Source organism: Alosa pseudoharengus, unplaced genomic scaffold (assembly GCF_046254945.1).
Source record: "Alosa pseudoharengus isolate Yale_2024_CS ecotype anadromous, Long Island Sound unplaced genomic scaffold, YU_APseudo_1.1 YU_APseudo_1.1_scf_8, whole genome shotgun sequence".
Taxonomy (NCBI): domain Eukaryota; kingdom Metazoa; phylum Chordata; class Actinopteri; order Clupeiformes; family Clupeidae; genus Alosa; species Alosa pseudoharengus.
Genome location: NW_027468870.1, coordinates 24,801,816 through 24,945,994, shown reverse-complemented (window position 1 = coordinate 24,945,994; position 144,179 = coordinate 24,801,816). Strand labels below are relative to the sequence as shown.

The 144,179-nt window shown below is 41.7% G+C and overlaps 7 protein-coding genes across 13 annotated transcripts in view; 2 read left to right on the top strand and 5 right to left on the bottom strand.

Annotated features, from left to right (window-relative positions):
• The window catches only part of npas2 (neuronal PAS domain protein 2), a 61,249-nt gene extending 51,014 nt beyond the window's left edge, over window positions 1-10,235 (bottom strand). Inside the window, exon 1 of one of the 4 annotated variants that reach the window (XM_076275354.1) lies at window positions 10,070-10,235. The gene's annotated coding sequence lies outside the window, so the exon portion shown is untranslated. The remainder of the gene's footprint in view (window positions 1-10,069) is intronic. The other 3 variants (XM_076275352.1, XM_076275356.1, XM_076275355.1) reach the window with 3 other exon arrangements.
• Window positions 10,236-36,471: 26,236 nt separating this feature from the next.
• Window positions 36,472-40,545, bottom strand: vma21 (vacuolar ATPase assembly factor VMA21). The gene is made up of 3 exons (XM_076274492.1): window positions 40,390-40,545; window positions 39,760-39,869; window positions 36,472-37,568 (listed from the first exon to the last, which is right to left on the bottom strand). Exons 1-3 carry the CDS (start codon window positions 40,413-40,415, stop codon window positions 37,426-37,428), a joined length of 279 nt encoding a protein of 92 aa, XP_076130607.1. The 5' UTR covers window positions 40,416-40,545; the 3' UTR covers window positions 36,472-37,425.
• Window positions 40,546-43,881: 3,336 nt separating this feature from the next.
• Window positions 43,882-73,773, bottom strand: mtnr1c (melatonin receptor 1C). Its single transcript, XM_076274317.1, has 2 exons — window positions 73,578-73,773; window positions 43,882-44,756 (listed from the first exon to the last, which is right to left on the bottom strand). The coding sequence occupies exons 1-2, from the start codon at window positions 73,771-73,773 to the stop codon at window positions 43,882-43,884; spliced, it is 1,071 nt and encodes a 356-aa protein (XP_076130432.1).
• A 3,349-nt stretch (window positions 73,774-77,122) lies between these two features.
• LOC143112068 (uncharacterized) lies at window positions 77,123-86,879 on the top strand. Of its 2 annotated transcripts, XM_076274318.1 has the most exons (6): window positions 77,123-77,384; window positions 77,597-77,785; window positions 77,865-77,963; window positions 79,127-79,197; window positions 85,188-85,318; window positions 86,082-86,879. In XM_076274318.1, exons 1-6 carry the CDS (start codon window positions 77,240-77,242, stop codon window positions 86,314-86,316), a joined length of 870 nt encoding a protein of 289 aa, XP_076130433.1. In that variant the 5' UTR covers window positions 77,123-77,239; the 3' UTR covers window positions 86,317-86,879. The 2 variants fall into 2 exon arrangements, with proteins under 2 accessions (XP_076130433.1, XP_076130434.1); XM_076274319.1 differs by lacking the exon at window positions 77,597-77,785.
• A 3,171-nt stretch (window positions 86,880-90,050) lies between these two features.
• Window positions 90,051-101,297, bottom strand: nono (non-POU domain containing, octamer-binding). Its single transcript, XM_076273930.1, has 10 exons — window positions 101,187-101,297; window positions 100,395-100,533; window positions 100,073-100,266; window positions 99,626-99,927; window positions 99,182-99,277; window positions 98,782-98,978; window positions 98,153-98,346; window positions 93,438-93,471; window positions 93,064-93,128; window positions 90,051-90,497 (listed from the first exon to the last, which is right to left on the bottom strand). The coding sequence occupies exons 2-10, from the start codon at window positions 100,531-100,533 to the stop codon at window positions 90,372-90,374; spliced, it is 1,347 nt and encodes a 448-aa protein (XP_076130045.1). The 5' UTR covers window positions 101,187-101,297; the 3' UTR covers window positions 90,051-90,371.
• A 16,447-nt stretch (window positions 101,298-117,744) lies between these two features.
• On the bottom strand, window positions 117,745-120,269 carry tnfsf10l4 (tumor necrosis factor (ligand) superfamily, member 10 like 4). Its single transcript, XM_076273618.1, has 5 exons — window positions 119,731-120,269; window positions 119,433-119,573; window positions 119,291-119,336; window positions 119,124-119,204; window positions 117,745-118,762 (listed from the first exon to the last, which is right to left on the bottom strand). Exons 1-5 carry the CDS (start codon window positions 119,905-119,907, stop codon window positions 118,341-118,343), a joined length of 867 nt encoding a protein of 288 aa, XP_076129733.1. The 5' UTR covers window positions 119,908-120,269; the 3' UTR covers window positions 117,745-118,340.
• Window positions 120,270-120,462: 193 nt separating this feature from the next.
• On the top strand, window positions 120,463-141,621 carry aifm1 (apoptosis inducing factor mitochondrion associated 1). 3 transcript variants are annotated; one of them, XM_076275043.1, is made up of 26 exons: window positions 120,463-120,679; window positions 121,838-121,971; window positions 122,594-122,699; window positions 123,460-123,480; window positions 126,277-126,390; window positions 127,264-127,329; window positions 127,507-127,566; window positions 127,653-127,718; window positions 127,819-127,995; window positions 128,225-128,284; window positions 128,388-128,453; window positions 128,564-128,632; window positions 128,768-128,848; window positions 129,738-129,913; window positions 130,664-130,794; window positions 132,451-132,541; window positions 132,876-132,960; window positions 134,634-134,710; window positions 135,655-135,763; window positions 136,049-136,156; window positions 136,468-136,556; window positions 136,658-136,798; window positions 137,812-137,954; window positions 139,432-139,556; window positions 139,878-140,068; window positions 141,118-141,621. In XM_076275043.1, exons 1-26 carry the CDS (start codon window positions 120,592-120,594, stop codon window positions 141,187-141,189), a joined length of 2,646 nt encoding a protein of 881 aa, XP_076131158.1. In that variant the 5' UTR covers window positions 120,463-120,591; the 3' UTR covers window positions 141,190-141,621. The 3 variants fall into 3 exon arrangements, with proteins under 3 accessions (XP_076131158.1, XP_076131159.1, XP_076131160.1); XM_076275044.1 differs by lacking the exon at window positions 126,277-126,390 and having other exon boundaries at window positions 120,464-120,679; XM_076275045.1 differs by lacking the exons at window positions 126,277-126,390; window positions 127,264-127,329; window positions 127,507-127,566; ... (4 more) ...; window positions 128,564-128,632; window positions 128,768-128,848 and having other exon boundaries at window positions 120,469-120,679.
• The last annotated feature ends 2,558 nt before the right edge of the window (window positions 141,622-144,179 follow it).

The window sequence follows — 144,179 nt, the reverse complement described above, 5'->3', positions numbered from 1 at the left end:
ACATATAACAGAGGTTCATTTACACAATGACAGGCATGCTGTGAGAGGATAAAAATGACTGACATAAATAGTATGCTATATGATGTAGCGGAGTTAAACAGTACTATGAAGTTAACAATAAATAAACAAAATATATATCCAGTATTCAGCTGGTACCTCCCAGCATAATATCAGCAACTTCACATAAACCTGTATGATGCCAAATTATCTTACAGTATAATATTCAATTAAAACTGTAAATCACATAGGTTACATTGCATAAGTAACCTACAAGTCACGAGTACAATCACAGTACTCATACCTCTCATTCAAGATGAACACACAATCTCTCTCTTCACTCGTCACTCTCTTTTCCCTCTCACGCTACTACCACTACCACCATCAGCGCTACCACATGACTGACACAGTGTCGTCCTTATTCATACGTCAGTCATGCCACAGAGGAATGCCGTTCCTGTGATGACATCAAGATACATCATTTCCAGGCACTTATATAAATAAAGGCAGATAAGACTCTGCTACAGTGTGAACTGAATATCTAAGATGTGTTAATTACATTGACATTATTTGTCTAAAAGTTCTAATAACCAGGAGCAACTGATATCAAAATAGAGTTTTGTGTGGGGAGGGTACTGAAATGAAAAGGATTAAATTCAACTTGTAGCCAAAAAGGTATTAAAGGTACTTTTAGGTATGTTAATGCAGCATTAGGTATGTTAATGCAGCATTACTTTAATTTTCATCATAAATTGAGACTAAAAGTGACTGTGGGTTGTACCAAGGGCCGTCCCTATTACTATTAATTTGGCAGGAATCATCAGATCCATGTTCGCTGTCATCGTATGAATTGATTTTATCGACCTTAAATTCAAGCATTGCAATTGGCTGATCTTCACAATCTGTCAATGATCTATTAATCATTCTCTGAAAGGCTGAACAGAAACGTTTCACCTCTGTATGGAGCATTATGATTGGTTGGATAAATGAATATCTGAATTGTCTCCATCAGGTTCTGCGGAGCAGATGTGAGGGAACATCTTCACTTTGCTTTGAGACTCTTTCTTTCCTGGTCAGTCAGACAGCTAGTCATCCTTAGGCCAGTTAAACGACATATCTTCTCCAACAGCATTTTATAGGTTGAGCAAAACCTTACTTTGAACACACCATACATTCACAGGAGTGACTATTCACGATACTGATACATGTTTATAGATTTTAAGAAATGCATTAAATCACACTGTATCCATTTTCCTATTAGATATGGGAGACAAATGATAAAAAATATGATAAATACTTTTCAGCTATGAAAACACCTACTGGCTAGACTATATCAGATTATATCTCCATTTATGAAAGGTTAAATAGTCCAAGACTTCATATGTGGAGTTATTTCAGCAAAACACAATGACACACCTTCAGTGAATCTATTTTGAGGTGGCAGCAGTCAGCCTCAGCGTAGACAGAAAACACACTGTGACAGAAAGCTAATAAAAAAAGCGTGAGGCCGACTTGACCTTAAATCATAGCTGGAGGATGACTTTCAAATGACTTGTTTCATACACATGTCCCTTAGGGGACCGTCAAGAAAAATATACAGAGAGGTTGTTTTTTCATATTGTTTTTTTATGTCATGCATTTATACTGTGTGTCATACTTGTGTGCATGCATGTGTGCTTGCATGTGTGCATACATAACATATATATACTGTTATAGTTATTACAACCAGAGGGATTTGACATGATACAGTCACATAATTTGATCACAATTTTGAGAAGAAATAATTCAGGTATATCAAACAAATTGACATGGATCTGAGAGCATTGCCTGGAAAGGTATGCAACTCTGCTCTGGCGAGTGGTGAAGCCAGGGTTACGAAATTTGTCAACAAACACCTATAATCCCATCAAGCCACAATATTTCCCACTAAAGAGACCACCAAGTTGAGCCCATGGCAAACAATGCATGCATTAAATGAATTCTGAACACCTGTACAGTGCAACTTAAGCATAGTTTTAAATATGAAATGACAGTTATTATGTCCACCAAGGAGGTATATTTTCAGCACTGTCTTTTTACCTGTCTGTGAGCAGGGTTACCAGCCCGGCTATAGGGAACCTGTTACATTCTGAAGCAAATTCAAATCAAAGAGCAGATCCACAAATTCTTTTTCACTTTCACAAACACTCCCAGACATTTGGGCTTGGGGAGGTTTGCACTCTCCAAGTGTGCTTTATGATGTATTGGTAATATGAAACACTGGTCATGTAATGCCAAAATGTATTTGAAGGAAGAAGCCCTGAATAGCATTAGAGATATGGCTTTGAATACATTTCTAATATTAATCAATGTATCTGAGTATTAATTTAAACTGACTAATAATTATATATTTTAGCTTAAATACACTACTATGAAGAATTAAATTCATACCATTAACCTGCATGGTGTTAATACATTACATGCATATGTACAATACTGTGCATACTTAAAATAAACACTGTAATAAAACTGCTAACAATAACAAACAACTCACTGTCTCCAACTGTCATTGGGCCGAATTTCCAGAACATCTACTAAAACACCACTGATAACTAACTACAGTTTTGTTATCTTACTTTACAGTTTGAAAAGCGGTTTTCCTCAGTTTCACCATGTTTTTCTCAGTCCTAAATCTCTGACTTGTGTGTTAGTTTGACTCTTGCCTTATCTGACAAACCCTGGTATACTGAGAGACATTGATAAAGGAAACTGTAGTTCCTTTACCCTTTGTCTCTGTGAAAAGAACTACATATCCCAAGATGTATGGCATGTGTGTGTATGGCATGTGTGTGTATGTGTGTGTGTGTGTGTGTGTGTGTGTGTGTGTGTGTGTGTGTGTGTGTGTGTGTGTGTGTGTGTGTGTGTGTTGAAAGTGGCTGACTGAATGTAGGTCACAAGCAGACGGGTTTGGACATCTGCCTCTTTGAGCTCAAACTCTGAGTTGTGACCCCACCATACTGCTGAGAAAGGTCAACTGCTGATAGCTGGGGGAGGGAAAAGGAGAGGGACAATCTACTGAGAAACAACACGTTGGAGAAAAAGGAAAGGTAAACGGAAAGGCAAAGATTAAAGGGTGATAGCCAAGCGGCATAGAAGGCTCCCAAAAATGCACTCATGTCATTGCAGTCAACTACAAAAAGCACTCAGGACCAGATGTACGTACATTTGCGGACGTAGCGTTATCAACAGCATGGCCAAACCACAGAAAGCGAACGCAGTAGATCTCAGTTTACGTGCTATTTATCATACCTGTAGCTCATCGGGTTATCAGCGCCTTTCCCCGCCCCCTACCACAATTTGAACATTCACTTTGAACGCAACTGAACGCATACTTCAGTCACAAGCGCAGTTGAATGAAGTTAACTGATGACAATGTGAAAGTGAAAGTAAGAAATAGAAGGGCCAGCGAAAGTTAAGGTTGCTATTGACATAGTACAAAGAAGCAAAACTGGTGCTCTGAATAGCGATTCTGTTGTCTTTGAACGTTTCTCTGACTGACACCTGCTTTTACAAGGCGGAAATATTTCACCGCAAAACAGACGTGCGCTTTCCTGGGTAGTTTTCGTATACAGGGGAATACCTAATTAGGTGCATTTTACGCTTCTTCTCCCATCTTTTTTTTTTTTAAAGTATATTTTTTGGGCTTTTTATACCTTTACTCAGATAGGATAGTGGAGACTGACAGGAAGTGAGTGGGAGAGAGAGTCGGGGTGGGATCCGGAAAGGACCACGGGGCGGGAATCGAACCTGGGTCGCCGGCGTACGGTGCAGGTGCCCCAGCCAGTCGCGCCACTGCTGGGGCCCTTCTCCCATCTTTAAACACGATACTCCACTTTCCCCTGACCCTCAAATGCATATGCATGACACGGAAAAGCTCAATTTGCCATTTTCAGCTCCTGCGACAGGCAGTCTGCGGATGGAATATTTTCTGCTTTACTTGCTGCTGTATGACAGTAAACTGAATATCTTTTGTGGACAAAACAAGGTACTTAATGATGTCATCTTAGGCGTTTGGAAACATTGATTGTTGAATTTGTTTGAGCATGATGATCAAACCACTCAACACTGGTGAAATAACATGTTTCATGAAAATGGCAATCACTTCATAAGTGGCCTTGTGTGTACTGTCAATTGACATACTTTGTTTTTCTTGAACCTCCTCTTTGAAGACACAAACTTGGCTTAACCTTTAACCCCAGTCGAAATACCTACAGCATGACCCTCACAGGGGTGGAGTCTGAGGGCGCATTCACACTGGGTCCGTTTAACTGGACCGCACCCGAGTGTGATTACTCCCCCCTAGCCCTGACCCAGCTGCTCTCTGTTCACATTACATTTTTGTTTGCGGACCTAAGTCTATTTATGTCATAAACATTAGCTTCTTTTTACAAATATCGCTTGGCAACGTCGCATAAACGGCAGTTTATTTTCTAGTTTTGGAACAGATAGCATTCAAACCGCACTGGCGTTCTGACGAACCGTACCTCAGACCCCTGTTTTCTAGCGGACCCTAGTTTGCACCCGGGTTCGGTAGACTGCGTTCACATTAGCAAAGATCACCGAACCATCGGTCCAAACGAACTCGGTTCCGGACCAAGCGGTCTAGTGTGAATGCACCCTACACAGAGCCAGATGTGGGCCTGATCAGGGCAACACCCAGCCTCCAGTCAACACTGCCTTGGTGTAGAATTGATCATAAGAATTAAAATGAACAAACAAATTCACTCTCATGATAGAAATTGAAGATGGTCAACATAGGGTCAATTCTGTACCTTTCTGTACATACGTTACTTTAGAAATTATACCGTTGAAAGTACAATAGTTTCCCTCACTAATAAGTATTTCACACACCCTGCAGGTCGGACCAGGTTAACACAAAGCCAATCCACTAATCAACATTCTCACAACCACAGTCCGGATAAGAGAACTAACACACAGGAGTTTCAACATTCACCACTGAACTGTGATAGAGAGAGGAGGGGAGGGAGAGAAATTGGGTAGAGGGTGAAAGGGACAGGGAGAGACTGAGAGATGGGCAGATACTGAGAAAGACAGAGCATGAGTGTGAAAGGGAGGCAGCGAGAGATAGAAAGATTAGAAGAACAACCAGAGGGTGACATAAAGAAAGAGGGAGCTAAAGAGGGACAGCGTGAAAAGGTGAAAAGAGACACAGAGAAAGAGAGCAAGATAGATAGATAGATAGACAAAGAATGAGAGAGAGAGTGAGTGTGTGCATGTGTGTGTGTGTGTGAGAGAGAGAGAGAGAGGGAGTGAGAGGAGTGTTTAAAGGGCCAGTAGTCAGTCATTAGGTCTTATCAGGCAGGGCAGAGTCTGCAGAGCCATTTCTGCCTGTCGAGTCACTGTAAGCAGCTCCAGCGGAGGCTGTGCGCGCGCACGCCGCGTCTGAGCTAGAAGGACATGCCCTAGTAACCCAGTTTCCCTCCTGGAGCGAACAGCGTAACAGCGCAGTAGCGGCCACCATGTCAACCGTTACCTAACTTTTTCTCTTTCTCTCTTCTCCTTCTCTCTCTCTCTCTCTCTCTCTCTCTCTCTTAGTCCCTTTGTCACTTACACACATTCACACATACACACACCCATACTGATATACACTCACGTGAGAAATCAGTTAATTCCAAGGTTAGTGTTACATCTTTGCTATCTGCACTCATACCACACAGTAATCGCTGATAACTGGAGCGAGCCGGATGGTGTTTTGTAAGAAAATAAAAGAAAATAATGGAAATGATGAACACCAGCGGAAGTAATGCTGTATTAACAATGCCCGCATGCATGTGAGATGTGTGATGTATGTGTGTGTGTTAGTGTGTGTGTGTGTGTGTTGCCCTTGGCAACTAGTTCACCGCACACTTTACTTCATCGCATCAACACTTAACCTCATTCTGACTCTGTGTGAGAGAGATTACCCAATCAGATATCACACTCATATCACACTACCTTGGCTGCAACCAGACCCGATGACGTTGAAAAACTACAGTCAGCTACCTTTTCAAATGTGTTCACAGGCTGTACTATCTGGAAAATTTGAACTGACATTAAAGTTGTTCAACAACAACCTACCATATTAAAGTACTTGGAAATCCACTGGAAATTAAAGTTACATTGTCCAAGCTCAGGCCAAGTCACCTCAAATGCTAAGTCAGTTTCTGAAAGCAGCATTGCATTATGCCGTAAAAAACCAAGCACTTATTACAGCACATCTAATTAAAATGACACCGTGGGAAACCTGCCCAATCAGAGGTTTTCCTGATGAGTTCTCCTCTCCCAGGAAGAATTCTCTATTTAGTCTGGTTTCCCATACATAGACATAACAAAGTGAGATGAGACAACCACAGCACGAAAACAGCTCTGAAGGGGCCTGCATGGCAGCCAGCAGTTCTGTAGCTGCGTAATGACCTAGACACCTGTAATATTAGTCACGGTGGTTGGTCTCATGTCACTGAAAAATACATTCGCATGGGTATGAAATCTTGATGGGGTGCAACTTTTTTGGCCAGCAGGCCTTGAATTTGAGACACACTTAAAGTGTTTCTAACAGCTTTTTACCTTCTGTCAAAAATACCCGTGGGGTGGAGTGTAGTTGCACTTTCAGGCTCAGTGACTGTCGGACACCTACGCGCTCACCTCTATCCAAAACTGTGTTGCACTTCTGGATTTTGCTCTTTGCTCCAAGATATCTGCTCTGCCCTGTGGGTGTTTAGCTGACTCCAACATTGATCCCCCTTGTTAGAAAAGCTCTCCATCTCTGCTTGAACTTATTTGCTTTATTTTGCTACAAGATCTGCTTTTTACATCCTGTTCAGCCACACAGAGAGACAAAACCTCAGAGAGGCACTCTACATTACCAGGACTTTGAACTTGGCCATGACCTGCTGTCAAATAAGTTTGTACTTCTTCTATTACTTCTTTATGGAGCTTTACAAGACTTTGGGTGGAATTCAGAAGCACGGGGCATGTTTTCTTAAAACACACACACAGACAAATTAGAAGAGAGTCAAGTGGCAGTATAACTGGTTGCAGCACTACCCAGTCCAATGGCTGGTCCATATGTCAATGACCTTGGATTAATGTGGCCAGAGTGCAAGAACTCTGCTGACCTTTTGCTTCTCTGAGATTTCCATACAAAGTCTCGCAAGATAAAACTGTCTGCTTTGGCAAAAACAGGTGTGGAGGAGCAAAGGGCACCAGAGCTTGTCCTCTGGAGGCAATCTCAGTCTTACATTCCTCATAACACAGGAAAATGTATACAGGCATGACAAACAAGCAAGCAGGATGTTGGTTAGTGCTAGCCTCGTGAGACCATCCTAATCTCGCGAGCTTCAGGGTTTCACTCGCAGATCAGTCTGGATACTTTCCGTTAAAGAAAATTTGGAGCAGTTCACCAAACGAACGTCCAATCAGCGTTGGCTTTGAGGCGGGTTGAGGTGTGACGCAACGAACAACATGACGGCATCCACAGAGATGAGCATAGCTATCGCGCAAGTTTTATTCAAATTAGAAAGTATTCCTGGGTAAACTGTGAAGCTATGAGTCTCAGCCATGCAGCTGGGAGGAATGAACGACACAGACATCCTCCACGGCTGATTCCAGTTCATAATGGAGGAATATACTATCTTCAGAAGTGTAGGGCCTACCGTGAAAACTTGATGGGAATTGTCGTTGATTAGGTTAATAAATGGTAAGTTAAAACATCTTAAAGTTTGTCACGTTACCTAATTTAATTGTATGTTAAACGGCATTAGAAAAATACTTTGTTCATCTAATTGGTTGATTTGGCCCGTCGATAACCAACAAAGGTGGTGATAGACAGAAGGTTTATCCAATCAGCTAACCAGTATGTCCGCCCCTTCCCAAAAGTTCTTCAATGAAAAGTTCCCAGATGGATATGCGGAGCAAATCCATCTGGCAGAGTCAGGTTAGGTTAGTGCTGTACTAATGCAAACAGTTTCAGGTAAAGGGACATTAAGACATTAGAACATGTTTCAATGACTAGTAACATCAAAATAACACAAAATGAACTAGGTTTACCAAAATGCTTTTCTTGTATAATGACAGGAGAACTAAGACTTCAGAACAGAACAGAACAGAACAGAACAGAACAGGACAGAACACAACAAAAAGTGAAAAGCCAATGCCCTGTTAATTCCCATGTTGTAACACCATGGCTAGAAATAGCAACACAAGTCTAAGTTGCAAAAGTAACTAATCCCATTGCCACTGAAATCCTTCCAACACCAGGACCACAATCTCTATTTTGACCAAAATGGGAAAATTACAGCAGGAAGCCACCACACATGGGAGGAGCTCTAATTTAAAGGGGGGGGGGGGGGGGGAAGGGTTTTTTGGTGACATTAGGATCTTATCAAAGAGGTGAATTCAGGGACATTCAGGTTGAAATTGAGTGGATTGAGTAGTGGGGTCACACACACACCCTCATTCAAAGGAGTACAAGGAAGAAAAGACAGAATAGGGGGGAATTAGATAGAAAAAAAGATAATGAGACAACATGAAGAAAAGGTGCGGAGGGAACATAATGGGGAAAAGTGGGACATGGCTGTTGCTTTTGGCATATTTCGAGATGGATATGACCTCCACCATTCAGGTTCAAGAGAGGCTCTCGCCCTCAGCACTTCCACTGGCATTCCTCAAAAACGGAGGGCCCCTTGGAAGAATATTTCTGAAGCCCCCTCCTGCCGAGACGGAGCTGGTGAGCCCCCGGGAGACTGTCTTTTCAGTTACAATGCCCATTGTACCACTTATTATGGCACTGAGGAAAACTGTTGAGAATACTTCCACAAAAGCAGTGTGGTTCATTTGCAATAGCAGATAGTCTAAATGCCTGCAATTGTACAGACGGGCTGAGGCATGACAGGCCATTTAACACTATTATTAAATTATTATGCCCTAATTTCCTCCATATTTATGAGGTCAGAGAAGACAAACTAGCTGCCAAAGGCTTAACCAATGATAAATATTATTAATTGGGATAAAAAGGAGGTGGGAGGGCAGCATAAGACTAAGCATGACAGGACGTTGGTCTCAAAGACCCCACAATTCTTTCATGGTAAATTAAGTTATGAAGAGTATGAATAGAGTCCTCCTGTAAAAAGGCCGACTTAGCAAGAAAAAGTGGAGCAACCCGCGCTGTCGGATCAGCTAATTGGACAATTGATTGGGGCTATTGATCACCACTGATCCCTTCTTGAGATGAGAACACATCACAGCGAAGACGAGACCAGGTGTAATGGCTCTCTTCAACATCGAGCGACAGAGGCAGTGAAGAGTGCCGCGGGGCAACATTCAGCCTGTTACGTCTACCAAGCAGCCGGGGTTGAACTTTTTTTCAACAAAATCCAGGGCATGACGTCACTGCAACCGGCTCATGATTCTCAAGTCATGTGTTACATAACTAGCAGTCTTTCTGTAATTGATTTTCTTTTATCGTTATGCATTCATATCTCTAACAGACTACATACTGTCACAGCATCCAAGAAAGACGGAATTCTTTACGATACAGAATGAATAGAATAGACCACAACCAGCATGCCTGTCCCAAATACATATCCTGAGACTGTCCCTGTCATCGCCTTCTACTTCGCTCCAGTTCTTACTGACTTTTTTGTTTTCAAGTATTCAAGTATAGGCCTACATTGATATCATCATAATATTACGCGCGGTCTCCATTTTCATATTGTAAAACGCTATGGATAACTTTTAAATCAGTTGATGCTTGCTATAGGCTGTCCACCTGAACAGGCAAAGAAGCTAGGGTGGAGAAGCAAATTATTATGACAATAAGACTAGGCTACAATTATTAAACACAGCAAAGAACCGCTTTTCAACACTGCTTTCTAAACATAATCACGCCTCGCCTTCACACCTTTCTTCATTTTCAAGTTCAGACTATCATTCAAGCCAGCAGCGTCCTGTCAACGGGGTCCGTTATAAGGTGCTGCACACTTGTTAGACTGTGACACACTTATCGCAAGAAAGAATATAAATGTAGCTTTCTTACCATACATTGGTGAGCAACCAGACGCCGATTCCAATAGAAAGAGATTATGAATCTCTTACTTAGAGACAGAGAGAGCTTTTCACCTCGCCTTACTCGTGAAATCAAGTTATGTAACTGGCACCGTTTCTGTGGGCAATGAGTGACTTCCAAGCGCTTTTTTCATTCACTGATGTTCATTTTCCATCCCACACACACCTCACTCTTTACGTCATCAGCCGTCGTCGCACCTTAAATGGAATGGGGAGTGACCGTAAGGAGCGAGCCCTGTCCGGATTCGCTATAGACGGAGGGATACGCACAGATGAGAGTAGCCTGCGCTCGCCCTGTGCCTTCTGGTGTCACGCACTGGGCTGTCGCGCTGGTACAATGTCTAGCCTACTGGCAGAGTTCTCTTTGTATTTCAGTGTGATTGCAGATTGTATGTGGGCGATTTGTTTCAACGTTTCCAGGTTAAACGTTTTTCAGAGCGGCTGTAGTGTCGTTTGCATCGAGTGAACAGACGACTGAAGGCTATAGGCTACTTTGGTGAATCAGCTATCTAGCGCTTCCACAGACGGAATGAGGACTCAGTAACCCATATGACGTGTGTTCAGTGTTTGGTTACACAACAACTATTGTTTCATAAGGCGTATATGTAGACTTATAGCGATGTTTCGGTTAATTAGCTCCATTGAAAATGTGGAATGGACCCACACAACCCCAGGTTCAGGGAATACTGAGAGACCGTCCGTCAGTCTGTATTATTTATGTAGGCTATCTTATATTATTATCATCATTATCATTATTATTGTTATAATTTTCATTTATTATTGTGCATATACCTATACGAATATATGATATGATGGTCGTAAATGTATTCAGCGCTGAATGACAATTTACTTTAATCGGATTGAACTCTTGGGGGTTTTAACTAGGTCACACAGAGCAGCGATTGCCATCTGGTGACTGGTTGCTTTTGTGCTTTGCTGTTAATGATACTACTGTCGATAAAGCAAACCCGGTACAATTTGTACCCCAGGGGGCAACGTCACAGAGCGTAAATCACGCGAAGGGTTGTTCAAAGCCAGTCAGTTATTATGGCCAATAATCTTATGAAAAACAATCCTTCTTGGATCTGTGGTAGTCACGTAGTGGCACATTTCCATCCGTTTGACCGGTATAGTCTCCTAAAGCTCTCTCTCTCCCAATTTGGATGTTATTGAATAAAAGTTCGCAACTTCACTGGCACATTGTCCTTTTAATTGGCAATAAGACAGACTCATTCAATTTGACCATTCAGATTTACAAATTCTGCCCGTACAGTATAGGCAACATACGTGATGATTGTGCGCTTGGTGGATGAAGAAATCAAGGAATAAAACTATAAGCTATATTGGCATCATGCATGCTGTTGTACAATGCATTATATGCACTTAGGCAATTAAAAACGCATTTAGATATGAAAAAATACACTGTTCAGATTAATTAACCAACATTTTATCTGTTGATACTGTAGAAAATCATAGACTATTGAAGGGCAAGGCAATGTTGGACATTTCAGAACATTAAACAGAATCAACAGTAGGCCTATATCAGAATAAATAATATGTTGCTTTGGATATAAGCGTCTGCTAAATTAATAGGCCTACATGTAAATGTAATAAATAACAGAATCAAAATTGGTATCAAGTGATTGTTTTGGGCCCACCCTTCTACCTCCATCTCCACAGATGAACTTCAACCTATGGGGGGCCTTCTCGCGTTAAGGATATGGTATTTAGCAGACACTTTTGTCCAAAGCGGCATACAAATAACAACAATACAAAGTTAAATTTAACAGTAAACAATTTAAAAAGTTGGTAAGACTACATTAAGGAGAATAGAAATAATAAACAACAATGTCAATTCAATCAATATAGCGTAATAAAAAAAAATAAAAACTATAATATGCAAACCATAGCGCATAAGAAACGCTTAATAAACTAAGTGCATGTTGAACAGATATGCCTTTGACTAGGGATATATATCTTGATCATTGAATTAAGATAGCAGGGAGCAGATCCAGTCAGTGATCTATAGGCCAAAGTGAGAGATTTAAATTTAATTCTGGCCACTGAAGGAAGCCAGTGGAGAATAACTAGGAGAGAGGTGTTACAATAATGTGTCCTCTTTGGCTGATTAAAGACCAGGCGTGCTCACTTTGTAGACGTCTGTTTGTGTTGCTCTCGAGGCAGTGGGAAAGAGAAAATCCAGCGCAGCCTCGAGGCTGGCCTCCCACTTTTCTGGGTTTTAATGCCGCGGTAATCGTTTTTTTGCCCCAGGTCCTTTTAGGTTTACAGGGTCTGTATAAATGCCTTCAATTCAAAAGCTAGAAGTTCATGACAATCTTGTGAGGGGAGAATGTAATAATTTCTGCCTTTCTTACCTCAAACCCAACATTTATGGATTGCTCTGCCATGAATGGGAGTATGACAGAGAAGGAGGGAGGGAGAGACAGAAAGAAAGAGGGAGGGGGGAGAGATCTCCATGGCAATCACCCTTAGTTACTATTGCACAATCAAAATACAGGATATGAGTCCAACCTGTGTCCATGGCGACAGTGGGGATGTGTCCTATTTCAGAAGAAGACAGCGACAGTGAATGATTTTGGTAAACGGTATAGCTCTACCAAACAAAGACCTGCCAGTTCGGCAGTATTTTCACCAGTGTTATGACACTGTCTGGTCCAGCCCTTATTCACCGTTTCCATGTCTGCATAGCCTACGTGACCCGACACATTTGTGACCTTTAACATTTCAGAAACTGTGGTTTAACTCAACATCAAGTGCATTTTTAGTTCATGTTCTCATTACATTCAAAAGAATACCATCTCAAACAACACAGTTAGTGTGTGGGTGTTTAACAATATGTAAATGTCATACAGAGATTTTGGTTTTAATCGTCATTTTCACAGTTTGTGCACTACACAACCACAACTCATTAACTACACTATAATTAGCATAGGCACAATATTTAAAAGTCATGACATTGAAACTACAAACAGCATACTACAAAACAGCAGAGATATTCAATCAGCAGCGACTGCCCCAGACACATGGAATGGGGGCTGTGAGATTTTACACTTCATTGCAAAATATTTACAGCTTCTTTAGGGCCGAGGTGGGTGGCCCTCTCTCTCAACGACCTTCTCATGCCCTTCATCCTTAATTTGAACTGGACATTGTCATTGTGCCTGCAAGTGCTTACATAAGAGAAGAATTTCCATGTTTGTTCGACACACCTGCTGCTGATGATGTAATCTATTGTTTAGATGGAGTAAGGGAGGTCCTCAGGAGCCTTCATACTGCATACGTCGTGAGGAAACGAGTCTATACAATCTCCCCTATACCATTCTGACCATTCTGATTTAATTAAGGCATTAAGATCAATTTCCAAAAGATTTTTATATTTCTCTTTTTAGTCAACTTTAGCAGAGGTGCTAATAATTCTGGAGGGTACTGTATATACACACACATATGCACACGTTCACACCAATAGCTACGTTCACAAATACATGCAGAGCGACAGAATATCCTGCATGTTTGAATCCAACCATATTATATACGATAATACGATACGATAATAATAATACGATAATAATCGATACGATAATAATCAAGCACATTGGACTTTTTTAATTTAACTTATATAGTATATTTAGTATTTAGTTTTGTTAGTTTTCTTATCTTCTACTGTCTTTATTGTACAGTGGAGTTTAGTTATATGTTTATACTTATACTTATATTTACCATTTCTGCTGTAAGTGCATGTTGTGTGTGATGTCTGCTACTGAGACCCTTGAATTTCCCCTTGGGGATCAATAAAGTATCTATCTATCTATCTATCTAAAGAACAGGATAATAAAGGCAGTCTTTAGAGAAAGAAAAAAAGTTCTCAGATTACGGTCAAAGCCTAGCATATAAAATGATTGCATACTTACCTTAATTTCTGACAACTACTTTACATGACCTCTAAACAAACCAGCACAGTTAGTTTATGAATACATACAAATGTATTCTTTTACTTAATGAAATATGAATATATTTTGTAATATAGTGTTGTTCACTGTTATATGCACTGTTGCCAGAGAGTTACTGGAACTAAGCCGTTACAATATCTTAACTGTGTCTTTTGCAGTATGGTGCCCTTAGGCTACCGCAATGTACTTGTACAGTATGTCGCTACTGATACTTAATTTTACAGTAACTCTGTGGCAACAGTGTTGTAATCTATTATTTTTTAAAATACATGCACAATACAAATTTGTGTGGAGAGCATAAACTAAACAAAAAAAATGACATACTGGACACATACAAATGTGTGTAAGGCACTAATAGGCAAGTTTTCACATCAGATACTGGAGCGCCTTGACAGAGTAAGCCAGTGCCAGGTTGTCTAGGTGGCAGAGAGATTTTGATTTGATCAACGTCAGAAAAAGAGGTGAGTTTTTGAAATTGGAGCCTTCTCAATCTCCAGACAGAGGGTATCTTTGCTGCGGTATGCGCTCTTATAATTCATTATTCAGAAATGTTCTGATATTCTCAATTTTTGTCTTATATGAAAGTCATAAAAGGCATGACAGTATAGTGATGTACAAATATGAGAACATATTTCTTACCTTTTAATTTACATTGTTTCCCCTGGTTGTTAATATTCAATTACAATTTCTCCTTTATTATCTGGGTGAAAAAATATAAATAATAAAATCTAAATATAAATACATTTTGAAAAAAGACAGGAGGGAGAAAAAGCTTTATTTCTTTGCAAGACAAGGGGCTGATGTAAAATAACATTGATTGTCTCCACACACCCAACATCTAAAACATATGACAGATTACTTAAGGTTTCCTCGAAAACCTGGGTCTAATTTAGAGCACTGCATGTCAGGACCTCAAGCAGGCAGATTACGTAAGGCTGGAGGAGCCAATAGACAGATGAGGGCGGTCGATGACCAATGGAGTAGAATCATGATGTCCTGGGGACAGTGAAATTCCAGAACCCCAGTTCCACCCCCAGCCCTGCAGTTCTTCCTCTCAAAGACTCAGACATGTTCTCAGTCTTTCCGTCTCTCACTGTTTAAACTTTCCATGTCTTTTTGGAGCAACTTTTTTTTTTAACATTTATTCCACTTTCACATGTTCTGACTCATAGCCTGAGCATTTAGAGAAACTGCTCATTACATCACAATGCAGAATGTTCAAAAACGTAATCAGGCATCAGCGTCCGTGTTTAAAGGGACCTAACCAATCATTGTAGTCCATCCTGCACTCTGAACAGCTCAAGGCTTCCCTCCTCACTTACATTCAAGAGGACAATACCCAGTCATAATTTGCATGCTTCCTCTGTGCTCGGCCCCAAAGCTCATGCCCCGGAAATCATGAGTGACATTTCCTCAGAGGAACCAACGAACAAGGAGAGTAAACAAGGAGCAAGTTTTTTTTTCAACTGAAATACATGATGTATTGTCCAAGGTGGAGGTGGAAATTCCAGCAATACCAGTCCAATAAGTTTATGAGCAAAACTAGATATTCAGTCAAACAAAGAAAACAAAACAAAGACCCTTAGAAGGTTGTGATATATATATATTATTACTATATATTATTACTATATATTATTACTATTTTATGAGAACAACCAAATATTTCACTTCCAGACCAATATTTTTCCATGAAGCTGTAGTGTAGGCCTCATATCTATATCAAGATTCAGACTGAGAGAGATTTATTCATCACATACACAGTTATATCAGTATAGCAAATAGCAAAAAATGACATGTAAGCCTGGTTAGCTTCCTGACTGTGTAAAGTAGAAAGAATTTAAGTAAAACAGATACAAGATTAAAAGTAGAAATTAATCATAAACAATTGAATAAAATAATAAAGTGACATGAATAATAATTATAATAAATAATGTTATTAAAATGGGATAGACCTAGCATACCACAGTGATACACAGCAGTGTAAAAAGTTTTTAAAATCACTGGGGGAACCTGAATTTCCAGTTGTCTCAGGTAGTACATTCGTTGTCTGGCCTTTTTAACCTGAGCTTGGATGTGAGTAGCCCAGGTCAAGTCCTCAGAGATGTGTACTCCCAGATATTTAAAACCACTAACTAAGATTGTCTGCAATGACCTCACTGTGAAGTTGGCCTAATTCAATACATGGTTTGCTTAAAACAAGTGAAGAATGATTTAACTGAATTCTTCATATCATGTGGTTTTTAAAAGCTGTCGTGCAATAGTGTTAATCCAGCTGTAATCTATTCAGTCTGGGATTCATGCAATAACATATTTAGCTTAATTTATTGTTTTAACAGGAGACTAAGGCTCTGCAATTGCTCTGAATATGGAACAGCAGACAAGGAAAATTATGATAAATCATGCAGTTAAATGAAGGCCTTGTATGTAACAAACTTTATGGTTATTTTTGTGCCTCTTCACTATTTAATAGTCCTACCTTTTGAATTTATGTTAACATCCTTGATTTCTTATGTCATAACAGAATATAATATATTTATTGTCATTACACAAGTGGAACTAGATTACATTTGCAGCCGCAATGTCATGAAGAGCAATAAATAGCTGTGTAAATTACAGTGTCAGACAGTAGTCAATAAAGCCTGAATAATAAGTAGAATGCCTGATGGAATGATTCAGAGGAGAAAAAGCTATTCTCACTCTGGAGGTGTTGGCATAGATGCTGTTCTATCTATGTCAAGATCGTTTGCAATCACAAAAGACTTCAGAAAGAAGAAGAATTTAATTGAATTCTTATCAACAACAGGTGATACCTCTGTCACAATCCTGCCCTGGATCTATAGGTCCAGGTTCATGTTTCTTGTGTATCATGTGTATTATGTCCCTGCCCTGTAGTGATATCTTTGTATTTAGCCATGTCTTCTGTTCCTTGTCACTTCCTGTGTCATGTAACATGTGTTCCTTTGTTTACCCTTGTCATGTGCTTTTGTTACTTCCTGTGTTCTGAACCATGTGCTGCTTTGTTTACCCTTGTCATATGCTTTTGTTCCTTGTTTCAAAGTTCTGCTATCAGTTATCAGCAGCACCAGTGATGTCGAGCATCAGATTGTTGCTATTGGTCTTATGATGGATGGATGGATGGATGGATGGATGGATGGATGGATGGATGGATGGATGGATGGATGGATGGATGGATGGATGGATGGATGGATAGATAGATAGATAGATAGATAGATAGATACTTTATTGATCCCCAAGGGGAAATTCAAGGTAGCATACAGACATCACACACAACATTCACTAACAGCAGAAAAAGTAATTAAAAGTATATAAAAGTATATAATATAAAAAACACAACTAAGCAATAAGGACAGTAGAAGATAAAGAATATACTAAAATACAAATTGTACTAAATAACACTAAATCTAAATCAAGTCTAAAAACAGTATCCACATAGTGGGTGATTAATCATGAGGCGCTTGCAATGACTAAGGCAGGGACTGAGCCTGTGATTCTCTGTGCATAGTAAGGTAAAGGGCTCTGTGTGAGTGAGTGTAATGGTGATGGTGCAAATGAGTAAGTCCAACAGTGCAACAGTGCAAGAATAAAGTCTAGAGACCAGCATAAAATAAATATGGACATATAAGAGAGTAGGCAAGGTAATATGTAAAAAACGATATATATATATATAACTATATTAAGTAACGGTATAAGTGTGGCCACAATCCGGCTGTGGGATGGAGGGAGGGGTTATGCATATGTGCTAATATAGCACACAAACAGTGAGGCAGTAAGACAGTGGTAAAAAGTGGCTAGTGGACAGACAGTACACAAACATGGAGAGGGTGGAGAGGCAGACAGACTATGCTCTCTCCTCTTCCCTTAAGAGAAGCATTGAACAGTTCAATGGCCCTGGGGACAAATGACTTCCTCAGTCTGTCTGTTGTACAAGGCAGTGAGCGAAGTCTCCAGCTGATCAGGCTCTTCTGCTTCCAAAATGTTGATCAGTTTGTTCAGGGTCCTTTTGTCAGATATTGAAGTGATGCACTCCAGTTCAGCTCCCACTACAGAGCAAGCTTTCCTTGCCTGTCAAGTCACCCAGCATCCTTCTTCTTTATGCTTCCTCCCCAGCATACCACTGCATAGAAGAGGACGCTGGCAACAACAGACTGGTAGAACATCCTGAGGAGCTTGCTGCACACATTGAAGGGCCGCAGCCTCCTCAGGAAGTACAGCCTGCTCTGTCCTTTCTTGTAGAGTGCGTCAGTATTGGCTGACCAGTCCAGTTTATTGTCCAGGTGGAGACCCAGATACTTGTAGGTGCTTACCACCTTCACATTGACCCCATCAATGGAGACTGGCAGCAGAGCGGGCTTAGACCTGCGGAAATCCACCACCATTTCCTTGGTCTTTAAAGTGTTGAGTTGAAGGTGATTGAGTTTGCACCATTACACAAAGTCCTCCACTAGGCTCCTGTACTCCTCTTCTTCCTCGTCCCTGATACACCCCACAATTGCAGTATCGTCAGAAAACTTCTGCATGTGGCATGACTTGGTGTTGTAGCAGAAGTCAGATGTGTACAGGGTGAACAGGACTGGAGGGGTACATCTGGGATCTGTGTGTCTGATGGCTGTTGATTGAAGTTGTTGTCACCTCATTGTTCGTAGTCGCCATGTGGGAGAGGGGTGCAATATCCAGTGATGGTGGGGGTACGATAGCCAATGATGGTGGAGGTGAGTGTTGCACTGGTAGTGAGGTAGTACAAATGCAAGTGAAGTTGCTTTGCTGTTGCCAGGGATGGGCACAAATACATCAAAATGTATTTCCAAATAAAATACCAAATACCCACCTTAAAAATGTATCAAAATAAACTACAAAACACAGGAGCCAAAAAATGTATCAAAATAAAATACTGTATTTTTGTCATTTCAAAATACTACAAAATACTTTTTTCTAAAAGCCTTTTTCGTCTATTCCTTCCCTACCTGGAAAAACATCTGAAAGCAAAAGACTCCTTCCATAATCATTCAACAGGTTAGATATGCTGACCCCTCATGTTAGACATCCCAATATAAACCTCTGCCAGGGTCGGTGCCACAATGATGTAACAATATGATCATGGGGGAAAATAGTGCAAGGACATAGTGGTCATAGCCTATAGCAGGGGTGGGCAAACTGCGGCCCGCGGGCCGAATCCGGCCCGCCAAGCACTTCATCCGCCCCGCCGAGCATTTTATTTGGTTATCAGGCTGCTCGCTATTTTTTTCCTGCGATAGAGACGACGTTGGTTAGCTTTACTGCAAACGGCTTTTCACTCTCCTTAGAGAATGTTTACAATGTCAATGTCAAAACATCATGTTAAATAGAGATAACATCATGTTACATTAAGTTAACTCTTAGTTATCTCCTTTGCAGCAGATCTAACGTGAACATTATGCTATCCATTTAATAGGGAACGCGTCTGCACTCATGAGAGGGAGAGAGAGCTGCAGGTTCCAGCTGGCTTGTCATTGTTGATAATTGATATCTCCTTCTTATAAGAAACTTTTAAAAGGAAATCATGAAGACAACAGTAGTTCCCACTACTGACCATTTAAAAACTGTGACAGGGCCCAGCCGTAGGTACAGCACTAGCCATAGCGGAGCAGGCAGAAGATCAGAAATAAACGTGAATTAAAGTGACCGTCTTAAAGCGACAGTGCACAATTTATACATTTGTTAAACAGCATAAAATTAGCAGTATTTTTAAGCAATTAATATTTTAAAAGAAATACTGTTCATACTAAATTATAGGCTATAAAAAATGTTTTTTTTATGTGTGTGTCGTGGGGGTGGGGGGTGGGGGGGGTGGGGGTGTTGTTGTTGTGCGGCCCGCTGGCCAATTTTCTAAACCCAATGTGGCCCTTGAGCCAAAAAGTTTGCCCACCCCTGGCCTATAGTGTTTAATAGACTAGCACACAGCGTTAAATAGAATAGTCAGGCTACTACCAGGTCAGGCTACAGCTGAGTGCAAAATCTCATCATCACTGTGTCTTTCCATTCATTTTGAAATGTTCTTGTAAGATCATGCTCAAAAGCCAATTCCACATAGGGCCTTCTGATAATATTGCAACATTGAACGTAGGCTATGTGATCGCTCGAAATGTACATAACTCTAACACATTTACGATTGGAAGGATTCCATGGACCCGATTTTCCCCTCAACAAAGGATCCAATCACAGAACGGAGGGAGGACAGCAAGACGATGATGACACACTAAAGCGGTTATGAGCTACGTACAGACGCATTTGATAGACATTCGTAGCACCCAATAAATGGCTCTGAGCATTCGTAAACCACGTCTCAAATACGAGAAAATGAATGTGTAGTTCCCAGACCCAAACTCAATGAGATGAGGTCTGGCGTTAGCCAAGCTATGTGGCTAGGCAGAGCCACCAAATGTGATGGAAAGTTTAAGAGTGAACAGGACACTCGGCATGGCTTTTAGTATCTGCTCTGACATTCCACTTTTATTGACTGTTAGTCTACTGTTTGAGTTCAGAGATGTACTGTTTTACAGCAACAGGAATGTCGAATCCACAACTGTTGCACTTCCCAGCCAGTTGGCGTAATAGATTGCCCACTATAAATCAGTGACAATAATTCAAAGACAAACAATCCAAATGGATGACTTATTTAGAAATTTAAGCTAGGTCTAGGTAGCATTTTAACCTTTTAAGTTATTTAATACCACCACCACACAGGTGAGTTTCATCACAGATGAATACATTTGTATACACCTGAAACTGGTGTGTGCACAACCTCTATCAATGTAAATAAGAAAAAGTAAAAATAAAAAATCAGGTTGTCACATTAATACCATACAATCAGTTAAGCCAATTAGAAGCCAATTATTATGACATTATCAATCATTTCTTATTTAAAATGTGTATAATTGAATCACAGATGAGACGAACAACGTTGAATTCATTTACACCTATCGACATATTAGACCTCACTTCCACAATCTCTTCATCAAAATCTACAACTAGTTTACTAGATCCTATTCCTACCCATCTTCTGAAGACTGCTCTCCATTTCTTGGGCAATGCTCTGCTCCAGATTATAAATAACTCACTACTATCAGGCCATGTACCACAGTCGTTTAAGTTATCTGTAGCCATCCCTCAAAAAGCCTACCCTTGACCCTAACAACCTGGCCAACTATAGGCCTATATCTAATCTCCCTTTTTTGTCAAAAATACAAGAAAAAATAGTGTCGAAACAAATTGGTACCTTCTTGCATATGAATAAAATCCAAGAATTATATCAGTCTGGTTTCAGAGCTCACCACAGTACTGAATCAGCCTTAGTTAAAGTTTTTAATGACCTCATCGCTGCCGATAATGGACATATATCAATATTGGTCCTCCTGGACCTCAGTGCTGCCTTTGACACCATAGACCACAATATACTACTCCACAGGCTTGAACATTCGATAGGCATTAAAGACTCAGCACTCGCTTGGTTTAGATCAGGGGTGTCAAACTCATTTTGGTTCAGGGGCCACATACAGCCCATCTGATCTCAAGTGGGCCGGACCAGTGAAATAATAGCAAAACATCCTTTGACAACTCCAAATCTCCAGCTTAGTTTTTTCAGTAGGCTATGCTTTACCCTTCAGCCTACATTTGTAGCCTACATAATCACAAGGGATATATTAGATTATTACACATTTATCCAGAGAGGCAAATGAAACTGAAATAAAATGCATTTCACTCTCATAAACAACTGGTTTATTTTTATAGTTGAGTGGATAGGCCTACATGTTTACATCTGACCACCTGAACCAACTCACCACACTAAACTCAAGTGGGAGCTATGAAGAAAGTTAACATCCTGCCTTAAAAATGTAAATGTGCAAATGTATGAAAAATAAAATGAATTTAACAAACATAAGTTAGCAGTGCATGAGCAATACGATCAACTGATACGATTAGGTTACATCAGATCAAATAATTTTGTAGGCTAGGTGGCGGTGCTGTGTAATAGGCTATCCACCATAAAGGCCAGATCCTGCACCCATTCCGGGCATTTCAATTGCTACTGGTCTGCCTTTTTTCTCCAAGAACTGTCCAATTTCCTCTCGTAGTTCAAAGAAACGCTTGAGTAGGCTACGGCACCTCGGCTTAACCACCGTACTACAGCGTGGTATGGTAAGCCAGACAGAATGCCATTATCACTAAGAAAACAGTCAAACTGACGGTGAGTCAGACCTCGCGACCTGATTAAATTTACAGTTTGCACAACCACACTTTAACATGATCCAAGTTTAGTGTTTTACAACACAACACTTCCTGGTGCAAAATACAATAAAATGCCCAAACATCTTGTCCTCCGTTTGCAGGTTGCACTTTGTCTCTGAATTTTGTCGCAACGCCTGCTTTTCTCCCGACAATGTAGCCAAACTGACAGCACAGGACCAGTCAACTCCGAACTTTTTTTTTGTTTTTTGGCTGCGCCTAGCGGCTGAATTGAGCATTTCGGTTATTCTTTGAAAATTCATAACTCCTCACAGGAATGGGCTAGAGATTTTTTTTTTTTGACATCGTCAGAAATTTATTCTCTACAAGTCTGGGCCGGATTAAACCATCTAGCGGGCCGCATCCGGCCCGCGGGCCGTATGTTTGACACCCCTGGTTTAGATCATACCTTTCTAACCGCAGACAATTTGTACAGGTTCACAATAAACCGTCTACCCAGACTATGGTAAAATATGGGGTGCCTCAAGGCTCAGTACTAGGGCCCTTGTTATTTTCTCTCTATATGCTTCCTCTAGGCTCAGAAATTAGGAAACATGGCATTAAATTTCATTCTTATGCAGACGATATACCTTTCCATAAAACCTGACGAATTAACTCCGTTAGCCAAACTTGACACATGTATAAGAGACATAAAGACATGGATGACAAATAATTTCCTGCTTTTGAACTCCGATAAAACAGAAGTCATGGTTTTAGGTCCTAAAAAGACGAGGGATATCCTATCCTCATCACAGGCTACATTTACTGACCTTCGACTATCCTCATCCACAAGTGTTAAAAATCTAGGAGTTACAATTGACCAAGACCTATCACTAAGTAATCACATAAAACAGATTACCAAAACTTCATTTTATCACTTAAGGAACATTTCAAAGATAAGGAAGACGCTGAGAAATTAATCCATGATTTTGTCACCTCAAGGATTGATGCTCTATACGCTGGCTGCAATAACACCTGTCTAAAGAGCCTACAGCTTATACAAAATGCAGCTGCTCGCACACTCACTAGAACTAAAAAATATGAACATATTTCCCCTATCCTGGCATCTCTACACTGGCTGCCTGTTAAAAGTCGCATTGACTTCAAAATATTACTTCTAACATACAAAGCCATTAATGGCCAGGCACCAGAATAAGATCTCCTAGTCCCATATAACCCACCTAGACCGCTACGATCACAGAATACTGGCCTTCTTCTAATTCCAAGAATCTCAAAAACTAAAGTAGGAGGCAGAGCTTTCAGCTATCGCCCACCCCTCCTCTGGAATAATCTTCCTTCCTCAATTCGACTAGCAGACACCCTCCCTATGTTTAAGTCTAGACTTAAAACATACCTCTTTACTGCCTCCCATAGTTAGGTATGGTGCGGTGTGGAACTTCACCCACCTCAGGGATTTTTGGGATGGACCACCCTGCTGAGTCCTCGTGTGACTGGCACCCCAGTCGCGCGTGCGATGGTGGTCCCTGACCATACCTGCGCTGGTGCGGACTACCCCTCACCATGCCTTAGTTATGCTGCTATAGCATAGTGCTGTCATGGACTTTTCATGTGTCACGCCGTACAACCCTCCCCTCTCCTCTCTCCCCTTCTCTCTCTCTCAACTCTCCCTCTCTTGCCTATTCTCACTATGATATACTGTAACAATATATAGTACCACTATTTACTTATTGACATTAACCATTTTTGATTTTCAGTAATACTAACCCACTCTACATCTCTCTTTTTTTTCCCCTTACTGTACCTCACTGGTGAGGTATATCATCACCAGTAATCAACCATCCATGTGTTGGCCCTCCTGTCACCCATCTCACCTGAAGTCCCATCCTCGACTGCCCTATTACTGTCCCCCTATCTGGATTCCTGGCCCGTACAGCCTAGCGACCCATCACCTGCCTATGACAATTCTGCCCGGATTCCTGGCCTGTCTGCCGACCCACCACATGCCCCATGACAACTCCCTTCCCCTGGACAAATCCAATGCTGGACTATTTTAACTTTCTGTCACTAAATCAGAATTAATGAATTATCAAACCAGGTACGTAATCACCCCACCTCTTGTAACTTTCTGCTCAAGTGCTTTTTAACACCATGTCTTATTCTCTACACCTGACTATCATATGCATTTGTCATGTATACAGACCTTACTGTCCTGTATTGACCCTAGGCAGATGGGTCGGGCCCTTGAGTCGTGGATCTGCTCGAGGTTTCTTCCTATATGTATCTCCAATTCTAGGGAGTTTTTCCTCGCCCCTGTTACCCATGGGCCTCTCTCTTTCTTTTCTTTTCTTCCTTTCTTTCCTTTTTCTCTGATTGCCTACATTCTGTAAAGCGCCATGATACATGTTTTGAAATGTCCTTGTTTGAGGTATCTTGTAAAGTTACCATAGCACTGAAATATTTCACAGGTCAGAGAACATAGACAAATTTAAAGTCCAGCAAAGGAAAATAAGACAGACAGAGACAGAGATTTTGTGCTTTATAGATAGTTAGATAGATGTCATCACAGTGTTTCACAGAAAGTATTTTACAGTATTTTGAAAATACAAAAATATACAACACTGAAGTATTTTGATACAAAATACGAAGGCATTTTCATTATCTCAATACTATTTTGTATTTGAAATACGTATTTTAAATACATGTATTAGAAATACTGCCCATCCCTGGCTGTTGCTTAGAATGTTAGATTCTTCCGATCGATGTCTTAAGACAATAAAAAGTAATTTGGAAAGGAAATTGAAGAGAAGAGTTGCCCTCTGCGTTGGCCGTGATTCCCCTTTGGAAATCAGAGGTTCACAGGCTACTGTGGCCTTGGTCAGTGGCGCCGCCAGTCGTAATCCTGCACGCACTGTGCGTACGCTTTATTCATGAAATCATTCAATATTACAACAATTAAAATAGCCTGTGTACTGTCTTAACTGAAATATGCTTCACGCACAAATGATATAGGGCAAAGAGAATGGACATCTCAACATAAGGATACATTAGGCTAGAAGATGATGATTGGTGTAAACTTTGTCACACGACGTGATAAGCAGTTCTGGCGCTTTAAAACGCGACGTTCCATTCAGTCATAAATCATTCAAGCGTAGTGTTTGTCATGAAAAGAAAACACCAGCTTAATATTTTTCAGGTGTTTAACAGTAGGCCTAATAGGCGCACTGTTAGCAGTTATGCCGAAGGCAGTGAGATTAGGCATTGCATCCTACAGTCACTCTGTTTGGAACATCGCAGTTCGGGTTGATAAGATTCAGTTAATGCGAGTATGGATCGTCTCAAAGTTTGGGACAACCAAACAGCAGTGTAGGCTAAGCAAATCCTAATTGTTAGGTTACCATAGCTGTCTTTTCTCTAGGCCTAGGCCTATCGGAAATCGCAACATAAGCTCATTGGGTTTTTTTTTTCTTTTCTTTCTTGTTCGCTTCTTGGGTAGTGAAGCGATAATGCATTTGAGTACATCATGTGAGCCAGAGCCGATATGGCCAGAGCTGCTTGCTCTGTAAAGGTATTTCTGTCCCACCCAAATTTGCTGAACTACTTGCGAAGTCGCCTATTCATCACAGACATCACATGTATCACACGAAAGAGCTTTTTCCTCAGCTTTTAGACAATGTTAGTGGTTAGTTGTTGTGATAAATGGTTCGCGAGACAATTAACTTTAATCTAATCACATTTTCTGCGCCCGTCTCCCTACCCATTCATCTTGGTGGAATACTTCGTGAACTTTCCCTCAACACATGACAAACCATATATCAGAATAAACAGCAGACCTTACCGAACAAAGGTGTAAAGCATTCCCCTATACCATACATGGGCAACATACGGCCCGTGGGCTTTCCCTGACCGGCCCGCGTAAGGTCCGTGAAAGAACAATAGTCAAGAGCCTAGCATAGAGATAATGCATGCAAATCAATATCGTTGTTTTTATTTTGAAAGCGACTGCTATTTGTACACCCATACATTTGTGCGTGGATGCATACGACGTAAACACCCTCACTGATGTGCTGGTGAATAGAATTTATGCTTCTGCGTCGACACAATGCAGTTGCCTTTACGTCGGCGTAAACCTTTCAAAGTTTTGTGTCTCTTATGTCTGCGTTGCTCACCACCGCAAAGGTTGTTAGAACGAACTCCTACTGCTGCTCGTTGGCGATACGAAGTGTTCATTTCAAAACGTTACTGGCAGATAGACAGTTTACAATCGGATAACCCCGTAATTGTAACCAAAATATGTCTGAGTTTATTTGCAAAGCTTATGTCAGCGAACTAGTATGATGCTACTACCCACAGGTTGCTTGAAGCAGCCGGCTCAACACACAGAGCGAGTTGACCAATCACAGTTATGTGCATAAAATTAAAGCAAAAACATAGCCTACATTTTTAAAATAGTTTTCATAGGCTGTCATGTTGATTAACTAATGACAGCCTACTATTGTCTGCTCCACATTTTCGTAGTCTAATTCTGCATAGAGTTAATTTAATGATGGTAATGATTAATGATGTTAATGATGAAATATTGCTGAGTGTTGATGAAATGGTGGCACAGGCCTATCGGTTGTACTGACTCCTTCACATTTTCATGACCTAGCCTAATTATATAGATATTGTAGTACTTTTTTATATCAGTCTTTGAAAACTGAAAAAAAATGTCAATGTCAAAAAATCATTTTCGAGAATGAGGATTAAATACTGGACATAGATTAAATATTGCTGTTTTTCCTTTGTCTCCCTCACATTTTCATCTGTTCTTACGACTAGTAAACAAAACCATATGATTTACTTAATGTTATACTGTACAAGAACAGAATAGAATTGAACAGAATTGAGTTCAGACTTGAGTTCGGTATTTTGGGTCCGGCCCTCCTCAACAGTCCCAGTTTGTCATGTGGCCCCTTGGGGAAATTAGTTGCCCACCCCTGCCCTATACAGTTAGCCATTCCAGAGTAATCCGGTTTTAAATTTGCAGCAATGTGTATATGCATGTCTCCAAGTTTGGGGTTCACAATGTGTTTAAATTGTTCAATACATGATTTTATAACAGGCCAAATACAAAATAAATGTTACAAATATCGCCTAGATATCTGTAAACATTAAAATCAGAGGATATACATAGGGCAGACAGACGAGTTCATGCTTTGTTTTATCGCTGGATTTTAGGATAGCTTATTATGGCAACCGATTGCATTCCGAGCTACAGTCAACTCTAGGCATTAAATGACTGGAGACTGTGAATTTAAAGATTGTCATAATGTGCTGTCTCTGCTATTGCTGCTTTTGATCAGTTAGATTTATTTGCAATCTCCTGTGGTGGGCTGGACATAGCATCAAAATGCTCGCCTAGATTCCCCTTTCCAATAAATTGTCACTATATTGGCGACAGGGTTTCCGTTGTCCGGTAATTGGAATTTGGTACATAATTTTGCGGGGATTTGTGTAAAGGCGTCAGGCGGGGGCAGGGCGTGAGGTGATGGTGGTTTAGGTTGTTGGGTGTCACCGGGATGAAAAGCTGGAGAGACTGGTAGGTGGGGGTAGAGCAGGCACGCAAACAAGAGCAGTGTCTGAGTCAGCAGGGGGTGGTGGACAGACCATTGGAGCTGGAGCAGGGAAGTCAAACCTGTTGTAGAAGTGGTTCAGCTGGTCCAGGTCCCCCTCCACAGAGCTGCTGCTCTTCTTCAGGCCAGTGATAGTCTTCATACCGTCCCATACCTCCCTCATGTTGTTTTCCTGCAACTTCTGTTCCACCTTCCTTCTGTAGTCCTCCTTAGCCTCTTTCAGCTTGACTTTGAGTTCCCCTTGCACGCACCTCAGCTCTGCCATGTCCCCCTCTCTGAACGCCATCTTTTTCCTATTGAGAAGGGTCTTGACATTGCTGGTTATCCAAGGCTTGTTGTTAGGAAAGCAGCGTACAGTTCTGGTGGGAACAACAATGTCCATACAGAAGTTCAGGTAGTGTAACCACCTCTAAGCCCTCTCCATTCTGTAACACACTCCAGTCAGTGCACTTGAAGCAGTCTCTCAGAGCCTCATCCGCTTCAGGTGTCCACTTCCTGAAGGTGCGCGTGGCAACCGGTAGCCTCTGTACTTTGGGCTTGTACATTGGCTGAAGATGAATGATGTTGTGGTCTGACTTTCCCAGTGGGGGAAGGGGGGTGGCGCTGTATGCATCCCTCACGTTTGCATACATGAGGTCTATTGTCCTGCTTTTTCCTTGTAGGGCAGTCAACAAAAGTTCTGGTGGGAACAACAAAATACCCTCTCCTCAAGAGCCATGTTCATGGGGAATCCTGGTTTTGAAAGATTGACAACTGACACTACTGAACTTAAGAGCTTGCTGGCCTTGCAAGACTCTCAGAAAGGACTTAGTTTAGATCCTGCTAACTCTGGCCCTCAACAGGTCCTTTTCAGTTCTACCCCAGTGCTGCTCCATGCCAGTTCTCGCCCTGCCTCACTCGACGCCAGTTCTAGTCCAGTGCCGGTCCATGTCAAGACTGTTCCTGCTGTGACCCACACCAAGTCCAGCCTGGCTCCGACCCACGGCAAGTCCAAGAACCCAACTATGTCTACTCTTGTCTTGCCTTTTCCCAGCCATGTCCCTGAACCCAAGCCGGTCCCCGGAATTCATGAGCGGTCCAATGACGAGGAGTGGATCAGTGAGGAGCAGGAACGGGCCACTGACGAGGAGTGGACCAGTAGGGAGGAGTTGTTCTCTGAGTCAGTTGACCTCGGGCCGGCGTGCCTCCATCCTGATTTCTTCCCACCAAGAAATGGGTTCTGGGGGACTTGGTTAGCTATCAAGCCATTCCCCAGAGGACAAAATTCGAAACCTCGTTCTGTCTCGCTGCCCCAGCTCCCCAGTTCAGCCAGCCATAGTAAGAGAGGTAGCTCTGTCTGGTAATCCAGCTGATGCCATAACTAGTGCTCAAGCTATATCCCTGCCCCAGGTCATCCAATGGTACCCATTTTTGCTTCAACGGGCCCTGCTGTCCCTGCTCACTCCACATCAGGTCTAGCAGTTCCTGTTAAAGTCCTGACTGTCTCAGCGGTGCCTGTTCAAGCCAGGCCAAGCCCTAAGGTTTCCACTCAAGACACAGCGGACCTCCCAAGAGGGAATCCCCGATGATGTCAGTGGCTTAACCAGGAAGTGGCTCGACCTCGAACAGCAGAAGCAGGAATCAGTGCAGAGCCAGCACACAATGCACACGATAACAGAAAGCCACAACAGGGAAGGAGGAATGTTACGGCCCTTTATGTTGTTGTTAGTGAGCGTTGTCTCAGCAATCGATGTCGGGTCCTCCGGTCTAGTCTGGTCTGGTCCCGGGGTTTGAAGCCGCTGCTCGCACCTCGGACAGGAAGCAAATCAGGAAGACACCCAAACAAGTAGAGGAGGAATGGAGTACGCACACACACACAGGACTTTCTCACTTTCCTTTTGGGAGAGAAGAGCAAGCGTTGTATCCAACTCGGGTCCAGGCCGCGGTTTTCTCGGGTTCGTCCGTTCTCGTCCTGTGCTCCAGGGTCCACTCGTCCGCTGCTGCGTCCGATCCCCGCCGAATGTCCCGTAAGTCTGAAAACATCCCTATTTATACCCAACCCCTTCAACATCCCGGTAACAGGATAGGCAGAGTCATAATTGTCCGTGAGCGGATCTAATTCAAAGCAATAGTCATTAGTGAGCCGCCAATGAAGAGTTAGTATGTGGGTGGCAGTCTATTGGAAACACACGGTGTACTCACGGCAATCCAATTGTATCCACAGCACAGCAAACGGTATATAGGCACAGCAAACCATAACACAGCAACCAGTATGTATACACACACACACACACAGCAAATAGTAAATAAACCACAGCAAACCAAATAAACAAATTCCCCACACCTCCCAGCAGGCTGACAAAGACACATTAAAATATAGTTTGAATCCACTTCGGTTCCTCTAAGTCTGCGTAAGGGTCCAATCTGCAATCCTGGCATGCTGGCCGTGACAGCCTCTGTGTCATCAGTGATCATCTTTCAAAAGTAACGCATGACTGAGCAAGTGTGGATACCCACACAAGCACATCTCTTCTCTCATATGTATGTCCTTGATTCCTCCATCCTCTTTGTATCCTACCTGAGTTCCTCCATACTCATCTCAGAGTAAGTGGCTAGGACATAAGCAAAGGATGGAAAGGAGGAAGGACAAATTGATACCCAGCATTAGAGGGTCCCAATTTTTCGGGACTCCCGCGGGTCACGGTATTCCCGAGGAAGTCCTGCAGTACGGGAGTCAATTTCACTGTTGGTAACGTGATAGGGACGGGACGGGCAGAAATCAACGGGAGTGGGCGGGAGGGGAACGGAGCCGGAGATTAAATTAAAACATGCGGTGAGTGCACCCAAAGATTGCAAGACATTTCTAGAAAAGAGAACCACTTACAACTCACAATACGTTTGTTGATTGGCTGCTTGGTTGATTGATACTGCTAGCCGCAGAGTAGCCTATCAGAGCAATACAAAGCAGCTGCCCTGTTCACAAGCCAATCAAATAGCGTCAGCGACTACACCGAAAAGTGAAGGTGTTTTCTATTGCCATATCAACGTGCGCTAATCGCTAACGTTATCTGAAATGCTAGTTTTTGTAACGGCAGGAATAAACACACATGGTAACAAAATCAATCTAAACATGTGTAGCTTTACTCAACACATTAACACTATGATACAGTGTAATTGTCAAGTTGTATGGCTCAAAGTCGATCTTGATAATCCTCGTCACCTCGACTAGCCTATATATGTGGTGGTTGTTATGGGAAACTAGCTAATAAATGGCAATGCAGCTTTACTGTAGTGAAGTTCGCAAGATTGGAAAGAGGAAATAGCGTTTACATGTCCATTTAAATTATAGCCTTTCTGGCCCCAGCTGTGGCGCAACCCGGCGACCCGGGTTCGATTCCCGCCCCGTGGTCCTTTCCGGATCCCACCCCGACTCGCTCTCTCTCTCCCACTCACTTCCTGACATTCTCCACTGTCCTATCAAATTAAAGGCATAAAAAGCCCAAAATATATATATATATATAAAAAAAAAAATTATAACCTTTCTAAAGCACTTTTTGTGCATTTTAAATCCGAAATAAGATGGAATGTGAAGAGACTGCTATTAACTTTAAAGAGGCCTATCTACAATTGACGCAAATAAACCTCATGTCCGGTCTATGGATGTCTGCTTTAGCCTATTGTTGACAGCAGGGTTTTTTTACGATTTAAAATTATACTTTCTAGATTTTAATGGGCCATGTTGAAGAGCTGATATCCGTTATTGTTCGTGCAAATATAAACTGATTCATGTCCCTTGCATTTTGCAACTGTAAGGTTGCGCATGGTAGGCGCCCGACAGAAATATTGTTTCTTTTTGCGAGTGATATCCACGTTCTGGCGGTGTTCTAAATGTGCGCAGAAGGAGTTCCTAAGCTATATAAGGTATAAGCTAGGCCTATTACACAACATAAATTGTCACTATACTGGCGACAGGGTTTCCGTTGTCCGGTAATTACCGGACATTGGCCGAAAAAAAAATGAAATGTCCGACAAAATTAAATCTCTCCGGTCAAATTGTCCGATTGAAATTGGCTAATAATCCCGTCCCCTAACGCAATCTGAATTTGAGAATAAGCCTTAATATGTAAGCCTATATTATACGTCCTCTGGCTATGTTTTTAAATGAACAGGCTCTACCGTTTCAAAAGTAAGCTATTAAACAACACGCATAGCCTTTTGCATTTCAAATAGGAAGCGCACGCTTAAAACGTCCATGTTAAACAACGAACAAATGAGTGAGGCGGTTCAAACATGGCTAGGCCCAGGCAGAGCCTTAAAAGTTTTTTCAGAGGCCATGACGCGATGGATGATAAATTGGTAACGTCTGAAGCCTCAGATGTCCGGTCAACTCCACCACCACCAGATAAAAAGCAGAAGTGTCGGGCGTATCTGTCGGAATCAGTGACATTGGAAGTGGAGTTGCGGGGGGTGCGGCCGCTCCAAGACACTGTCATTCTCCGTGTACACTGGACATGCAAAGTGTTCTTTACCCAAAGCATACAGTAGGCCTATGCATTCTCTGTCTATGATCTGCAGGGTTAGGGCCTCCTCAACGAGGCGATTACTGGTCCGCGGATAATTTCTGCAGACATCCCAAGTCTCCCGGAAGTTCCGGGAGTCTCCCGCATATTAACAGCGGCTCACTGACGCCCGCAAATTAGATAAAATCTCCCGGAATCTAGAGCGAGCGATCAAGAGCGCGCACGCGAGACCTAGACTTCAAATTGCGAGTGCATCTGAGTGTATAGCGCGCACACGACAGGGGAGAGAGAGGGGTGGTGCGTGTGTACCTGAGCGCATCCAAGACAGCGAGCATCCTGATTGGCCTGTGCCAATTCATGTGCATATTATTCTATATTCAGGCCTATACATGACTAATTGCCAAGGCAACACTGTACATGAAAAGACCAACAAAAAAAAGACCAAACTACCAAAATGTATTTTCACAATTCCTATCTTCCTTATTTGGTGTACTGACTAGACATTGAACAAACATATTAATCTGTATTTCAGTATCTAAATAGGCTAAAGTTTTTTTTTCTTTCTGGGGGGCGCTTCGTGATACCTCCCTGAAATTACTTTTTGCAGGTTGGGATGTCTGTTTCTGGCACAATTAAACGGTATCATTGAACCGCGGCCGAAAGAGAAAAAAACCTAAACATTTCCCAGAATAGGAAACATTTCTTAATTTATTGTTATCAAATAAAGAGGCATAGCATTAGGGGGTAGTGGTGTGAGCGCTCATTCTTGTGTGCGCATCTGTGTAAGTTAAACAGTCACCACTAGAGATAACGTGGGTAGCAGCAACAAACAACGTAGCCTTTTTAAAACAACGAACGAAGCGGACTCTTGCTGTCCATGAAAAAGATACTGGCTAGATCTTGTTAGGCATGTTTAAGTTGGGCTAATGAACATGTTGCATTCTATACAACCTGATTATGTCATTCTTTAAGCTACATAGCCTGTCTCCAGTTTTCCTAAATTTGACTAATTAAGAAGGGATAATAGGATATTTGACCGGCATATCATCAAAATGTCCGGAAAACGAAACCTCTGCCGGTCACTTTGACCGGCACCATTTTTTTCTAGCGGAAACTCTGACTGGCAACCCAAATAAAATATCCTACGACCCACCCTTTGGGAACCAATGCTTTAGACAACATAGGGAACGAAACGGGAGTGGGACGGGATTCGGGAGCCTTTCTCTCGGGATTTTGCAGGACAGGATTTTTTTGGGGGGGCAGTCACATGATCGGGATATGACGGGAGTATTTGTGTGGGCTCGGGATGGGACGGGAGTGAAAATTGATTCCCGTGTCACCCTCTACCCAGCATCTGTACTTAATTCCTCATTCTCCTTGCATCCCTTGGAGGATCTAGGACATAAGGAAGGATCGACAAATAAGGATTTGAAATGTATGAAAGCCCCACCCACCAATGTGCAGGGCTTTGTTATTCAACACTGACCCTTTGGTCCTGGGTCTGACCTACAGTAGCAAGCGAATGCGCTCCTGTCGTTAAACCATAGGCTGTCAATGAATACTCAATAGATAAAACAAAGTTGGATAAAGAAATGGATATTGGATTATGAAAATTCATATTCAATTGCGAAAAGGTTTTAACCACAGCTGTGTGCCTCATGAGTTCTTGCATAACGCAGGAGTGCACTGCCACTGGGGAGGTTGTTTCTGGTGTGGCTTGTTTGGCTGTAGGCAGGGCTATTGTGAGTGTGTGGTTTAGTGACAAGTTTACTAAGACTAAGAGTAGAGCTAAACCCCTATCAGAGCAGCCCTGGATGGTCTTTCAAGTACATGGTTAAGCAACAAACCTCGGCAAGTTAACTCGTTAATTTGTAAATCTCCAAAAAGAGTCCTTCACTTTCTTTTCCTATGAGAATGAAGCCACAAAGCTGTTCTATTAAGAGGTTTGTCACTTTCTCAGAATTAACTTATCCAAGTTTAATTGGCACTAAACCACATACTTGAGAAACCGCCCTGATGCTTTATTCAGCAAAAAGTGATCGCCCTTCCCTGTAGTTTACCTCTTACTCTGACTTAATTTTCCCTGTACTTTACTCACTGGTCCAAACAGTGTAACATGGGCCCAGAAAGAACCTGTTATATTTTGGAGCAGATCTGAAGGACAAAGTAAGTTTTTTGTTAACGCTGTAGCATGCATGTTTTTGGCCTTGTTGGTCTGTGCTCTCTGAGTGGCCCTCTAATTGAAACTGAAATGTAGGTCAAGCTGAAATGAGCAAGTAATTCAACAACAACCGTGGTAGGCCAAATTATGGATTTCCATGTTTGGATATACTGGTACTCTCCTATTTTGATCAGACAGCAAAATTGAAAAACCTCGAGATAAAACTCGCTATAAACTACAGTGAGCCTACCATTACAGCACTAGCAGGTATCGTTTATGGCATGTTTATGTTGAAACATATATAACTAAACAAATAGATGTCTTTCACACTAGTTTGCCTTCTTATGGACATACATACAGGTGGGTCTCAAAAAATTTGAACATATATATATCTTTCATATATTTTCATGTTTACGGCTTACAGCTCATAAAAGCCAAAACTGAACTAAAATAGTTCATTTATACACAATACTTGTCCTGGCTGCTTTTGCACAAATTACTGCATCAATGTGGCATGGTATGGAGGCAATCAGCCTGTGGTACTGCTGAGGTGTTATAGACGCCCAGGTTGCATTATGAGGTCATCTGTCTCATTTTTCTCCTGACAATAAATCATAGATTCTCTATGGGGTTCAGGTCAGACGAGTTGTCTGGCCAATTAAGCACAGTAATACCAAGCAAACCAGTTACTAGCAGTTTTGGCACTGTGGGCAGGTGCCGAGTCTTGCTGGAAAAGGAAATCAGGATCTCCATAAAGCTTGTCAGCAGATGGATGCATGACGCACTAAAGGCTGCATTAACTCTGGACTTGATAAAACACAGTGGACCAACAACAGCAAATGACATGGCACCCCAATTCATCACTGTAGAAACATCAAACTGGACTTCAAGTAACTACTTCTGTGCCCCAATATCCAAATGAAATGCAAATTCTGTTTTTATGTGAAAAGAGGAGTCTGGATCACTAAGCAACGGACCAGTTCTGTCTCTTCCTAGGCCAGGTAAAACACTCTAACCTGGTCTCTGATTCAGGAGTGGCTTGACACTAGAAATATGCTACTTGTAGACCATGTCCTGGACACATCTGTGCATGGTGGCTCTTGATGCAGACTCCAGCCTCAGTCCACTCCTTGTGAAGTTCCCCCAAGTTTTTGAATCGACTTTGGTTGACAATTCTCTCAAGGCTGCGGTCATACAGCACTCTGTGGGCCAACCCCAAAGTCCGGACTCACACACTCACAGACTTTGGTGCGCATTCTCACGAAATTTGTAAGGGCTTAGGGCTGTCCCAATGTCGAATTTCAAAGGGTGTGAGGGTTTTTGTACACACTTACCGAGCCCTTTCCGTGAGTCTGCATCGGTGCAGACTTCACCAAAGGGAATTACCCACAGTTCAAAGCGTTGTGACGTTTACCGCGGAGACCATAGGGAAATCCAGAAATTATAAAGGTTACAACAGCACGACAAAAGTGCATGGTGCACGTGTCAGCAACGTCTTTGTTATTAAACATCGTTAAGTGCTGTCCCAAGCTGTGAAAACTTTTTTGTGTTTATGATGAAATCCAATATGGCCACCACTATTGCTATGAAGATGACATCACACATTTCCGTGTCTCATCCTTGGAGTGTTTGACAAAAGTATGACCAGAGAGTACAAAGTATGACCAGAGAGTACAATTTAATTTTCAATGAAAACACATTAATAGGTAACTCAAACTTTGTGCCATTGGTGGCACTAGAGCACTTGAGGTGCATACATTAATCCTGGTGAAAAGAATCAGTGTCCCCAATGAGTATGCCAAATTTCACAACTTTCGATAATACGGTTCTATAAGCTGTCATAGACATCCATGGCAGAAGATGAAAATAATAATTAACCCCAAACTACAAAGTCAAAATATACATTTTTTATTGTTGAGTATTCCATAGTCTATGATCAATTTCATATCAAAAGTAGTGGTGCAATCAGAAGTAGACACTTTGATATGTACACATGATCACAATATCACATTACAACAGAAATACAAAACAGTGCAATGCAAATTTCACTATAGTTTTAGTCTAGAGAAAATTAATGTCTTTTTATTTTGACTGACTTTGACCATATATCTTTGATCATTTTGGTGTGGATTGCTTTGGCTAAAGAATCACATAACTACAGATAAAAATGTGCTTAAGGCACAGCCTTCCCAAAAAGGTTATTTTATAAACATTTAAATATTCCACCTTAGGTTGGTTTCTGAGTAAAATTGCGTAGATCTGAACTTTACAGTTAAAACACCTTGAAGAACCTTTGGGAGTTTATGTTCTTTCTAGGTTCCTTACACAACCCCTTTCACTCTCCTCTTTCATCAAAGAAGCCTTGAAGAACTTTTCAGGGACCTGTACAGACCTAAGGGCCACAACATAGACTTCTAAATAAATCTGAAAAGAGCCCTCTATTTAAACAATCTGCGGATCCTTGAGGAACTTTTAAGGGTGCCATGAGGACAAACTGAGAAACGTTATCTTCTGTAGGTGTAGCAGCCTTGGCAAAAGTTAATGGATTAATCCACAGAGCATTTCTGCTCCCTAGTCACTGCTTTTGCCTATTTTTCTGGCCTCAAGCCACAAGATCGCCTGGCTCAGTACGTCTATGCCCTCCTTCAGGTCACCTGGTGGGGAGACACAGCCCGTTTTTACAACTCCCCCACTGAAAGAGACAGGCCAGCTGGGGACTCTTCCCAAAACACTGTGTGTAAATTAGAGACAGATGTGTGCGTGCGTGCGTGTGTGCGCGTGTGCGTGTGTGTGCGTGTGTGTGTGGCAGGGGAGAGGGTGTCCTGTTTGTGAGTGTCTTCTGCTCTTCAGTCTTGCTTTCCCACCCTTGTCTGCTGAGATCCCTCATTCCAAGCGACGTAGACAAAGAGCGCAAGGATCACGTGCACTGCCACAACAGCGACAATGGCAGCATAGAAGAAACTGTCATTACTGGAGTAGCCCAACGAACCTTTGAAAAAGTGGTACAGTTTAAACTCCAATTTCCAGGTCATTCATTTATTCTCTACATAAAACTCATACAGCTCGATACAGCTGCTGGGCATATAATTGTTGCTCTTAAGCTGATGATTCACAAGGTTCGCTATGTTCGTGAAATATTGTTGTCTGGCCACATTCCCAGGGACATTGGTCAAAATAAATTTTGGAAAACTTAATCATCAGAGAGCAAATTGTAACGATCATCTACCCAGAACAAATGGAACCGATTACGCCCAGCAACAAAAGTTGTTCCATGTATCATCACCTTTGGGCCAGAATGCTTTTGCTAACATCAAACATCACCGCACATCAGCCTGAAACAGTCTATAACCATTGGAATACATAATTGAAATCTGGTAGTCTTCATTTTGTCAGCTTTGAATACTTGTTGCCATATTATTCTATCAATGAATTCATCTATTTGCTGTCTCTTAAAGGTGGAGTTGAAAATTCTAATCCAATACAGTTGTTGTTTCTACAGTTATGTTGTTTCAAAATTACTCACGCACAAGTATTTCAAAATAACACATTAACACACTGAATATAACCCAATAGCCAGGACACTGAGAATTATAAATGTTATCTATTGTTTAGACAACTGCAATGCCTTGCATATTTTTATTTTCACAGGTGGCTTTGGGTTTCTGGGGTCATTTTAAACCTTAACCTCAATTAACTTCAAAGTATAACATGACCAGCCACCTAAATACATAAAGATGGTTTTAATACCCATCCATCCTCAAAGTCATCTCATCATGCTAGACCAGCTGATGGATGTTCCGGAGTGTAGGGTGAGAAGCAACAGTTTAGTAGTAACTGACTGTGTTTACATACATGCACAAGTATCCCGGTTTGTATTTGAGCATATAAACATGTCCCGATTTCAGAAACTCGGATAATCCCCGGATAAACCGGGATACTGTTGTGTATAATAATGTATACATCTTATCCTGGTTTCTCATTCAAACGTGCAGAGCTGTGTTTATAGAACTGTATTGTTGGTAATCGGGATACTAGGCTAGTATTCATCATGTAACCAGGTTTCTCTGTGTTCATGTAAACACCATATCCAGAATATGATTAAAATTTGGATGAACCTCATAACGGGGATACTGAAGAGCATGTAAACGCAGTCATAGTAACTGTGGTTAGTAGTAACACATATCAGGTGTCTGGATGTTGCTACTTTTGTTTCTATTTTTTGTATTACTGCTACATTGTTTTTAACATTGGGTCATTCCAAGTGAAAACAGCCAAAATCGAGGTATCATGTACATGGTACCTCTCAGATTTTGCTGAAAAGCGGTGAAAATATGCTTTATGTTACCAAACGAGGGAATCTGAAGTTTCAGGTCAATATCTCAAACGGTTCGCCCGTGGCGTCCATTTGAATTTCGGGTGCCACGGCCGTAATTGACACATTGGAATTTCACATTTCATCTTTTGCCATTTTTGGAAGCCCATAACATCTGTTCTAATAGTGGTAGAAGGCTGGTGTGGTAGTTCATTGTAGTCTGTACTACACAATTCTGGAGGCAGAATCAACATTACTTACTGTTTGGGTGAGAGGTGGGTCACCAAAGTCCTAAAAAATGTTGACGGCATGTGTGATTTTTCACTTTTTGGGTGGCCTTAGCACCACAATTAATGCTCATATTTATTCTAAACAGGATTATTTGTTATATGTGGGAACCTTGCTCTTGCCAAAATGAATTTGAAGGGTATGGTACCACTGGCGGGGGTTTTATGGGGGTCCAAAAACCCTCTCCGGCAGAGGTGACTCTTTTGGAACCCCATATTTGGACCCTCAAATGACCATGGGGGCACTTGATGATCCTAATGGGATTTATACCAGATAAAGATACATATTTGTTCTTTCTTGTAATGAAATAACATTTTTGATGATGAAGCTCCATAATATGAATTTTATTCTTCATAATGCACCATTTATATTTATTGATTAAACATATTTTGTCATAGAGAAGTAAGTTAGACTAAAATCCTGTTAATCAATTTAGTCTAACTTCTTGACCAATGTGTCCTGATAATTTACCATAATCATGCTTTTGCTTTTTTTGTTTGTTTTGCTTTTACAGGGATGGCTGTTTGGTATAATATTTGCATAAGCATGAGCCTAAAACAGGAAGATGCATCACACCTACCTTGGAAAACATAGGCTTTGGTGGCAAAGTATAATCCTATTGGTAGAGTAATCATCATGATTGTGAAGAATAACAGCGTCTTCAAAATTGATAGTAGTGATGCCTCATTTCTACCAGGGAAAAATAAATAATCACATTAAAAGTAGATCACCACACCAAAGCCCACAGACTTGACCTGACCCACCGGCATAGCCTATCCTGATACAAACACTTCTTTTCTGCATTGGCGTTGTATCATGCAAGACTGGCATATTTAGGTTATTCACGCTTCCATATCCATCCAAATACCAAACATAATGTTGTGTATTTATGAGCAATACATTAACGTTAGGCCTAAAGAATAGCCTAAGTTCCACTCTTTTGGGGACTAATTAACAACAAACTGTAACATCGTCGTTGAGAAAATTTGCGACAGGCGGTCAAAAAAGACCAGTGACCAGTAACTAGTGACCAGCGACGAGTGTTACTTAACAGAAATATATCTGGGGTTTTAGGAGGTTGAGGCAAACTGTTTGATACTCCAGTCTAGGCTCTTTCAACTTGGCGTCAGCTAGCTGCTAGCCTACTTGGTAGCCTACGTTAGCAAACCCAGAACTCAATTATGCAAGAGTTTCGATTTCACAGTCTTACCCTCTAACATCTGTTGTAGTCTGCATTGTCCCACGCAAAGTTCTTGTTTAACTTTACGGTCTATAAGGGTTTATAATGCAATAGTTTAATCAATGTAGCCTACAAACACCTCTGTTTCATGCATTGGTTTGGTTTCATGTCATCATCGTCGCTACTTCCGAGGTTGCGTCACGTGACAATGTCACGTGTGAGGCTAAAAGAATAGTAGTCTTTATACGGCATTTCAGAATGTTTGTAAACAATAGGCTCCAAGATCCTTCCGGGTGGCAGAACGCAAGCGGCTTCCACTGACCTTACATAGTTAAAACATTGTTGTTGATCAAAGTTGAAACAATAACGAAAACGTGTTGTGTTTGGGGTTGTGCCGCCAGATATACAGCAAAAAGTGTAGGGTTTTTATCGATGTCCTTCAGAAAGAAAAAAAAATCCAGCGGAACCTGTGGGTGAAGTTTAATGCTAGTGGACGTCGTCAAAAGTAATGCTACAGAGATGGCAAGACTGCCTGGTGGCGGAGTAGCCACTTCTTACATCTGTATCCGATCCGAGCAACAAAAACCCGATCATAGCCTTTTTATTTAGATAGCAGGGAAATACCATCTAACAGATTGTAAGTCAAACAGCAACAGTCACTAAAATAACCACTCAATGGCAGGATGAGGTTCATTTACACATTAGGCTATAGTAGGCTAGCCTAGGCTACTATGCATTTCATTTATTGCTATCTCCTTAGGGCCGTTTGCACAAAGCACCTTAAGTTTTGTCCCTTTAGTATCAACCACGGAGATTGTTTGTTTGCTAATTTGTGCTTGCTTTTCTGAGGATGCAGATGTTGGTCAATACGGGACTGTCCAAAATAATAGCAAGCTGTGTGCACATATTGTTGATAAAATCAGATAGTGAATGACGCATTACAAATCTGAGTAGGCCTATAACTAACTTTGACAAGTTTGACGGATGAAACACGGCAGTGACAATTAATTTAACGATGTTAGCTATAGTTATTAATGCACCTACTGTAGGCCTATCAATAGCTAATGTTAGCAATGAATAACTCAACTGGTAGGCTACGTTCAACGGACATAGTTGTAACTAGCTTGCTAAAGTTATGCCGTAGTCTGCAACCCAAGTTTATGATATCTTACCTTAATAATTTTCGGTGACATTTATCCATTCATCAGTAAAGCCAGACATGAATTGGACAATACTAGCTAGCTAGTTAGATATTATCCTGACTGTCATCAGGGCACCAAAATAAACTTTTTTTTTTACATTTTGCCTGGCGAACCGAACCTCATGTGGTTATTTAGGCTGCTAAGGTCGTTTGTGCAACAGAATTTCTTATAAGATAAGAAAAGGAGAAAACCTTAAATACTTGAGGGAAAATGATAAGGAAACCAAGTAGAATACTTAAATGTGTTTGTGCAGCCAATTTTATTTTAAGGGGGCCTTAAATCAGATTTTAAGGGAACCTGAACTAGGTGTTTTGTGCAACCGGCCAGTCTCTCATGTTAGCTATGTCTGAATATCCACCACGTCTGTTTTTGAATTAACTTACCTGTTGAAATGTATTAGGCCTAGGCTACGGCCGACGGTGGGTTCCCCAAGCAATTTACCTCACGTAGCATTTTCATAATTCGCCTTTGATTTCGACTGACACTTCACTTCGTTCAAACTACTGGGTAGAGTGGACGCAGCATGGCTAGACACATATGACTCATTGCATATTAATGAGACTTCCCATAACCGTATGAATATGAATGAGAAGTCCCATAGCACCCCGCAAGACGAAAATCATTCATTTAAGCCATTTACTCTGTTTTCTTGATCGCTCTCCCCTGGTCAAATGACATGGAAGGGGTTGTTTACTAGTAGTGCCAATGGAGAATGCTTCAGCTTTTGCCACCCAGAAGAATGTATATTGTTATTGTGACGTCATGGTAAATTCTCGTATAGTCGCTAATTTACTGTCTGTGTCGCTAATAGCGCTAGTAGTCGACTATAGACTAATCCATTCTTCAAGCTTGTGTGGCAAAAAAAAAATGCATGGCTGAAAGTTGTATTACTGTAACAAAGCATTAAATAATTTAGTTATCTGCGCAAACAAAAGGCTAAACAGTAAATCCTCTAGAGGGAGACAACACTGCACATATGGTTTTCAGGCTGTAGTAACTTCTCACTGAACCTGCTGTTTCTTTAGGAGCAGTGTTACGTTGTAACAATTCATCTCAGCAGAGTAAATCGACTCTCTACTACCTAGGCAGTGTAAGGGCTTGAATAATTGTCACCCTCACTTCAAACACGAGTTTTATGCAGCTTTTAATAAGACATAGGCAACTAGATATTGAGAATGCTCTAACAGAGTAGACCTAATACTGTCTTCCCATCAAATTTGAATTGCTCATAAGCCAGTGGGCAAAGTTAGTTAGCATGGAATTTCTGTTATCCAGATTTAAAGAAGGTCTGCACAGTAATGAACTAAACCAGTAACCTCAGCCTTGGTAGACCAACATTCATTTAGCATTTTGTTGTAGTATCTGCAGGCCAAGGTTATGCTCTGTTCGCCAGTTCACAGCTGAGGTAAGCCCATGCCAGCTGTTTTGCAGGACACACACACACACACACACACACCACAATCTGGGGTTGACAAACATATTGTACCCCGCTGTTGTTCGCTGAGGTTGCAGAAAGAGGGAATTAAACAGCCTGCATCTGAGAGGGGTCACTGACCTGAGAGATGAAATCAATCCGCCCGTGAAACACAAAGACAGAAACCTTTTGAGGGCAACCAGGATAAGCGCTATGTCATCACATCTGTCCTTCCCAGGACAAATCTGGTCGTCACAGCTCTGTCTCTGCGAATGAGTAATGATCGCCCTCATCACAGGTTCAGGAAGATTAGACTGAATGAAACCAGCGTGTGAATGAGATGATGTTTGAAGTGACCTTGCAGCTATTACAAGCTGGATAGAATATTATTAGCTGTTATTACCTTATGGATGATAATGTTAATGAAGAGGAGGAAGGAAAGTGGAAACAAACACAATATTTTACCTTGATGATGATGGCCTTATTATCTATTCTCTGCATTTGCTTGAAGGTTTATGAGAACTATTGACAAAAGTAACATGCCGTAGGGATGGAGAAAGAAGTGATCATTTTTATCTGAGAATTCAAGCACCATAACATCCAAGTCAAACATTTTCTTAACAATACATAAGCAGCATCAAAATATGCCAAGAAAATAATACATATTTTCAAACTCTATATGTCAGATAAACATCTATGCTACATATTTAATCGTGTGTGTGTCTGTGTGCGTGTGATAATTTGGTTGGTTTGTCAGTACAAGGACACACGCACACACACACACACACACACACACACAGCACTAATGTTCTACAAACAACCAGTGACAACATTATAAAAAATTATATATATTATTTCTATAGTTATATAGCCCCTACCAGTGGTAACCCCCTGACCCCTAACCAATCACAGTTGGGCCTCCATTAAGTGGTTGTTGGTCACTGCTGGTGACTGCTTGCTCTTGAAGCCGTCCGTGGCACACTTTGAGCTGTCCATGAAGAGCGTGCGTGGGGCACACAGTGCCAGCAGGATCTGCTTGTATTCACGCCGGAAGTTCTGGTTCAGCAGGCCATACACCACCGCGTTCAGGCAGCTGTTGAAATACGCCATGAAATAGCTGGTGATGAACAGCCACTCGGGCACCTTTGGCGCCATCCGCTCTGGGTCAATGGCCACGGCCAGGCCGATGAGGTTCAGCGGTGCCCAGCAGACAGCAAACAGTACGAAGACCACAAACATGGTGAGGAAGTTGCGCATGTCGCCAGGGCGACCCCGCTGGCCCCTGCGCGAGTCCGGCGGCTGCACACGGCTCTTCACCCGGATGACCAGCATCCAGATGCGCAGGTAGCAGAAGGAGACCACGGCCAGCGGAACCAGGAAGTGCACCACCACCACGCAGATGGTGTACGAGGAGCTGGCCGTCTGCGTGAAGGTGCAGGAGTAGATGCGTGGGTCGTAGCTCAGTGAGCCCACTAGGAAATTGGGGACGGTGGCCAGGCAGGTGAGCACCCAGGTGAGCAGCAGGTACAGGCAGGTGTTGCGGGTGGTGTAGAGGTGGTCATAGTGCAGGCCGTGGCAGATGTAGCAGTAGCGGTTGAGTGCGATTGCCGTGATATTGAAGACGGAGCCGATGACACTCAGGCCCATGACGAAGCCACTCAGCTGGCAGTGCAGCGAGCCCATGGTCCAGCCATTGTGGAAGATGGCCAGCAGTGCCAGGGGGTAGGGGTACAGCGCCACCACCAGGTCAGCCACCGACAGGCTCACCACAAAGATGTTACCTACCAGGGAAGACAGACCAAGCAGACTAAAAACAAGCTCGAACCATAGACATTGACATAGACAACACTGCAGTATTTCTAATATCAACACAACTACTTTGGCGATGCCCGGCCTATTTCAGCTGTAGATCTCTATAGAAATATACAAAAATGACACCTTATTAAAACTAAGTTATCAAATGCAAAAGTGGAGCTCTCTCTGTGAATATTTTTGTGTCAGTGAAAATTTGTGTTGAAGCACAGGAACCTAGGGAAAGAAAAGCGACCCCTTAGACTTGTCACTCCATGGAAGTGTGCTACAGGCTATTTTATCTAATGAAATCCCTTCAAGGTTCCATCTTTGTGGAGATAGTTTCAAAGCAGCTTAAAGCTGACGTTTGGGGGCGGGGAAAAAAACCCTTCAGAGACCAAATAAAGATGACTGTCCCCAAGAGGGCAAAAATAGGACTCACTCAGTACAGCAACAGCATGCAGTTGTAAACACCTTGAGTATCTGTGTCTTCATGAAGGTGTTGGAATCTCTAGCATGACATTTCAAGCACAACAATTTCCCTCACAGGATCAAAAGAGTATATATACTATACTAAAATAAATAGTATACTCAAATATATACTATACTCAAATACGTAAATAGTTTTTCATGTAATTTTTAATGGGTTGCATTTACAGGGAAATGTTTCTATTTCCCTCATAATGGTACCATGACTGTTAACTTGAACTGAAGCCGTATTGCAGAATTCTTGACTGCAGCAGTTGATAGTCATTGCGGCAATGCTTGCAAACAGACAATGGTGCCATACCCCGAGAGCAGTTTGGGGAGAAGATTAGGTGGGAGATTAGTTTAGAAGCACCATCACATCCAGAGCCAAGCTGAACCCCCAAATTGAGTCACAAAAGGTTGTGTTCCTAGCCATGGTTTTGAATGGCTATAGTATTCAACATACTCTGTGTTTAGGATTATGTAGATTGTTGATACAATCAAAAGATTAAAAAGGAAGAGGAGAAAACACCTCTACAGTAACACATGTCTAGTTCATAGAAACCCATGGCTTGACCACAACATTTCCAGTCACAAGCAAAGAGATACAATATGTTTGATCTCTTCTGTAAGTCTCTATTGCTGACACAACCTAGGGCAGTGTGTTATGTTCATTTTAAAACTGTATCTCAACTGAGCTGTTTGTATTTCCAAAGCAAGGATTGAATAGAAAAACAGAGATATCCGCATAGACTTGGTTAAGAATGTGTATCTGTATCACAGAGCATACCTTGTGCTTTCAGGAAGAAGATTGTTCGATAGTAAACACATTTGTCTTAAAGGCAATCATTTTTGAAAGCAAGTGACATTATCTGGCCTGATCAGTAAGATGTCTAACACATCCAAGTAATATTTCAAAGGTCTACAGAGATAATACATTTAGAAGCAACCTAACTATTAGCCTTGTGGGACCTTTCCAAGCCACAGAGACCTGGGGTCTGAGTTTAATATGAGCTTGACAAATGCACCATTGTCTAGGCCCCGTTGCCTGCATATGGGCTCTCAGACAGTCACAGAGTGTTGATTTGTAACAATGAGCGATACCAGCTCACGGTGACCAAGTGTGCTATGAGCTCCAGGACCTTGACATCATTACACAAGAGATGATTGAGAGAGAGTTAGGCGGTGAGAAGCAGGACAGAATACAGAATGTTTGTGATGTATCACCTTGACCTCCGAGTTCTCCTGTTGATTGAGAAATGATTGTGTGTGTGTGTGTGTGTGTGTGTGTGTGTGTGTGTGTGTGCGCGCGCGCGTCTGTGTGTGTGTGTGTGTCAGGTCAGGTTATCATGTTAGGCTGCAATTGGGCTACAATTGGATGGTACACATTTAAACATCACAGGCATCTTAACAGGGAAAAAACAAAGAAAAGTACAGTATCATAAAATAATTTCATTGAGTCAATGAAGACCTTCTGGCTGCCTTGTCCACACAAGAATAGCTCAATCCCAAACAGATTTCATAATCAAAGTAGCATGAAATTTCCTTCAACACAGATCACTAAACTGACCCTGTTCTCTAACTATTTTCTGACTTTGCACAAAGAAACTCTTCAAGCCATCATATGACCAATGGAAGAAATTATGGATTGAGTACACTTTTTATTGCCTATTCAGAACAACAATCCAGTGATTGTGAGTGAGACAGATTCCCTTGTATGCAATGATGGTTTGCAGACTGATGATAAAAAATGACGGTAATGGAAAAGTTCACCTTTTTTTAGGACAACGCTGGTTTCTCATTTTAAATTGTTGATAATAACTGTGCTGACTCGGGAACAATATGTCTTTTGTTGAGTGAGGATTTTTTTCCAGGTCAAATAAAGATGCAGACACCGAATTTAATTCTGACCTCAGTCTCTGGAGATACATGGTCCGAACAGTGAGATGTAAACACATACCCTGATGTAGACATCAGAGATTTGTCACTGTCCCCAGTTCTTAACCAGACTCTTTTCTTCAAGGAGTTTATGTCAAAAGAAATACTACTGTGAAACATGTAGCGAAATAGCATTAACTTCTTAATTCATTGATTTGACTCAGTGAGGTATCATAAATCACCATGTGGAGAGTTTGGTGTAATTTGTTATTTGTGGTGTACATATTAGAAAAGATTTCAAAGTGCTTGCGCCCTCCCCGACTATGTAAGTTATTTCAGTCAGATTCTGTCATCCTATGGAAATTAGCGGAAAATAACATTTACATTTCCAACATTTACATTATCAATTTAGACAGTAATGCTATCATATGCATCATCTTCATAATCATGTGACATTAGGCATTATCATGTACATCATTAACTAGTACAGGCTGGAGAGACTCACCACAGAAATATTGTGATGGTGGTGGCTAGTGTTTAAAGGAACCATATGTAAGATTGTGGCCAAAACTGGTACTGCAATTACTTTCAAATTACTGTAGAGCGGTGTATCCCCTCCCCTCCCCCCTGACTCGAGGTTGCCAACCCGGATGCCGAAACACTACTGACTTTGTGATTAGTACATAGGTGGAGGGTGGCGCATCAGGCCAAAACACAACACAACATGACAAAACATAAACAACATCAGTTGAGGGCTGCAACTTCACTTTTTAAATGACAATATCCTGGCCGGACTACTGTTGTCAGTGATATAAGTATTTGAAATGAACATGATTTCTTAATGTCTAGTGACATATCAGGGCCATTTTATGATAAATTGAAATACATTTCTTACATATGGTTCCTTTAATGCCTTGTCTCTGTCCTAAACCATCTTCTGCCGATATTTAGAGTGGACATCCCTCAAGGAGTGTTCAGCTGACTGTCCAACTATTTGAAAGGGGTCTCTGTGGTCTTGCCTGGCTAAATCAGTGATGCCTCTCTATCTCAAGCAGCACAGAAATGCTCCTAAGGCATATAACTGATGCAGCTGTGCCTTCTCCACATGACTGTCAGTGTGAGACATTGTCTAACCCCACAGACAAGTCTCACCACACAGATATATGAAGTTACTTGGCTTTGCGCTACTCATAACCTCCAAATCCTTAGATGCCCCTAATCTCCTATAGACCCTTTCAAGAGAGTTCCATTATCAGCATGGGCGGACTGTCGGCCCAAAAGGAAGGACAATCAGCGGCCCATTGGTTACATTTCCATATTGACACTCGACTGATCCAATGAAAGCTCACGTCAGGCCCCACCCCTCGCATTTTGGCTCAGAGCCAGGATTTTGTGAGCCGTCAAAAGTTAATCGAAGTTGCCTACACGAAATTGCGGCGGGTGCCGGCAGTGACAATAGGGGAGCGCGGGGCACAAAGTAACACTTTTTGGTTATGGCTAAATAATTCTAAAATCATTTGAGTTTCGCTAGTTATACTTTTTAACAAGCAACATACATATCTCTGTTACACATATGCACTGGAAGTTTGTTTGTAGGAGCTACTGTTCTTTTACAATTCCACCGAAAGTGGCGATAGGTGAAATGTTACAACCTGCCCCATATGCGGGGTTAGTTGTAACACTCATCCCAAAGGCTGTTTTTAATTAAATTAATTCAATAAATTTATCTGAATGTGTATGATAGAATAGGATCTGACTATTTATGATACATAAGTCATGAACTAACAACAGACGTGTGTCGAAAATTGACTTTATTTTCTATACGGAGAAATAACATGAGAAATATGCGCCAATGGAAGCAAATGAGTCTAACCAAGGTCAATCCTGCCAAGAAAAGCCCTCAAACCTGAAAACACATGAGGCAAAATGCAAAATATCACAAAAACTAACACTAATACGTGCATATTTTTGTATTGCAACATCATTGTACAGTATGAGTGGCTTAGTTGTAACAGCGCGTTACAACTAACCCCGCTGGGTCACGTTTGTTATAAGATAAGCTAGCTCCTGCTATGAGTTGGCTACATGTTTCAAAACGGTGTTCATTTTTAGCCTACAAGACGGTTATTAAGATGATAGAAGATTGGAGTCAAAGAGCTGCACCCACAACTCAGTAATGGAAAAACAAGTACCACCTAGACATTTAAGTTGATGTCTTCAAAAGGCGTTTTGCTGCAGATCTACGTGGAAACACGTCCATACTGACTGAAAATTTGTGGAACACCGTCTCATAGTAATGTGATTAACTGACCAATAGCATGCCTCGATCAACCCCCTGCAAATAGGGAAAAAGTCCGTGTTACATTTAACCCCGCGTTACTTTGTGCCCCGCGCTCCCCTAGTGCAAAAGTAACACCAATGTAGAAGCTTCAAAAATACAATATTGCAAGTAGGCTAGCATATGTCAGCAACATGTTGAAGTTCGTTGAGTTTGAACGAGCATGTAAGCAACCATACAGAGCAGAAGGACAGTGAGCAGGTGGTGGAGCCTAGTTGAGGCTACATGATAAGAACTCAGTGGCGGAGCAGGTAGGCTACTGTGTGACATGCCATGCTGACGATGATGATTATGATGACTTAATTAATTGCGGTAATCAGGGCCGTAGTCACCATAGACATTGAGGGGGACGTGTCCCCCCCCCCCTCCCCCATATTCAAATATGACCAAAATGTCCCCCAAATATACGTACATAGAAAAAGAAAGAAAGAATAAAGCGCTATACTAGGCCTACAGGAAACCAACACGCATCAGAAATGTAATCAAACGTAACTAACGCACAAATTAGTGACCTATGGTTCCAGAGTACCCTACACCCCTGAGTGGTTTGTCCTGGTGATTTTCCGTTTTTCGTTAGTGGCGTGCGCTATCAAAAGCTTCCATTTACTGCACCCTACTGCGGTGAGGTAGGGCTGTCAACAATATCGCAAAAGCTACCGGTACAATTTTCACAAAACTTATTGGAAAGGTGTAGCACAGGCTAAGGAAATCCCATACATCTTTGGAGCCGATCAGGCTGAAAGGGAACATTTTCCATATTGTAACCTATTCTCGTAATGATCGAGAAAATGAAACGTTTTATTTTAAATGATGAATTTGTGCAAGCCTGTCATTTCTTTCACGTCTTTCAACATAAATAATGCATTCATATGCTAGTAGTAATGGCAGAAATTACCGTTTATAGGCCTCTTAGAAATGATTGTTGCATCTTGCATATTATTATGACCGCCGCTAGCGAAGCTAGCGAAGCGGTCATATAGGGATTGTCAATTTTTTTTTTTTTTTTTTTTTTTTTTTTTTTTTTCGTCATCTACTTCCTGAAATTTTGGTCAACGATACCCGGGGCACCGAAACACCAGGGCACATGAAATTTGGTGGGTATGTAGCCCCACTAGACTTTTACGGAAAAATTTCGTTTGGTCCCCGGGGGCCACTCCCCCTCCGCGCTGGGCCCCCCGAAACCCAAAAAATGCAGTTTTTCCTCAATAACTACCTGAACCGTGGCACCGAGGATGAAGAAATTTTTATGGTATGGTATGTTGGTCTCAAGGGCCCACATCAACTTAGCCCATAATCACTCATTTGTGATTTGCACCCCCCCGGTAAAAAATGAAAATGCAATATCATTCTGCTTTAATCGCCCCTCTCTTCAGTAAAGACGTTCAGAACTGCACCAAATTTTATGTGTATGATTAACCTGACATTCTCTGGGGGTATGCCAAGTTTCGTAGAATTTCATCCATGGGGGGGTCTAAAAAATTAAGTTATGTGTACATTTAGTGACTCTACACTCATTGGCCTGTAGATGGTGGTGCACACATATACACATGCACACACACACACAGGCACCCACATACTATCGGTATTAGAACGGCCGATACATAATTACAAATTCAGTAGGATTAAAAGAAAGCCAAAATAAATATTCATCATCATCATCATCATGGCTGCATTTCCAGTATTGGCGATAAGTAGTCGTTTGTCCACTAGATGGCGCATCGTTGCAGTGAGACGTAATTTTGTTGGAAGTTAATCTTAAATGGGTTGGAAAGACACTATGCTTCCTACAAGGACAAGACTGTAGGCTACAGTAGTTTACCGCAGAGAACGTCTAAGGGTAGGATGATTTCTGCATGACATGTAATTCCCATTTCCTCTTGAAGCCGAAATAAATCTGAGAATGTTTATCGGACATGCTTGTTTTTTACTGCAGGTAGGCTACGTTAATCCTATCAATAGCAGAACGTAGGTAAAATAATGTTACCGTTAGCATGGTTGAGTGATGGAGGCCAATTTGATTATTGATGTATTTGTAGAAAACCATAAATGCGTTTATAAGCTACCAAGCAAATCGATAACAGCACTAATTGTATCTTTCGACTGTCATCTCATTTGCTTATGACCATAACCTAGGCTACTAACAGGAGCTAAGTGAGTTAGCCACAACACGTTCGCTATGTGATGGTTTTTTAATGGAAAATATATAGGCTACCTGAAAGATAACCTGTCTATGATCCCGTGATGATCTACAATCTCCATTTAAACCAGATGTTTTAGAGCGCACGTTGAGATGTATTCAGGGCAGGGCTGTACCTACACATATTTGTTGCACGTGCTACAAAAATCATTCTTTGCGATGAATGATTTAGTACCAACGTTACAAGGGTCAGATACAGTTTTGCCTATGGCTATTCCGTGAGACTGAGGCGCTTTTTGTTTGTTCGAAGTGCGTGTTTAGGGTGTGAGAGGGGAGTCGATGTGCTTTGATTCCAGCTTGGTAGTTGTAGTCTATGCGATTAAAAAACACGTGTGTGTGAAGTATCCAAACAATGATAACGCTTTCATTATGGCTGCTTTAGCCACAGACCTTGAGCTACTGTACAGTGGGTTGGGTTCCGTTTAGAAGTGTCCACTTCATTCGCCCTTTCCGTGATTCACAGCTACGTGAAATGTATTACTACTGATATGCAAAACTATTAACTTTTTCGCCAAGAGGTGGCAGCTTGATACTGTAAGGTGTAAGCCATTGGTTCCAACGGAGATTTTATTTGGGTCGCCAGCATAGCCTAGCGACAATTTGTGTTGTGTAATAGGCCTAGCATAGGGCCTACCTTATATAGCTTATAGTTTGTTAACAGTCACGGTTTTGTCATAACTCCCTCTATGCATTTTTGCATTTAGAATAGCTCTAAAACCGGGGGGCGAACACGTCGCAGGGGGGGCGCCAGTGCGTGGATATCTCAATCGCAAAATTAAACAATATTTCTATCGGGCGCCTACCATGGACTAGGCTGGGTGAAAATCAAAAGATTGCGTCAAAAGATTGAGCTTAACCATTGACCTCATGGTTGCAAAATGCAAGGGAACATGAATCAGCATATTATTTGCACAAACAATAACGGAGAGTAGCTCTTCAACTTTGCCCGTTAAAATGTGTATGAACAGTCTCGCAAAGTAATTCATGAAGGCCCTTTGGACATGTCAGTTATTTGCACCACTGGGAAAAACGGCATTTTGTTTTAGACTACTGGTATTTCATTTGTGCATTGACAATAAAGCTGAATATCATTTGAACTAGATGACTAAACTTATGCATATGTAGAAGAAGAAACATTCACAAAAATCCATGACATGACCTCTCTTCTTGATAGCTGTTGAAAACTGCATGGAACTGACAGGGATTGTTTTGTTTAATAATAAATAAATAAATACATTATGCTGCTACCTTCTGCTTTTCCCAAATACAATGTAGCCTACAGGTGTACCTTTCATCAGTCCAGTTGCAATGGATGGACTGTGATGAACTGCCCTACTTGTGATTGTTTAGAGATTTTAAAGGTTTTATAACAATGTTACAGATTTTTTGGCCCAGAAACAAATCTATTCACCTTTGCAGCGCCAGTAGGCTACTTTGTGTGCGGAATGTGTGCAAACACACATTTCAAACAAGCATACACAAAAGTTTCAAGAGTGGGGAATGGAGTAGAAGATGGAGACAAATTCATTAATATGATTTATTTTCGCGGAATGGATGTGCAGGACTGAGCGGCGGTCATATTTTGTACCGCTACGCGGTACATCTAGTTTATATGCGCACTCAATCGCGCATCTATGCAGGCAAAACGTGATCAAATGTGGCGACAGCACACAAGTTGGAAAAAACGTTTACAATGTGATGATAGCCTACAGTTAATGTGAATCGCGAACAATAACCAAAGAAAGGAATTTGCACCTCCATTCACCAATTAAAGGCTGTAGTAGGCCTAGTGTTTCTACATGTTGGCACAAAACGTAATTTCTGTCAGAAGCCAGTCTATAATGCATACAGGGGTAACATGAAGTGAGTCAGACAGAAGAGGGGCCTGTCTTAGTAGCCTATTCCTGAATCCTGTCCCTTTCAAACTGTTAAAATTGTGTGATTAGCCGCCAGCATAATAAAATCTAAATTAAAAGGCAAAATCTTATTTAGGCCAAACCTATGAGTCTAAGCCTTAGTTTAATCTTCAGGTGTAAGTAATAAGTCAAAGAACCACATTCTGTGTAATATAGAGGTTATCATAAGATACTCTAGTTTGTAATTTATTTTAAAGTATACATTTTGAACACAAATGGAGTCACGGGTCCAGGGATGGATTACTGAATGGGCTTACTGGGCCCAAGAGCTCGGGGGCCCTGAAGCCCAAGCCTCTGTGTGAAGTTGCTTCTTCTCCACCCTTCTCTTTTCACAAAACCCACCATAAGTCATCTGGTGGGTCATTTTTTAAAAGACCCCACCACAGATTTGGTCCCCCCCAATGTTGACATCATGACTACGGCCTTGGCGGTAATGATATGGTAATGATAACGTAAGGCCGTGCTGTGATTATAATAACAAATAGCGCAACTTAAATGTTCTAAATGAATGATTTGCAAACCCGGACAGCAAAAGACTGTCAAATCGATATTAATTGTTGGTCAGATTGATCAGTTTCCATCAGACGCCCAAAATTCAACATCGATGGCATGAGTGGTGGTTGGTCTCTCAAAGTAGAGCGTAGAAAGGGTTCTATCTTGGAAGGGTTATCATGGTAAAGATGGGCTAAAAGACTGTAGACTGACGGAAATGTAGGCTACAAAACATAAAGTCATATTCATGCACAAGCCAACTAATATACAGTAGGCCTAACATATGATAGGCTACTGGAAGACATCAAAGATAATTAGTTAATGTAGCTATAATGTTCCAAAATACGTACCAGCAATGTAGTATAGCCTACAGGAATAAAATATTTCCCGCAACAGCCCTGTTTATTTTGTGTTCTCAGTTGTCCTACAGTGATTAACGTCTACGACAATCTAGGTATGCCTAATTTAGCTCTTTACACATAGGCTTCATTAACTGTTTGGTGCTGCTGTCAGTTGAGCATTGTATAATTTAAATGTAGCCTATTGAATAATTTGAAATGATACTTTGAATTCAAGCAGAAACTCTTCTTTAATAATTGCTTGTATAGCCTAGGCTACTTGAATATGGAGATCATGTGCTCCATGGCTACCTCTGATCAGTCAGAGTGATAGCAATGAGGCCTACATCACTTTCAGTGCTCCATGACAGTTGAAAATATATGCATATTTAAGGGTAATGCAAATATTTTGTATTTAATTAGGTGTGCCCGACCGATTTGAGGGCCGCTTGGAACAAATATGCCAGGGCCGATTTTTGGTCCCAGTCCGCCCCTGATTATCAGCATCATAGTAGGCTTCCGTTTTAACATTCCATATGTTATCTTAATGCAGAGGAAGTCGATTGGGAACCAAATAGAACATTCAAGCATTGTTTTTGTTTTTATTGTTGAAAGGGTCTATATTCCAGTGCATCTTCAATTATTTTACTGATGGGGTCCAGGGAGAGGCCCTCCCTGGCAACACCATATGAGATTCTTCATCAATCTTTCTTCCAGGAAGACCTTCCAGCTCTGGTCTTCTGGTTCACCACAACTGTCAAAAAAGATCCAAAAAGTGCTCCCAAATAGGAAATGGGGTTTGCAACGAAAAAGAGAAAAAACTACGGTTCAAGCAGCCACCTGAAAACTCTTAGTCTAGACTTTCCAAACAGTGGACATAACAATGAAGCATCCAAACAAAATGTTTTGGAATCCAACCCTGAATCTTCTAAAATTGCAGACCTAGTTTGGTAAAACTACACTAGTAGGCTTAGGGGAGAGTAGCACTGTGAAATTTGGTCTGGAGCACAAAGATTAAGTTTATTAAGTCACTGTAATGAGAAGGGCTTTGTGATGGTGTGTAAAGAATTTGTATGCTGTTGTTTGTCTTTGAAACAGTCCTGCCGGGATTAAAAGAATGCCTTCTTCACAGAAAAACTAGCGAGTACACTGGAGATTACAGATCAAACTCATTTAAATGATGCATAAATAATCAAAGTTGATATGACCATATTAGGAGATTATCCAGGGTTCTGCTGTTGTAGTTCTAGAGCTCTGTAATCCACCAGAGAAAACACACAGGGAGATCTTTCATAGAAAAATGTTTTGAGAACCAGAGAAAAACACAACAACACTCCAGCCATCCATGAACTTAAGAAATAAAATTTGTGTTTATTAAAAACACATGAGGGGAAATTCTAATGAAAACAGCATCACAGGAGTGTTATAAGACTATGAATGTCAGAAACAAACACAAAATGGAGTGAAAATGGGCACACATGGACACATTAATGCAAGAATAATTTCATATAATAATTTAAAAAAACATTTCTCTACAAACGCATCTTTTACAATTTGATTCAACTATTAATTATGATATCAGACCTTTATTACACCATGTTCATACCTGCTATTAGATTCTGTTGAGTAACTTGATCAGATGCTGATGTATTCTTCAAACTGCTGCAGGTGACTACTCTCCATCATATAAAATGTTACTTCATATTTATGACTTATTATGGATGAAGAGCAAACTATCAGTGGCTCTTAAGTAAATGTTCAACATTCAGCCTGCTTTTAGTACATGCTCAACTACAATTAAACTGTCAATGTGTCCAACTGTTTAACTGTTTAAACTCATCCACAACTGGTGATTGCTTGATAGTTTATGGTGGGCAAAGAAGATAAAGTGTGACAGTGATTGCACTATCCCACTTTCTATACCAGCCATATGTAAATCTGACAAAAAAAATCTTTCACAGAATTGCTCTAAAGTTTCTCTTACTCGGTGCCACTTCTGATAAGGGACAGTGAGTGGATATGTAACCCTTTACGTCAGAAAAGAATAAACATGGAATTTACAAAAGTTTAAAAACACTTTCTCTTATTGCATCTTATGTGCATTACATACATAGCCACAGCAATGTTTGATATATCCTTGTCATCTATGGTATGTCATCTGTGTGAGTCTTGAACACAAACATAGCTGTTGTAGTGGCCAGAGGAAAGAATGCAAGGTAATATTTGTAGAAGAGTTAAAGCAGGGGGGGTCAAACAGAGATAACTTCTGTCTTCCACAAGCCTGTGCATGACACACAATAGAAATGGAAATGCTATCTCTACTCCCTATTCATGAGTTTCATCAGGTCCCTCTACACAGGTTTATTAATCAAGCACCATGCAGTCTGCATTCATAATCTAGGTGCTCGATTTTATACACCTGTGGAAAGGGACCTGATGAAACCCATGAATAGGTACTTTCCGATATTTTGCGAGTGGCTCTCACCTCCCACATCAGCCCTGGCAGTGGCGGCATGGCACAGATAAAAATGTATGGGCTGATAAATAACGGGCACGCTGACCTGCCCTATGCAGCCTGGGAGGCTGAACCACACAAATCTACACTGAGGACATATACAGTAGAAAGGCACAGTTGTTCTGATTCAGCTTCAGACATAAATTCCCTGAAACTGTCAAGACCTCCAACCCCTGGGCACAGAACATCAGAGAGAGAGAGAGAGACTGAGAAAGAGCATGAGAGAGGTGAAAGAGAACAGTTTTCACTCACAGCTGAGTTGACAATAGGCTACTGGTAATGACCGCAATGTTGTTTACCTGCAAAGACTAATCTACAGTGTCCAAACCAATTAGTTCAATTACTTTCAGTATATACTCAACACATGTTCATCCTCAAACCATGGTGTCTAACTACATATTCTTTCAATAAATTACATTAAGTCTAAGAAATAACTATTGTGCAATGAATTTCCTGTTCATTGTATTTCACATATTTATATTGTACCATTCTAAATCCCACATACAACAGGCCTGACCATATCAGAAATTATCATAAAGGTTACAGGCTCAAGAAGAGTTTAGACGAAATGATTTAACCACATTTTGGGTCAGCCAAAAACCATAAGCAATCTCTCATTTAAATCCCCCCAAACCACATATCAACTATTACTCACACTGACAGTCTTACACTCCCAGTGGAAATGCTTTCAGAATGAATCCTCCCTCTGATTTGAAGACAGAACAAGCTAAAAGTATCAAATACAGTGATTAATATGTTTTTTTTCTGAATGTCCTGTGAATCATGGCTGCCGTCTCCCTGCTTGATCCTCACAGGAGTCAGTTCTCATGGTATCCTACGGTATTTGGTCTGCAAAATATGGTCTGTCAAAAGTGGATGTAATTTTACCTGTTGCTGATTAAAATAAGCTCTGCTCTGAATAAGTACGCAATTACTGTACATAAACATACTGACAGAAGGGAAAGAGAAAGAAAGAGAGAGAGAGAGAGAGAGAGAAGTGGGGTTGTGGAGGGAGGGAGATAAAAGGAGGGAACTGAGAAAAAGATACTGTATGTGTCTGTGGTTCAGGTGGACAAAGGAGTCAATTCAGAAATGGGAACCAGAAAAGAACCCAGTGTTTCCTCTAGGATTTTTTTAAGCAGTGGGGGCAGGCCTGTCCGAAACCCCCCCCCCCCCCCACCCCACCGCCACCGCCCCCCCCGTCCCACGGAACTGACAACTGACACTTCGCTGCAACACAAACAATTATATGTATTCACCTCTATTCACACACAATGAGGCATTATTTTCAGTTGTGATTGAGCTGTATATTTGGAGAATCTACAACAGGTCTGCACAATGAATTTTGAAAGGCAACTGCGACTATTGTACGTCTGCCCCATTTCTGATACCGTGGGGGAAGAAAATTAAACCGTGGGGGGCCTCCACTACCAAATCAACATAGAGGAAACACTGGAACCAGGGACATAAAGGACAATAAAGTGTGCACAGTGAAATTATGAAACAAAGGTGCGCCTTAGGGGTCAACTGATATCTATATCTAATGCCCCTGGGTAGCCAATAACCGATATTTGACCGATATTTTGGGCCAGTATTAATTTGTTTAACTGTTATTTGGTTATTTGGCTGGTAATTAAACAAACTTACTTGAAAGGAATCATGTAGCTCCGACTATACTGTCGCCAAACTGAAAGTGCAATTTAGCCTACTTCTTTTAACTACAACCACATTGGGACACTGTGTAAAATCTTGCTGACATGTGCCTGCATTAAATTTCCAAGAAATGTTCAGTCATCCATCTTAAGAAACCCAGGCGGTAACATCAAAAGTGTCTCAAGTGAATGTATTCTGTACTCTATAGTGAGAGTGGTGCAGCATATCAAGCGTCTTTACTGCTGTCACATAAGTTGCCAACCAGCAGCCTCTGTAAAGTAACGCTAATTAAAAATGATTAAGTATAACAATAATTGTAAAGTAGTCTATATGGTGATACATTTTAGTTTAAGTGAACTTAACACATTTAAACAAGTATCAGCAAAAAAAGTGAGTATAAGGAGACCGATACCAATATAGACCGATAAGTGTCAAAATGGGTCAAAACTGGCTGATATATCAGTCTACCTGTAGTGTGCCTCTATCCTAACATTCTTGACATGACAGATAAATTGACTCCAGGTCAGGGGTCCCTTTTCCCAAAAGCATAGTTGCTAACTACGATGCATCTTCCTTGGTAGCGTCACTGACAAATGTGAGATGACCGTATTTGAGTCACACATAAACAGTACAGAAATACGGTGTCGTATTTCGGTCACATTTTGTTAACAGCTAACAAATATTTTCCAAAATTAAAAACGTGATGTGTGACAATATGAAGCTTAAGTGTTTGTGCATGCACAACTCAAATCTACGGAATCACAATTAGCAGTGACACTATATCAAGGTAGTATCATAGTTAGCCAATATGCTTTTGGGAAACGGACCTCTGGCTGCGAGTGGATCCGGGACATGTCATTCTCTCTCTCTCTCTCCCTCTCTCTCTCTTTCTCTCTCTCCCTCTCTCTCACAGACACACATAAAACCACAGACAGATAAACATACAGGGAGACACACAGATAGACACACACGCACACACACACACACACACACACACACAGAGAGAGAGAGAGAGAGACACACACACACACATCTCTCTCTGATACACACACACACACACACCAGTGAATTTCACACACTTCACACTTAGGTCGCATGATAACTGATAGGTATAAAGAGGCGACTGCTTTCAGCCTTATCACTGCTTCGCACTGGGTGTTCCTTTCTTCTCTCCTCATGAGACACAAGCTCATGCTGTGGCACATAAACGCATTAGTATAAGCCACAAACAGTGATATAAACACCACAAAGTACAAACAATGACAGACCAGACAATGGTACCGGTTAAGCCTACAGGGAAATACTGCCTCTGCTAACTTCCAAATGATCTGCCTGATGATAGCTTGAGCTAATAAGCAAAGTAAGGTGGTCAGGAATGTACAAAACCCTGTTCTCATAATGTTCCACGTGCATGGATAAAATGTCAGGCAGTAGATTTTATAAATGACAAAAGACACTATACATGTTTTTTTTCTGAAATCAATGAAGAAAATGAATTGGAAAACTGCTGTTTTACATTGCATTACATTGTATTATAATATACTGGACTGTATGTAATTCACTGTAATCATTTGGAAAGATGACTCCCTGTGAAACATAATATAAAGACCAAACCCATATAACCTATAACTGTCTGAGCCCCAACATTACTGTTTCTTCCAGCCTCAGAACTGCACTTAGAATTTCTGACTCCGTTTAACTCGTTTAACCGAATTCTCTATGCACCTATTGCCCTCATTCTCTCGCTCTTTTTGTTTGTCTCACACACACACACACGCACACACACACACACACACACACACACACACACACACACAGACAAACACACACACTACAATGTAGTGTTTCAACAGAGTAAACTGTGTGCTCGGAGTAAAAAGCAAGCCAGGGCCACCATTTCTCTCACCTCCACTCTCTTCCATGACTCATGCAGTATTTCCTCCCATAGGAAGCACATATGCAACACACTCTCACTTTCAGAGGTCAGACAAAAAAAGTGAGAAAAGGTCAACGGGAGTGAACTCAAAAACAACATCAAAACAAAACTCGCCAACTCATACTCCCAGGTCATCCTCAGCAAGTGCTGCTTCCCAAAACCTGCTGAGTTCTGAGTGAGAGCTGCGTATTTTAGTCTAAAATACGTCAGAGAATTCTATTTCAGTTTTGCGTGTGATTCTACGTAATGAGCTGACTGCGTATAATAGAGAGCTTGCTACTCATCGGAAAGACTTGGAGACGAAAAGGCATGAGGGGCACAGACTCAGACACACAAAGTTAAAGTCTGTCCCAACACTTTCACTGTGCTGTAACCCATCACAGACAACAATGTCTGTCAGATGCCATATTGTAAATGTAAATACAACCTTTTAAGTCTAAATGACAATAAGAGTAAGTGCTTAAATTCAATTTTGTTGTTTGTCTGTCCTGCCTGCAGATTGGTTTAATGGAACTTTAAGTTGGTTCCACATGCACTCAGTGGGTTAGCTAGTATAGAAACACTGTGGTGTGAGGGCAGACCACAGTGCCTTAAGAAGAACATACCGAATTTAGGAGTGCCTATTCCTCCAACAGGAGGTTCTACTTTCATAGATCTCCACTCAACTGGCCAATAGACACACATCAGGCAGCAAAGCACATTCTTGTATTTTTCCTTGCAGCAGCTCATGGATGTCATGGGTGTCTTTCACCAGGGAGATGTTTCACACGGAGAGAAAAACAGGCATCATCAATGTCTTCTCAGCTTAAAATGTCCCGTTAATCAGTGGAGGGTGTGCCGGTTACTCAGCTTAAAATGTCCCGTTAATCAGTGGAGGGTGTGCTGGTAGTGGGCTGCATGTTGAACAATGGCTGCCTGGGCATTTACCTCATTAAATACTCATTACCATCACAGGGTGTCCGGGCATTGCCTCCTGTAACGTCTCTGCCGTTCAAATGAGGCGTTTTATGGGCTCTCCCTATCAGGTCAACACAAGCAGGACAGCTGGAAATCATGTTTAATGTGTGGGCCTTTGAGTGGCAAACACCGCACCACCTTCAGACTCTGCCTTCATTCCCTCACACACAGACAGCTTAACGGCATCAAAGTCTTCCAGGTGCACACACATGCACACTCTCACTCACTCACTCACTCATTCACACTCATAAAAGGGCAATTGTCAAAAATGACCATATAAGGTGTGGGCTCCATTCTCGTGTTCTCTAAAGCAATGCAAACAACCAACCTCACACAGCCAGCTCTGTTTTGGCCCTCCCATTTTCAGGAGGCCATCTTTGTCTGCGTCCTCCATAGATGAGCTTTGACAGAGACCACTCAGGTCCATGCTGGAAAGAAAACAGTGCTCTTGGGAAACACACACACACACACACACACAGAGGAAGACACATACATACACACACACACACACACACACACACGCATGCTCCATCAATGCAACATGACATGAGGGAAATGTAAGGTCCCTCAAACAAAATTCATCTTGACACTGCGTCACAATGATCTATGGCAGACCACTGTTTTCACATTTGACTGAGGCATAATCAAATCCATTGGACAAAAGCATCCACTTGTATTGCACTGCTCCAAGTGCTCCACTGTGGGCTATCACAAAACTTTTAAAACATCCACACACACACACACACACACACACACATACCTCAACATGCTCACATCAGTCGTAAAAAACTTTCAAGTGGTTTGAAAACATCCAGGTTTAGGGATGATTAGAAAGGATTGTAATCATTTTAATAACATGGGAGGTCTATCACAGATAAAAGGTAGGGGGTTGTTTGAACAATTACTTTCAATGCATGCAGACAGTCTGAGGCAATTACCTTGCCTTGTTTGAACTGCAAATGTTGACACAGGAGCAAAAGATATAAAATACTAATTAAAACCAGAAGTGAAAAGGTCAACTTTGAGGTACTCAAAAAAAAAAAAAGTGAGATGACCGTTCCTGGCTAGATTCTGTTATTCTGAGTGTGACCTTAACTGCACGATAACAAGGGGCAACTAATGGAATGCTGTAAAAGAGAATATACAGACACGATCACTGGGATCATGTGACACACATGGTCAAAGAAAAGCTGAAATATTCAGACAAATAATATAAATATTTGAACCAAAGACAGTTTGAATTAGTTTCAATGGTGACTTAAAGTCTATGCGGATACCAATGCACCACCTGGGCCACAACTACTGTACATTTCCCAGTGCTCTCCGGCCTTCAAGTCTGTTCCTCCTGCCCTCACTGTTGCAGTCACATTGTCCATGCTGCTGGTTTTTCATTTGAAGTATCTCTTCTATTTAACACTGTCAATATAAACATTGTGGACTGTAAAAATAGTTTGCAACCCGACAATTTATATTCTTCCACATACAGTGCCTATAAAAAGTATTCACTCCCCTTGGATACTTCCACTTTTATTGCTTTAATAAATAGAATCTTTGTCATTTTAATTGGGCCTTTTTTTACAATCATTTACAAAAATCCCCTCTTTAATGTCAAAGTGAAAACAAATCTACAAAGTAATGCTAATTAATTAAAAATATTTATTATATGACTTCACAATGCAAGTAGAACGCTCCATTGACTTGAATGGGATTTCCCAAAGTTTTAATGGTCATTATTTAAGCAATAAGCTGGCCAAGTTTCATAAAGTAAAGGCACAGCAACTAGAAATATAACGAGTTATTCGTAGATAATCATTCTTCCACCAAGAAATATATTTCCTCTATCTGAACGGTTGCCAAGCAACGTTAAGACGCAGCTACTTTAACTTTTGTATCAAGTTATGGTAGCGCAGTAATATAGAATGAAATGCGGTCAAGGTGTATGTTTATGCTGCATTAAACACGATTCAGCCAATTTATTTTCCCAATAATGACAGGTGTTCTATACATTATCCCTTACATAATGCAAAATAAGCGATTGCATAAATATTCATCCCCCGTTAAAGTAACTGACCTAAATCGACAGCCGTCCAGCCAATTGGTGCTAATAGTCTCACAATTAGTGAAAAGGAGATCGCCTAAGTGCAGTGAATGTGTATAGTATAGCAGGCGAATCGAATGTCATGTCAACAATATGATCGCAGCAGTGTTTACGAATAAGCCCTATAGACACCAGCGTCTGGAAGCTCCAGTTACTGGTCAATCAGTATTCCTGGCTATAATTCCACCATAAAGACAAAATAACACTCCAAACAACTCAAAGAAAAGGTTATTGACAAGCATAAGTGAGGGATGGATACAAAAAAAAAATCAAGGAAGTTCAGTGATTCATCATTAAAGAATGTAAGGAATATGGCAAATGTGCAAATCTGCCTTGAGCAGGCCGTCACCACAAACTGAGCAACCGTTCAAGAAGAATATTGGTGGGGGAGGCCACCAAGGCCAGGGGCGGATCTAGAGATTTTTTCCTGGGGTGGCGAAGGGGTGGCATGAGGTTCCAGGAGGGGGGCCATGGACATTATTCAAAACTTAAAATTCTACGGATTTCATTGAATATTTTGTTCAATTATGTTTTGTTCTCTACACTAGGCTACATTACACAAGGTGGGAGGCAAATCGGAACGTTTTGGATGATGTGGGTCTTAATATGTGAATTTCTTTCTCTGTGTAATTATACAGTGTCAAAAAGCAATTCTAGGGAGGTTTGGAGGTATGTTCCCCCAGATATTTAAAAAAAAAAAATGACCGCTCAAATGATTTCTTCTAGTTTTGAAGGAATATGGACACATTTATAGAATAAGCCATCAATAGATTTAGGTTATCTGGATTGAAACAAGATTCTGATAATTTGGGTATATGCTCCCCTGGAGACATTTTTTTTTAAAACATGACCCCTCAAATGATGTATTCTAGTGAGTTTTGAGGGAATATGGACAAATTTAGTCATACAAAATAAGCCATCAGTAGATTTAGGTTATCTGAATTGAAACAAGATTCTAATGCAGATTTGTTGCAATGATAACCATGACTGTGACTGTCAAAACATTTCTATCTGATTCAATAACCTTCTTAGTCAAAACATTCTTTTTGGATTTATTATAATACAACAATTTAAATTGTACATAACAAGAATGTAATTATTAATCTACCACCTCACTAATAAACATGCAAACACACACACTGGTGGACAGTAACTAAGTACTGGGTATGGGTATCTAATTCAATTATTTAATTCTTTGGAAGGTTTTTACTTCAACCCCCACTACAATTAAAGGCCAAATATCTTTAGCAGGGATTAGAAACGGTTCAAAGAATGAAAACCAGAAACGAACACAGTTTTTGGAAGGACGTAACTGAAAACGGGAGCAAAACCAATTTCACTTGTTCCAAAGTGAAAACGTCATTTTCAATTTTAGATAACCGGTTAATAACGATATTTATCATTCTGATTATCCTTTGTTTGAATATTATTCAAAACTCCATAGGCTTGGAAAGTCACCTGCCCACACAGTGTTCCCCAGACCCCTTATAAGATGAATTTAGTCAGATGTTATGAATCGGTATCTCCCCTGCATAATTGGCTAGAACTACTAGTTGAAAAAAAAGAACATTAATATCCAACACTATCTAACTGCCTTTTCCAAGTATGTAGTCTAAATTACTGAAACAATTTGTTAAATACCAGAGACACTAGGCAAATATGTATAGGCCTGTCATGCAGTTGGTAGCACCATACATAGGTTAGGCTTTTGCAAGGCTTAAAGCAAGGACATTTTCTGTGCCTGAAGTTAGGCTATCAAGCATTTTTAAGACCTAATATTATATAGGTATTATAATATTATGATATAAAATAATGTTTTTGCTCAGAACGAACCTAAATGAAAATCATTCTGTTTTCAGTCCCTGATCTTTAGTGCCAAATTATGTTTTGCCATTCACAATCTAGGCTACTGACTCACTCACAAAGTGGTGAATAATGAAGTACATGTATAGTTACTGTATTAAAGTACCTTTATAAATCTCCTATTAGGAAACAACCTTAAACACGACTGAACAATCAACATGTTAATTTCTTGAGAACACAAACTCCTGTGCTGGCCTCAGCTTGTTGGTTCATCTACCAGCAAATGATTGAATCTATCACCCAATGAAACTGGAAGATTTAACTGGAATCTAAGCAATCTCACTAAGCTTCATATGTGATGTGCTTTGACATCATCAAACGCCTAGTCTAGTAGCCTACTCTGAGTAGGGTTTGTTTGAAAATAGTACATTTACTTATTGTGATTGAGTAGAATTTCAGTCATGTAGGCTACTTTTACTTGTGTAGATTGATTTACACCATGAAAAGAAAGGAAAAAGAAAAACGCAACCCCCAGCTTGACACCGATTAGATATCCTATCGACATGTCGACCAAAATTGGATAGTCATAGATGCTGGGAAAGTGGATGCATGACAATTTTGAGAACCCATGTTGAATTATTACGTGTATTAATGAGTTGACATCGACAGCAGTATTTACAATCAAAGGTTATAAACTAGCGACACACACAAATAGACTAACGTTAAGCTACGCATGAGCATGCCCTTATTATCTGACCTGACCATCATCGAAAAATTTGATGAGACAAAGTCTTGCGGATGTAAATAACGTAGACTAACAGTGAGGTTGTTGCCGGGTTAACTGATTATGGACTGACTCTGATTATGGACTTTTTCGACTTGGTGGTCAAACTTACCACTTCGTTGTACAGACGTTGACATCTAGTTCCATGCACTGTGCAACTTGCTGGGCTGGTGAAATTTCACGGGGGTCACTGCGCTGATGGTGATGGGTGAAACCATTGTGAGGGGGCAGGGGATTCTAAATCTGCGATTTCTATTTGAGAGGAGTTTGGTGCGGATTTCACACCTTCTCACAGTTCTCAGACCAACATGTATGAACATAAAATATACTTAAAAAAATATTATCTGATTTATAAATGGGGTGGCAACAGGGGTGGCAAGACTGTGTCCTAGGGGTGGCAGCTGCCACCCTTTGCCACCCCGTAGATCCGCGCATGACCAAGGCACCTATGACAACTCTGAAGAAGTTAAAAGCTTCAGCAGCTGAGATATAAGAAACTATGCATACAGCAACTTTTGCCCGAGTTCTTCACCAGTCAAAGCTGGGTGAGTGGCAAAGCTCTTATTAAATCTCGACTAAAGTTGGGAGACTCCAATGTCAAATGGAAGAAGGTTCGTTGGTTTGATGAGACGGAAATTGAGCATTTTGGCCATCAGACTAGATGCTATTTCTGGCGGACACAAAACACTGCACATCACTAAAAACGCACCATCCATAATTTGAAGCATAGTGGTGGTAGCATGCTGTGGGGATACTTCTCAACAGCAGGGCCTGAAAGGCTTGTAAAGGTAAAAGTAAAAATAATTCAGCAAAATATATGGAAATCCTGGAGGAAAATCTGATTCAGTCTGCAAGATAAGTACAACTTGGGAGAAGAATTTCTCTCAAGCAAGACAATGATCAGAAGTACAGCAAAAACTACACAGAAACGGTTTAAAGACACCAAGGTGAATGTTCTTGAGTGAAAGCACAGACCTCAATACTATAGAAAATCCTATAGACCTATCCATGCAGACTCCATACTTAAATTGCGGTCAAAGGTGCATCTACTCAATGCTGACTTAAAGGGGGTGAATATTTATGAAATCACTTATTTTGCATTATATGTTTTTAATTAATTAACATTACTTTGTAGAAATATCTTTCACTTTGACATTAAAGAGGGGATGTTTGTAAATCATTGTAAAAAAAAAGGCCAACTTAAATTGATTGAGTGAATACTTTTTTTAGGCACTGTATAATGTTTCAATACGTATGAGTGCAAAGAGAACTTCCATTTGCGTTGTCTGAGAGGCATGACCATTTATTCAGTGACTTTCTGATACTACATTAGAGAGGGAGACTGTTGCCTCACTGAACCTTTAAACTTTTATTGGACAAGGGACTTCTGGAGAATTCTAGCGAGCAAAAAGTGCGCCAGGACCACCAGACGACAAGTGTCAAGAAGAGAAGACACTAACCCTGTGCCTTAAAATAGCTGAAGACAAAGCTGTCCAAACTGCCTTTTTCCCCTTCTTTTCTGTGACTGCAGCTTTATTTCACAAGGGTCTTCTTTATTTCATGAGTTTGTCCTTATCACACTCTCCAGTCTTCCCTCTAGCCCTGCGGCACTAGCGGAAACTGGAGCTTCAGTATTATCCCTGGATGCATAGTTGAGTAGCCACAGCCAAGTGCTGCCTGCCTGCGAGTGCTAAAGCCGATCTTTTTTTCCCAGCGCTGCTGCCACAGCAGCTATACTATGCGTAGCTGCTGGAGGTGCCTGTCACTTATATCGGCCGCTGGACCTTCCCCACAGTCAAGGAGTTGGACACATCTTGGCCATTTTTGTCCTTTTATGTCAGCTATTGCACAGAGCCAGCCAAACCATGTACTTGGAACCATCCCTAGATCCAGGAGAGTTATGAACTGCTGTCAGACTCAACGGCACCAGCAGCTTAGCTCACCACTGGGTATACCCAGCTGACCCCAACCTGGCACTGACACAATCATGCGTTTCCTTTACATTTATCTGTGTTCCCTCTGAGTTAAATGGCACTGACCCACAACTTCACGGTGTTATCATACCCAACACACCCACAGGGCAATAAAAGAAGACTTGTATTATGAGCAAACAAACAATCAAGAGATTGTCACAAAATTGTAAACCTCTCTTAAACACCCGTCAACTGCAATAACTATCATTGAACAATAATAAATCATAGCCTGGCCCTAACCCCAATCTTAAATCTGGGACTAGTTGTCCTCCTCAGTGTAAAAGTGTCAACTGACCAACTGACTGGACCTAGTGATGACAGTGCTGACTGCTGAAGATGTGGGACTGTGTTTTGTTTTAATTCTCATTATATGAAAATAGCCTCACCATGACACACATTTTTGACATATTTTGCCTAGATTGTGCATACAAGTCAAATTATGAAACTGTGGTAAAGGGATAAATACATTTTTCATTAAAAAGAAACATTTGTCAACTGTTTTTTCAAGCAAAATGACTAATAGATTCATTCCTGTATTGGTATGTCGAAAGGTTTTGAGATATTGGCCCCTTGCAGTTGCACACTTATCAGCTGTGGAAATTGGAAAACTAAATAATCTAATATCTTAATGGGTCAGCATAATAAGGTCATTGAATGTCAAGTCATGATGTATGAACAAAGGTTTTTCAGGACATAAGATGGACAGACTTCCAAAGAGACTTCTTCAGCACCTTAATGTATACAGTAGGACCTGGATAAGAACATAATCATCACTTTCCATATTACAGTGATCTGGGTTTCAGATGTGCCTTTATTAAGAATCTCTATCTGGGGCAAACTGGTGCTGAAACAGAACTCATTAGGCCTTTCAAAAATATTCTTCATTCTTACCCTGAACCTTAAATATAGTGGCCTCATATCACTAGAGATGGGATGAGAATATTATTCACTGTTATGATTGACAAAACACCAGAATCAAATACCCGGAAAAAACAACAGTAGCGTGACAAAAAAGGAGATTTGCACTTGGAAAACCAATGATCACAGGGAAGTGGAATTTAAAAAATGTCAGTGACACGTTTGGCTGAAATTGATCTCTTACATTGACAGAAAAGCAAAAAGTCACTCTGTCCAGTACAAAGTGAAACAAACAAAACAAAAAAACTCAGACTGAATAAGTAACATTCTTGTCATAGTATTGTAACTGGCAAACAATGACCTTAAACTGTTCCTGTGGTATTTCCAAAGACCATCATCTAATATTGTTTGCTGCAGAGTTTATTAGGATTGTTATAGTCTCTGGCTTGGAAAAGTCTTGAGATACTTATAAACTCAATCAGCTGGTGGGAAAACATAGCCTGGCATAGCCTAGTCTCTATGTTTACATTCCCCTCAGCCACCAGTTAGGCAGGCCAATCAGCAATGAAAGGGGATGATGTTAGTTTAGAAATCGAAAGTGAATGAGGTAGACGGTAGATGGTGCAAACATAAAATATTGACGTACATTTATACAGGAAAGGTAAATCCATTGTTTCATGACTGCTGATCCGGTTTACTTTTTGTTTGTAAAGGTTAGGCGGAGTAGGAAGTAACATTAAGTAACATAGGTAACATTCAACATCTTGAATTTCCCCTGGGGATCAATAAAGTATCTATCTATCTATCTATCTATCTATCTATCTATCTATCTATCTATCTATCTATCTATCTATCTACATTAGGAATCCCTGATCAATGTGATTGGTTAGGCTGGACTTCAATGATTTCAAAGTTAATGCAGAGTCTACACCCATTATGCTAGGGTTGGAAACATTTCCAAATTGTGAGTACCCAGACTCTTTAAGTAAGTATTTATCATTAAGTAGTGTGTTTGGTAAAGCAGGCTAGGAGAAACAGGAAATGTGAATGTTTGTTAAGGGCAATTCCATGCAAAACTGTCACATCCATAACGGCAACACAATGCCATGTTATTTAGTTGGCATTATGGACGTGACAGTTTTGCGTGGAATTGCCCTTAAGAGAAGAGAATATAAAGAATACAATAAAATTATCATGGGAGTGGAGAGAGAGATAAAGGAAGAGAGACATAGAGAGAAAGAGAGAGCAAAAGAGGCTTGACAGGAGAACTAGAAGAGCACACACCTCTCCTAAGAGTGACCATACCCAATGATTAAGAGGGCACTTACAGCCCACTGCATTATCCAGGTCTCAGATGAGAGGGCTGACCAGGACCAGGGCAGTGCCTCCTCTTAGTGGGCTGCTTATTTCAATGAGTTTCAATGAGCGGAGCACATTGAAACCCATTTGTGGCATTTTTGCCTTGTGTCGAATAATGGCCCCTCTTACGTTAGGCCATTTTCCTGATGGACATTTCATAAGTTTGTCCTGCCGTTGCTGGGGTCTCGGGAGCTGCTGTATAACACCAACAGCAGGATAGATTGTGATTGGATGTGGGCTGTGATGCACTTGGCTAATATGTGAACAGGGGAAAAAAATGTCTCTCACCTTTAGGAAACTGCCCGAGAGGTAGAGAAACACAAAATAAATAAAATAAAACGCTGATATTAATTGATTCAAAATCCCACTATACGGTATTTTGATGCCAAGATGTGCAATACTGTGACTTGAATAATAGACCTGAGATTAACAAACTCATGCCAGCTGTTTGGTCGTCACGGACCTCCAATGGAACTGTACAAAACGGCCATTTATTTGCTAATGAGAAGAAGAACTAGAAGCACTCGTTGTTCCATTAAAGACATTAAAACAATGGAAAACACGTGGGTGTTGAGGTGAACCTGTTCATAAGCAACTCCTACCCTGATTAATCCTAATGACTCCCAAATTACCCTACACATTTTTGCATCTTGTGAACATTTTTTTTCTTTTAAACCCACAAGCCAATATTTGCAACACTGTCTTTCAGTGTAACACATACATGACACAATGTCTTTACATGTGTTCTGGCAGCAGTGAGCAAAGGGTTATTTTTAAACTACCATACCATTTGCGTTGAACGGGCGTTATCCGCGAGCCACGCTTGTGCGGTTAACATGCTGTGGTGCGTCCATCGGCACCTAGTAAAGCTGTCTGCTGGTGCGCTTGCAAAAGACCTATTTTCGGAACACGCTGCTGGGGACTTTCGGCACGGTGATCTCTCCTGGGTTCAGGATTAGGAACTATCATAGAAAATGACAGGGAAAAATTCCACAATCGGGGGGTTTCCTGCCTCTTTTTGCATATCACACACAAGCATGTCAGAAACACTGCACTATAGTGTGGCAATCCTGCTGATATACTGCAGAGCACATCTGCTACACAGGCACATCCCATGCTCTTGTCCATAGAGTCAGCCCTGCAAGATATAGATAACTGTCTTGAGACTGATGCAAGAGTTTAAAAAAATGTGTACATTCATTTAAAGCAAGAGCAGCAGTACTGTTGACAGGCAGGCAGGTCATAATAGATGAGCATTGAGAAACTCATTTTTGTAATGTTCAGAGGCCCCCTGCTTCATTTCCAAGACAAGGCTCCTTATTGCAGTCATCTGTCTTATTAACAGGGAGTTCAATGGAAAAACAAATATAAAAGACTGTTCATGGAAACGAATGTTGGAGTGATCTGGAACTAACAGGCGAGCATCGCCACCTACGTGACTCTAGTTTCATATATCTGTGACAACAGCTGTGTGCTTTCCTAATCCCATTTACAACCTTTTGCGCTTCACTCGCAACAGACCTTCTCCAACCCCACATAAATAAATAATTAGCACCCATGCTAAAGTAAATAAATAAATAAATACAGCCCTGACATAATCCTTTACAGCGATTAGGTCACATGTTTCTGCCACCATTTTTTCATGGTGCTATGCTGGCTGCAGGCATACATGCAACCCCTTCCACATGCATAATGCATGCTTGTATTATCAAGAATGGGCCTGTGATTGAATGGTGGCCCCATGCACCTTCAATAAGCCAAGAGGGAAATGGTGGGGGTGGAGAGGAGGGGATGTGGGGTTGATGGTGATGACTGAAGCAATGTGTTCAGCTCCTGGATGTGGCGTCAGTGGCCATTCCCCTCTCCTCTCTCCTTATCAACCATGCACTCACAAGGGCAGTGCAATCATGTCCAGCCTCCACATCGACCAGTCAAGACATATGCTATTGCAAATGATGTTGCTCTCTAAGCCTCTTTTATCTCTATGGACTGCTCGGACCATGAACGCATGCATGTTGACTTCATTTAATATTTCATTTGGTTTTTAAATATATTTTACAGAGAGGCAAATAAGGTTAAGTTATACAAAACACTGACTTCAAAATAACATGTTAGCAGAACAACCATTTAAGTGTGAAAGAGCTTCTGATTGTGTGTGTGAGAGAGAAAGAGAGAGAGACACATATAAAGTTGAAAATAGACAAAGTAGTTATAATAGCATTACAGAAAGAATGGCTAACATAATCATGCTCACTGCTCTTGAGGGAAATTACTGAATCGCTCGCTGAGAGTATCTGTCTATCAAAGCCCTTATAAAAAGTACAGTCCTCCCAAGAAGAGAAAGGGATGACTGTTTTGAAGCACAATAATACTCTTCATCAGCATGCTGTGGGCCTATTTGAGGATGTTCTCACCCATTCTGGCAAGAGGGAATAAAGACCACAGTCTTCAGGGCAAACTGAAGTTACGCACTTCAGTGTTTTGTGGCTCAACTGAGTACCACTGTGTGGAAAATATTTCAGGTGTCACCTGAAAAAAATCACTAATAGCCTCACACATGGTGTGATGGTGCATCAGGGTATTTTCGGCATCACCTTTCAACACTAGTAAACAAACATATACAATGGGGGAAAGGGAGTTTACAAAGACTTCAGAATATTTTTTCTGGCCTATACCTTGCAGTCATGTTGATCTAAATACTATAATGAGTTGTCATTCATGTTGCCAACCAAGTTCAGTAGAAAAAAACCACTATTTTTATTATTTCGTCTTAGGCTATATTATAAATTTCTACTATTTTAAATACATGCAAAAATATTCCTTTCAGCTTCAGACTCATAATATGCTACCCCCCCCCCCCCCCCCCCCCAAAAAAAAAAAATAAATAAATAAATAAATAAATACACAAACAAACTACAAATAAGTTGTTTTAAACGACTGTGTGAATTAGATGTTTTAAGATCACTGGAAATCGTTGATTTAACGCTGGATCCAAACAACAATTCTATTTCCGTGCTGGCTCGAGGAGCGTTTCAATGTAATCATGGTTTTATAACATTTGGAGGTGGCTAATTTCGACTAATTGTAAACTTTACATGGGTAGGCGAGCGGTTACAGGTAAATGTTCAGATTATTTACCTTTCACTGTCTCTGGCAAAGCGTACATAAAACAGTTATTAAAGGTTGCAGCTTTTCATGGGATTTTTGGAGTTCTACACAAACATCGAAATCCATCTCCAGTTTCATACCTGCGTTCCGAAGCTTCTTGTTTCTATACACAGACAGGATGACGAGAACGTTCCCAACGATGTCAACCACGATGGTAAAGATGAGCACACTGGCCAGAGTTGTCGCTACTCCGGCAGATGTGGTATGAGAGGATACACTTTGATTTGCACTCTGGGACAAGCAATCGATACAGCTCAAGTTCACCTTCAGCGCCATTCCTGATTAACACTACTGTGGAACATCAAAGTTTTTGTCCGCTCCAAATCCGGGAAGCAGGGTCCTTAAACGTTTAAATTTCGCTGTGAGTGTTCAGGAAACCCAGGGGTTCGCGCGTTATTCCCATACGTCCCCATCCACGATGGTTTTGGGACAGTTTGCTTGAAGAGCATACAGCGCGTAACATATTGTGTTGCCACGACGATTCCCTGTCGCGTCCTCCCTTTACTGAATTGCATTACACGAAAATGTGATTTTTTTTTCTGACTGTCTTATTACTCAATTACCGTGACGTTGGCTAGTCTCTCGAGATTTAAGAGATAGAAATAGCTCTTGAAGTCCTTAACTCTTGAAGCCCTTTACTTCTATGAGATGGTCCACAAGAGAAGACTACTTGTAGGCTAGTCTGCATCAGCCCTAACGATAGAGCCAGCGTACTGGCTGACTTGCCAAGGTCCCTGTGGTGTTTTTCTTCTGATTGTTCCAGGCATGAAAGCAAGCTGTCATGTCTCCCGTGAGGTGCAGATTTCCAAAATCAACAATTAAACATGACTGGGATGGGTTAGCCTATTTTGATTTGTATTAATGGAGAGAATTTTGTTTCAACCTCCTTGGCCCATCTATGACCTACATGCCCTTAACGTTGCAGATAGATAGATAGATACTTTATTGATCCCCAAGGGGAAATTCAAACGTTCAAATTCAAATCATTACATGGTCTGGTCTGCAGATATCCCAAATGTAACATAATAAAGTGAGAATACATTCAGAGTGGGGAATTGTGGCCCTTGCTCAGAAAAACATAAATGTCATGCAAGGACTCCTTCAGCATGTCTGCAGCACTTATACATTACATTACATTACATTACATTTGGCTGACACATTTTTAGCCAAAGCGACTAACAACATGGTAAACAGTTTAAGCCTTTTAAAGCAATTCTCCCAACAATTCTAGGACAATTTAAAAAAAAAGGTAGAGTACAAGAATAAGTGCATCAGTGGGTGCTGTTTTTAACCTTCAAACACTGTTCCATAAATATGCCATTTTTCATCAGATTGCCTCAAGACCTCCTTCACAAAAGGCAGGTGGAACACATGGAATTCATTGTATTTCTTTGAATTTTGAGTGATTTATTCAACTTGGTCACACTTTTTTTTGTTTACGGTCAAAAATGACCGCCATAGGTGGAAAAGAGTATAATTTTCATCCAGGAGTTGAAAGACATCACAAAACACACACTCATACAACTTTCCTTCGCTTGTGTGCCCATTCTACACATGAATCACTTTCCACAACAAAGCTTAGAGTAAATTATGGGAGCTCAGTGTTTTCTTGAACTAATGTACTTCTCCCCCAATGTGAACCGTACCATAGGAACCCATCTCAATGTTCGCACACACATGCATGCATGCACACATACACACACGTGTACACACACACACACACACACAAACACACGATTCATGTTGTCAGTTCATGTTGTCATGTTGCCACTTGTGCATGTGAACCACCAATGCTCGCACACACATGCATGCACACACACACAGAAACACACACCAGACACACACACACACACAAACACGCAAACACACACACTAATTTGACTCCAGTACTATCCAATGCAACTGCAAGAAAGAAGTCACATGACTCACAGTCATTTTGCTGTGCAGGTGTCTTGCGACGCCACATTTTCCCGAAAATTGCATTTCTTAGTACTTTACTTCCAGTAAATCATCAAGAAAAAATATGAGCAACCTTTAATGATAAGTAAAGATGTTTTATCAACAACTTTTCATAACATATCAATGTAGGCGTCATAGGAAATTACAAAAAACGGCATGTTGCCCTGAGGCAACATTGTACCTTAACGGACTCGCATATGGCCATATTGAATAAACTAAGTAGGGAAGCAAGTGCATTATATTTGTAATTAAATTAGCAAGGCAAAAGCAAATATATTGCATGCATTTGTTAGAAACAGAGTTGTACATATGTAATACTTTACTTTTTAATTGTACTGGCATATGTCTGTTTCTTTCCACACTTGCAACTGCCTGTTTATGTGTGCCTCCTCATTTTTATTTCATTCTACTTTCTTACCTTTTACTTTTAATCCTGCCTGCGAGAGGAGATGTTCTCTGAAGAGCTGGGTCTTCAGGAGTTTTTTGAAGATGGAGAGGGATGTCCCTGCTCTGGTAGGAACTGGTAGTGCATTCCACCAACGAGGAACAACACATGAAAAAATCTGACCTTTAGCATTTTGAGTAATTAGTCATTTCAATTATATATATATAAAAAAACTGAAACTTGTTGAATTTATTGTCGCATTTCATACTTATATAAGCAGGATACAATTCTTGGGTTTTGATCATTGAACTGTTAATCTATTTTACAATTTTACATTAGAGTTTACTTCATAATGGGCTATTGAATAGTCTTAGAGTATTATTTGTGTACATGTTCACTTGGTTATTGATTACATCCATCCACACACTTAAGGCTATAAATCTACTTTGTGACACTGACAATATGTTTGTTAGTTTTCAGTCAAATGTCACGGGTCTCATTGATTTATTTTTTATCCTCTGTAGACTACTCAGGCCTACTTTATCTAAGGTTGTGCATATTGTGTTTGTTTTGACTATTGTTGACTTGCTTCATGTTTTAGAAGGCAAATATGCATGATTCATGAAGTGGTCCTATTGAAACCTGGTTGAAGATTTATGTCAGAAACTTTGATGAGGTTTAACACCATATTCACAGACTTCTCAACTTCTATCCACACACAACCCATTGCCTGCATGATAAAAGTGACTGAAAACAGCAGAAGGCTTAACACATAAAAGCCTGCTTCACTTCGAAGCCTGCATGAAACTACTTGAATCTTGAAGAGTTTATTTGCAAACATTATAATGTATTTGCATAAATGGCTAACAGCAATCAAGTCTATGTTGGGTTGTTTTGATTAGATGTATTTTACAGTTTGATAATTGTCACTATGTACAATAAAAAACATGATTTTTGAACATTCATAAAAATGCAATGTTTTTGCAAATGAGCAATTCATTTAATTGTTTTAGGCCTAAGTAGATCTATGAAAACTGCAGCTTTCCAACCGCAGCCTACATGTCATCTTTTTTTGTTCAAATTAAATTTAAAAAAATAAATAAAAAAAGGAAATATCAGTGAGATTTAGCACTATATCAGAAAACAATTCACTGGGAATTTGCGGACTTGAATTGAGTTGATGTAATCTGCATATTTTGAGAATTCATGGTACTTTGTGCTGCGCGGAAACTGCGTCACGGTTTAATATCCACCGAACATGCGCAATAGCGAAAGCGGCAATGTTTTGTAACACTGAATGAAATGCATGTGAATTTTCAGAGACAAAGTAGTAGCCTAGAGGGTATTTGCACCCAGAAGCGAAGCTACGATTTAGACTTTTAGCCTATACATCTAAAAATGGATACAACTCTGATCAAGTCTAAGGTAAAGCGAAAATCATCAGGGAACGAGGAAGAAACTGCCAGCAAGAAGAAGACTAGAAAAAGCCTTTCAAGTTGTGAGGTTACGAGGGGAAAGAGTTCGAAAACACATGGAAATGCATGTAAGTAGCCTATTCAATAATAACGACTGTCTTTTTGGAGTCATTTAAAACCCCCAGGGCTTTATTGTGTAAAATCAACTGGCATCTTTCACTTTTCGTGTCTATCCTCCCTAGGTCTGTGAGCTCCTTTACCGAATTCTTGTCATGCCCAATGTAAGTTGAGTTGTATGCATTAAGTTTACATAATAACTGTAGGCCTCACATTTCCCCAGCATCGAATGAGAAGAAAGCACACGTTGAAAAAGTGAAAAAAGATGTAACGGATAAAATTCTAAAGAAACCAAAAGCCTCTCAAGGCTCCACTCTTAAATCTAAAGAATCGGGCAAGGAGAAGATGAAGGATGACTCCAGGAACACATCTGCAGTGAAGAAAAATGAGAAAGGACAGTTGGTGTTCAAAGGTAGCTTTCTGGGAAATAGGCCTACCTTGATTATATTGTGACAAACTGAATGGTGATGAATGATGTTTCTCGTCCTTAGACTTCCCAGAGTTCAGGCCCAACATGACTCCTAAGGAAGTGTTGCAAGCAGGCAGCTTTGGGGGTACCTATTTCAGACCCATCTACTCAAGCGTCACAAGTAAGACTGACCATCACACATACCCAGCTGGATTCTGTTGTTGTTTCTATTTGTTTCTGTTTCTGTCAATAGTTTTCTGTCACAGACAATAGAACATTGGCAGTGATTATGGAGCAAACATTGCACTGAAATGCATATCCACACTTTTTGCACAACACATGGCTAACTGAAAACATGAATGACGTGTAAACATGTTCTTGACTTTTTTTGTCCATTAAAAAGGTCATCAAATAGTCTATATAAGTTGTTCAAATCTTCTACAAATAGCCCCCTCCAACACACACACACACACACAATACTGTAATAACTTGGTCAATGTTTTGGTAGCATGCCACCAGTAGTTGGGGGCAAAGTATGTAGACATCCATTGTGTGTAGCTTTTCTCATGATGGTCAGGAAGAGAACCCATATATCTCAAATTTAGCTATTAAAGGCCAACAGGGAACTTGTTACCTTTTCTTTACTTCTGCCTTTTCCTCCTTTTCTTCTTCTTATTATTCAACTTCGGTCCTCTGCCATTGGATTCTATGGCAGGCTTTAGTAACGTCTGATATCCTTCAGAATTATGCCAATTAAGGACAGGCAGTTCAAATATTACAAATGTACAAATATTTGTCTTCTGTCATCTGACTATGACTGTTTTGTTGCATGAATGCTTCATAATTGTATTGGCCTGTAATCATTTGAAACGTTTTTCAACTATGTAGGTACAGTTTGTGCAGTGTGCTCCAGCTTTGTCTAGATACCACAAAAACCTATAAGGCCAAGTCTTGAAATGAGTCATTTTTAGAGCATGGGTTAATCAACGCTCAATTAATTGTGATATAAGGAGAAGCTATTCAGTGTAACAGGGAGTTGGTGATGTCAAAAGCTGAGCCATGCAAACTAACTTGGACCGACATTTTATGAATAGAGAGATGTACAGTACGTCCTCAAAATTCACAGATCTAGCTTGCCACTACTTATTGTGTTCCAGATGTCCCTCAGTTCCAGCTAAACCTGGTGTATTCTGCACCATACCATACCTTATACCACCAGCAGCTCTGAAAGTGATTGCAGCATAAATATTGCATGGGCTGTATTTAGTGGCATTGCATATTTGTACACATTTAAAACAACAGTTGAGGTAATATGACGAGTTTTATTTCGGTGGTGGTTTGCAGAACAAAACTACAAAGATGTCTGTAAGGAACTTCCCGAGGACTGGCTAGAAGGTTTAAACATTTCTACACAGGTAAGCCAGTGATGTTCACTTCCCAGTTTTAAGGGGCAAAAGCAAGGCAAAGACATGGGCACAAGCGCACACTGTCAGCAATATCATTAATGGCTAAAATCCAATTTCCGAGACTAAAATATTGACAATAGTTTTTTTTACAGTAGGTTGGAATAACAAACTGTAGCATGGTATCCTGTAGCCCAAGCAATGATAATGGATAACTGCTACAATTCTAAGATCACCACGTTGTGTGATTTTACACCCCTGCAAACTAACTGTGTTGATGTAATATCCAGTGTGTTTTATAAATTCACTTCTATTTGCAAGTTGATGAATCTATTCGTTGTGTTCTCAGGACCACCTTCAGTAATTCTGAGACGCTTTTCTCAGAGTCAGACACTGAACTGGACATTAAGTAAGGCATAACGGCCACCGAGGTGTCCTGAATACGGAATTAATTCCGTAGGCTATATCAGGACACCTCGAAGGCCGTTATCCTGTTTATCACCCGGTTGCCACTATAGGCAATAGCCATGCCTTTGTAGCACGCAAAGGAAACAAGCGGTTCCGTTTAAAAAGAAGCCGACTAGTACAACTTTCTTTGGCCCTATAACAGCGATGGCATGGACAGTTAGCTTGTTTACAGTTGATTCCATTGTTGCGAAGCCTGCTTCCAGGCTCAACCGTCATCCTACTATGGTTGTTATAGTTACCATTCATATGCATTGATATGGAACAGTGATTAAACTTTTTTTTACCAGATCTACTTCATAGGTGTCCCGTTATTCAAAATTAATAGCCACCCCACCAACCAATCAGAAAGAGTATTTCTTCTCCCCGGGTGATAATGAATAAAGACCATGCAGCCTACAGGCGTTACACCAGACATTTTCACAGCCTTCTTGTATATTCAGTGTTGCTTTATATATTCAGTGATTCAGTGTTGCTCTGGAGATATTGCTTTGGGCTGAACATAAACATGCTCCGTGCTTTTGAATATAATGAAAAGAGCCAGGAAATAAAGAAATGTGGAAATATGAAGTAAAAGTCGTCTGAAATGGATGAAAGTAGTCCTTTGACAAAAAGTCATTTTGAAACTAAAAGAAAATATTTGTTTAATTATTGAACTATATTAAAGGTTGTATCAGCGATAGCGGGGATACGTCACTTCTGTTGATGTTCAAACAAAACAGAGAGCTAGCTCGCTACTCCCTTCCCCTCCCTCCCGTGCAATTAAAACTCTTCGCGCATCTCGTCGGTTATTGGTTGAAACACTTTATTTTGCCTTTGAGTGGGTTGCCAACCCTTGTTGGTAGCAATTGTTTTTGTTTATTCCACTGCTTGGTTGAATTTCCCATTGTCCTACGTAATTTAGAACAACCATTAACCGTATGTTATTTGCACACCTATGAAGTAGATCCATTTTTTTGGCCGTATCACACTTGTATATTAATTTGCCGAACTCGTTGTGAAGTTTAAATGAACTATCAGGTTGCATCCAAGCTGTAAAATGCAGACGTTCAGAACATGGCAACATTGTAGCATATGACGGAGGTGGCTTTTAGCTAGATGGATGACAGTAGGCTAAGTAAAATAACGATGTTTCAAAGCTAAAGTTCATCAGAATCTTGGGATATAGACAAGTGCTATTTCAAGAAAAAGTCCTTGTATATGGGTCTAGAGGCATTTCTTCGTAAAAGTTGGGAACAGGACTTTTTATCATAATTAACATGTGCTGAATCCAACTAGCCCTGTTCCCAAGCAGAATTTTGAGTTTTTGACCATCTAATTAGCATAAACAAAATGGCTGCCAAAATGGCGATTTTGGGCACTTTCTTCGGATGGGCATCATTATACCATGTACATAAATTAATATTGTTCACATCTGTGCATCTCAGAAATCTCCCGTGGGCAATAAATAAAAAGTAAAGGCTATGAAAAATATTCAAAAGAATTCAATTCAAAAGAAATTTGTATTATGCTAATTAACCTTATTATCACCTTATTATACTCTTTGGCAAAGAGTGTGGCCTGACTTCATTGGTAAACATCTTCTTCGTGGTGGGTGGACACATGTTTGGAGTTTAAAATCATTGGAGTTCCTTTGAACTAATCACGAACAACCGTTAACTAACAAGATAGCATCATATCCTTGATTCCAAATGAGAAAGATGGCCAGCAGTCACATGTTTCATTTGATTAGATTATCTTAGATTCAACTTCATTGTCATTGTGCAGAGCACTGAAAATATATAAGTGTATGTGCAGTATGAACAGTATAAATATCAGTAGAATATCGCTATGTTTAAGTGTAATAAAGTGTGTACATTTATAAATATAAATAGAATACTATGTGTGGGATAGGGGCAAAATGTTCGCCTCCTTGTTGTCCCTGTAAAGGTTGCCATCGACATGAACACCTCAACAGGCACAGGCAAGGAGGCACCAGGGGGGGGCGTTGATGGAGGGGTGTGAGGAACCAGTGATGCGTTGAGCAGTTTTCACCATCCTCTGCCGTGCTTTCCAGTCGGAGGCAGAGCAGTTGCCACCATACTGTGACACAGTTGGTGAGGATGCTCTCAATGGTGCAGCGATAGAGGTTTAGAAGTTCACCAGGATCTGAGGAGAGAGGTTGTGTTCTTTAGTCTCTTCAGGAAGAACAGATGCTGGTGAGCCTTCTTGATCAAGGTAGAGGTGTTGAGGGTCCAAGAGAGGTCCACAGAGATGTGGACACCCAGAAACATGAACTGGTGACATGCTTTGTGTGCTAACTTTTGACTTCCTGAAGTCCACAATGAGGTCTTTGGTCCTCTTGGTGTTGAGAGCCAGGTTGTTGTCGGTGCTCCGCAAGGTTAGGTGCTGGACCTCCTCCCTGCAGGCTGCCTCATTATTGTTGCACCTTGACAATGGTGTTCGAGCCGTGTACAGGTATGCAGTTGTAGGTGAAGAGGGAGTAAAGGAGGGCTCAGCACACACCGGTGTTCAGGGTGAGGGTTGAGTGGGTGAGGTTATCTAATCTAACAGACTGCAGTCTGTTGGTTAGGAAGTCCAGAATCTAGTTTCAGAGGGAGGTATTGATGTCCAGTTCACTGAGTTTGGTGATCAGTTTGGAGGGGATAATGGTGTTGAATGCTGAACTGAAGTCAATGAACAGCATTCTCACATAGGTGTTGCTATTGTCAAGGAGGGACAGGGCAGAGTGAATTGCCGTAAAGATGGCATACTCTGTGCTCCTGTTCTGGCAAATTCTCTTGAAGCACTCTATACTGCAAACAAAATCTACCTCTGGGTACAAATAAAGTAACTTGAACTTGCACTAGTTATAAAGTTATTCATCTAGCTATTAATTCACAGGACATTCAATCATTTTACTAACACAAAGGTTATGAAGAAATATGGGTAACACTTTATGGTAAAGGTACATGAATTATCATGAATTCATGCATGAATTAATTCATGATTTATGCATTACTTCCTTTATCCTTTATATCCTATTAATCATCAGGAATTTACATGAATTCATATACTCTCATGCATGATGACCTCACGTATGAACAACACATCAACTAAAGCATTAGGTGTGATGGGTATACTGTATCATTGTGATTTATGATTTCTTAAGCATGATCATCATGATTACATGAATTTTAGGATAATTGCTCATGCATTCATCATGTCTGTGGCCCCTCAACTAAAGTAGTGAATAATAGCATGTGTTTAGAGAACTCCAAAGTTATGTTCAAATCAGAATTTGAGCAGTGATGACCACATTTTTGACAGAAAAATAAAGTCATGATCATGGTTAATACATCATAATTCATAATGATGTGCCCATCGTACCTAATACTTTAGTAATGTGTTCATGTATGAGGTCACAAATGACAAACTATGAACTCAGTAAATTCCTGATGATTAATTAGATATTAATGAATGAAGTAATACATAAATCATAAATGAATTCATGTACCCTTACCGTAAAGTGTTACCGAAATGGGTAAAGGACTGTGTAACTTACTCCGAGACTACATACATTACCAACCTAATTCGCTTCAATTATGTAAAATGTAATGTAAATCAGGTTTTATGGCCAAGTATACTTGGGTATACAAGGAATTTGGTCTCTGCATGTATCCCATCCGTGAATTAGTGAACACACAGGTCACACATTGAAGCACTCATTAACCTGGAGCAGTGAGCTGCCTTGCTACAGTGATGCCTGGGGAGCAATGAGGGGTTAGGTGCCTTGCTCAAGGGCACTTCAGCCGTGGATGTGGGCATGGGAGACTAGTGCTCAACCTTTCCACCACCCACATATTTCCTACTGGTCGGGGATCGAACCGGCAACCCTTTGGTTTCAAGCCCGAAGACCTAACCAGTAGGCCACAATTAAACTTTACATTTCATCACTACACATCTTTCTTGACCCTCAAAAAACATAAGTCTCTTTCGTCAAATACCGTGTGCCTGCTCAGTTATAACATTTTAACAATTACATTTTTCAAAGGTTTTTTCAGGTAATTAACATAGGCATAATACTAGATTTTTTTTCTTTTTTTCACAGCCTGTATCCTTGATCTATTGGCCAAGGGAGATTTCTGTGAGCAATATGAATTCATTTACATGGTATAATGACATCCGCCCAATGAAAGTGCCCAAAATCGCCATTTTGGCAACCATTTTGTTTATGCAAATTAGATGGTCATAAACTCAAAATTCAGCTTGGGAACAGGTCTAGTTGGATTCAGCACACCTTAATTATGTTAAAAAGTCCTGTTCCCAACTTTTACTAAAAAATGCCTCTAGGAAGCACATATCTCAAAAATATCACCTGTCTAATACGCCCGCTTGACAACGGGAGAGATAGAACTAACGACTGGCCTTTGGCCGTAGCAACCATCCATTTAGAACTAGTAACGGCAGTTTGTCCTGCAAGTTGAGAAATTAGTTGATATGTGTCGAAAGAAATTAGTTCTACAAACAAGACAGTTTTAGCGATTAAAACGTTTAAATTGTAACAGGAAATGAACACAAAGCAAGTGGCAACAGTGGAATAAGCGGGATGGACTCCACAGTGGTCTGTTCACAGAAATTAATGCACTTACGAGGTTTAAACCGCCGCTTCGCATCGGGGCCGTTTTACAACCTCGACCGTGCAACCTCCGCTGCGTGTCGGGGTCCAGTTCGCCCTGTCGGGACTTATTTTCCCAATAATGACCAGCGTTCTATACATTATCCCTTACATATAACTAGACCCACTGTCATTATTTAAACGTTTGTGATCATTAATTTCAATCATTTTGGATAAATGATGATTTTTAGATGATGTTGCAATCATTAGATAAGTTACAGTTTCCCATTGACTATAAGGCTATATATAAAATGACGGAATATTAGGGCCACAGAGAAAACCCACTCGCCATGGTGAATCAGTGGATCTGTGATCGGTGGCGGGGTCTATCTGAGGGAGCTGTAAGCGCGCACTTATCCAGGATCGGTTTTACCTGGCTTGATGAATCCGTATCTGCTCATCCTGGCTTGGTCTTTGTGCAACCAATTAAGCCTGGACGCTCTTGTTTTGGATTCATTGAGCTCAGCTCAGTCACTTATCCTGGATGTCTTGATCCTACTTTTGTGCAACGGGCCTCTGCTTATGGGGCAGACAGCTAGTGGATCATTAGGAAAGATTAGATGAATGTAATCATTTATGTTTGGGTCTTTTTTGAGCCTGAAATCGCTGATACAACCTTTAACTCATGTATTGTCTCATTTATTTATTTATTTCAGAATCCGTTTCATATTTGTTTATTTTATTATTGACTTGGGCATTCCATAGCCTTTTGCCTCTGCCACCTCAAACAAACTTTTTGGTTGCTTCAGGGAAAAGGGAGGATGTAGGGGTACACAAATATGCTTTGGGGTGGACAGCATGACCCCATTTAGCTCACTAGCCAAGACTTAAACAGACTAATACACACATTTCTCATTCAGTTTGATTATTTTCAATGCAGGTGGCCTCACCAACCTACAGGAGCAGTGTGAACACGTATGAGGTGAAGTGTGGAGGCAGTTTAGAGATGTGGGAGAGCAGTGGCTGGATTGTGTCTCAGGACCCTTATGGCTGGTTTCAGTGGTACTGCAGGTAAGTGCTGACCACAGGTAAACCCCCATCACCACCGCTGAATCAGGAATATGAAGGGGTTCAGTTTCATCATGTGTATGTGTATGTTGTAAGGGGCAGCCGTGGCCTACTGGTTAGCACTTTGGACCTGTAACCGGAGGGTTGCCGGTTCGAACCCTGACCAGTAGGCACGGCTGAAGTGCCCTTGAGCAAGGCGCCTAACCCCTCACTGCTTCCCGAGCGCCGCTGTTGATGCAGGCAGCTCACTGAGCCGGGATTAGTGTGTGCTTCACCTCACTGTGTGTACACTGTGTGCTGTGTGTGTTTCACTAATTCACGGATTGGGATAAATGCAGAGACCAAATGTCCCTCACAAGAGTATATATACTTACTTATATATATAATGGCCTTGTAGGTAACCTGATGTTGCGACATTTCATCTTGGCTCAGTCTTTGTTGGAATTATATTCGAGAGGAGTTTGGTCCACCAGATTCTTGGCAGGCCAACAAGTGAACTGTGGTATGGTTCATCAACGTGTAGTGTCCTTAACCCAAAGGTTCCCTATGGAGGATATCCAGACCACTATGAATGCAGTGAATGCCAGATGTGGGGAGTGGATAGTGTTATAGATATGTGAAATGTATCATATTACTGTAGAGACATTTTAAGTTTCCCCTGTAGACATCTAGAACTACGATGCAGTCTAAAAGACATTGTTTGTCTGTGAATAGAAAACCGCTCTAGCTGTCTGCATTTTGTCAGTGCACGTCTTGTCTTTTAAAGGTTTTATCAGGGTCGCCGCACAAAAGATGATGAACGCCAGATCAGCCGATGGGCAAAGTGCGCCGGGGTGAAAGGACGCTGGAGGAACAACCTCATCACTAAAATTGTACGGTCGGGCTGTGGTTACGACAACCACACTGTTTCCCCTGTGGTGAGACAGACTTTGCAGCACTGGGGCTACCGACTCTGTCAGGAAGACTATAAAGAGGGTGCCAAGAGAGTCAAACCCAAGTGACCCACTGCTGAAACTTAGGGTGTAGGGTTGAATGCATTAACGCTGGTGGGAGTTTTGTGTTTGTATGAATATCAAGCAATGGTAACACTTTACGGTAAGGGTACATGAATTATCATGAATTCATGCATGAATTAATTCATGATTTATGCATTACTTCATTCCTTTATATGTTATGAATCATCAGGAATTGACATGAGTTCATAGTCTCTAATTCATGACCTCATGCATGAACAACACATCAACTAAAGCATTACTTATGATGGGTACATCATTATGATTTATGATTTCTTTAACATGATCATCATGATTACATGAATTTAAGGTTAATTGCTCATGAGTTCATCATGTCTGTGGCCCCTCAACTAAAGTGGTGAATAATGACATGTGTTCAGATAACTGCAAAGTTGTGTTCAAATCAGAATTTGAGCAGTGATGACTACATTTTTGGCAGAAAAATAAATAATCATGATCATACTTATTAAATCATAATTCATAATGATGTGCCCACCATAACTAATGCTTGAGGTGATGTGCTGTTCATGTATGAGGTCACGTATGACAGACTATGAACTCATGTAAATTCCTGATGATTCATGAGATATTAAGGAATGAAGTAATACATAAATCATGAATTAATTCATGCATAAATTCATGATAATTCATGTACCCTTACCGTAAAGTGTTACCAATATCTTTTATTATTTTATTGAAAGTCACCGCACATGTATGTATATTATGCAGTTGCTGATGAGTGAGGGTCATCTTGATTTTAAGGATACGCTCCATTCTCTGCCTTTATTCTATTAAAGTTGTGTGTTTTATAATATTGATTTGGCTCATGTTAATCCTTCCAACTGTTTTGATGTATATTTCTCCATGGTGAATAATCAACAGGCAATGATGCACACAATATAATCAGTCGACAAAAGTGTTAAAGTGTTCTTATTTTTTTGCATGTTTGTTACACCTAAATGTTTCAAATCATCAAACAATTGTAAATATAAGACAAAGATAACACAAGTAAACACAAAATGCAGTTATTAAATGAAGATTTCTATTATTAAGGGGAAAAAATTCCAAACCTACATGGCCCTGTGTGAAAAATGTGGCTGAATTACAACAATTTAAAGATGAGTGGGTCAAAATTCCTCCACAGCGCTGTAAAAGACTCATTGCAAGTCTTCACAAACGCTTGATTGCAGTTGTTGCTGCTAAGGGTGGCCCAACCAGTTATTAGGTTTAGGGGGCAATCACTTTCTCACAGGGCCATGTAGGTTAGGATTTTGTTTCCCCTTAATAACAACCTTCATTTAAAAACTGCATTTTGTGTTTACTTGAGTTATCTTTGACTATTTTAAATTTGTTTGATCTGAAACATTTAAGTGTGACACATGCAAAAAAAAAAAGAAATCAGGAAGAGGGCAAACACTTTTTCACACCACTGTATTATAACCATTATAGAGTTTTAAATCTCTGGCAATTTTTCAAATAGATCTCTTGTTTCTCAAAGTCACCCATTACTGGCGGTACAAAAAACCCCAATTGGGTCAGCCCTGGGCCAGTCTTGATGTCTCAGAAATATTCAATCAATGCCAGTGTGCTATCCAGTAGCCAGTAACAAAAATGCTGAAAAACACCCAAGGTACACTGAATACCAAAAAGTAGCAAAGCTCTCTAAACATGGATAATTCATTAAATAAAGTAATATCTGTCACGTTGGTGTATATCCAGTAGACTGTTGCATAAGTCCATCACACTAAAATACGAAATGCCGTTCTTCATGGGTATGTTGAGGTGCGACATGACAATAAACAATCAAGATTGTTTGGTTTGGCACAAATAAACTGTTTGTTATGAGAACTACAACATGTATATTTCACATAATACTAATCTTCATGTATTACAACCCCCAACCTCCCAAGAATAAAGTTGCCTAAATATTTTTCCAAAAATCCGATGACCCGTTGATATACACTACCTGAACAAAAAGGTTATGCGCACCAGTATTAGCTTTGATTGCTGCTCCCATTTGCCATGGCATTGTTTTAGCCGGCAACATGATAACATTTATTTCCATCCAGAGTTCCATTTTTTGCTGAGATCTTGTATAGACGTCAGGAAAGTCAAACCACATTGTAAAATGTCGATCCATTCTCGCATTCCTAAGACTTTCAATAAGTTTACGGTCAGGACTCTGTTGACCTGACTCCCAGAACCTGTCTTCCATAATCAATCCCGGCATTGTGGTCCTGGAATATGACTCTGCCATCAGGGAAGGACAAATCCATTGATGGGATTACCTGGTTATTCTGTATTCAGGTACTGTAGTCATCTGGCTTCATTTGATAGCCACATAACATTGTTGAGCCTCCACCTGACTGAGACAACCCTATAAAACGGCCTCCGGAGCCTCCACCTCAAACAACCCTAGAACACTGCCTCCAGAGCCTTGTGTTGTGGACATGATGGGGGCACTGCTTCTTACACTTGAACTCGTACCCATTGCTCTGGAATAGGGTAGATCTGGAGTCTTCAGATCAGTCAAATATTTATGATACATCCATGACAATGCCAGGATTCATCTGCCTCAAACTGTGTCAAACATGGTTCAGGGAGGTGAATGCATGCCATAATTATAGCAAAAGGCAGTCCAATCAAATATTAAGAGTGTGACCTTTTTTGACCAGACAAAGTATCAGTTGTGACATTGGAGATACTACCATTAAGATTTACAATGTTCAAAAACTATGACTCATCTGAGGCTGTTCGACACTATTATTTTCAGCGGAGATTAAATGTGGCAAGGGGTCCGTCAAAGAGACTGCGCTCCTTGATATTGCCCAATTGTATTCATTTCAATAAACTCCCTGACAACATTCACAAAAACTGTAGACCTTTCACCTTATCCAATCACACATTTGGCATTTGGAAAAATATTTTGCTCATGACATTTTTTTTTTACATTTGCTTTATCGTGGAAAAAGTATCTTTCAACACTAATTATAGTGAGAAGTAATTATGTGTCACATATCTGATGACTATATAAGGTTGAGGAGGATAACTGGGCCAAAAACATTCCATTATATTTTTGTCCCACGTCTCAGGAATGTAATGAATTTAAGAATGCATCTCTGAGGTATTAAAGAACATGCAGAATTGTGTCGTTTCTGGATAGCTGACCATTGCCTTATTTTTGACTTTATGGAAGCCAGCGATGTATTGTTGGGCAAGTGGTCACGGCTCCTACAGACAGCTGCGTGCGTTGCGTTGCTGGAGACGCATCCCATTCACTTTACATGGGCTCAGGTCATCCGTTGCCGAACTGAATTGTGGTTCCGTCGCGTCGCGTTTCTCTCGTCGCTCGCGTTGAGAAGTTCAGCTGTTGCTGCACCGACAGAAGGCATCGGCCAATCAAGCCAATCTACGGACGGCACCAACGAATCACATTACGGTTTTACTTCAAGTCATTTGCATAGCTACCGTCGGGAACACCCACTGGCATGCGTTGACGGAACGCAACTGTGTGTAGGAGCCGTCAGGCAGGCAAGCTAAACTCCCCTATCTGACCAGTTGCCCAACAATGCATCACTAGCTTTCAGGTAGTCCATAGTGTAGAGCAAACACACTCCAATTCATCGAGTGTATTAAGCATGAATGTGCATCTGGTTATTCATTATCAGCAATATATATCACAATTTAAAAACATGGCAGAAACATTTCAAGAGAAGACACACTTTTTCCCAAAACATGTTGGATTTAATAAAGGTTGTTAAAAGCATAATCCAGACTGTACCTACTACTATATAAAAGTATGTTGATCTTCAAAATACAAAGCGGAAAAGCAAATCATGTCTATACAAAGGAAGCATGAAACTCAGAATCTAGAAATGAAAACAACAGCTCCGTACTTCAATTAAAAAAAAAGAAAAGACAAAAAGTATACAGTTTTACAAATACTCTGTCTGTGGTCGAGAACTTGACGTGAAAAAAAATACAGTGTACAAAGGGACTTAAAAATGAGGGTGAGAGATAAAAAAAAAAAGGCAGTAACAGTCTTAGAATCGGCGACGCTTGTTGTGGGCAAAGTCAGCAGGTCCTGGGGGACCCCTTGGGAAGAGGGCTCCTCCAACTGGCATGGGAGGGTTTCCCATCAACCCTGCACCACCACCACCACCACCACCCTGGAAAGACACATCAAGAGATTAAGAGTTAATACGACCCATAAAAAGGGGGATGGAGTGCCTGAATAGGAAAGTAAGAAAGGAGTGCAAAATAGTTGTAGTTCAAATTTAAAAATCGGGGAATCAAATTGTTAAACAGTGTTAATTATGTATTTCTTACAAACAAAAGAAATGCAACTTCATAAGAGTAATACTTAATAAAATCATATTAAGTGCTTTCTCTCAAGGTTCTACTTAAACAGCTCCAATTAACGTAATGCAATCTCAACGGTGTTTGAAATACTCCACAACAAAGGAAGCTTCACAGAGAACATTGTTGCCTTGTTTGCTTTTTAAGTAATTTTTCCACTTTAATTACCCCTGTAACTTTCAACATAAACACTGTGCTGAATCTGATTAACACCAAGCTGACAGGTGAGCGGCTTGAATTGGCATTTTTAAAAGTCACAAAGCCTCTGGTTTCAGGCATTTTGATACTATTTTTTGCCAGTTTAATGCACAATATATAATGCATCATCTTAATAAACAAAACATAAACCTTTATATATGAAAACATGTTGCTACTGTATAAAACAGATGCTTTTGGGTCCGTGTATCATTTGTTCATTTGATATTCAATTGAGAATCAAAAACAAAAAAAAAACTAAAAATTACTTGTTATTTCATTATTTGTTTATGAATGTGATACAAACAAACAAATAACACGTTGTTTTCCAGGCTTTTGATTTCATGGTCAGATGAGAAGTATAACGCTTAAAAAATGGCTTCAGGGCCGAAACTGATTTTGATATTTATTTGTTCCGATTTCTGTGACCTGGAAGTCTATCCAAGTCTTAGTCTAGACCTGTCAGTGCTCAGTGTAGCCAATTATTGACTTTGTTGCTAGATTTAATTTTGGCCATCCCTAGCGACAGAAAATATTGTCTAACAACTATAGTGAGAAATTGGGCGACTTGCGCAACGATGGCAAACTTGGTTTCGTTGAATCGACAGAAAATCATCTCCCTTCTCATGCCTGTTTCGTTTATGAACTTAGCGTTCGCCCAAAGCGTTGCCCCATGATTATAGAAGTAATGACTGGCCTAGGCTATGTAGTATCAGCCCATGTTAGGGAAGTAGGCCTAGATGTTAGATCGATCATCATTTGTCGCCAACGTCATTGGAAGGCAGCCAGCTGCAGTAGCCTTCTGGTGAGATTACACCAAAGACAGTATATGACAGGGAAACTAGGGACACATACTAGGGGCTACAACTTTTAAATCGAGCTACAAATTCAAATCGAGCCATAGGCGTAGCCATATAGTAGTTTACTTGTCAGTCTTGCCCGTCCAATTACGTTCACCATCTAAAAAAGACGCGCAAGTCAACACTACTCTGAGAGCTCAAGAATCAGTCAAATCGCGAACAGGCGGCAGCTCCGTTTAATTGTCAGGTGTGAAATGCGTTCATATTCCACTTTTTATGTCATAGACGTTGCATGCCTATGCAAGGAAAGGCTTTGCAGTAGGATTGTCCAAGCTGTTGCTTCAGTTTGTGTTTTAAGTTATGCGACGCATCGTTGGGTTTGTGCAGTTTTGCGCAAGTTTAAAATGTTTAGCCGACTGCGTAATTTGCCATTTTTGTTCAATAAGTTCTACTTTTCATGTCATGAATGTAACATGCCTATGATAAGGCTTTGCACTTGTACAATATGGTCAATCTATTGTCTCAATTGTGTTTCATGTGACGCTCCGAAGCTAGGCCTACATGCATTGTTTTGCTCCAGTTTAAAATGTTTCTGCCTAATGTCAGCTGTGATCAAATGCGTTCAATAAATTCCACTATGTCATAAATATAACATGCCGATTAATGTTTGTATGGTGTATCTCATCTAGGCTTCTCTTAGGCTATGTTCAATCAAATTGGCTTTGCCCACCCTTTTCTTTCTGTGCCCACCCATTTGAACATTTCTGGCTACTCTAATCGAGCATATAGTAGAAAAAAATAGTAGAATATAGTTCTACTTTTGATCTGATCATGAAATCAAAAGTCTGAAAAACAAAGCATTATTTGTTGGTTTGTATCACATTCATAAACAAATAATGAAAAAACAAGTCCTTTTTTCGTTTTTTCATTTTGGATTCTCAATTGAATATCAAATGAACGAATGATACACGGACCCTTTTGTTTGCTGCTTTTTAAAGCACTGTTTTCATGTCATGAAGTTAACATAGATCTCGGTTTCTCGAGGTCACCAAATACTGTAGATATGAAATAAAACAGATCAGTGCTACCTTAGCTCAAGTTGCTGCAGCCAGGCAGCTACAGTGCTACACTCTGGGGGCATCTTTAAAATCATGTTTCCAGAGTGTATCTGCCTAGCTGCTCTAGCTAGGTAGCACCTTTTTTTTTTTTTTTTTTTTTGACAGTATTCGGTGACCTCGAGAAACAGATATCTATGTGAAAAATGGCCGGAATTCTCCTTTAACACTAATATAATGCAGTGCCATAAAATTGTAAATATATGCAACAGAAACTCATAGCAGTCCAACAGGTTGCTAAGCTTAGTGCTTAGCGTCTGTCTCACCTCATTGTTTCCTGTTCCTGGCTGGGCAGCATTGCCTGCCAGTGGGTTCCTGTTCATCCCAGCACCTTTACGCAGACAAACAAACATACCAATCAGTATGATGCATCATTTAATTTGGAAAAATTTATTTAAACCTGATTAAATCTGGTGCCATTAAAGGTACAACCTATGGTGCTACTCAATACACTTAGTCAAATACTGTTCCTTGTGGTCCTATAGCCTTGTGTTATGAGTGTGTGTGCCAAAAAAAAGGAGTAAAGAAAGGGTGCAATTCTAGTGGCTGTTGAGCAAGATACAATTAACTTTTTGCCACAATCGCAGATGGTGCCTTCAAGTCTCAGTGCTGAATGTAAAGTTAAAAAAGTTCATCTCACCTTGCATGTGAATCCTCATTTCCTGTTCCCTTTGCTGGACAAAAGAAAGGGTATAATTTCAGTGATTACTCAAACATAACGTACATATTTCAAAAGATCCAAGTTAGCTTCATTTTCCCAATTTTCCTTCGTTTGTTTTTTGCCTAAGCTGTCCGGTGCCCTGGCAATAAATCTATGAAATATCTTATATGTTACAGTCTTAACAGTCAGCAATTACATACTGGCTGATCCACAGAATTCAGGGACCAAGCGACTTCAGAAGAACAGTGGGGGCATTGATGCTGAGTTCGGTTCAATATTACATTTTTCCTCAGCTGTCAAACTAATTACAGGCTTTAAATACATTTCTGCTTCAACTATAATCAAATATGATATGAGTCTATGGAGTGCTCAAAGTACAGAATTCTTTGCATGGAACAACTTTGCTTCTCTCCTCTCTACTCCTACTCTGGGCCCATTTCACCAGCACACACAGGACCTTACACATGTGATGTTCTGTCCCCAATCTGCACCAAACACTATCTGACAAGCAGATGGTCACCATATGGTGTTATCAACTCAACACTCCCACCTCCTGTGTAAAAAGAGTATTACAGCGTGATCTGTGGATAGTAACATTAAAGAGCAACGTGCAGGTTGGTAACCCCTATAAAGCATAGTGTAGATAAATGATGAAGGAACTAGATTCTTAGAAAGAACTATTAAAGCTACCCCAGAAATAACATATTGTGAGAAAATTACTTCTGCATATATAAACCACTAACCAGAAGTAAGGTAACAGAGGGTAAACAGGTCAAGTTCAATGAATGGTGTGATGGATCCTGACACAGATCTCAAAGGAGATTGAGGGGCCGATGAAAGTTTTTTGGTGAGTGACTCAGTGATAAAGGTCGCTAACACTGTGTCTGTGTCTATTGACATTATTTGGATATCATTTAACAAATCTGCTTTATAGGGGTGGGAATCTCTTGGCACCTCACAATTCGATTCTATTCCGATTCAGAGGCCAACGATTCGATTCTAAACCGATTATCGATGAATTTTTTTTTTTGAGTTTGCAACTCAGACTTCCTACTTTTGTGATGACCATTAAAGATAATCAACAGATTAATGACCTTCTCTAATATTTTATTTAAAAAAAAGGTTATTTCCTGCCACTATCCTTGGGCCTTGGGCCATACTTGATCAACCATTTGTTTCTTTTTTTAATTATTATTATTTAATCCTTTTTTATTATTTTTAATCATTACTAGCCAAATTGGGGCTCGGATAGGGTGGGGCTTGATTTTCTACCTTACACACAGTGTAGGTTTTGTCCAGCTTACCCTCGACCTCATAGAAGTAGCCGGTGGAGGTCGTTTAGATTTATTGCTCGCCATTGCAGCCATTTTGTCACCACTTAAACTTTGTAAACAACTCGCACATGTGTTTGGTGAGCATGCGTGTATAGCAGAGCCGGCAGGCAGAAAGGTAGCGCTCTGCAGGAGGCTAACAGAATGTTGCAGCAGGCGAACTAATTTCATTGTTAAAATTCCAATTATTAACTTATCTGCATCGAGCATCGAATCGTTCTAGAGAGAATCACGATGCATCTAAGAATCGATTATTTTTCCCACCCTTACTGCTTTAGCAATCATACTTTGGACATTGCTGTTGATCAATGATTGAGAAGATTGTCTTCATTTGAAGTCCTATTGGAATGTTCACAATATTTTGTCACAATTGGGCAGCATGGGAAATAACATCAAACTGTGGTACGGCCCATATTTCTTCTGTCACAACCTTCTGATGGAAAAGTTTAATTAGCGTAGTAGGCTACAGCTTCGGAAAAGGGAATGGGAATGAAGGTAGGCTACATTTTTGGATTGAGGAAGAAACACACACATAAGCTAAGAGACATAAGTGGCAGTAGCAGAGCCTTTAAGGTTGTTTTATGCTTTTGCCTCAAATCAACGCAAAAGCCCCACAGGCTGTAACCCCACAGAGCCCTGTGTATCGCCGTGTACTAGGGGTGTAACGGTTCATGTATTCGTATTGAACCGAAACGGTACGGGCGTCACGGTTCGGTGCATGAATTTACACGGAGAATACACGGTATAAAAATACATAAAACTCGTGTGCGCATTAATTAATGTAATGCGCAATTACTGTTAAGTAGCGAGAGTTACGGGAGTTCTTTAGCGACACCTAACGCTAATCTGTAGCCTCGCCTTAGCTCTGAAGCTCTGATTGGCGCCTATGTTTTTTTTGTCAGGTCGTCGGTCGAGTCCGTCAGTCATTAGCAGCACTAAGGTTAGACCCACAAGAGTTAGAGGATCCGCTGGTCTCTTTAATATCGCAAGTTTGAGAACTTCAGTTACAGTAACGTTAGTACAGGCGAAAGAGTGGTGGATAAGATGAAACTGTGTGTCGCCGTTGTTCAGCAGTTGTTGGGTATGTGAGTGGAAAAAATGCTACACATATTCGAAGCCATCACCCAGATGATGTAGGCTACCAATCACTGAAACGAGGGGAAAAAACTTACCCTGCGCTTCAGCAGCCTTTGGATACACATACAAATAGGGCCAAAACTTATGGCTTAAATTAAATGATTTCGTAATGACAGAAAGCTATGTAAATCGCGTGGTAATTACCTTTAAGTTGGGGTAACTTGTAACTTCTCACATGAGGAGCTGGTAGTGTTCAGTGCATAGACAGTAAAATAAAGTGACAACGCTAACCAGGCTAATAAACAAACCATGCTACGGTGAGTTAACGTCAAAGTGCAGTCACGTGAGTTCTAGTTGTAGCCTAGTCTTTATAAAATGAAAGGAGCAATTTCGTTTTTTTTTTAAAAGGCAAAATAGTGTGATATTTTCACAGTTAGTAGGCTAGATTATTACTTTACACACAATAAAAAAAATATTGAGGCAACTTGTAGACCCTTCCATATACAACTAAACACAGATGTTGAAGGTCTTGCTTAAGTGGATTTTTAAAAATAATTTTTCAATGTAATTTGCACTTTCAGAAATAAGAGATGCTGTAGGCCTATTTTCAGTTTCATAGCTGATTGTCTTATTTTGTTTACAAGTTACAGATGGAGTCTGGGTACTTATTGTACTGTTTAGCCTACATCTTACACACTTCAGGCTGTTGCAGATAACTCAGGGAAGAGACTGTATGACACTAGGTGGTACAGCCTGAGACATGTACAAAAAAAAATGCTTTCTGCATTTTTGTTTTGCTTTTCCCTCCATTGTACCGAACTCGTACCGAACCGTGATGTCCGAACCGAGGTATGAACCGAACCGTGACTTCTGTGTACCGTTACACCCCTACCGTGTACCCCCTCCAAGCCCTCCGCCGTCACCTGACGCACACCTCCAAAAAATTGTAACCTCGCATCGAGGCGACACAGACCGCAAGGACTGTGATTGGTCGAGTCACCCCTGCGTGTTGATAACTGGCTGCTTCAAGCAGCCTACTGTGGGGTGTAGCAACATGCTAGCTCACTGACATAAGCTTTGCAAATAAACTCAGACATATTTTGGTTACAATAACAGGATTGTCTGTTTGTAAAGTGTCTATTTGTCAGCAAGCAGCACTTTGTGGCCAGTTGTGGGAAAGTTTGCTTGCTAACACAACATAAATAGGCTGGTAGACACCTCGCAAATAACCTCAGACTTATCTTCTGGATACAATAACTAGGTCATTGGAATATACTGTCTATTTCTCGATAACTTTTTAAACATCTAAGCAAAAGGTCAAACAAATAAGATTAATATTTCAGCACGGCAGTCTATGGAGTTCACCATTCTGACACAGAAGACGCATAATTTTGAAAGGTTCACGCCGGCGTATATTGAAGAGTCGATGCAGAAGCATAAAACAGCTTTTAGCGTCTCACAGCTTGTCCAGTTTCCACAGAGTAGTACAGAATGTCTGTAGGATGCACCTAATGCAGTGGCAATCCTCAACATATCCTTTATTGTTAACAGCATTGTTACTTCGCCTGTGCAAGCTCATTCACTTGAAAGCTCTCGGTATGGCGAGATCTACATCAGCCCACTTTTAAATTCTCTGTGACATGCCGGCAAAAGCTAGCATATTAGTGTTAATATAAAACATAAATTACACAGCAGCCGATTCTAATAAACTCACAGGCCACACAGCAAGTGAATGTGAAGTTCAACCAAAGCCAAGAGATGTTCCTGCTCATCTGAACAATTCTGCTGCTCTTACATAACTTGCGCCACTATGCTACTTGCTTACTTACGTCAAACAGAACTACCTCAGCCATTTATTGGCCTGACTTTGCACTATTATATTGACTGTGTCTATGCACAATTTCAACCCAATTTTGCTGCTCTTATTTCTTCATTGTATGTGACTTCTCATTTATTTATTGTTTACTTGAATGTTATGTTTGTCTGTGGACTTCATTGGTAAAATATGTCTTGTCTCCACCGTGGGATAGTGAGAAACGTAATTTCGATCTCTTTGTATGTCTGGGCATGTGAAGAAATTGACAATAAAGCAGACTTTGAGGTAATAGAAATTGTGATGAAGCTGCATGTTCATGCACATTGGATTCTTTGCCTGATCTTACTCATTTTCATAAAACAACTTTTGGGATTGTGTGTACATGGTGGGGGTGGGGAGATGGAGGGAGGGGGGGAGAGAGAGAGAGAGAGAGAGAGAGAGAGAGAGAGAGATGCACACAGGACACTCACATTTTCTTGGAAGTTTCCACCCTTGAAGCCAGCTTCCTGTTGCCTCCTCATTATCTCCTCATTATGGAGGCGCATGTCATCCTCCCGCCGGCGCCGCTCCTCCTCCTGACGCAGCTCCTGCTGCTTCCGCTTCTGCACCTCCTGGTTGTGCATCTCCTCCATGCGACGCAGCTCCTCCTGACGACGCATCAGGTCTGATGGATCAAACAATTCAAATATTAATCTTTCAGCTTAGTCTGTTCAAAGAGTAGGAACAATGTTTTAAAATACAGTGTTAGATTAGAGACTAACTTCTCAGTGTTCACTTTTTTTGCAATGTCACACTGTTATACCAAATGTTTGTGTGTGTGTGTTTGGGGGGGGGGGGGAGAGTAGTTTCTACTAGCCAGTCACAATGGCTTAAAGATGCAAGGGAAGTCACACTAACAAATAATGACAAATACTAACACACATGCATATTATAAAAACTAGACCACTCAAAAAACAACAACAAAAACAGCAACATCATTACACTTCATTCAAAACATAACGTGAGACAAATTTGCAGCTATCTGCAAATTGGCAAAACCGAGACAAACAGGAACCCCATCCCTGTCTTTAAAAAAAAAAAGTCAGGCCCGTCGACTCACCCTGCCTCATGAGCATGACCTGGTGCTCGTGCTGTGCCGCCTCCATCTCGGCCTCCAGCTTCTCCTGGGCCTCCTTGATGTTGCGGTCCACCTGCTCAAATTGCTGCTTCTCCATCTCCAGCAGGGCCTTCCAGCGCATGGCGTACTCATACTCAAACGAGCCAGGCTGGGCAAATCGTGGCATCTGCTCTCGCTCTCTGGTGGGGCACGGCCATGATGGAGGGGTCAGAATAGAAAAGAGGACAAAAAGAAAGAGCGAGCGAGAGAGGGCGTGTTATTAATCAACAATTAATATCTGTTCTCAGGAGAATGACTTGACGTACTGTAGTATTACAATAGCACAAATATAATGCCAAATGCCATTACAGAACCAGAACATTAGTGAGTTGGTTCCACATACTTGTGGAACTGTTGATTTTTGGTGACAAGTTTTTCTGGTAGTCCCTCATCATCATCAAACTGTTCCATTGGTTCCACGGTAATTGGACGGGGAAATCTGTTATGGAACAATATGAAGAACACCAGCATTTACCTCTATATGTGCTTTGCTGATCATTTCATTCATTCATTTAGCAGATGCCTTCATCCAAAGCCGCTTACAGTACAGAAACATGTTATTAATAGTATACATATTACTTCCTATGACTGAATCGTATTACCTTGGTTTTGATACCATTTTGCTCTACTAATCTAGTAAGAACATTATAGTGTTCACCAAGACACAACCACATCAAGGTGGATTCAAGAAAGATACACTCGAATGAATCTTTAAATCTTTACTCAGATAAGTCACAGTCTACATCTTTCAGATACAATTCAGACAATCCTGTCTCTGTTTACTTACGCTGTAAGCAGGAAAGCTCCATCTGTGCAGCGGTCCAGTGCTTTACGGGCAGCTGGCTTTGAGGTGAACTCTACAATCCCCTTCCCTGTGGGACGCCCGCGGTCGTCCACAATTACGATGGCACGCTCAATTTGCCCGAAGATGGAGAAGGCTTCTTCCAAGAGCTCGTTGGAGACAAACTGTGGCAGGTTCTTCACGGTCAGTGCTGCGCCGTGCGTGGCAAACCGCACACGGATTTGACGCCCACGGAACTGGGTGTCATCGAGCTCTGCTTTGGCTATGTCTGCCATTGTTTTGGTTTCCTACAAAATGGAGACAAGACATTACTAAATGTGTGTCTTGTCAACTAACTAAACAGTGTACACCCTTGTTCTATGGGAGCATCATTTGGGCCTTTAACTGCAGACAGAAAGTCTGGAAGAGAAAGGGAGACAAAAAAAGACCTACCAGCCTGATGAATCCAAATCCTCTGTCTTTGTTGATAAAGATTTCAGATGGTTTGCCATATTTTGAGAAGAGCTTCTCCACCTCCTGCTCTGTGACGCCATTGGGGAGATTGCCCACAAACAATCTGCTGCGCTGCGTGTATGTCTTCTCTCCGGGCTTGCGGAAGTTCTGAAGGTCGATGGTTATGCCAGCATCTACAAACATGTGCACATGAAGTCTCGACTTTATTACGCCCCACATTACAGCCATCGCTGTAGCTTTCAATCACACGGATATGCAATAAGAATAACTATGAACGTGTTCAAGTGTCCTTGCTTCATACTTGCGCTTGGCTGCTCACTATTGTCCGAGTGCTGTCCATTGCTATCGCCGCCTGGTTTCCTCTGTTGGTCCTGGTGATTGGGCCTTCTTTGTGGAGCATGGTTCTGCTGGTCCGGACGGGGCCCTCTATTGCCTTGCATCTGATAAATACGGTGTAAGTGTTTGAAATGGATTGTTAAAAGAAAATAATACTTGTTTGGTCAAATTTGATCCAGTGACGCAGACACAAACCCCGACTGATTTGGTATCTGTTCAGTTTGACATAGATAACGTTAGCTATCTAACCACTCAAATCACCAGTTCAGGTAAATGTTACAGGATAAATAAACCAACTTTATTACGGAAAGTCCCCTCTCAGACAACAAGTAGTCATTCAACAATGGCAGCTATTGTGATCGAGCTAGCTAACGTTAGCTAACAATTCTACCTTAACGTTAACCATAGATATGGTAACGTTAGCACACAATGAACAAAGTTAACAGCTGGTCTAGGGTGCGAGCGGAATGTATATGATCGGCAAAAAGCTGTACATAACGAGCGTGCAGATGTGCATTAACTGAGGAATACAAACACAATAGATCTACCTTTGCCTTTAGGGTGTTAAAATAACGAAGCCAGCTAATAAAATCTTGATCATAGCATTACCTCGCGCTAACTAACGACAGCTAACGGCTAGCTACGGTTAGATAATAGACATCCAGTTCTCCAAATTAACTACACTACAAAGATCTACGTGCAAACCATCAAGAAATGTTGTTTCAGTACAGTAATCTAAAGTATACCGATAACTTACCGTAAATAGAAAGGAGAGAGTACCGAAATAACACGTCTTGAGGGAGAATTTAGGTTATTGGGTTACAAAGGGTTGGAAAAGTGGGACGTCACAACCTAATCGTGTTTTCCTCGTGAAAGATGATAGGCTTGTGACTTGTGTCCGCCCCCAAATAAAATATCATGATTGGCTGAAACCTTCAGATACAGATTACTATTGGCCTAAGCAATTTTGAACCTTTGCCCAGGATGTGACATAATAAAGTTTGAATGACTTGGCATGAATGAATGCATGCATCTCAGAGCCCGTCTACGGATTAGACATAGGCTACATTCTTCTCTGATGCATCTCAACCTTCTTTAGGCAATATAATCTCAACCCATGTCGGTCTTTAATTCAGTTTTCCTGGCATGGCGCTTTCTGTAGATGGCAGCAGCACCACCATCCCTTGCTCCACTCCAGGTCAAGAGCCTTGGTGTCATACACTCTCATTTAGTCCGCACATTTAACAGTATTTCCATCTCCCTTTTTCCATAAGGAACATTGCACGGCTTCGCCCAGCGCTCACCCAACAGAGTGCAGAAGTCCTTGTCAATGCGTATGTGACATCCCGCCTTTACCGATACTTTAATTCCATCTTGTCTGGAATCCCTAAACTACTCCACCAACTCCAAGAATTCTGCAGCGAGGATTATAACATGCTCCAAATCACATGTGATGAAGACAATGGAGCGGCTGGTCTTAGGTATGCTCAGACCTACGCTATGCACTAGACCCATTACAGTTTGCATACCAGGAGAAAGTGGGCGTGGACGATGCCATCACTTGTCTTCTACACAGGACACATTCTCACCTAGACAAGGGGAAAAGTGCTGTGAGAATCACGTTCTTTGATTTCTCAAGTGCTTTTAACACCACCCAACCCCTCAGACTGGGAGACAAGCTCTTGCAGATGGGTGTGGACGCTCACCTGGTAACCTGGATTACAGATTACCTGACCGAGCGACCACAGTTCGTCAGACTGAAGAACTGTCTCTCTGACACTGTGATCAGCAGCACCGGAGGAGGCTGCGGTCCTTCAATGTGTGCAGCAAGCTCCTCAGGATGTTCTACCAGTCTGTTGTTGCCAGCGTCCTCTTCTATGCAGTGGTATGCTGGGGAGGAAGCACAAAGAAGAAGGATGCGGGGCGAATTGACAGGCTGGGAAAGCTGGCTCTGCAGTGGGAGCTGAACTAGAGTGCATCACTTCAATATCTGACAAAAGGACCCTGAACAAACTGATCAACATCTTGGACAATGAGTGTCATCCACTCCACAGCACTATTGTTAAGCAGAAGAGCCTGATCAGCTGGAGACTTCGCTCACTGCCTTGCACAACAGACAGATTGAGGAAGTCATTTGTCCCCAGGGCCATTGAACTGTTCAATGCTTCACTTAAGGGAAGAGGAGAGATAGACTTCTCTGCATAGTCTGTCTGCCTCTTCACCCCCTCCATGTTTGTATACTGTCTGTCCACTAGCCACTTTTTACCACTGTCTTTCTGCCTCACTGTTTGCGTGCTATATTAGCACATATGCATAACCCCTCCCTCCCTGCCACAGCTGAACTGTGGCCACACTTACCTTTTCTTAATATAGTTATAGATATATAGATATAGACTTTATTCTTGCACTGTTGGACTTACTCATTTGCACTATCACCATGACAGTCATTCACACAGAGCACCTTACCTTACTATACACAGAGAATCACAGGCTCAGTCCCTGCCTCAGTCATTGCAAGCGCCTCTGGATTGATTAATCACCACTATGTGGATACTGTTTTTAGAATTGATTTAGATTAAGTGTTAGTTAGTATAACTTGTATTTTAGTATAATCTTTATCTTCTACTGTGCTTATTGCTGAGTTGTGTTTTTTATATTATATACTTTTAATTACTTTTTCTGCTGTTAGTGAATGTGTGTGTATTGTCTGTATGCTACTGAGACCTTGAATTTCCCCTGGGGATCAATAAAGTATCTATCTATCTATCTATCTATCTATCTATCTATCTATCTAAATCCGCCATGTAACACCATTGCTCATGCAACTGCACTGGCTTCCAGTTGCCTAGAGAATACATTTCAAAGTCCTGCTCCTGGCATACAAGGCCCTACACAATTATACCCCCACCTACCTCACTGACTTCCTTGAAGTTTACACCCCGCTCTCTGAGATCCTCCTAAGCAGGCCTACATGTACGGGCCTAGTGTGAACCAGCACCCTGGAGAGAGGGCTTTCAGCTACATCCCCTCCAAGCTGTGGAATTAACTGCCAAACTACATCTGACACTGTGACTCAATTACTGACAGACAGACAGACAAACATATCTCAAGATGGCTGGGCTGACTGACTTTTATTTTTATGAGCTGACTATAATTTTAACAACCTTTTTTGTTTGTGAAGTGACCTTGGGTGTCATGAAAGGTGCTTTAAATAGAATATATAATTAATATTATATAGGGTGACAAGTTAATGAGACACACCAACTGGATCCCATTCCATCCACTCTTCTGCAATCACTGGCGGTCAAGCATGTTATTTATTCTTATCACCTGGAGAGAAAAAAATACTCTTTTTGGATTGGCTGGCGGGGTGGCTTTTAATTCTGAATAACGGGACACCTATGAAGTAGATCTGGGGCCCGTTGCACAAAAGCAGAATTAAGACATCCAGGATAAGTTACTGAGCTGCGCTCAATGAATCCAAAACAAGAGGGTACAGGCTTAATTGGTTGCACAACGAGCAAGCCAGGATGAGAAGTCACGGATTCATGAAGCCAGGTGAAACCTATCCTGGATAAGTGCGCGCTCACGGCTCCCTCAAATAGACCCCGCCACCGATCACAGAGTCACTGATTCACCATGGCAACTAGAGCGGCTTCATTGCTTCTTCTACGGTGTAAAGTAGGTAGCGATAGCCTTTTCACAACAGCAACAAACAGCTACACCTCTGTTTAGGAGAATATTGCAACTAGTGTCGCGACCACCACGCGCAACATGGTTACAGCTCTCCCGTGACGTCACATTGTTGCATGACAGGTCGGGAATGGCGATATGTAAAAGTTAATTAATGATCACAAACGTTTAAATAATGACAGTGGGTCTAGTTATATGTGATAACAATGGGTAGTGGGCAGTGGAATAACTATTGGTTTCCGTTTGTGGTGACTGCTGAGTGAGATAAGGGATGAGATTAAATAGATCCTGGAACTTAGCCTGTGGGGTATACTACGAAGCACGTTAGACATATCTAGGCTATGTAGACATATCGAGGCTTGACAAAGCCTTGACTCAGGGGTATACGTTAAGTGATACGACGATTGCAGTTATGTGATATATTTGTCAAACTAGGCTTTCAGCTCAGGGGTCCGTTGCACAAAAGCAGAATTAAGACATCCGGGATAAGTTACTGAGCTGCGCTCAATGAATCCAAAACAAGAGCGTACAGGCTTAATTGGTTGCACAAAGACCAAGCCAGGATGAGCAGACACGGATTCATCAAGCCAGGTGAAACCTATCCTGGATAAGTGCGCGCTCACGGCTCCCTCAAATAGACCCCGCCACCGATCACAGATTCACTGATTCACCATGGCAACTAGCGGCTTCATTGCTTCTTCTACGGTGTGAAGTAGGTAGCGATAGCCTTTTCACAACAGCAACAAACAGCAACACCTCTGTTTAGGAGAATATTGCAACTAGTTCCGCGACCACCACGTGCGAAATGGTTAGGCACTCCCGTGATGTCACATTGTCGCATGACAGGTCGGGAATGGCGAGTATGTAAAAGTTAATTAATGATCACAAACGTTTAAATAATGACAATGGGTCTAGGTATATGTGATAATGTGTAGTGGGCAGTGGAATAATGATTGGTTTCCGTTTGTGGTGACTGCTGACTGAGATAAGGGATGAGATTAAATAGATCCTGGAACTTAGCCTGGTCTGGAGCAGACTAGCTCCAAAGAATAAATTGCCATGGTAACTTATACCATAACATATCCTGCTGCCCCCTATCCCGCTTTTGTGCAACTGGATCACGGATAAATTGAGCCAGGATAACCAAGATATCCCGGCTTAATCCCTTATCCTAGTTTTGTGCAATAGGCCCCAGATCTGTGAGCGTTCTCGGTGTTGGGATGACGCTGGCCAATCGTGAAATGTGGAGACGCACAAGACCGCCTCTATTTAAAAACAATTACTTCCGCATTCATGAGCGTCTAACCTATAACATCAAATAAATCAATTGTCACCAGTTGTTGTATGGTATGCACGTGGGATATTTGCACGCAGAGCACTATTAAAGCGCATTCGAGATCCAAAATGTTAGTAGAGGCGGAGCTCCACCTGTAAGATATATGACAGAATCCTACACGTGAGATAACCTCGTTTTTAAGACAATTGATTGGTCAGTGTGCGGTAGATTACACGATTTGAGCTATAACTTAGCACATAACCTCCTCCCGACCAGGTTTGGTTGACAGCATAAGATACCATGGTGATATAGCGACACTAAAACAGATCCACTTTCGTGTCACAGCATAGCCTGGCTTTGAGCGCAACATACCTCGCTAACCCACTAATCGAGATTCGTAGTACACCCCACTGGTCTGGAGCAGGCTAGCTCCACAGAATAAATCGCCATGGTGACTTATACCATAACATATCCTGCTGCCCCCTATCCCGCTTTTGAGCAACCGGATCACAGATAAATTGAGCCAGGATAACCAAGATATCCCGGCTTAATCCCTTATCCTAGTTTTGTGCAATAGGCCCCTGGTAAAAAAAAGTTTAATCGCCGTTCCATATCAATGCTTATGAATGGTAACTATAACAACCATAGTAGGACGACGGTTGAGTCTGGAGGCAGGCTTCACAACAATGGAATCAACTGTAAACAAGCTAACTGTCCATGCTATCGCTGTTCTCTTTCAGTCGAACTACTCGGCGTTAACCAATGGGAATACATTCTATGATCATGTGATCGCAACTGAAGTCCTCTCACAGGTCCTGCTAAGGTTCTGTTAGTGTGAAAAACAGGGGGTCAGGATTTGAAGGGTTAGCTTCAGCCACTTAGCATGGCATTTGGCCGCCGACATTTTTGAAAACATGGCGTTACATGGTTGCAACTTCCGGCACCAGTTTTTACATGCGATTGGTAGATGACAGCTCATGCACGAGTTTAGTGTTGGGCACGAGCGTCCTCGCGCGTCCATGTTGGTTTGCATTTCTGGAAGACGACAAATAAAACAACTAACTACTTGGATTAAGCTACTGATACTTGACTTAATGCCTACATGGTTTAGGCTGTATTACCGGACTTTGTGGTAAATAAAAGAAAAATGTTAATGTTGTCATATTATGCTATTATTTGCCGTATATGCGGGGTACCAATTACCTTAAAGTAACTGACTATGACCATACACTTTGGCAGATGCATAGCAATGACCTATATCCAATTATTAGCCTACTTATTGCGTTGTGTATGAAGACTATTTTAAAACGCACAGGCTGTAGTTCTGTAGAACGCAACGTCTGGATCATGTAACCTATGTCTCCCCAAGTGTTTTAAAACGAAACAAATGTCAATGACTTATTTCGTTTGCTTTCTTGCAACATATTAGGCTATGCATTTGATGTAAATGTTCAGGCTGCCAGTCGAGGCAAAAGCCAAATGTCCAACAACAGTTGCAGACTGAGGGATGTGCGCTTCTATCGGAAGTTTAACTTGCATTGGCTTCATTCCGTCTGCCTGCAAATGTAGCCTAGGCTTAACAAGCTGCAAATTCACACTGGGTGCAGCAAAAATCCCAGCTATCCACAAGTTTCTTCATCCCATGTCTACATAATTATAGTCATTTTCGTTGAATAGCTTATTGCGCAAGTGAGTCAATATTGATTCGCATTGTTTATTATCACATATGAACATCACATTAAATAACCTAGGACTTCAGAGACAGGGCAAACTTCTACCACCGTTCCCAAAATGTTATCCCAACCAATGAAATACATTTGCGCTTATAACGAGGTGAAGTGAAGCGCGTTCACGAACAACTTCTTTTCCTCTGAGGGAATGGCCAATCTTCATCAACGGCTAATTCTACCTGGTGCCGGAAACGAACACCCATGAAACGCCATTTTCATAAAGATGGCTGCGGTCAATTTCAAACTTTTTTGGCTGAAGTAGCTAGCCTAGCATGGGCCATTGAAATGAATGGGGGCGGGACTTAGTCACTCTCTCCAGTTATATATAATACCTCCATGGCGAAAAACCATAGTTCTCTTTCAAGCATTCATTCGGTATCTCACTATGGGACACGCCCCCTCGCGAGTTCCCCAGAAGCCATTATTTCATTACGCCAGCCACCATTGGCTGGACGACTGACGTATGCGACGTGGAGGAGGTACTTTCTCCTCTTTTATATTCTACGGCGCAACGTCATTGCTTCAGTCTAAAACCTCTTCTCGCCCCCAGAGGCTTGCTCTCTCGTATACAGGTGCTGTGGCTTGGTGGCTTAACTGTTCATTGAGCGAGGTAACGACTCGGTCCCCGAACGCTACCTTAACGCCGCTTCATCTTCGAAGAGCACTGGTTTGGCTAGTCTGTCTCCAAACAGTAGCCTCTCCCTTGCTAGCCTGTCGCCAAACAGTAGCACGCTAGCCTGTCTCCAAACAGTAGCCCGCTAGCCTGTCTCCAAACAGTAGCCTCCAAACCCCAAAGCTAGTCTGTCGCCATACAGTAGCTCCAAAGCTAGTCTGTCACCAAACAGTAGCAGCCGCTAGTCTGTCCTCAAACAGTAGCGAAACATGTCGACGCCAGTGCCCCCCCTCCCCGCGAGGAAGTGCGAAGCCCCGGCTAGGATGTGTTTGTGTGGGAACAAGATTTCGGCCACTGACACCCACCAGGTTTGTGCCGCGTGTCTGGGGCTGCAACACGCCCAGACCGCGTTAACATCCCCGGAAGTGTGTGAACACTGCGCCCGACTTTCCCTCCGGTCTCGCCGACGTAGGCTAGCATGCCTAGCTAGTCTCACCGACGACGACCCCATGCTAGGAGCGGATGACCTCCCTCCCCTTGAGTCAGCAACCCTTTCCTAGGAGCCGGCCGGCGCTGGAGAACTGGGCGCTAGCTGGGGCGACCAACTCGACGCTCTATCGCCTATATCCGACACCGAAGACAGCCCAATGGGGATGCTAGGTGCGACTGGCGAAGCTGAACTCATCTCAGAGGATGACTCCGTCGACCTACTATCCCTGGGGGATGAGGATGGCGACGACTTATCCCTCCCAGCCACTCAGGCTGCTCGCCCGAGCGGCGTGAGAAGTGATAGCACCGCCACTGGGGCTGATGAAGCCGCAAGCGGGGGCCTTCACGACGTCTGCAAGAGAGCAGCTGCAAAGCTCGGCGTTCCCTGGCCGGAAGCCCAGAAGGAGACCGTGTCCTCTCGTTACGAGGGAAAGAGGCTCCCGAAGGCTAAAAGCTCCACCAGACAACTGCTGCCCGTCTTCCCCGAGTGCCTCGAGGAAGCCACACGCTCATGGAGCAGCCCATTCTCAGCGAAAAACCCGGCTCAAGGGCTCGCGGCGCTGGAATGGCCAGACATGGAAAGCAGTGGATTCTCCCATCTGCCCCCTGTCGAACCGCTCCTGGCCGCCCATCTCCACCCCACCCAGAAGTCTGCGATGACCCCCTCGGGACCCGCATTCCCCTCCAAAGCCGACAATTTCCAGTCCGCCGTGACTGTAAATAGCTACAAAGCAGTGGCGTCGGCGGTGAGAGCTCTCAACGCCTCATCTCTGCTCATGGCCTACCAAGCCGAGCTGGAGGAAGACTTCTCGTCCGCCCCCAACCAGCCAGCTGTGTGGGACGAAATGTGTGTGGTCACAGACCTCTGCCTACGGCTACACAGGTGTGCGGTGCAAACGGCGCGACGGGCTATGGCCCTCATGGTCTCTCAAGAGAGAGCTCGCTGGCTCAACCTCTCCAGCCTCTCCCACAAGGAGAAGACCCAGCTGCTAGATGTGCCCGTGGACCCCAAAGGCCTCTTTGGACCAGCCGTGGCCACTATGCAAAAGCGGTGTGAGGAAAAGAAACGGGACGGTGAAGCGTTGCAGCTGTGCCTCCCCAGAAAGGCACAAGCCCCCGCTTCCAAACGTCAACTCCCGAACCAGCCTGCCACTCAGAGCCTTGGTAAGACCCCCGAGCTCAAAGGTGCCTGGGTTAAAAACCCCATTAACCCTAACGCGACACAGGGAGGTCAGCAAAACCCCCCACCCGCGCAGGGACCGAGGAAGAAGAAGCGCGCCTAGTACGCGCCTTGCAGGCGAGGGGGGGCGAGTCCAGCCAGACGCTCCCCCCTCCTCGACTCACCGGCCCCGTTCCTGGGCCTGTTCAAAGAGGCATGTTCACTGCCCCCCAAGAGGCGTGCAGAGGCCACAGAGGCGCTCGCAGTTCACAGCCCACTGAAGCGGAGAAGAGACCTGGAGTGCCAGTTCGAGCCCCAACAGAGTCTCACAAGCACACACCAGTGCCCCCCTTCAAAATTAAATGTTTCGGTGCGCAGCCAGGCCGCCTACAGTTCGCTACACCCCCACCCCCGTTCAATGGGATTGTACAATCCCACGCTACAGGGGAACCTGCCCGTGTTCTACGGGGGGAAATAATTTCCCTGTTAAACAAACAAGCGATCAGAGTAGTCCCCATCGAGCAAAGCCGTCACGGTTTTTACTCGGGGTATTTTCTGGTCCCAAAGAAAGGGGGGGGCTTGCGCCTGATATTGGACCTGCGTGCACTGAACAGATACCTAAGAATGTACAGGTTCAGGATGCTAACCAACGACGCATTAATGCGCTTCGTGTGCCCGGGCGATTGGTTCACCTCAGGGGATCTGACCGATGCGTCCCTACACGTCCCGATCTATCCGCCCCACAGAAAGTTCCTCAGGTTTGCCTTTCGAGGTGTGACCTACGAGTGGCTTGCCCTCCCATTTGGCCTTGCGCTCAGCCCCAGAGCCTTCGCCAAGGTCACCGAAGCGGCTATCGCGCTGCTCCGGGAAAAGGGTTTACATCTGGCTACTTTTATCGACGACTGGTTGGTGGCCGCGCACTCATACCAGGAAGCGCAGCAGCACACGGCTCTCCTAACGGAGCACCTGTTGTTACTAGGCTTCAGAATAAACTGGGGGGAAAGCGTGCTACGCCACACCACTGTGGTGGCTTATGTCAACAAGCAGGGGGGACTGAGGTCTCGTCATATGCACACGTTGGCACACAGACTGATCTTATGGAGCAGCACACAGCTCCTGTCGTTGAAAGCCACACACGTCCCTGGTGTATTGAATTTGGGTGCAGATTTATTATCCAGGGGCAACCCCCGCTACGGAGACTGGAAACTCCACAGCGATGTGGTGGCTCAAATCTGGTTGCGAACGGGTCGAGCGAAAGTGGACTTATTCGCTTCAGAGGAGAATGCGCAATGTCCGATGTTTTTCTCCCTGCGCGATCAGAAAGCCCCGTTAGGGATAGATGCGTTGGCACACCAGTGGCCACACGTCCTGCTCTATGCATTCCCTCTGTTGGAACTGATCACTCCAACGCTCGCCAGGGTGCAGGAACAGTGCCTCTCACTCATTCTCGTAGCCCCGCGCTGGCCAGGGAAACCCTGGCTAGCAGAAATAATCCCGTTACTCCACTCCCCACCGTGGCCGCTGCCCCCCCGCAGGGACCTGCTATCCCAAGCAAACGGGGAAATATTTCACCCTCATCCACAGCGCCTGGCCCTCTGGGTTTGGCCCGTGAAAGGCTGAATCTGACAGCTGCAGGACTGCCCTGCAATGTCATAGCGACCATTCAGAGCGCTAGGGCGTCATCAACTAGTACGTTGTATGATAGCAAATGGCGTGTATTTAATGACTGGTGCATTAAAACAGGGACGATAGCCTTCCAGTGCTCTGTGGACGTTATCCTTACGTTTCTGCAAGACTTACTGGATAAAAACAAGTCCTTCTCCACTGTAAAAGTTTACCTGGCTGCCATCTCGGCATGCCATGTAGGTTTTGGGGACAAAACAGCGGGCCAGCACCCTCTCATACGTCGATTTATGAAAGGGGCTCGACGCCTCCGTCCGGTTTCTAAACCACTGGCCCCTTCATGGGATCTGCCGATGGTTTTGGATGTTCTGTCTCGCCCTCCCTTCGAGCCATTACAACAGTTGGATCTTAAAGTGCTCTCACTCAAGACGGCTTTGTTGGTGGCTTTGGCTACGGCTAAACGCGTAAGCGATATTCATGCCCTATCTGTGAATACAGCCTGTATGAAATTTTCCCGGGTGACTCGAGGGTTGTATTAAAACCCAACCCAGCGTTCATTCCGAAGGTTTTCAACCCGTCACTGTCGTGTCGGCCGATTGAACTATTTGTGTTTAACCCACCGCCTTTCGCCTCCCCGGAGCAGGAGCGGCTGAATGCGCTCTGTCCAGTCAGGGCGTTGCGTGCGTACGTGGACAAAACAGCGGAGTTAAGGAAAACGGAACAGCTGTTTGTGTCTTGTGCAAAGTCACATCTGGGTAGACCGCTCACTAAGCAGCGTCTATCACAATGGATTGTGGCGGCTATTGCCCTGGCCTATACGACTAAGGGGTTACAACCCCCAGTCGGTTTACGAGCCCATTCCACTCGAGGGATGTCGACATCATGGGCTTTATTTCAGGGTTTCCCCATAGAGGATGTATGCTTGGCAGCGTGTTGGGCAAACCCGACAACGTTTGTCAGGTTTTACAGACTTGATGTCACTGCCCCGACTTTGGCGCATTCAGTGTTAGGCACTGGGACGCCGGGGGCGCACTGATGTTGTTGGGGATCGCAAGCTTGTCTGGCAATCCGGGAGTCACGATATCATATAGTGAGATACCGAATGAATGCTTGAAAGAGAACTTAAGGTTACTCACGTAACCCCGGTTCTCTGATAGCATGAGTGAGGTATCTCACCAGACCACCCTCCTTGCCGGTGGCGAGAAGAGGTTGGTTAGCTAGACTGAAGCAATGACGTTGCGCCGTAGAATATAAAGGAGGAGGAAGTACCTCCTCCACGTCGCATACGTCAGTCGTCCAGCCAATGGTGGCTGGCGTAATGAAATAATGGCTTCTGGGGAACTCGCGAGGGGGCGTGTCCCATAGTGAGATACCTCACTCATGCTATCAGAGAACCGGGGTTACGTGAGTAACCTTAAGATATATATAGAATGGCTAGATGTCTCGTCCGCGCTGCTTGCCAATGGAGCTCGACGTCCGCACCTCGCGGCATTCTTGCCACAGTCAGCTCGCTAACTCAACATTGTGTTTCAATGGTGCACTGTAATAATGACAGGTAGTGACCTGAAGGTGTCATTGTTATATCCTGGGGGCATTGTTCTGCCTTTAGTAGAAGAAGAGCCATCAGGTACCATAGAGCCCACCAGATAGCTTGTCTGTGGCAAGATGGCTGCCGGTGATGCTGTTGGAGACTCCGCCATGAGACATCTAGCCATTCTATCTATGCGAAAAACGGCTCGGCTATAATAAGCCGCCGCAGCCAACGACAATCACTCTTTTTGGTTCTTCAGCGACGTCACTTGAAGTTTCCCACAAGAGAAACAAAACACGGTCTTGCGAGCAAGAGGAAAGGCAAAAGGCAAAGATATCGGGAGAAGTAGACAGAGCAGGAGAGACGGGTGTCATCGGCTTCAGCCTTGCAGGGGAGGAAGATGACTGCCGCCGACTCTCTTTCTTTCTATACCTCTCTCTATTTTTCTCGCTTTTCTGTCTTGTTTGTTCTTTCATTTCGAGGTTAAAAAAAAAAAAAAAAATCTAAAAAGCATGTCTGAGTCGGTGACCGCCCAGATGCGGAGGTGTAGTCCGAGCTGCGGGCTCTGGACCCACACCCGGTCTGCATAAGCAGTCTGGGTGTCGACCATGCCCGGGCAGCGTTGGCGGTCCCCGAATCCTGCCCGCACTGCAGGGTCCCCCGCCGGCTTTTTTGCTGAGACCTCCGCAGACAGCTCTCATGAGTCCGATGACGATGACAAAGTGTCCCTCGTCACCTCAGAGAACTGCTCACTGGAGCAGCAGGGCCCCCCAGTCTGCACCCCTCTCCCGAGAGCACGCCACTAAGTTGCTCGGCATTCAGTGGCCGGTGCAGCCAGAGCGCCAGGGCTCCTTAATGGACGGCTCTTTCTATGAGCACCGGCCAGGTCCCGCCCCCTCCCAGCCGTCCCTGACTTCCTGGCGGAGGTTCAGAAATCTTGGGGAAAGCCATATTCAGCCCGGTCCCCGGACGGTGCAGGGCTTCGGCCCTTTCTCTGCCCTGGATGGGGCGGAGGACCAGGGGCTGGCTCACCTCCCTGAGGTGGAGGAGACGCTGGCAGCGTATCTTTGCCCCCAGGCTTGATGGCTCCGGACCTGGAGTTGGGTCGGCCTGGGTTAAACTCGCGGCCGCCGTGTCTGGCGAACCACATTGCGGAGTGGCGGAAGTGCACAAACTCCCAATGGGTTCTCCATACGCTGGAGCACGGGTACCAGCTACAGTTTGCCCATGCTCCTCCCGTCTTCACGGGTATCAGGCGGACAAGGGTCTCGCCCATACGCACCCTGGCACTCCTCAGGGAGATCCGGGAGCTGGCGGCTAAGCAGGCCATACGCCTGGTGCCACGGGGCCAGTGGATGGAGGGGGTGTACAGTCAGTATTTTTTGGTTCCCAAGAAGGATGGCAGCCTTCGGCCCATTCTGAACCTCCGGCCACTAAACGCATACTTCAATACATCAAATATTCCATTCAAGATGCTGACGTTGCAGCGCATTGTTCAGAGCGTGCAGCAGGGGGATTGGATGGTCACGATAGACTTGAAAGATGCATATTTTCATGTTCCGATTCATCCTCGGCACAGAAAACACCTGTGCTTTGCATTCGAGGACGAGGTGTGGGAGTTTTCGGTTTTATGTTTTGGGCTGGCTCTAGTGCCCCGCACCTTCACCAAGGTTGTTCAGGAAGCGTTGGCCCCTCTCAGGAGGCGAGGTATTCGCATACTGAACTATCTTGACGACTGGGTCTTACTGGCAGACTCCAGGGCCCTTCTGGAACAGCATGTAGCCGAGACGCTAGGCCATCTCGAGCGGCTAGGTTTCCAGGTGAATTGGCCAAAGAGCCAACTCACGCCCGCGCAGGCAATCCCCTACCTGGGAATGGAAATCGATGTGATGGGCATGACAGTGTCATTGTCTCAGGCACGTCGGGCAGGCCTTCAGCACTGCATCAGCGTTTTTCGCCGAGACGCTATGGTCACCGTGTGCCAATGTCAGCACCTTCTGGGGCTAATGGCGGCGGCTTCGCATGCGGTTCCCCTCGGCCTTCTCCACATGCGGGATCTCCAAGCATTGTTCATCCTGTCAGGGACAGACACAAGCGCGTTCGGGTGGATCGGAGATGCTGGAGAGCTCTTGCAGCTCGGCGAGATAGCCTCGGCGGCCGTTATCCCTTACTGAGTTCCGGAGAAGTTCCTTTTTCTTTCAAACAATCAATGGTTAGCCTACACCTAAGAAAAATAGTCTCCCTTCTTGTCATGAGTTCCTGTAGTGTTTTTCAAGTAGCTTACTCAAGTTTCATTCTCCTCTAAGGGACCGTTCGTTATTTATAAACGGGGTCACCGGAGGGATTTTGAGTGCTTCAATCAAAAGTTGCATGACCCTCCCCTGCCTGCAAGAAATTTTTCAACGACCCTCCTGCAGTCTTTTCAAAAAAGACATGACCCTCCCCGGCCAACTGTCGATACCTTCCACCCACGCTGTAAAGCACTACGAAAACACATCGACTTAAGCTATCGTTCTAAACTCACCCTCTGCTTTCTGATCTTACACATCACACTTCACCAAGATTCACTTGTTGTGGAAACACAATAAGCATGGAAACTAAATGCACACTTCCTGCAACTGCATTAGCCTACTTAAAAATTAGTTACTCTAGTAAGTATTCACATGAAATAAAACAATAAAACATTGAGACCATTCAAAAAAGCACACTGGGTAATAACAAATTCAACACATGAACTTGTTGCTATTGACTCGTCTCTAGGCTTCCTCAGTCATTGTAAAGCTGCCGAAGCTGAACATTATCCAAAACTCAATTTCTCAGACGAGCGTCAATTTGGGAGCTTGCTACACTCCTTCCTTCTCAAATGACTTGAAAAGGCCGTTTGCACAATTTCACAAATAATCACAGGGACCGAAAAATACCTAACATGCCAACTTTTTCCGGGTTTAGGCCTATCATTTTAACTTTTCCCCGCTGTCTTGCCGTTTTAATATTTTCCCGTAGAATATCCCATATTACTGTAATACTCTCATAACATTAGTCCTGCATTCTGGCCTGTCTCTGTGTTGTCCTGTTGTTACCCCTTGCCCTTCTAGAGAAACAGATGTATTCAAATCATCGTTTTGCTTGCTTGAATGCGAACTCAGAGTGATGTTAACCTAGGCCTATTTAAGTTAACGACGTGGTTGTTGTGAGAGCACGATTCATTGGCGCTTGCAGTGTTCGGCCGTAGGCTATGTCTACGTGCGCACCTGCCAGGCTAAGAGACAAAGAAATCCCCCTGTATATTCACTCCAAGTTGGCCTTCCATAACTTACCAACTCTACACTGTAGACCATAAACTGGCTTTTTATATGACCAATGTATTTGTTCAACTTTATGAAGCAGAATTACGCACTTCTACTTGGAACGTAACACATTTTTGTTGGCAGGAGAGAGAATGACAGCGATTAACAAATTGCACTTGTTGCTGGTTACTAATAAATAGGGCCTACTACATATTTTTTTGCAAACAACAAAAACAGAAAGGATGGAAACAGCAAAGCTAGAGATGGGCAGGAACAAGGTCAATTGGTAGAAATGCTTGTCAAAACGTTAGGAGCTGGATGTGTGGATGAATGAAGCACAAGTATGCTTTATAAGCATGCACACTGTTTGTTAGGCTAGGCTACACGGTAAACTACAAGTAAACCAAAGTTAAATTTAGCTTTTTTAGGGCTGGATGAAGTTGACCAAATGGATATAGGCTGTTAGGCGTGAATAAAGTAGGCTACTCTGTTGCTCCAACCCTTCCAACGTTAATGGGGACGGATGTTGACATTTTCCGTATTTTGCGTGAGAAACCCGGGAAATCTCCCTTATTTTCATTGTTCAATGTTGACAGAGCTATGGAACGAAAGAGAACGTTACATGGCGACAGAAATCAACAATCAAACAAGCCACTTTGATTTTTTGCTGTTTTCATTAATACAAAAGATGGGTGACCCCCCCTCAAAAAAGTTAGGTGACCCTCCCCTCAACAAAGAATAAAAAGACATGACCCTCCCCTATTTTCCTCCGGTGACCCCGTTTATAAATAACGAACGGTCCCTAAGTTATCTGAGGTTAAAAAAAAAATATGGGAAGGCTCTTTGCATCCTATCTCAAGGAAATTCATTCAGTGTGCCTTGGCAATGACAGGTATCAAAGTCTTGACCTCACTGTAGGTGTGCCTCACAGCCAAATATCAGTTGCCTATAACACCACATCCTTGGTGAGATGATTTGCTCCCATGAATTTTCCTATTACTGTTATGTGGATGATACTCAACTTTACCCTTTACCTGACTTACCCACCTGATGATTACAATTTCTGCATGCCTCTGGGATATTTCAGTCTGGATGAACAAACGACACCTTCAGATCAATCTCACCAAAACTGAGCTTCTGGTATTCCCATAATACAGCCATTCCCCAACAGATCAGCATCTAGCTTTGGCTCATCTTGCGTTGACATGCACTTCAATATTTCGGTTAAAGATGGGGTAAGCATGGGGCATGACGAAGCTCACACATTATCTAACTAGCCATTGGTTGTGTTGAATGCAAGCAATTGTGATTGGATCCTGCGTTTTCGGTCATTTGGATATGCGTGTCCATGGGATCCTTTCCAGACTGACCTGCAGAGCAAATTCGCCAACAGGTTTGTCTGGTATATCTAGCACATTTCTTTTTTTTTTTATATATATCTTTAACCGAAATATATATATATTTCTTATAACAATATGGTCACATTTTCTGATCTTTTTTTCTATTTCTCAGATACCAAGTGCAGATGTTGTATAAATATCTACTTTTATTTTAATTTGTCATTCATTTCTGCAGGTTTTTTCTTTGATTTGTCACTTTGACACATTGATATTAAATCTGAATCAAAATTTTGCAAAAGAGGAACAGTGAGACACATCAGCTCCAAAAACAAAAACTTGTTTACTTGAGTATTTTTTTTTTTTTTTATCTTATCCTTGCTCTTTTCCTTAAGGACACCACACCAAAATATTTTTTAACATGGCATGGTAGCTGACATCAAACCCATTTGGTCATTTTGGAAATCAAGGGCAATGGGAGTAAAACCTGCCAGAGAATTCAAATGCACTCTCAGGCAGTCCAGGCAGCCAATAGAGAATGTGGAAAATTGGATAACAATTGCTCTGTGTATGACTCTTTTCCTTATTTCATTGATATCAAAACTTTATTAAACAATATTCACTTCCAAAATACAGTTAAGAGCAAAATAATTCATACACCTGGCAAATATTGATTTAATGTTTGACAATGATTGATAAACATTTTTATGAAAAAAATTGTATCCTTTTTAGGTAATCAATGAACCTTTTAGAGTGGCCCAGCTGGAGTCCAGACCTCAATCCGTCAAAAAAGTGAGCACAAGTGAAGGCAAATAAAGATGTTTCCATTGATTATTTAAAAATGGTATGAATCATTTTGACATGCCATTTTACATAAATATGTTAAAAAAGATTAAAACACTTTTTTTTATTCCATGTTTCTACTACATTATCTTACAACCTTTTGGCATGTGGCAGTGTGATTTTCAGTCAGAACAAACAAAATCAACATTAAATCAAAATTTGCCAGGGGTATGAATTGTGTATTTACTGTAGGCCTATGTCTTATAGATAAATAACAGCAACATACAATACCTCTTAAGAAATGATATGACTTTGTTAACAAATGTAGAATATTCCCTGAGGCTTAATTATAGAGAAATAATTTGATCATAATACATATAGATATGAAACTCATTTGACCATAAATGCACCAAAATATGTGGAGTCTGGCAGAAAGCGAACAGCATTCATATCCCAAACAGAGAGGAAGAGTTTGTCTTCCTTATGCAGTTGGAACAGTGCCCCCTGGTGGCTAGAGAAGAGTTGGGTGTTAAAGGTCGGATCTAAGCATGGCACCTCCCTTGCTTTTGCAAGAGGAATGGGCTGTGAGTGAGTGGTTGTCCTCTTGTATATTGTTTGAAAAAAGTTCCCTCCAGGTGGTTGTGATGGAATCATCTGGAAATAAACCTGCGAGTAAACAAAGTAAAGTCCATCTTGTGGCACTATAATTTCACCGTCAGGGCTGACACGCATTAAGCCATCTTCAGTGACCTGATCCTCAATATTGTTCCACCGGAGGCGATGTGTTGAAGTCCTCTCATTTGCTCCATCACCTGTTATAAAACACAATGGTATCTCTAGTCGATAAACCTAATAAAAGCGGAGGGCACCCTGTAAAGGCTTAGGTCAGGAGAAACTCTCATCTAATAATTTCAATAAATGAGTGCTCCCTCTCAGCTGCAACTGTAGCAACAGCATGGTAAGCTTGAATATACATTATTTCAGTCTTTAGGCATACTGTAATCCTAATAGCCTCCTCTTTAAGACTTCAGATTTGGAGATCCATTTGCAAGCTTTGGTTTACAGCCTTTAAAAAATATCTAGATGCAGTGTTAATCTCATAACCTCTGACCTCTAACCTAAAATCTGATAACGTTATAGGCCTATCTCCTTTAACCAGGTAAAATGTTGTACCTGGTAGATGATTAAGCTGGCGAAGTTCAGTCTCCGCTCCAACATGAATAGCAGGTAGATACTTCTGGCTTATATTGCATTCTGACATTGAAGAACAAATTGGATTATTCAATAAGGTTTGTATCATAGACCTAGCCTACATGTTCATATGTTAAATTAGCACTCACCATCCATAGATTCAAAGATGACATTTTTTATGTCCCACTGCAGCCGCTAAAAACATGAAATCAAAGATTATCAAAAAGGGAAATAGCCATTACTGTATGCTAGACTGCAAAATAGTACAGTGAAGCAATGAAGCAAGCTTACCCTTTGGGCTCCATGGCCGAACTCGTGAATGAGTAAATCACAGGTTTCCAAGTCTATTTGATGATAGGTTTGAATGTTTATATCTAGAAATTTGTACAGACATTCAACAGGATACTCCCCATATTTAACTTCATCTTGGGCCTGTAAATAGAAGAAAGAGATAATGTTAAGCTATTATTGTGCCATTCAACTTACCAATTGAAGCATTTTGGGTTCCGAAGTGGACCAACGGCTGAGCAGAGTGATAAAAAGTATATCCCTGGGCTTAACAAAGTCACTTAGCCATTAATGAGCCTACCTTTAAAATGTCCTCGAAAAGACCATGCAATAGACGCGCAGAAATGAATGTCTCCGCGCCAAGAATGAAGCTCAAAGTCAGCAGAAAAACATTCCATTTTGTTTCACAATCCTTTTGATTTTGTTTGGTGATATGTTTCGATATTTTGTCGTTGTGGATTTGTGCATCGGAGGTCATGCTAAATGTTCGATGGAGATGAATCGCAACGTAGCCCAAATTCCGTGTGACAAAATTCAGTTTTATTTTACTTTCGATTTAATTATAGGTTACCTTCATCCAGTCCTGTATGTTTTCTAGATAGGAAGTCCCAGTTGTCACCGCCCCTCTTATCAAATTTTCGCAAAGTTGGGAAATTGTATGCCTGCATATGCATCCTAGCATTAATTGAAGCAAAATAACACTTGCGGCGCAAAATACACTGCTGTGCGGACTAAAAGTGTCATACATTATGTAGGCTACCCTTAAATCGACCCATTGGTCTAAAACGAACCATGTCCCTGTATTGTGTTATAACCTTATGAAATTTAATGATATTACTAATCTGTATACAAAAACAAAAAATCACTATAGTGAGTCAAATAACTTTTTGAGAACTTCAGAAGACCTGCATGACGTTTGGGCTAGATTTTCACACCAACCAATCGTATCAAAGAAAAATACGTCAGCCACTGAAATATCTCGAATGAAATTATCCTTCAGTGTCTAGGGCGGTGCTTAGAACTCGGAGCGGAAGCATGCACTGAATCGAATGACCTATGAAAGTCTCCGGCCTACTGCTTGTGACAGAAGTGTGTACAGCGTTAGCGTACCCCCAGACAGTAGTTTTAGCGGACAACTTTCTGTTCGTCCCTGCAGACCACAATGCTGAAGTGCAGAACTGTGTGGAAAAAATTGGCGCCATTGGCCAGGAACTCTTCAACTTTGTGTCATCAGAATGCGAAAAGAGCAGGCAAGTAGGATTCGCTAGTAGCTACGTTGCTGTTGATGTTCGCTGGCTAGCTACGTTAGCTAGGTGGGCAGTAGCATTTGGACACTGAGGTCCACATGGTGTAACGCAAGCCTCGTAATCATCTTCAATAAATTCTAGAAGCCGCCCGTAGGATTGCAACTGCAACGTTAATGTTGGCTTGATAACTACTTCTAAGTCAAGGTTTAAAAACGGATGCTCTCGGCCCCGGGACCCCATTCATTCAGTGTCATTGTTGCCTAACCTAGCCAGATGCCAGGCGTTAATGTTAGCTAACAATAATATTAGTTAGCGCACGAAAGCGTGTATATTTATCCGCCATCTAACCTGGCGAGTGTGTAACCTTAAACAGGGTGTAATATTATTTTAATTACTCACAAGGCATCAGTTTTCTTTTTATATTGAGTGGTCAATAACTGCAGACATAATAACTAGCAGCTAAGTATCGATAAGAAGTTTGACAAATTAAAGTTAGGTGTCAAGTATAATCGCCACGTTGGCGACATGTCATAGGTAAAACGTTTCATGCAGTAGATAACACATTCTACACACAAATTGTTGTATGCCAACCATTAAGTCAGCGGTCGTACGTTTACGTCAATCCAAGGTCGTTCATGAAATCCCGTGGTGGTCACTATAGGGTCCCCTGGCCTCCGCTATAGGGCCCCCTGACCTAGTGGTCCTATGTTGACAACAAAGTTATGTAGCGCGCATGTTTTTTTCTTCGTACCGGTTGTATATGCGTAATGAGTAATACTATTACTATTCTATCCTGCTGAAGTTTAGAAACTTGTACCCGTCACCCCGTGTACCCACACTGTGCGCTTTCTGTATGATGACAGCTGTTACGCACCCATCCCTCAGCTCATGCACGCACTTTCAGGTAGCCTCATGTGGCCTGTGTCACCCTCTCATGTGACTGACATGTCTCCAGACTATACAGTACATCTCAAAAGTATCAGTATTTTCATGTCATACCCTATAATGGCGCTTGGCTGATGCATTCAACTCTGTGTTATCGCCATAGAATCAGAATGTCATATAATAGAACATTAAAGCTGAGTTACAGCTGGTAACTCTGTCAGAGTGTGGTGCTTTTGCTGCGACATGACTGATTGACACAAATCTTTTCCATGGCAGTGTTGAGGAATGAGAGGAGGCCAGGTCTTCTCCAGAGGGCCCAAATGTCTGCCGGCCCATCTGGGGGAGGTGGCACTGACAACACCTTATACTACGTCCTTGTCGGAGCCACATGTTTAGGGGGAGCTGTGTATGTAAGTATGAATCAATGACTGTTTCCATGCACACCATTCTGATTACGGACCATATTGTGGTTATGGCAATATTCAGAATAAGATGTTTACATGTCCAGCAGAAATGGAAATATTTCTGTTTAAGCTTACATGTTAATTGCCTCATTCTGAATAAACCAGCAAAGTGCAGTAGAAGTAGTATCTGCGGCATGATGTCTCGACGGTCTCTGTCCTTGAATTTCATTCATGGCCGCAGAGTAGGTGAATTTGGCCAGATTTACATGACTCGCACACAATCGGAATATTGTCATTATTCTGAATAAAAGTAGAATATGGTTTGCATGGAAACGTAGTCAATCTTTCCTTGTGAATCCTGAACGTGGTCCAACAACTGATAGCCAGTGCTGTTATTCCAACCTCATATTCCTCACAATACAATCCCTTCAGTTATTGTAGCTTTAGTTTTCAATTCAACATTTCCAAATACTTTATTGAGATATTTCATGCTACCAAATAATTCAGTATACCTGAGCAAAGTATTTTTTAAGTCTGAACTTTCTATGTTTGTAATTGTAATGTCTGTTATGAAACAATTTGCTCATTGGTTAACATAAAAAAAAACATCTTTATTTCCTTATTCCAGGCTTATAGTACGTTACGGGGAGACAAGCAGAGGTATCAGGACAGGATCAGTGAAATTGCCTCCAGACCAAACAAAGCGACACAAGAACAAACAGAAATACAGACAGGTGAGGATCAAAATGGCAAGTCATGTAGTCGGAGCGGTCATACCTCAAGAAGTTAGTCAAGCTATCAATACATTCACTGTGTCAGGACTGATGAGGTGTCCCTGTAGTGTTGTTGAAAACACTGCAATGTTGTGTTAGATGCTAGTTAATCTGGCAGTTTGTACGATTCAGCAACTGAGCATAGCAGCAGAATGTGTATACTTGGCACAACATGCACATTTCTGTCCTTTTGGACACCGAGTATAGCAGTGGGAAACGGTCAAAGTTGATTAGGACAATGTCTATCAACAGAATGTGAACAGGCCTGAAAGGAAAGATTGCTCTTCCCAAAAGGAAAAACTTTGCCGTGGAGACATAACAGTCTACATAATTTTGCCCTAACTTAGCAATGCATCCTAAATTCCAATACTGCACATGTTGATATATAGCCTAAACATTTTTATGGTCCTCATAAATGAATCAATGAAAGTGTGCTCATAGTTTGTGGACCAGTTTGAAATAATATATTTGAGCTGTATCGTCACACTTATAACACAGGATACTTTTCCTGCTGATAACAGCATATGCCATAGCATGAACTGTCTTAAGCAGGGTGAATCCCTGAATCTGGATTGCTGATGTCTGCATTGCAAAATGAATGAATTATTGATGTAGCCCATGTTATACAGTCTTCAACCAGCTTAATAATTGGTGTTGAAGTGGATGTAAGCAGTCAGCACAACCATCGAATGTTATTTTTGTTTTTGTGTTTGTCTTGCAGCTGCTCCAGAAGCCACAAAAGGTGAGAGGTTGTTTACCCATCAAAGACGAATTGACATCAATGCTTTGTCATCTTTTGTCAGCAGCTAGTATTGCATTAATATGTTATCCACAGATGACCTTTAGCAAGTTAAATGAACACCAGAAACATTTGATAACTGCTGTGTTATTTTTATTTTGTTTCATGAAGCGGCATGACAAATTGCAAGAACATTTCCATTTCCAAGATAACAATGTTGTCTTTAGATGAATGAAAACTACTCTTGCTTCCCTTACGTTTTGGTTTTGTGAAGCAGCTGAAGTAGTCATGTCCACAGGTATATAAAATGTAACTTCTTATGTCAATTTTGAGAGTAACCTGCAGCTCTCTTGGACTTGAATCATAGTGTGGTTAACCTACATTAAAACAGGTTCGCTTCATCTCATTTTATCTCCCCATCCCTGCTTAAGCTGATGCTCATAGTCTCTGTAGCTCATCTTGCTAAGCTTCTCTAAGATTTAAGTCTGAGATGTTTCACTGTTTTTCTCACCATCTATTCATTTTTTTTGCCAGTAAGTGCTATTTGCAATGCCCTATTCAGTTACACTTATAGGTCACTTTTTGGGATCTTTGCCAGTAGACAAAGACCTTAACAATTCAGTAACTGTGGCTCTGTAGTTGAGTATGAGAGGCTTGGTGTCAGATGGGTCTACAGGGATCAGTGACTGTTTTAAGAGGATTAAAGGCCTTCACTTACCAGGGCTACAGGCGCCAAACACAGAGAGAATCAACACCTTGAAGGGAATGTAGACACACTTTCTAGCCATTAAAAAACATTTAAATGACTGTTCACCAGCCATGGTGACTGGTGACTGTGAAGTCTACACCCTTTATAATTACACAGTTGCTCTGATAACATTGTTATTTGAACAATTTACTGTAGGATATTAGCAGGTGAGGTCAGGTCAGCATTCTTATTGCAGTAAAAACTTGATAAAAAAGCCTAGTCCCAATCAGACACAGACCCCTCTTACTGGTGTGGCTACAGATTTGGACAAATAAGGGCAGGTCTCAATAAAGGCCTGGGGGCCTTATGTACAAAGCTTGCGTTCGCACAAAAATGTTGCGTACGCCATCTTTCACACTGACAGTCAGATGTATCAAGAGTAAATGAGCGTGAGTGTGAGTTCAATGTTTCCCACAGAATTGAATTCCATTTGTGGTGGTTGGTTTGCAGAATTAACTTGAATACAACAGTTTTTAACAATTAGCACAGTGTGGTTATGATGCTAACCAGATTTAAGCACAATTTAGTACAACCTGGAAATTCATTGTGTGGTGGTCAAAGTTGATATTGTGGTGGGCCGCCACAAATAAGTCAATGTATGGGAAACACTGGAGTTTCTCCACACCAACTTCATGTCTGGCGTATGCACATTTCCAATGTGTATTGTCAGTTGGCTACACTTAGAGGCAATGCAGCGCAACAACAGTTGATCATGAGTCTAGGCCGTTATTTGCACAGTATGTTGTGAAATATGGGTTGTTAAAATGAAAACACTTCGAGGTAGGCCTATGTTTCTAGATAAATGGACATGCAACATGTGCAAGTACTGCTAAGCTATGCAACAACTTTGCAGTAGCCCATGGAACAGGATCATCCAAGTGTATACTTAGCTATAGCCTGACTAATAAACACGAGTTGTAGCTATTTCCCTTAGTGTGATTGACGGCATACTTTGACTTTCCTCGAGTAAGCATTCGCATTATTGTTATACTTGTGTGCAAATTATAGGAATATGATCCAGAAATTGCAATGTTGTGGCATGTGGCATGTTGTAGGTCTTTTTGTCTTCGCGAAGGTCTACGTTCTCAAGTGGCGTTCTAGTTAGCATATTCAAATTAGTGTGATTGAGAGAGGCGAGAGGGTGGAGTCTAATGCTCATGCATGTGCGCTTAATGGGATATACAAAGAAAAGCGTGGAATGCTGCGTACGCACAGTTTCATACATCAGAATTTTTTTGTGCGTACACTACTTTCCAGGTTTGCATGTGCACTATGTTTTAGTATGAATTCCATGCAAGTCTTTGTACATGAGCCCCTGGTCTGATTTTTAGGCAAGTTTTTTTGGTTGTATAAATCCCATCCAGATTTACAGCTATTTCTATGCTGCTTAGATCACGCAAAAGTTAGAGTAGACTGCACTGCTTAAAACAAACATTTTCCACTGATGAAAGGCAGGCAGAGTTAGCCAGAGTTCCTCAATTTTTAAACTTATATCAATATGGACAGTGACACGCTATATGCATTGTTAGATCAGTTATTCACCACAATTCAAGCGTTAAGTTCATTTCACAGAAACCAATGAGCACTAAAGTAGGCTACGGTCAATCATGGTAAAGAGAAGCCAAATAAAGTGTTGACTCTGAACCTTTGGTTGCCAAAAAGTCTGAATATGTGCCCGTTGCTCGAGTATTTATACTGTAATCAATTTGATAGCAATTCCCATCTTTGCTAAGCAGAAGTTTTGTGTGAAAGGAATTAAAGGCCTGTCCTAAAAAAGCAGGTTGAGTATGAGCGAATGAAGCAAATTAAAGCCAGGCTATTATATGTTTTTACAGTATGTAATTTGTAACCTGCTAAAATTGAAATTACTAATTTGATTATTTAGATACCCTTCTCAATAGGGTATTGTAGACATATCCACCACCATCGCATTTTAAACAAAAAAAAGACTTTGTGTAAATGGCAGTTATCTAAAGTTAGTAGCCAGTAGAGTTTAGGAAGTTGGGGAAGCTGCTTTCTAGCCATGTGATGTGTGATCTCTCATGATAAAGAGCTCGCTGAGGAGGCTTCTGAGCCTCAGTCAGTGGCTGATGAGGAGAGTGCCCCGTCCACACCCTCAGAGGAACCCTCTCCATCTGCGGAACCACCAGCGGAACTCCCCTCAGGTTCTATTAAATGAGTTCTGGAACCTATACTCAGAACTTGCCAGCATTTTCCCTGTCATCATGTCTCACCAGTGTCTGTGTGTTACAAAAAATAGACTTTTTTGCATCCAAACAGCATCCACATGGGTTGGGGTTAGGGGTGCATGCTGCTTTGAGATGCATATGCGTGTAACAGCCAAATGCTTGATTTCCTCTTCCTGCATGTACGGTGCCACCATATCCTACATGGTTCAATATTTCCATTGCATCTTACCCATGCAATTTTCAGTCTTTTTAATTTCACTCACACCTTTCTTTGTCATGGTCTTGTATATTTTGCGCCAGTATGTTCTTCCAAAACTCCACTGACATTCCTCACCCAACTACAATTTACCACATGCTTAAATAAATGCTAGTTTAAGTAAGGTTTAAATGGTAAAGAGTCTGGATCTCTGAGAGGATTGGTTTGATGTCTTTAAACATGGTTGGCTTGAGGGTACGTCTGTGAAGTTTGCACACTGTTTGTTTCTTCTCATATCCATGCTTTAAGTGTCCTGTCTACACCACAAACCCAAGTGGAACTCACTTGTCTCTCTTCGCCTGTGTCACTCATCAAACTTTCTATTATGAAAGTTTATTCTTGGTCATTGTAAATTCTTGGTCCTTTTCACACATGCCCTTGGCATCTCTTGTTAACTCTAGCTAACTCTAGTATGCAAGTTATTTTGCAAGAGTATGCATTTAAGACCTTTATCTTGATGACCAGCTGTTGTGTTTTTGTTTTAATCAGCATCAATCTAATTTTTCTTGCCTTTCTGAAAGTCTAAAGCATCATTTTTGGTTCACATGAAGACTGCTTGGCAGCATTTGAAAACCTGCATTTACTCCTGACAGAAACAGAAACATCGGAGCCTGTCTTGGCTGAAGTATCAGAATCCCCCTCTGGTACAGCAGAGAGTGGTAAGAGTAGATTTCTCCGGAAGATGTGAAGTCTACATCAATGTAATGCATAGAATTTACATTTGGTCATTTTGAGCTGGAATGAAAATAATTGTTCCAAGAAGATTGGTAGTGATCTGGAATTGGGCTTGCTTGACAACTTTTTTTTATGGAATCCTGTTACTCTTATGCTCTCAGCAACTGGTGTGGAAGTTGTGACCCCTGAAATACCACTCACAGAGGATCCCGGGAAGAGCGGTAAGAAACGTTAATACAGTGAAGAGCCTCGAGTCCCCCATCTGTTTTCTTTTCACAATAATTCTGGAAATGGATTGTTTTGTTAGAGCCCCAAGAAGAGGCAACACCTGTACAGTTTGAAGAAACGCCTATTGTGGAGTCGTCTGAAAGTGGTAAGACCAAGTGACCCTGACTGGAAGATGTGTATATTGTGGAAACTTTTTTTTTTCTACCGTGTCCGTGGTGATTAAACAATACTCCATCATGGCAAAGCCCCTCCAGCAGAAGCAGAAGCTCCTGAACCTGTGGTGTCAGAAGCAGTAGAATCCGTTTCAGAAGTCATTGCAGAAGCTGCTCAAGAAGCCGTATTGGAATCTGTCAGTGAACCTGCGCAAGATTCTATATCAGCAGCCCTACCAGAGCAGCCAATCGTGCAGGCTGAAACGAGTGGTAAGAACGAATGAAAATGAAGATGGGTTTCTTCCCCGGGCCTTCTATCGTTTCCATTTAAAAATTTTGCCATTTTTACTTTTGATTTTGTTCCTTTTTTGATACATCAATACTTACACCTAACAATGAATTTGGAAAAAACTTAACCAACCCTACCCCCTGTAACTACAACCAAAAAATTTAAGTATCATCAGCTCAGCAATCAAGAGTGTGTTTTCACCAATAACAGAGTCAGCACCAGAACCATCTGCTGAGGAGAAGACCTCAGAAGAACCTCTTGTGACAAGTGGTAAGATCATGTGATTGTGCAAGATGAGGATTTTATTTTCATTTTGCCTGAGTGGCTTCCAAACGACTTCCCCATGTTTTTCCGCCATTGTGATTATGGATAGAGCCCATGCAAGAAACCCCAGTGGAAGCCCCAACTGAGCCCTCAGCCTCCCTTGCCGAGACCACTGGTAAGCCTGAGTGAAGGATGAAGCATTTTGGTTCAAGTTTTTCATCAATTCCATTCTCAAGTCAAGCAACATTTCTTGTCTCAATAACCACACTGCACTATGCCAACCAGAGCCACCATTGGAAACACCCACACCGGAGCCAAGCGAACCTGTCTGCTCTCCCGCTGTTGTGGAAAGCGGTAAGAACAGTCGGGAATAGCGTTCATCTTCATCAGTCTTTGTGGAATTTAGTCCCTTTTCTGTGTGGAATTACGAGATTTAACTTTTTAAATATTTCTCTCCCTTCCCAAACCGTTTTGGGAAACGCCTACTAGCTGAAGCAATTCCAGTAGCTGTAGCTGAGAGCACGCCTGAGGTTTCTGCTGAGCAGATAGCGCCTCCTGTGGCTGAGAGTGGTAAGGGCCCTGCTGCTATTGCAGCATGGGAAAAAATAAACCCTCCCTTCGAGATTAAACACATACCCTCTCCTCCGTCTCTCCTCAATAGACCTCTGAAGTTCGCCTACAAAAAAGCTGCCATCTTTGACATCCGGTATCTGGCGATTTTTCCTATGGGAAAATAACATGGGGATTTTGAATAATCGCACCTGTTAAAGTCTCGTGGGGATGAAAAAGTCTGAAATGCAGACGTTTTCCTGAACACACTTTTGTCCTCTGCCTTCGAGTGGATACTGTGATCTCCGGTAAGTGAAGGCGGCACACTTAGATGTTTGCTACTCCAGAGCTAACTTGCAATGCAATTTGCCATAGGTAGTTAGCTTCAATTAACAACCGGATCTCCTTATATGGGCAAAGATGGCCGTTTTGGATCTTTTTTGTAGGCGAACTTCAGAGGTCTATACCGGTTTTACAATACTCCACTTTCAAGGATAAAACCCTACTGTTAATGTTAATAGTAAGTGGTACGAGCACTCTCACATAGCATATGAGATGGATTTCCTATTGACAGATTCACTATTCCTCCACTTTTCCTTTTTTTCCCCGTGTCAAGGTTACGGATAATCGCTAAGTGCTCACACATGGCGGATTTCTATCTACATTTTGAAGAAATTATCCCTCACGTTTCTACTTCTTTCTCAAGGTTCATGGTGCTGAAGGATTGTAAGGTTAAAGCTAATTGCTCACACATGGGTACCCTTCATTCTCCACCTGTACAGAGTGAAGACACAAACAAGTTGTGGAGAGCCGCCACTCATCGTAGTGATGGCAGTTAACAAACCAGCCAATGTGCACTGTTAACATTGTGCTTTCCTTTCTGTTCCCCCCTCCACCCCAAATCCTCTAGCACCCGCCGCCCCAACGCCAGCTGCAGCCCCTGTGACGCCAACACCTGCTCCTGCAGCCCCCACAGAGTCCATCCCCGCTCCGGTGCTTGAACACGCCCCCTACCTCCTGATTGGTGGAGGCACTGCCTCCTTTGCAGCGGCCAGGTCCATCCGGGCGAGGGACCCAGGAGCCAGGGTAAGCAGAGCTGTGCTTCTCATCGCACATAACTTGGAAGTGTTTTTTTCTGAGCGAGCAGAGATTGTGACGAAAGCCTGTGTGTCCACCTATGTCAGGAGTCAGCTCATTTCAAACACTTGTTCCACCTCATTGTGTAATGCTAAGCAGAGAGTGTGCGATTCTGGCCCCATTTTAGCCCGATTTGTCGGGTCCTGTCCGATATGTTGTGTAGATTGACCAGGCTGAGAGTGCCCAGTTAAAGGACATTACAATCACTGTTTAAGCTCCCACCCTGTCCTACTGGATTTCTGGCATGTCAGAAATTGTTGTCAGCTTTCTTGCAGTGTGAGCAGTCGAACATACAGTAATCGCATTTAACTTAAATGTGTAGTTTGAGTTACCGTGTTGTATTTGACCGGAAAACAAACACGCAGTGTTTTGTCTGGCTGCTTAATCATAGATGGTAATAGTTTCAGTTGTTCTATGCCAGAGAGTACAGAGATTATGACTAATATTACTGAAAGTGTAATCCCAGGCTTAGGCTGGGTCCATCATTGATTTTATGTGAAATGAAAATGAAACTACCGCCATGCAAGTCAGTACTGACAGCCATTGTCATCAACCTCAATGGATGTGTTTGCTATTGAACACATTACCTGAAAACTATTTATTATGTTAACCTATATGTAACTCTGCAATATGTATTGCATGCATGTGAGCCAGTGTGCTTTGTTTGACTGGATTGCTAAGTATAGTGTGTTTGCACAGGTGCTGATTATCACAGATGAGCCAGATCTCCCTTACATGCGACCCCCTCTCTCCAAAGAGCTGTGGTTCTCCGATGACCCAGAGGTGACAGAGTCGCTGCGCTTTAAACAGTGGAATGGCAAAGAAAGGAGGTGTGTGTGTTTGCACGGTGTGTGCAGGGCGTGCCTATTAGCAGGGGTGTGGGTCTGTGCGTGTGTGTCATGGAGCATTTTGGACGCTCTTGTGACTGCTTGTTAATGTGAAAAAATGCTTTTGCAAGGCCTTAAGGTTAATAAAATTAAACTGGCAGATGACATAGTTACATACTGAAGTGGAAAGAGGTTAAGTGCAGCTGCATCCCTTAGAGGTAATTGTATTTATTCTGCATATAGGAGTGTTACATGACTCTGTCATTTAGTTTTACTTTTAAGTATCCAGTGATGTGCTTTAAAATCATATAGATTAATAATAAGGTAAATGTTGAAGATCTGCTTGTCAGCATTTGCAATATTGCGGCTGCTTGCTACAAAAACAAACACAGGATGTATTGCCCCTTTTTGTTCTTACTGTATACTGCGTTCCAAATTATTATGCAAATTACATTACAATACAAAACAATTTCCTAAATAGTTGATGCACAGTCAGTATCATTTTCAAGTCATCAACCGTTAGAGTATAATTCGAATTTTATTGAACAAACCTTCCAAAAACAGTATTTTTTTCCAAAAATAAACTCAAAATGCACTGTTCCAAATGATTGTGCACAACAGAGTTTCAAGACATTTTATAGGTTGTAAAGAACTAAAAAATGGAAATTTGTTGAATTTGCAGCATAAATGCATAAAGATGATTTTGCTATGGAAGGCACGGTTCTTCTTTTTGTACCACGGAAGAAAGTGGTCAGTCAGAAACTTTGCCGAGGTCATTTTCACACCGTCAGGGACCCTAAAGGGGCCTACCAGCTCTCCCCATGATTCTGGCCCAAAACATGACTCCGCCACCTCCTTGCTGACGTCTCAGTCTTGTTGGGACATGGTGGCCATTTACCAACCATCCATCTGGACCATCTAGGGTTGCACGGCTCTCATCCGTAAACAAAACTGTTTGAAAATTAGTCTTAATGTATTCCTGAGCCCACTGCAACTGTTTCTGCTTGTGAGCATTGTTTAGGGGTGGCCGAATAGTAGGTTTATGCACAATTGCAAACTTCTTGAGGATCCTACACCTTGAGGTTTGCAGGACTCCAGAGGCACCAGCGGCTTCAAGTAACTGTTTGCTGCTTTGCAATGGCATTTTAGCAGCTGCTCTCTTAATCCTATGAATTTGTCTAGCAGAAACCTTCCTTATTATGCCTTTGTCTGCACGAACCCGACTGTGCTCTGAATCAGCGACACATTTCTTCACAGTACGATGATCACGCATACGTTTTCGGGAAATATCCAATGTTTTCATACCTTGTCCAAGGTAGTTCACAATTTCACGCTTTTCAGCAGCAGAGAGATCCTTTTTCTTTCCCATATTGCTTGAAACCTGGGGCATGCTTAATAATATGGAACATCCTTAAGTAGTTTTCCTTTGATTGGGCTCACCTGGCAAACTAATTATCACAGGTGTCTGAGAATGATTTCAATGATCCAAAGAGCCCTGAGACAATACCATCCATGAGTTTAATTGAAAAACAAAAAAATAAATGTTTATGAGACCTAAATCCAATTTGCATAATAATTTGGAACATGGTGTATGTCTTCTGGGTTTAATGATAAAACATGGCACTGTTTTGTGACTGTCTATTCTTGTCTTTTTTCCAGTATTTATTTCCAACCTCCCTCATTTTACGTCGATCCTACGGAGTTGGCCAAAGTGGAGAATGGTGGTGTAGCAGTATTGACAGGGAGGAAGGTAATTGGGGTATTTTTCATCTTTCATTCACAAGGACAATTGAAGAGTGAAGCACAGTTTCCAGTAAATCAGTTTGTTTAATAGGCTGTTGAGTGAACATTGATGTTTGTGAGTGTGCATTTCCTGTACATTCCGCGCATGTGCCATTTACATCAAATGTAACTCTCATTTTTATAAGCAATATTTATTATTCAAGGTGCTAATATTTATAGTATATAACTGTTCCCTCAGCACAACTTAATATTTATAGAATCTCAGTATTTTGTCTTTTCATGCAGTGGGTTTGACAGTTCTGTTTGTGGAGTGGCATAAATGACATTTGTTTGTGGCGCAGGTGGTGCACATGGATGTGAGGGGAAACAAAGTTAGATTACAGGATGGTGCAGAAATCTCCTACGACAAATGCTTGATTGCCACAGGTGAGACAGAAACACACACACACACACACACACTAGGGCTGGGCGATATACCGAATATACTCGATATATCGCAGTTTGCTGTATGTGAGATACATTGAAGTGTTATCGCAAAGAGTATTTCACGGTCATCATTTTTTTAAGCGGCAACACAACACTTACTTTGCCGTTTCGCCATTTCTCTTAACCTCTCCCCCTCCCTCTCAGTAACAACGTGAACAACGCACATCACACTCACCAACCAATCCTGAGCAATCTATTCAGATGAGGGTGTGACGTCTAGGTGTAGACGAGAAGAAGTGAACTTTCAGTTCCAAAGCGGCGGTATCATTTCTATCTATGGGTACCATAGGCTAGTGTTGTTCAACAATGAGCTAGGTAAATAGATGGAAGCAGTTCTGATTTGGTTACACAAAACGAAAAACAAAACGAAATACAAGAGATCTTCAAATTAAAGTTACAATGATATCCGTGCATTAGGCTGAAGGACAACTGTCTATGTCTATGTGCACGTCTGACTGTTTCGAAACGACAGCGCAAATGCCCACATCTCACTCTCCACACATGCTTTTCTCGTGCTAAATGTTTGTCTATGCTTCCCTCCAGATTATATTTTTAAATTAAATTGATAAGATCTGCACATTGAGGCAGATTAGGCTACTGTCTATGAGCGCATCTGACTGTCTCAAAACGAAAACGCAACCGTGTTTTTTATCAACGAACAACCAGACGACTAATTAAAGGGTAATTTCGGTATTTAGCACTTTGAGTCCCTTTTCTGGTTTGTTTCGGATGAACTAGAGTGGTGGACACCGAAATTTTAACGATGGGTCCTGGGGGGTACTTTCTGACTTGTTTTGAATCGCCTTTGCACAGTTTCTGTCGTGTTTTATTTGGCATTTTGTAAAATCCTATTGATTTCTGTTGGAAGACTCATTGCTCATTGATATTACTGCGCTACCGGAAACGGAAAGGGGGTTCTGTTTACAGTTGTAGTCTTTCCCCCGCGAGACCTTCTTTTACTGTCTATGCTTCAGACTCAAATATTGAGCAGAAGTTTATACGCGGTTGTGAGGTATCTGGAAAAAATAGTTCCACAATAGCAAATAACACGGATTGAAATTATACATTGCGCCGAGTAGATAGGCAGAGGGGCCTTTCAAAGAAGGCAGGGAAAGAAGAAGAGAGAATGATAAAGCCAAGTAACAGGCCATGATGAATGCTCTGCAAACAGGCTAAAATAAATCACTTTATGTACCCTATTTAGGTATGTTTTTACATGCACACTTTCCCTATGAGAAACTTAGCAGGCTACTGGCAAGAATTCAAAACTACTTTCACCCCTGCTTTTACATGCAAATTTAAAATAGAAACCACTTGTGAATAACCAAGAATGTTTTAATGCGGATATAATTGGCAGAGATTGGACTGGTATGATCTATCCTAGCCTACTGCATCATACAGGCATGATTTAAAACGGGGTGAAAGTGAGAATTCATGAAGTCCTTTTGAGAAAATGTGAAAATATCGAGATCTGTGTCGTATATATCGTGAAATACACACACAGCTGTTGTATAGACTACTCTTGGATACATCATGTTGGATTTATAAATGATTGTCACTGACTAACTGTTTAAAACGTTTTATATGTTTTCTTTTACTCCTTCTCTTTACAGGTGGCGTTCCACGCAATTTGCAGGTGATTGAGAGAGCGGGAGATGAGGTGATGCAGAGAACAACACTTTTCAGGAAGGTAAGTGGATGAAGCACTGCCTTAACTCATGTCCTGTCATTGCATGTGACGCATAAAGTGTTTCAGCTTAGTAACACTTGCTTCTCTGGGGTAATACATGTTGCAGCGGTAACAAATAGCTCATGCACAGTGGGCATTCACACAGACGGAGCACATTGGCCGGTGGTTTACCTTACGTCAGTCTCTATCTATGAAAGGCTTTAACTCAAGATTCTTCTGAAGTTCTTCTCGCCAGCAATGCTTGGCAACTCATGCTAGCGATGAGATCGTTTCATAGGGTGAACATTTGGTTGTCATTCAAATAAAGACGAGAAAGGTGTTATCCTATTCTTGTGCATTGCACACTCGTTGGCAGGGCTCCAGACTCCGACCAAATGCTTGCATTTTGTGACCAGTTTTTGAGACAAATGACTGCAATAAAAATGGAAATATCTTAATACCTATAACTATAATTTATATATTTATACCTAAGTCACATTGTTTGAGAAACTAGGCATAAAAGCAGAAATGACTGAAGGAATTTATGTGCCTTAGATTTAGCACAAACTTAAATAGCAAATGGTAATTTCTGTATTTATTACCAAAGCATTTATCAGTAATATCGTTGAAATGGGGGAAAATGTGAATAATTGCGTTGCACATCAATTTTTGGTGTGCACCCCTACATTTTCGACTAGTGCTCCTACAAAATTTATTTAGGGGTTACAGTGCTCCTAGTAAAGAAAAGTTATTCTGGAGCCCTGGTGGGTCTGCATGTGACCACCAGAGAGCGCTGTTGGGCAGTGAGCACGGTGATGGAAGTGCTGTCTGTTCAGTTGACATCTGTCCTTGATGTTCCTCTGAAAAGATGTAGCATGACACACAGCATTAAAAAGCTGATTTAAAACTGAACTAAAACATTTATAGTCATACCATTTGTCTGTGTATGTGTCTACGCTTTCTAGATTGAAGACTTCAAATCCTTGGGAAAGGTTTCGCGAGAAATAAAGTCTGTCACCATTATCGGTGGAGGGTTCCTGGGCAGTGAGCTGGCCTGCGCCTTGGGAAGGAGATGTAAGCTGAATTCTTTAAGATGCATTACATTTACCATGAGCTCCCCATCCTCATGGATTAAAATGCAATGTATGCTTCAAAAGCCCATGTCTAAAAGAGAAATAGCCATACCTGTCAGCTGTACAATGTAGTACAACATTGGCATCTGAACAGTTTTAAGTGCTTTGGTTGAGGTTTGTGTCTACCGTAGCCATTTATTTTCAGGGTATCTGTTTTCATGCAGAAAATATTCATTATTAGTATATATATTTATGTCTTTTATTCGTGTCTTCTCTCCCTGCACAGCTGCAGACCTAGATCTGGAAGTCATCCAGATGTATCCTGAGAAGGGCAACATGGGTAAGGTGCTGCCAGAGTACCTGAGTAACTGGACAACAGCAAAGGTCAGAAAAGGTGAGTCCCCCTCCACAATTTTCATTCTCTGAGTTTCTGCCAAAATGGGATTTGGTTGGTAGGAAGGAGAATGTAGAATGTTTCGGGCTATGACATACATACAATTCAGTTCCATACCCCGACAGAGCGCTCGGAGTGGTTCATTTCTAAGGCCTTCCTGGATGGTGTAATAGTCTTCTCTAGGCACTCTGACCTTTGAGTGTCAGTTAGAGTTTTCTGTGTTTTGGTTTGTCCGGCATTGCCTTGTGCTGCGCCGTAAATGGAATGACCTGCATGACTGATTCAGCGACCTGTGGTTTGACCTTTCACAGAGGGGGTGAGGGTCATCACTGATGCTGTGGTGAAGAACGTGAGTTTTAAGAATGGCAAAGTGGAGATTAAGCTGAAGGATGGACGTACGGTAAGACCACGTCACAAAGTCACCCTACATTTGGTTACAGTGCAGCTCCTGGTATCTGTCGCAAGAGCACTGATCTGCTTGTTCCACGTGGGCTTCTGCAGGTCAAGACGGATCACATAGTAGCTGCTGTTGGCTTGGAGCCCAGTGTGGAGCTGGCCAAATCAGCTGGACTGGAAGTGGACTCTGACTTTGGAGGCTACCGTGTCAATGCTGAACTCCAGGCCCGATCAAACATTTGGGTGGTGGGTATTTTAGCATCTTCCACTTCCTGTCAATTAGGGTGAGCTGTACTCAACATGCATTGATAGCTGTACACTTTTCATTTTCATTACCTTAAAATAACGTCTCAAATCATTTTGATGGCACATAAACTCTTAATAGCGCGAATGGCTCTTCTACTGCACTCTGTGCAGGACGTATGGACTAAAGAAGTTGCCCCCTCCGACAACTAGTAGGCTCGTAGGTGGAGTTAGCCAGCTAGCGATGTTCATACTGTAGATTGAGCCTACAAACGATGACAAAAAATATCTGATTGGGAAAAGTTGCCGATTCCTCAGTTTATGTTCATAAGCCAAGTAATTCAACAAGTCAGCGGTTTAACCAATGGGTTAGCTAATGTTATGCCTACTGGCATTGATAGCTAGCATGCTAGTTAGTCTTAGTCTGATTCGAGTGCTTGCAAAAAGGATGACTACCAAACCACAACAAATGTCTGATTGTGAATTTGAATTTACTTCTATGGCAACTAGTTCTGAAGATATAATGTCTTCACTATGCACATGTCACAGCATAAGTCGTCTTGGTTACCATCACTGAGTGGCACAAAAACTAATTGAGTGGCAGCATTCCATTTGAATATCCAGCAAAAATCTAAATGGAAAAGAGCTGCTATGCTATAGACTGTAGAGTACTAAGATAGACTACTTAAAGGAATTTAAACTGCTGTCTGTGCATTCCCGCTATATTGTATCCGAGTTATGTTAATAGTTTGTTACAAAGATGCACATTTATTATATTAACAAGTTAATTTATTATTGCACTTCTCAACTGTAGGGGGACCCCAAAAGGAAATCTTTAGTGCTGCTTTAATGCACACAAATAAGACGGGTATCTTTGGCTTAAGAGCTTATATCCCACATTATGTATAACGGCTGCATTCAGATGATAGACTAGATATATTTTTAAAGCGAAATATGTTGGGTTAAGTGCATTGCATTATGATCTGTGTTGATGTGTGTGACTGACTCTCTCCTAGGCTGGTGACGCAGCATGCTTCTATGACATCAAACTGGGCAGGCGGCGGGTGGAGCACCATGACCATGCAGTGGTCAGTGGACGGCTGGCAGGCGAGAACATGACCGGGGCCAACAAACCCTACTGGCACCAGTCCATGTTCTGGTATGTCCTCGTCAGTCCCCCATGATTACATTTACATCAGAGAATGCACCTGATAATGTATATACAGTACATCATTGGCAGACCATGGGTTTTGTGGTTGCCACCCCACCCACCCTTAAACGTTACGCGAACATAATGTCACCAATATCATATTTTGTAGCAGATTTGACACCCTTTAGAAATACAATTCCTGAGTTCTATGTGTTGAACATATGCAGTATTGTCAGTGTTTGTTAACTGTAACCTTACGCTAGCTTGTTTGCAAACAAGCATCACAATTAAATGACTGACCGATCAAAGCTTCAACTTAGGGACTTTTGTCTCTTGATGATTATCAATCTGCACATTAGAAAAGGCTAATTTACTGGCATATGTGTAATGTCCTTAAACACCTAACATTAACATTAATGTTTGGTTAGGTTAAGTTGGCTATCTTACTAGTAAGCCATAACTAAGTTAGCATCTTGAACAACAGCCAAACTTTAAATACCAAGTGACTTGTCTGTATTCCTTCCGTTCAATTATTCCACAACAACTTGCGAGATCAAGTCATGTCAATCAGAAAGCGGTAAAATGTGTAATGACAAAATGCTTTGGATATTCTTTTTGAACTAAGAATCCAGATTCCGTGTACATCGCCAAAATAAATATTTTATAATTGGCTAATTAAACCACTACAGCCAGTCAATCAAAATATAACTTCTCAATGTAATGTGCCTGGAACTGCTAGGAACGCATCGAAGGCCTGATGCGGGGCTTTACAGAGAACAAAATTTGATTGGTCTCCCTCTCCCCACTTTTTCTTACGTTGTCAATCAAACCACTTCATAGTAAATGGAAGTGGGAAGCAGGAAAACAGAGGCAGCAAATAATAGATGGTTACGATATTAAAGAATCCATGATGTTTCATCAGTTTGAAAATAGTTAGCCCTGCAGAGAAGACCTTGCAGGCCCTGACGGTCTGCCACTGGCATACATACATAGTGAAAATGTGACACTACGTGTGTACGGAAAGTGTGTGTTCTTGTTAATGACTGGTTCATCCCTTGAATGCCATGTCAAAAGAGAAACCTCCTAAGAACGTCACTGAATAGAATTTTGTTTATTGGGTTTTTCATCCTCCAACATTGTCTCGGTGTGTCTACATAGGACTCAACTGAATCTGAGTTTGTGCAGTAGAGGTGGGCTAATTAAAGTGTCTGGGAGAAGGATTAAGAGAAGGGTCTGACATGCTGAGCTTTGGAGGAGGGTTGAGAAAAGTTTCTGACACTGAATGCAGGAAGGGTTCAAGAATAGTGTTTGTAATTTACATTGTTGACGCATACATTGTCTCCAGGGTGGCAAGAGCAGTGACCTATATTTACGCTCCATGTTGTTTTCTCATGTCAGTGTCATCTCTGAATATGCTGCTTGGAGCTGTTAACTTCATCATTTGTGTGTGCGCGTGTGTGTGTTTGTTTGTGTGTTCTGACTAAAGGAGTGATCTGGGTCCAGATGTTGGATACGAGGCCATTGGTATTGTTGACAGCAGCCTACCCACCGTGGGTGTATTTGCCAAAGCCACAGCTAAAGACACCCCCAAAGCTGCAGCTGAGAAGTCAGGTATACCAACGCCAACGCACCTTTCTCTCATTTTTCTAGTTTGTTGTGGCTCTGTGTTCTTTAGGAGAGTATTCAACTCGCATGCTTGCAAAATCAACATTAAATGTTTAATAAGGAAACGGAAAAAAAAATGTTTGGAAATAAAATGTACATTTGCTGTGGTACTGAACAGTACATCCATTAATACCATGCTCTGTTCAAACCTTTTTGTCATTTCCTTTCTCTCTCAAGACACTTTGTCTAGCTACATTATAGTGAACAAAACATCGCAGCAAACCTCATGCTGTATTTAAAACCTCTTGGACTCTCTGAATTCTGCAGGAACTGGGATCCGCTCGGAGAGTGAGACTGAGGCAGTGGCCGTGAGCGTGAAGGCTGGGACCGCCACACCGCCTTCTCCCACACACCAGACGGACGACTACGGCAAGGGGGTCATCTTCTACCTGCGGGACAAGGTGGTAGTGGGAGTCGTCCTGTGGAACGTCTTCAACAGAATGCCCATTGCCAGAAAGGTCAGTAACAGTAACCGCTTTGTGCTACACATTTACTTTCTGGTCTAATGCAGCTCAACTGGTAGAACAAGGTAGTAATAACCCGAAGGTCATGGGTTGAGTGTCCAGTGAGCGAACGCATTGGTGAAACACACTGGTCAAACTGTAAATCTCTTGGCTTTCTAAATGAATAAAAGGAAGTGAAAAAGCCCTCATGGCTGTCACAAACCACACTCTTTCTGAGAAGAACTGGGAGTGCAGTGATGCCCACACTCAACCAATAGCTGAGCAGCTTGTGACTTGCCAGCCCATGACCTTGGCTGCTGAACCAGCTGAGCCACAAGAGCACATAATTAGGCACTTGATAATCATTAGAAGCTTCCAAATGTCGCCCAGAATTAGAACACGTCAAACTGATTCCTCGCCGTGGCTATAGGAATATCAGCGGATCACCATGACAACCGTTCTGCTAAATGGCAATGTGTCAGTTCTGTTCAGCATGATCACAGGGATGCAGCATCAAAAATATGGGTCAGATTTGACACTCGACTGCTCCGAATGTTATGTTTATGGAATGTTAAAACGCTGTTCAAGTTTTGTTTTTCCCCCTTCGCTGTGTGAACAGACTTGACTAAAACACTGATATGTTATATTGCTAGAGATACATTTTTGAAAAGTCTTTGAAAAGTTTTTTTTTTAAATATGTGAAGGTGTATTTTTCCAGCGTTCTTCTGTTCTATAATAGTTTTAGTTATACATAACTATTACACAACTGGCATGTGCTAATTTGGCCCCGAGAATTTGTCTTGGTTAATGAGGTTATGATTATTTAGTATGGCTGGTAGGTGTGTAGGAGCACTGAAGTGAAAGAGGTGGTCATAAAAAAAGTCTGAGCCAGTTGTCTGATCATTTCTGGTCAGAGATGGCGAGGGGGGGAACAACTTTTAGAATATGTTAATTCTTCATCAGCTCTAATATTTAAAACAAATATGGTACATTGATTAAAATGTCCAGGGAAATGTGTTGAGTAAATGAACCAGTTTTTGGCTTTTGTGTCTCTTCTGTTTTAGATCATCAAGGATGGAGAAGAGCATGCAGACCTCAACGAAGTGGCCAAGCTTTTCAACATTCATGAAGACTGAGAATTGAACATCTGATCACACACACACACACACACACACACGGGAACCCAAACAGGAAAATTTGGGCCTTGAATGGTCAGTAGTTGTACCTCAAAGTCTATGGCTGCACCCAACTGCACACCTCGGCCACCGTCAGTAGAGTCTGGGGATCCTCTGTCCTGTTCTCGTGTGAGGGACGTCTGTTTTTCATATGGTCTATTCATTTGTATTCCGATTCTTTTTTTCCTACGGAGAGCTGTATGAGTATGCAGTCCAAGCACTTGAATCACTAAATGCTGCCCTCCCTCCCTTCCTTCCTTGTTTGCTATTCATGTTCGTGATGTCATTGTTTGCGTTGGAAATAATGCCATTTGGAATCAAATGATAAAGGTATTTGAAGCTTACACACATTATCCCTGTTCACCGCAATAAAGTAAATTATTTTTGAACATAGTCCTTTTCATGTCTGTCTTTGTGGTTTGAGGTTTATAAATAATGTTAATATTAATGACCTGCTGTGGAAGAGTTTTTCGAGCTGTGGTCAGTGCAGCAGAGTAAACCAGTTGTGACTGGAGAAAAACAAAAACAGGGAAAGTTGGGAATTGTTTTTTGTGCTGCTGGAATCTTTTATCTTGTTAAATGTGTTTTTTAAAAGACATTCTTGAAAGATTTTCCTTGGCCATTGTAAATAACTTAAGATGTATAAGGAACACACTCTAGCTTGTGTTTATTGCAAATGAACATAGAGGTGCCACTCTTAGTTTGTGTAAATTGATGGATCCTATGGATCAGAAACATGCAGTAAAATAACCTTCTCTTTCTCTAATGATTTTATCAGACACTCATTGGATCCATGGGGCCAGAAACCCCATGTGGCGTCCCAAACTCCAGTGTTCTAGATTGAGTTTGTTGAAACGCCTAACCGAGCCAGAGGTAACAGTAGACACATCACTGAGGTGACGGCGACCGGTTCTGCTCCTCTCCTGTGCCTCTGTAATATTTATATGATGCAGCACTCTGTGTGTGTGTGTGTGTGTGTGTGTATCTGGCATCAGACCAGCGAGAGCCCTGGAGAGCTCTTAAAGGGAGACTTCAGTCATCTGCTGGATCTCTCGATTTAGGTAAACAAAAACTAGATTAAATGTTAATCTTCACAGGGTTGCACGTTTATTAATATAAATGAGAGCGGTCTGATTTCTATGACTGAATGGCTGTTTTGAGAATGTGAAGAGGAGCGCTGCGACTATGTTTGAGATTGCGCTCAGTGCAGTGTAATGGCAGAGACCATGCTGTGTGTGAAGTGGAACCTGTTGAGAACTGATTCGTATTGAGAGATTATTCTTTGTCGATGCCTGGCTCCAGGAGCATTGAGACATTCACACACAAAGTGTTTAACATCACCGGCCAAGTGAAGTTGTGAGTGGTGAAGGTGCACTACAAGGTATGCTCAAACGGCACATTTCTATGACATGAATTATTCAGAGTCATTGTTTTAGACTGATTTTTTTCCTCTGTGATAAAATTGGACAAATATGGTTGTCTTATTCTACTAATCTTTTTATTCCAACAATGTGAATATCATGACAGGTTCAACTTGTGTGTTGTGTTTTGTAGTGCAGAGAGGCTTCTGTAAAAGCAAAAGGAACTTTCTTTTCCTTTTCATCCTGCTTTATCTGACAGCAATTCAAATAACCTATGGACCCTTAATGAAATTCCACACAAAGTTTTTTTTTTCAGTCAGTGTGGCTTTGGCACACATTTTTACCATAGTTAAAAAAAGAATGATACGCCCTTTTTTAAACTTTATGATTTCATACATTCACATGTAGATACATCTGCCCTTCCTCTTGTCCTTGCTATGGTCTAACGGTGCATAAATCTAAGTACATCTGACATATACTACCCACAAATTCCGCTTTACTCATTATTTATTGAGCAACACAAGCCAAGTAATCCATAAAATCTGTGGGGCTGTTCCCTCTTTTTCCTGACACTGTAAATCGAGGCAGTACCTCTTAATGTTTTATTTCTTTTCAGCTGCTGTGATGTGCTGGGTTACAGCCGAGTTATTTAAGCCTTTATAGTGGCCCAGTCCTCCCAAGGTCACAGATGTGAGGGGAAGACATAAAACTGCTTTTTTCTATGGTCACAGGTCAAACAGGAAAAGTAAGTTCCAGGATACAGTAACAAGACAGATATATAGGCTACTGCTGTGGCTTTAGTTCCCACTTACAGTATACACATAGAATGTTCTCCTGAAATACACGATACACACAGTACACTGTAATGTTTCATGATGACAGAATGCTCATCAGACAGACACAAAAACAGTTATTAACAGTTAATATACAGTATGTAACAGCTAACTAAGGTCTTGGTGATAGATAGTCATTGGTGACTCGTTGGTGATAGTCTGCTGGGTGGTCTGACCCTAATCACAGAACTGCGTAGCCTAGAGCACAGGCAGCTAGTTGGAACGACAGGCGAGTTTATCTGTCCGTTAACATCTTAAGATGATTCCAGTGTGCAAACATCAAAAAGTGGCAAATGTACCATATTTGCTTGGTTCAATTATCCCAACAATGATTATAACTGAATTGTAAGTAAGGGATAATATATTGTCCGCCGGTAATAATCGGAAAATAAGTCCCGACAGGGCAAACAGAACCCCGATGCCTAGCGGATTGCCATTGACAGCGGTCATTATATACATTTCAGCGGTAATTAGTTTTAACAGCCCTCCGAACGTTGGAAAGGCCCATTCATGTGAATGGAACTTTCTGCAGCACTGTGTAATAAGTAAGGGATAACGGCCGCCGAGGTGTCCTGTTATACGGAATTAATGGACGAGGGCGAGGGGCAAAAACTCCCCGACGCGCAGCGGAGGGGAGTTGCCTCCGCCCAAGTCCATTAATTCCGTATAACTGGATACACCTCGAAGGCCGTTATCCCGCTTATCACCCGGTTGCCACTGTAAATAAACACGCGGTTCTGTTTAAAAAGAAGCTCAC

What these genes read in the sequence shown, in the direction of transcription:
- vma21 (XM_076274492.1), bottom strand. Translation starts at nt 40,415, where the DNA reads ATGCAGACTACAACAGATGTTAGAGG. An exon ending in ACTACAACAGATGTTAGAGG is followed by an intron (nt 39,870 to 40,389) that starts GTAAGACTGTGA and finishes TTTCCCTGGTAG; the next exon opens with AAATGAGGCATCACTACTAT. An exon ending in CAAAGCCTATGTTTTCCAAG is followed by an intron (nt 37,569 to 39,759) that starts GTAGGTGTGATG and finishes ACTTTTTCAAAG; the next exon opens with GTTCGTTGGGCTACTCCAGT.
- mtnr1c (XM_076274317.1), bottom strand. Translation starts at nt 73,773, where the DNA reads ATGGCGCTGAAGGTGAACTTGAGCTGTATCGATTGCTTGTCCCAGAGT. An exon ending in CAAGAAGCTTCGGAACGCAG is followed by an intron (nt 44,757 to 73,577) that starts GTATGAAACTGG and finishes CTTCCCTGGTAG; the next exon opens with GTAACATCTTTGTGGTGAGC.
- LOC143112068 (XM_076274318.1), top strand. Translation starts at nt 77,240, where the DNA reads ATGGATACAACTCTGATCAAGTCTAAGGTAAAGCGAAAATCATCAGGG. An exon ending in GAAAACACATGGAAATGCAT is followed by an intron (nt 77,385 to 77,596) that starts GTAAGTAGCCTA and finishes ACATTTCCCCAG; the next exon opens with CATCGAATGAGAAGAAAGCA. An exon ending in GTTTAAACATTTCTACACAG is followed by an intron (nt 79,198 to 85,187) that starts GTAAGCCAGTGA and finishes TTTTCAATGCAG; the next exon opens with GTGGCCTCACCAACCTACAG.
- nono (XM_076273930.1), bottom strand. Translation starts at nt 100,533, where the DNA reads ATGCAAGGCAATAGAGGGCCCCGTCCGGACCAGCAGAACCATGCTCCA. An exon ending in GGAGCTTTCCTGCTTACAGC is followed by an intron (nt 99,278 to 99,625) that starts GTAAGTAAACAG and finishes GTTCCATAACAG; the next exon opens with ATTTCCCCGTCCAATTACCG. An exon ending in AAAAATCAACAGTTCCACAA is followed by an intron (nt 98,979 to 99,181) that starts GTATGTGGAACC and finishes GTGCCCCACCAG; the next exon opens with AGAGCGAGAGCAGATGCCAC.
- tnfsf10l4 (XM_076273618.1), bottom strand. Translation starts at nt 119,907, where the DNA reads ATGACCTCCGATGCACAAATCCACAACGACAAAATATCGAAACATATC. An exon ending in TCGGCCATGGAGCCCAAAGG is followed by an intron (nt 119,337 to 119,432) that starts GTAAGCTTGCTT and finishes TCATGTTTTTAG; the next exon opens with CGGCTGCAGTGGGACATAAA. An exon ending in CCAGCTTAATCATCTACCAG is followed by an intron (nt 118,763 to 119,123) that starts GTACAACATTTT and finishes GTTTTATAACAG; the next exon opens with GTGATGGAGCAAATGAGAGG.
- aifm1 (XM_076275043.1), top strand. Translation starts at nt 120,592, where the DNA reads ATGCTGAAGTGCAGAACTGTGTGGAAAAAATTGGCGCCATTGGCCAGG. An exon ending in CTGCGCCTTGGGAAGGAGAT is followed by an intron (nt 135,764 to 136,048) that starts GTAAGCTGAATT and finishes CTCCCTGCACAG; the next exon opens with CTGCAGACCTAGATCTGGAA. An exon ending in GAATGCCCATTGCCAGAAAG is followed by an intron (nt 140,069 to 141,117) that starts GTCAGTAACAGT and finishes CTTCTGTTTTAG; the next exon opens with ATCATCAAGGATGGAGAAGA.